Source organism: Nelumbo nucifera, chromosome 8 (genome assembly GCF_055504915.1).
Source record: "Nelumbo nucifera cultivar China Antique chromosome 8, China Antique-T2T, whole genome shotgun sequence".
Taxonomy (NCBI): Eukaryota; Viridiplantae; Streptophyta; class Magnoliopsida; order Proteales; family Nelumbonaceae; genus Nelumbo; species Nelumbo nucifera.
This window is the reverse complement of record NC_142656.1, coordinates 3009905-3128210: the sequence shown is the minus strand read 5'-3', so window position 1 is coordinate 3128210 and position 118306 is coordinate 3009905. Positions and strand designations below refer to the sequence as shown.

Genomic DNA, 118306 nt, shown 5'->3' with positions numbered 1-118306 from the left:
AAAAGCAGTGACGGAACTTTTCTCTCCAATCTCTGTTATTCTCTCACACTTTCTCTTCTTTTTTTTTCTTCTCCTTCTCTCCTTTGCGTCCTCTCTCATTTTACTATTTCATCATCGCCACTGCTGCTGCAACTCATTGTTATAGCGGTGGATCTGAACACAGCAAATAACCAAAGACTAACAGGAAATGAAAAGAGGTACTTTGAATTAGTACTAATTTGAGTTGATCAGTATGCAAGCATACAATAAGAGAAAGAGAGAAATAGAGGAAGAGAGCAAAAGAGAAGGGGAGAGAGACGAGAGGCAGAGGGGAAGGTTTGAGAATGGAGAGAGAGATAGAGGCGGAGGAGGAGGTCTTAGAAGAGAGAGAGAGTGGGGGCTCAGGCTATGAGGGTAATATTGGGTTTTAAAAAAAATTGTATAAGTCACGTGGGGTCACATGTGCATAGATTGTGACGAAGCATTAATCAATTGTCAGAGACAATAAGGGTAGTGTTAGTCAATTTTCAAACAGTAAGGGTACACTTAGTCAATTAGCTAAACCATAAGGGTAATTTAAGAAATTTACCCTGTATTTTATTCATGATATACAACAAAGACATTTTAGTTCATTCTATTAATAATATAATATTTTGAACAATTTTAATTTAATTTATTAATATTACTCATCATCTAATTGCAATTATAATCCACCATGCATATGATGAGATAAGATTCAATTTGAATCAAAATATAGACGAAATAAATTTGAATCTACCTTGTTTCAATCGATTTATAGCCCTATCTCACAACCTACTCAATTGCTTATTCGCCAAAAGAAAATTTAATGAATAATTTAGTTCAACTAAATTAGCCTTTACATTATCAAATGGCCAGTCTTGCATTTAAATATCTAGTAGCAGGGACCCATGCGATGCACGGGATTTATTAAGAGAAAGCTAAATAATAAAAATGTCATACACTAATATATCCCTTATACTTTCATGGATTTACTAAAATCTACCCTATAGTTAGCATTTTACTAAAACACCACTTATAATTTGCAATGGATTTAATCAATCTTCCATTAGATGACAGTGGAAAGTGACAATGTTGACCCTAATGTTCATTTAAATAAATTTAATCAAAAGAAAATAAAAATACCATTTTTGCCCTTAATAAGACATGGGCAAACACTCTATTGGCTACATTTGTTCAATTTTGTTTTTTATACAAAAAAGTGTTAGGGGTATTTTTGGAATAAAAAATCATGGGCCTAAGGGAAAAACAAACACTCCTTAATGAAATGATGGGCATAAGGCCCCGGCCTCGATTCTGAAATTAACCCCCATCCTCGATCCCTGACGGGGATGGGTTCCCCGTGGGGACCCGAATCCCCAAAATGTTTTCAGATAATAGTATTTTTTAAAATAAATTTATTTAAAATAAAAAAAGTTTAAATTATAAATAATGTTTTAAATATGTTTTTGATATATATATATATAATAAATAATATAATAGTATATTTAATATAAATAACATTTACTATATATATATATATATGGGTGGGGCGGGGACCTCAATCCCCATCCCCGACCCCAACCTCGATTAGGGATTCCTATTAATTCTCGTCCCCGCCCCCACCCTACAAAAACAATCCCCATCCCCAACCCTAATGGGTTAGGAAAGTCAAGTCCTCATAGGAGATGGGGATACCATCCCTAAAAGTGTGTTCTAATAAATGACCCTAATAGAAACACACAAGAGTATACAATTGTTTTATATTTTCAACTTTTTAAATAATTAATAATTATTCATATTTTATAAACTACTTTTAATAATTTTTTTATAATACAAAAATAATAATAATTAATTTTAGTTAAGTTTAGTTATCAAACTGATGAAACCAACCAACCTAATTAACTCAACCCGAGTTGGTTGGTTTTCTAGTATTTTAGGTTGGCTTTGGCTCAAAATTTTCCCAATTCAACCAAGTTGGATCAATTTCACTTTGGCCATTTGTAAATTGACCAAAATCGAATGACCTAACTATGGATATATATTAATATTTTATATTTTAAATATAACTTTTAATATGAAAAGTGGGAATTTTCCCATATTTCTTAGTCTAAAATGTTTTATATCATAAATCTAATTTTTAAATTTATTATTTATTAATTGCACTGTAATTTTTAAAATTAATTTAAATTTTTAAGTTTAAATCTTTTGAATAGACTGACCAAACCAAAAAGTCAACCCGAACCAATACAACTTGAGTGAGTCGATTTTCACAAAAGGTTAGTAAGTTTCATCTAACCAACTCCCTAATCTGACCAGGTCAATTTGGTTGGCCAAATAACCTACGACGGCACTGAACCAATTCATGAACACTCATAATTTTACCTAAATTAATAGTCTTATCTCTAATAAATAGCAATAGTTTAATCACCAATAATTATTGAAAAATTATAGTAAAAATACATAATTATTGAAAATATATTGATAATGAAAACTACAATAATTACAGAAATTACAAAAATACAATAAGTAGTAAAAATATATTAACTTAGTCAATAAATAGTATAATCTCAAATAATAGTTTAAGCTCTACTAAATATTAATCAATAACTTATAACGAAAACACAATATGTACAATAAATTTTCAATAATAGTAACTTAATCTCTAATAAATATTGAAAGTTTTCTATTAAATAACTAAACAAAATAAATTTATACATACTTATTGAAAATACATTTATCACAAAAGACAATAAATATTAATTTTAGTATATATAATTATATAATAAATATAGATTTAAGAGTTTAAAATTATTATTAATAAATATTATTTTTTTGAAAGTTATTTTCTCAAATTATTACTTGATATAAGTGAAATTAATTATTTTCAATATTATGTAAAAATATTAAATTATTATTAATTTCAATACTATGTTATAATCATTTTTCTACTTTGAAGAATTTTTTTAAATTTATTACATAATTTTGTTATTTTAAATATTTAAAATCTAGTAGGTGTTTGGAAGCGTGGGTGCTTCCAAACACTGGAGTGAGTAATAGTATGTTGTTTGGTAAGGTGATTTTCATCATCGTTTTTCATGTATGTGCTGACAGGTAAGTACCACATAAGATACACATCAGTCAATCGTTGGGGGAAACAGTTCACCGATGCATGAAATGCCAAATTTGGTGTTTCATGCATTTGGTGGGGTCCCAATTTTCGAGGCATGCCCGATTTTTAATAATTGGATGAACCAAACAATGAGATACATGGGCGTTTGTCGAAACGCCTATGTGAATCTGACATGGCACCGTTTTTTTGAAAAACGGACATGGTTCCAAACATCCCCTAGTTATTATAAATATTTAAATAAGGTATAAAATATTTAAAAGTTTTTGTTATTTGAATTTTATTTATTTAAAGCTATTACATATTATTAAATATTTAAAAAAACATTTAAATTGATAATCTAGAAAAACATAATTTAAATTATTAGTACATAATTTCGTGATATATTTTGTAAAAATATAAAATTATTTTTTGTGTTTTTAATAAATATTTTAAAGTTAGTTTATAATTTTGTTAGAATATTTAAATAATTCTTAAATTTTTTAATTCAAACTTTCTTTAGATAGATATAGATAAAAAGTAGCGGAGAGGATAAATAGGAATTAGAGATAATTTATGAGAGAAAGTCTCCACTTAATTAAAGATAATTTTGGAGGTAAATAGGAATTAGAGATAATTTAGAAGATAAATAGGAATTAGAGATAATTTTGGATAAAGTGAGGGAGGTAGTTTAAGAGTAATTTTAGGAGAAGAGATTATTTAGGTTATTGGGAAAGTGTATCTCATTGGTTGTTTCAAAAATGACATAGAATTAAAAAATAAATAAATAATTCAAAAAAAAGAGAAAATAGATAAATAACTTCTCATGGGCATACCAATTTTAATATATATATATATATATATATATAATATTGTATATATAAAATGATTGGATTTACATCAGCGATACTCTTTCCTCTTTGTGACTTCTTTTTTTGCATTTAAAAAAAAAATAAAATTATAAGATATTAGGAACTCAAGTGTCATTAATTGCAAAGAACTATGGTTGGGTGATTTTGTTGGATATCACAACTCATTTGCCATATTTATGACTGGCTCAATTTGGAAGTAGTACAAACACAAATATATACAGTGTAAATACATACAAAATAATATAAAATATAAAGTTTTGTATCCTATATATTTGTATTTGTACTCTTTTCAAACTGAGTCTCATGTAGAGTGCAAAATCTTATATTTTGCATTATTTTGTTTGTATTTGCATTTGTACTCTTTCCAAACTCAACCGAAATTTTTGTTTATGTCATGTGAAAAAATAAACAAATTTAAGGCAATTTAAGCTCTCCCACAACCAATTTGAGTAGTAGAATCTCCTGTGCCAATGGAAAGATGCCCAACTTGAATTAGAGCTCAAATGGGCACTCCACAGGCGTCTACGTTTCACAACGTGATCGGCTTCCATCATGTCCAACCTGTGCCCACTCTAACAGCTTTTTCCAACCTTGCATTGGGAATATCTCTCCATGAATTAAAGCACATAAATATGGAGATATTCTCAATGCAAGTCAGTAAAGACTGTCCAAACAGACTTTGCCCTTACCCTAACTGAAGCCGAACTCCCTCACAACACATCCCAACTATGTATTGGGAACATTTATCAATGACAAGTATGGGTGATGTTCCCATGCACATTGAGATGTGAATGTGAAGAGTCCAGATCTGCTCTTCTCATTGATCTCACGGGCACATCCCACCATGTATCGTAAACATCTCCCGTACTTATGTATTATTATTCATAGAAGATATTCCTAATATACAGTGAGGTGTGTATGTGAAATATACTCTATCAGGAGCAGATCAATTCGCATGTGGGGCTTTGATGTGATCTCCTCAAACTAGCTAGGGGATGTTAGTAGACTTATCACATTCATTAAACCCTTCACCCGTAAACAGGCTGAGGGGTAGATGGTCTTGACCATTGCAGCGATTGCTCCTAGAACTATACCCCCGGGGGTAATATCTACTTACAAGTAGAACCCATTGTAATCTTCAGCCTCATTTTAAGGTTCGTTACAAAATTTGGTTATCCAGATGAGAATAAAGATGGCAATTTGACCCATACCTGTGGGGCCCTGCCCTGCCCTGTCCCAATCGGGGCGGGTCTTTTATCACTGATTGGGGTTTGGGGAAAACCCGAAACTTTAGGGTTGGGGACGGGGTGAGGGCGGTATTTGTCCAACTATATTAAATAACATAATACATACATATATATATATATATATATATGCTAACATACATTATATTATAATATAGTATATTATACTATATTACATTATATAATATAAAATAATTTTAGATAGATTTAAAAAAAAATTAATAAATATACAAGTAAGAATCACTGGGGCGGGGTAGGGCAAAGTCGGGGATCCCCATTCCCCACAGGGACAGGGATGGGGTTAGGACTTTTAGGCTTTAGCTCTGTCAGGGTTCAGGGCGGATACGGGATGGAAAATTTGAATTTAAGGTCGAATACAGGGCAGGCAAAACCTGGCCATAACTTAAGATGGAATCTCCTATCAATGGAGCTATTTTGTGAAGTGATTTTTTGACTTCTTTGGATGAGTCTCGCTCATCCTTTCAATTTTCACTACGAGCTTCATTAAAATAACGAACACGTGCATTGAGTTCAGCTTCAGTCAGTGCAAGACTCATTCGAACACCCTTTACAGCTTTGCATTGCAAATATTGATCTCCTTCAGTCCTTCATAGGGAGATATTCCCAATGCAAGGTTGGGAGAGGCAGTTCGAACGGTGTAAACACTTACTTGCACTGACTGAATCCGATCTCTCATCCATTTCTTTGGTCCTTTTTCTTTGTTCAACAAACAAAACTCTCGTATTTTTAGTTTTTCACCACTCACCAGTCACCACAGCCACCCGACCTCACTATACTTTGGCTGTTGTTCTTGTTCAACCACCGTGACCAACAAAATCTCAATAACTGGTGATAGATAAATTTTTTCCTATGTTTTCATTTTTTTTTAATTTTATTAATATAGCTAGTGAGTAGTGAGTACCAAGTTGTGGACTAGTTAGAATATCTTGTGGCATCAAGCTTTTTTGTTTTTTTTTTTGTAATTTATGAATATTTGACATATATTTTCCCTTACGTCCAATTTTCAAGTTCGGCAACTAACAGCTGATCATCATCAGCAACCTCTTTAGCACAAGCCCAACAAGCACCAAGCGACAGTGAGTGGGCTTCAATCTTTTCTAGGTTTTTTTAGTGAAATTTTATCTCTTTTATTTGTTTACAAGTGTTGCTATATCGTGCTACCATTTTCCATGATTTTATGATTTTATATCATTGTATTGAGTTGTATACTATTGTGTATTGCCTTCACAGTCAGGCATAATGGTCTGGCTTATTCTTTTGGAAACTAACAGTTGTTTCCTATTTTCTCTATCTATAACAAGCACATGAAAATACAACCCCAACAGAATCAGTTCAGTATGGAAAAACGTGGTCATCAATTGGCAAACAAACTATAGATTGGATGATTGTGTTAGAATAAAGTTGATCAATCTAATCATGGTCCCAATCCACATGCCACATATGTGGTTTATTTTCCTTTTTTTAGGAAATTAATAGTTGTTTCTAGATTTTTTAAAATATAATAAATTATAATGTAGATAATAAAATATAAAATATAATAAATTAACAGTTGTTTCTAGATTTGTATTTATTAGAGTTGGCATGGCTTGATGTGTATTAATTTTCCTTTGGAATATACAGCGGTGTTTGGCATCGATGCCGTTTTTCAAAAAAAAAATGGCACCTGTAAGTGCCACATCAGAAAACAGTCTCTTATTTGGTATCATTTTTTCAGAAAAAAAAAAAACATTGCTCCAGACCATGTATTGAAAATCAGGAAAGTATAGTATGAAAAAATGTCAAATTTAATATTTTCTCAAAAAACGGTTCATTGCTACCAGCGGTACAATGATGTGACATCATTTTGGACGTTGGATAATATAGACCAATGCTGAAAACGATTCTACAACACTGATACTAAACAAAACCAGTGCTATTTTCCGATAAAGCAGTCTATGTGGTAACACTATTTTCAAACAAAAAATAAGAATGGTGCTTACAACTCAAGACATACACAGCACCGTTTTCTGATTGGAGGAAACATGATGATGCCAAATACCTACTAGATTGGAGGAAACATGAGTACATGACAATGCCAAACGTGATTCTGATCACGGGAAACACGAATCAGATGAATATGCTAAATACATTTGATAATTCTCTAAATGAGATTTTTAAGGATTTTGAAGATGGAAATTTTCAGAATTGAAGTCAAACAGAGCATAAACATATTTTTTTTACTTGGTTCGTTTTGTTTGTTCACAAACAAATAACACAGCCCTTCGCTTACTTAACTTTGCTCTTTCTTATTGGAAATGACCAACTAGCTATGAAAAGTAGGGGTGCAATTGGGCTGGGTTGAATTGAAAAATTGTAAAATTTTCAATGGGCTCGAGCACAAATCTACGCCCACTTTAATTGAAAATTTTCAATTACAGGGGTAACCCGACTTGTAGTCCCATTGATATAATCAAGTTTCTTAAAAAATAAAAATATCATATCTATCACACACACACTGACACACACATATCAGCAGAGAAATCAAGTTCCAATGTTCCAAGAGCTTGGGCTAATCTACTCATTTCTTTGTTTTTTTATGCTCCATATTTAGAGGTTCATTTCGTGCTAGGTGACTCCATCTTCCCCTCTCCCCATTGACAACGCAAAGTATAAGAGCCAAACTCTTCATTCATGAATCATGATACCGTCAGTACTATAATTGACCTATTTTTGTAATACCCTATAATTGACTTCAGTGTTCAGTCTATAAGATTGAAGAAGATTGGCATATAGTGAGTAGCAGATTTTGATGCGTCGACTTTGCATTGCTCACTTGCATTTTATTTTCCTAGAAACTTTACTAAAAAAGGATATGTTAAAACTTTTTGTCAACATAAATCCATTGAAAGTAGGCCACATATTGGAACCTTGTTGGTTTTTTACTAATTAATATGCATCACAAACTCACAATTTTGGAGGCAGTGCATTTTGGTGCACTGCACCATTCTCGCCTCACTAGAATACAATATGGATTCCAATTGGTGCCTCATTCCTTTACCTTTCATAATTCACATATATTAGAAAAATGAATGCAACATAAACATCGTGTATATATATAAAAATAAAATAGCAAATGACAAAGGTACCTCTCAATATAATAATATTGCTTGTTTATCATGGTTTACCATTAATAATTTTATGAAAAATGTGTAAATTTGACATTTAATTTCTTACATGTATTTTTTTTGCACAATATTTAATTTAGGCAAATTTTGTTTTTGGTAAAAAAGAAGTATATTTCTATTATTATAAATTGGGCACTTGCCTTGGTTTCCGTGCAAATCATAAAACCTAAATTTGATTGTATAAAATCAACTTATTTCTTTATCATTTATTTGCATGCCTTTAAACTAGTGTATGAAATAAAAAAAGAAAAACACCATTTTTCATTTTTATCATCTAAATAGTTTCTTTTTCTTTTTCTTCTTTTCACTAGATAGGGATATTATTATCAATTTCTATGATGCTAAAACTTAATTTGACTTGTTAGAACCCAATAAATTTTGATAAAGGTGAGGTCACTGAGTAGGATTTTATTCTCTAACACAACCCCTCGTGCAAAAGTCCATCAGGCTTCAAGTGTGGGCAAGCACAAGCCCACCATACCTTGTGCTTAAATTTAATTGATTATAGATGTGGGCGACAATGATTAAACACTAGACCACTTGGTTAAACAAGTTTCGATATCATCTCAAAGGACCACTTAACCGAAAAGCTTACACTTTGATACCATCTCAATTTTTCAGGTATTTATGCATTTTTGGCAATCATAGTGGAGCTTTTATCAAAGAAATTAAAAAAAAAAAAAAGTGCCCAAATTGCGATGGGATTCTTTGCAAGAAAAAACTCTGCACATATTGTGAAAGCATCGAAATTCCATCATACATTAATATCTCCTATAAATTAAGCATAAATGCATGGGCTTAATGTGCGACTGAATGCTATATAAGCAGAGATCCGAAGCTTACCCAAACCAGCCACCTTGAATATGTATTACCCATCTAATTTAACCCGTTATATTGAGGGTCCACAAGTCTAGATAAATCCAATTTTAAATAATCTGAAAGACATGGATGATCAGAATCGGATATTCATAGGTAGGCTTTGGAATTTAGACTTTAAATTTAAAAGATTTACATGGTTTTGGTAAGTTTATATGTATATATATATATGCAATGTTAAACTTTTTTGGATTAAAATTATCCTCTATTTCTTTGTTTGATAAAGAGTATAAAAGTCATTTTATTATAACTTTTAATGGCTTCACAAATGTCCATAATTGTGTATTTAGTCCACGGTAAGTTTGAAAATAAATTTCAACTATTACTTCCCACCTCATTTAATCCCCTTTCATTAAGTCTTATATTTAAATTATTAATTCCCATTTTCTTTTATTAAATTAGATCTGTGTCAATATTTTTAATAATATAAATTCATATATTTTAAAACTAATTAAAAAACAAAACCATTTTTAATCTAAGTGGTGGCTAAGCAATTCAACCATCCAAATCAAATTGATCAACCTACAAAGTCATAGTCAGGTAATAAAAATTTTAAAATAGAAATAAATATAGAAACTTACAAAAATATAAAAAAAATAGACACATTTATGGTATTTTATTAATCAAATTAAAAATAAGTGTAAAAAAAAGAATAATTTTTATTGGTAATAAAAATGGAATACATAATTTAAAACTAACCAAAAATGAAATTATTTTACTATTTGGCAAAGATCAATAGTTCAAATTTTGGGTCAAATATGTTAACCTTTAATGTTATAAATAAATAATAAAAGTTAATAAAATATAAAAATACATAAATGAAAAAAATACATAAATTTTGCAAAAAAACATTTAGGCGCATGCATATTATCATATATTTAGTATATTAAGCAAAAAGTAAGTGTGATATATTAGAATTATTTTTATACACAAAAATACAAAAAAATTATAGAAAAATTTGAATGCATCTATAATTATATATTTACACTATTATTAAAAATATGAATAAGATTGTGGAACTTTCTTTTGACTATAACACTGATTTTTGAATTTAGTCCCTATTTAATTATGTGGTTTAAATTATAAATTAAACTACTACTTTTCACCCCATTCAATTCCCTCTATTTAAATATTGCATTTTTTGATAAATGGACAAAAAAAATACACAAAAAAGATTAAATATTACAAAAAGAAGAATATAACCAAGTAAATAGGCTTATCAATGATACTTGAAACTTCACACATATTTGGATGATGTGTTTATGTAATCAGATTTGGATTTTCAATCCACATCCGATTAATAATAAAAAACAAAAAATAAAAAATACGTAAAGTTTATAGAAAATTTTGAATGCATTGTCAATATCATTATCATCATCTAGAATTAACACGTACAAAATATGTGCACACTTAATAGTATATATATAAAGAAAGAGACTAAGAAAAGTTCTAAAGTAATTTTTGTTCCTATTAAACCAAACATAGGAAAGTCACCTATGACCAAATCAAACAACCTGACTACAAATCCACTTACCAACTAATGATCGCTAAGTTGGTAATATCTTTGACTCGTCGTAGTGGGGAATTTGGATAGAATCCTGTTGCGACTAGCTAGGGTGTTAAGGGGGAGGGGGATGGGATATACCCCCATTATGTAGTTCCATGAAGCCAAAAGTTACTTAGATTATCATAATATATTAATATACAATTAAAAATTTAGAAATCTACTTTAATCTTTATCATATATAAAATTTACTTTACATGACAAGAAAATGAAATCATGTATGCAATTTCAACTCTTCACTTGACTTGATGAGGTTAGGGATGCAAATAGATCAGATTCAAATCAAGGTATATCCAAATCTGATCCGATATTATAAACCATAGATTTGATCTGAAGATCCAATCAAACTTTACAAATATTGATTTGAATCCAAATTCGTTAAGGATGTTAGATATAAAAACCTGGTCCAATCTGATTTCATTTTAAAAAATTATAATTGATTATTAGAAGGAAAAATAGAACAATTTATATAAAAAACAAAAAACTAATATTTTTAAATTATTTTCATTATATATATATTTAATAAATAAATAAATAACATATATGACATTTCGGATAAGATAAGATGATCCAAATTCAATCTACTTAAACCTATTATATTATCCAATCAAAAAATCCAAAAAGGAAATATTCGAATCCAACAAAATATGATCGAATTAGATCATCCGATCTGTGGTAAAATTTTTCTTTAAAGTGTATTCCCTGATATTTTCCTATTTCCCGTTAGAAGAAGTTAAAACAAAATAGACTGTAGAGTACTTTGCTATATATGAGACGATGCTGATCACCTCATTTATGTACAGTCAGACAAAGGTATGCTTGTCTGTCTATGTCTATGGCTGTGCATGAGATGATTGATCTTAGGACACTGCCACACTACCATGCTCCTCAACTCAGAGGCAGCGAACTGGGAAAGGGAAGGTCCCCGTTACTCATATTATTAATTACTCATTCAGTGCTGCCTATGTACCTCCTTTTTATCACCGTCTACAAGTTGCATAGCATTTTTTTTAACTACTACGATAGGAGAGACATCCGAACTGACCATGGTACAAGCATATGATCCGCGCTCCGTTTTGAATCTTTTGATATTATAGATATTTCTTCTACTATGCTAGATTGATCAAACGGTCAACCCCCATTATTAGAAATCAAATAGACCCGTTACTATATCATAAGTAATTAAGTGTTGCTTTCTAGGGTATGGGCCAGTCGACATTATTCTGGAGAATGACTCAATAGGGGGCCCAGCACATGCAGCATCCAAACGGCCAAACCCTCCACCTAATCTTCATACTTTATATTTAAAAGCCCATCACGTCCATGTGTCAATAAGAATTGAGAGGGAATTCCTCCACAACTGGTGAGCGACGCTACCATGCTGCCATGCTCAAGGCCGCAAGCATAGCGTTCTGGCCCATCATTTGGGTTGTAATTGAACCATTAAACGGAGAGTGGAGGCCCACTCCATTCTCGTATTTACACAAAGCACTCAAGGAAAAAAAAATCTATAATGATACACAAGATGTAGAGGACTGAAGACCCACGCAACCTCGATTGAGAAAAAGGCAAAATCCTGGCTCCGGAGAGCGCAGGATTCGCAACAAAAATGGGGCCCACATGCATCTTCAAGATTACATATACAGACAGACGATGGTCAAAAGTTCTATTTAAACCTTGCCTTGAAATACAGGCGTACGCAAGCAAAATAAGATGTGTAGAGACACTATAAATGTGAGGCGTTATTTACTGAGTATATGCCACGCGGTAAAGTGATGAGACCAGATGGCAACTACTAGGCCTCTATCACCACATACTCGAGCCAATCCCCATAGAAAACAAGAAAGTGGCAGCATGCAATGTAATCTCAGTCTCACGGTTATACCATGTGCTTGCGTAATGTCATTTTGCCCAACACCTATCCAGCATATTAACTATTCTGTTCAATTAGAGTTCACATAACATCCCATCTCGGCTCCACGCAACATCATATAACTCATCAATCAGACATCCTTACATGTACCATGTGTGGTCTATCATATGCATCAAATGCATGGGTATATTTTTATACATCTATGAGTGCACAAAGAGTAGTGCAGCACAAAAAAACTGAAAAAGTACAGCAGACGGTTTGCATGAACACCAACTAAACCCATGTTTCAGATTATTATTGCGCCCAGAACCAGAATCCAGATCCGACCCAACCAAACCAAACCCGAATCACGTTGGGATGGTTCAGTGCCAGGCCAAACACCAAAGTATGCATTCAGTGCCAATTTGTGTTTCCTTAAATTTTCCCGTTGCGGTTTTGCCATCTGTTCCCCTGTCTGGACAAGTGGAAATTGTAGATTTCGCTCCTTGGTTTTGCCATCTGCTCCTTGGTGGCAATGGTGGCTGGGTACCTTCTATCTTCCATTACCAACGCCCGGATCAGATCGGATGGACCGGATTAGATCAGATCGACAGTCCGGGTAAGTTGGCAGAACCGTGTGGTGCACTACTACAATTTTACTTATACAGAGGTCGGCAAAAAGGTAAAGAAAATGAGGGCCTGACTGCCTTCCTCATTTTTTTTCTTTTTTCTTCAATACATCAGTGAATTTTCGTCTCTATTCCACAGCTCTGCAGCGGGAGGGGAAAAAAAAAAAGAAAGATAAAAAAACGTGAGACTGGGAAGAGGAACGCAGTTCGAGTTCGAGGGTCCATTTCAAGAAGGTTGAGAAAGTGAGACGAGAATCAATAACGTTGCTCGCTTGTGCGCTTTGAAAATTTTAGGTTTTTATGGTGATGATGATGGGTTATCTGGGCTTTCCTTTCTTCTTCGATTTCTGTTCTTGACTTATTACTTGAATTCGGCTAGCTTTGAAGTTTGAGCTCAAAAAACAAACCGCTGAAGGATAGAGATTTGGGTTTCTGTGACTTATTTTTTTCCGACCAGAAAATGAGTAACTGGTTGGGTTTTTCTCTGACGCCACACCCGAGGATCGGTGAAGGTTTTGGAGGAGACGGGGGGTTCTCCTCTCATTTACCTGTTATGCCATTGCGTTCCGATGGCTCTCTCTGTGTCATGGATCCCTTCAGCCGGTCTCATGGAGGAGGTACTCATACATGAATAACAGTCTTCTTTGTGTCTGTTTCTTTGTTCTACCTTTCTCTTTTTCTCTGCTTTTTGTTTTCTGTAATTCTCAGTCTCTACAAACTTCTTCCTCACCATTTTTCTTCATCCATTGGCATTCTTCATTCATTGACACACGTTTTATAGTTGTAGATCTATGCATCTTATTTATTCGACCATTGTTTTTTTTTTTCATTCAATCCACCTCCCCCCTTTCTTCTCCGGTCTTCGGTGTTTGATGACACGGAGAATTTAGATAACTATTGGTATCAGGAAAGTCTTTGCAGCTTAAGTTATCTAATAAGCTGTCACATTTAATTCTTCTCTGATTCTGCTGCTTCTTAACGATCTGTATAAACGAGCTTCTTCATTATAAGTATCGTAGATATTAGATTTTTTTTTTCTTTCCATGCTACATCTTCCTTCAGATAACTCCAACTAAACTTCTGCTACGGTGGGTCGATTGTAGACTGGAGATATGAGAGCGCAATGGCTACTGCAACTAATTCACAGAGAGAAGGACCAAAGCTTGAAGATTTCTTGGGCGGTTACTCAAACTCCTCTCAGGAGAATAGCAATGTTTACTATCAAAACCAACAAGTTTTCCATCAAAGAGATCAGAATCCTAATAATGGCTGTAGAATAAATGTGAACGTGCCTCCAGCTTTCAACAGTAACGGAGAGAGAGAAATAGAAGAAAATCTTACAGACCAGTCTTCCTTAATCCAATCCTTGCATTATAATGAGAACCCACAAACCATACTCCCAACTGTTCACCTTCAAACCGCTGACCCCAACCCCAGTAACAGTCCATACCATGTTCAACTTGATAGTGCAACGTCAATTGCTGGGTTCAAGTCATGGTTGCGCCAAACTTCGTTTTCAGGTGAGAAATCTTCCACTGAAGCCAACAACCGTAACTTTCAGTCGCTCTCGCTCTCTATGAATCCCAGTTCTCAGACTGGAGTCACCGCTGTATCGCCACCGCCGGCGTCTGACAGCCGGAAACGGCCTGTTGGAAAAGCTGCCACCCGAGAGCCGGTGCCTCGTAAATCAATCGATACATTTGGACAAAGAACATCCCAATACCGTGGCGTTACGAGGTGGGTAATTTTATATATCCTCCTGTCCGGTTTCGATTCTGATGAAGTTTATTATATTATGAGAAATGGGTTCTTCTTCTTCTTCTAATCTTCTTTTATTGAGTAATGTTTTTTTGCCTATTTAATGATAAGGCATCGATGGACCGGAAGATATGAGGCCCATTTGTGGGATAATAGTTGCAGGAAGGAAGGACAAACGAGGAAAGGAAGACAAGGTGAGAGTAACTTAAAATCTATCTGTATTTTCTTCTTTTATGTTCTCTTTTCATAAATGGACGACTTGTTTTGTTTTCCTGAAAGAATACACTAACTGCTATATTTCGGTTTCTGGGGCGATCTTCTTCTGTTTCCGCTTATGCGCTCGACCAGTTTATCTCGGTAAGCAGAGCTTCTGTTTCCATGTTTATTCTTTCATCCATTTTATGTATTGCACTTTTTATTATGTAACCTTTTGTTATATACATACATCTGTGCACCATTGTAAGGAACGTTGGGCTGCGTGCATTGTTTACTTATTGACTTTTTTTCCATTATTTATTTATTTTTATATGAATATTAGGTGGGTATGATAATGAAGAAAAGGCAGCTCGAGCTTATGACTTAGCGGCATTGAAGTACTGGGGTCCTACTACCCATATTAATTTTCCGGTAAAGGCTTACGTGATTGAATTTTTCTTCCTATCAAGACTTCTGTCTGGATTCTCGATCGACTCTTGAATATGTAACTAGTTGACACTACTGATTTATTTAATATTCTATCCCTCTTTTTGGAACTCAGCTAAGCAGTTACGAGAAAGAGCTCGAAGAGATGAAAAACATGACCAGACAGGAATTTGTAGCCCACTTAAGAAGGTCTCTCCCTCCCAACAATGGAACTTAATTTAAACTATTGAAAACCCATCTGGGTTTTGCTCTACACAAACAAATTTCCAATTTCTGAAGAATCGATTGGGAGTCATGATGGGATAATGCCTAAACTTTTTCATTTCAATTATTTGTTCTTGTTGTATTTTCAGGAAGAGCAGTGGCTTCTCAAGAGGAGCGTCTGTATACAGAGGAGTGACGAGGTTGTGGCAGAACAACTTTATTGCTGAACTCTTTTTATTTATTTACTGATTTGCAGCTTTTGATCTTACCATCTACAATAATATACAAACTTTATGTGCCCATACATTATTAATGTCCCTAACTACGCATATATCTCAACATTAATATATACAATATTTTATTGTTAAATTTATTCAGAAGCATTTAAAATTAGATTTAAGGGCGCCACCCATCAAAGCACCTAGCTACTTCCCGTTCATAGTTCTTAACTTCTTTTTATCTCGGTTTGTTCACTCCTGAGCTCTGCTGACAGGCACCATCAACATGGAAGGTGGCAAGCTCGGATAGGAAGGGTTGCAGGGAACAAGGACTTGTACCTCGGAACGTTCAGTGAGTCTCTACTCATTCTGTTTGACTCTTTCTTAATATGTATCTCAATCCTCAAATAGTGCTTTATGGGGAATTTAATTATAACACGCTCAATTCTTTTGTATGTGTACTAATAAAGTGAGCTTGAATTTGAGGCTGTCAACCTCAGTTACACTGTTCATCTTCACATCCTAAAGCACTGAAATGTTGGGTGTGTGTGATGTTAAATTGTTAGTGTGTTAGATATGGTTGCATGGATGGCCTTAGAATGATGAGATTTTATAATTTTCTCATATATTCATCGAGAGCGCTAGTGGTTTTATGTCTTTACACCCGATGAGTTTTTGGCTTCAAAATCTAGAATGTTTTAAGAAAACATGGAGCCTCAGCGACTGGTTCTGTTTTGATAGCATCTGTTTGGATTAAGATAAAGAGGTTAGAAATGTGCCAGTTTCGTCCTTGTTGACAGGATCATTCTGAGTTGCTTTCTGTTTTTTGGGTAACTAGTTTTTGAGTTGGTTCATTTTGAGTTGCTTTCTGATGTTGCGGATTTTATATTGTGATGATCTGCAAAGGCACCCAAGAAGAAGCAGCCGAAGCGTATGATATTGCAGCAATCAAGTTCCGGGGGACAAGTGCAGTCACCAACTTCGACATTAGCAAGTATGACGTAAAGCGGATTTGCTCCAGCACCACCCTCATCACTGGTGATCTTGCAAAGCGCTCACCTAAGGACTCTACTCCGCCGGTCCCCGATGAAAACAATTCCGGTGCATCTTCATCTCCTCATCAACCACCTCCTGCGATTACCAATGGTGAACCTTCTGATGAATTCGGCGACATGGTTTGGACAAACACTAATACCGACGAACAACACCATCATCAGCAGAATGTGAACGCAAATGATAGCGTCTCCTTGGTATCGTCAATGAGCAATCCAAATTCCTCTAATCCACAAAGCCCAAAAGAAATTGTTACGTCGCGTAACGACTATGGTGGGGCCGGAGGAGATTTCTCTCAGTCTCAGACGACATTCTTCTCTCTGAACAATTCCAAGTATGAGAACGGCACTAATTGTAGCGAGCAGAGTACGAGCAATGGCGGAGGTGACAACGTGAACTGGGTGGTGGCAGGGAGGCCGGCGAATCTCTCGATGGTTCATCAGCTTCCAATGTTTGCATTGTGGAATGAATAAACCCAAGAACCCGGATCAGGAGTGGTGGACGAAAATTAATGAAAGGCTTCAACGGTAGACTATATAGCGATATGAATATTCATTCATTTATGTACAAACAAAAGGAAGAAAAGAATTGTGAACTAGGATGCCTGTTTCGAGTAGTGACACAGAATTTTGAATGTTCCCTGTGTTCATTAACTTCTTCCGTCGAACCGTTTTTAGAATCGGTTTCCGGTGACACCTGAAAAATGAACAGAAAGAATTGAAAAAAAAAAGCAGCAGAAAATGTTACTGTGATCAATTTTTTTATAGATATTAATTAAGTATGATATATTGTGTCCAGATCGAATATTTTCAATTTTCTGTGATTGAAGTATGGAGATTACTTTGTACCAGACAAAAGACGTATACGTAGTACGTAGTTTAGATGTTATCAGTATATATCCTGATTCCTGAATTCCTGATAAGGATGTTCGTGTCGGTGTTGCTTGCCAAAAAAGAATTCCTGATGAGGCTGAATTTGACCAGACGATAATTTGGCGTTTTCTGTCAGGCTAATGATTTCTTCAGGCCGTCAAAATGGAATACTGATTTGATGAAGATGATGGAATGGTTGATATTTCAGATGCTATATAATCCGGGACCGGGGAGTACAGTTCCGCTTCCCCATGCATGCGACAATTTCAAGCGTGCTTTGCTAAAGTGCGTTTGCCATGCAATCCATGACTGCCGTCTCGTCGTTTTGCTTATTCTTTGCCGTCCACGCGACGCCTACGTAGAAGAGGTCAAAGAACTTCTCAACTTGTATATCTTTGACTCAGTCTTACTTCATTCCTCCACTTCCACAGTTCCAACCTCCAAGAGAGAGAGAGAGGGTTAGCTCAACTCAACACGCTCGGTCCCCACTCGGTCCTTCCTCTCGTTCTCTGCCCTTTATCTTCTTTTTTTTTTTTTTTCTTTTTGTTCTTTGTTGGTTAGTGGAGGAAAGGGAGGGGGTTAGAGGGAAGTTAATAATGGTGCATAGCATCGAATACCAAAAAAAACTGTGTGCCCTGTTTTAACTCTGTTTGCTGATGCCGTGATGCATCTCGTGTTCTTTTTTTTTTTCTTTTCTTTCTTTTGGCTTAAAAGAAAATAAGGAATCATCTTCTGAGTTCTGATGAATATCGCCTGTGGAATGAAGGTACGGATTGGTGGGATGGGTTTTAAAGAGGAGCAGAGTCTTAACTCATAATGCAGTCGTCTAGAGTCTATACCCAAACAACAATCTATAGGACAAGATACTTGGTGCAGAGACATTTCTCCATCAAACCCAGTGTGCTTGGCAGAGCAACGTAGCCTCTCTCCTGTCAGACTTCCCTCAGTATCTCTCCCCGCGTTCCACCTCCTCCCAGTCCCAGCAGCTACTGTACCGCACTATGCATCCTTGGTTGATTAGGGTCTTAGCTAGAGCTTTAGGTATATAAGTGATGCTTACATCTCTGCCACATCTACATGAACATGCCATGCATGCGCCACTGCTCCTTTCCTTGTTAGTCGGGCCCATTGAGCCCTGCTGGTTGTTTTAGCTGGATCCGTGCATGTCTGCCACGTACTTAACATGGTCTATTGATGCCTCGTCTCCTCAGACCGTCTATGAGACGTGGCCCCAGTAGTCCATATGATGTGCCCACTCGGTCTGATATGATATTTCGTGAGTGTGCATGTGGACCAGGGTCTACAGCTAGAATCCTATCCTACTCTCCCAAGCCTAAAATTTTGACTTTTGCTTCATGTAATAACGGCGTAACTCCAAAGTGTGGAATTCGTTGGCCTTGTCTCGATTGTATGTGGATCAGAGTTGAGAGGTACGTTACTCCGTTTTGGGCCTTTTGGAGGGTGGAGTTGTTTTATCTTAGAGAATCGAAAATTAACAAGAAATTCAAGTGGAGTCTAGATAGTCAACTGATCATGTGGCTGCCATGTATTGCTCTCACTTGGAACTAGCAGGACAGAGAGAACAGAGGTACTAATTATGGGGCCGATCACCGATGTCCAGAGTCCAAAGCCGCTTAAAGGTGCACCAGATGTCCTCACTGGTGTCTTCATTTCATGTATGAATTAAGCAGGAAGCGGGCACCACTTTCGAGAAAGCATCTTACATATATATACCTTCTTCTTAAAGTCTTTATTATTGCTACATTACTTACGTATTGTATTTATCACAGTCACAAACCAATGAAGCTCACAAGGGAGTGGGGGACAAAGCTATACCTTCAGACCCATCCCTCCATTTATTCCACCCCCCTGTCTCTGCAATTCCAACACCATACCATCATGCACTCTCTCTCTCTCTCGGGTGAACAGGCTTAGAAGGGAAGACAAACCTCATACCATATTGTCCATATCCATTACTAGTTGGAAGTAGACGTTTTATTTATATGTTTGTTTGTTCTAAGTTTGACATGGAGTCACAGTATTTTAGTAGAGCTTATTCTCCTTGAATTCTTTAACATAACATCACTTTCATTGTTTTTATGATTTTTTCTTTACGGGGGGCTTTGAATGACATCATTGATAGGACAGGGAAGGCCTCTCCCGTCCCGCCCAGCAAAGCATAAAGAACGACATTATGCTTGTGTATGTATGTTCTGAAAACATAACTTTACATTTTTAGAGGCCCTGTAAAAGAACTGGCCACGCCAACTTTGAGGTTTGCTTCCGGCTAAACATGCTTCTTGTTAGTTCTCACTACATTTTGTGACCGCCCAACCCCATCCACGTCACTTCCTTGTTGTCATCTTGTCATTTTAATGGAAGCAAATTCAATTGACTAATATTCTATTTTTCCCTCCCAAGAATACAAAATTGAAAGTTATATCCCTAAAACTGAATTTGGAAGGAGTACAAATACAAATATATAAAATTCAAAACCTTATGTTTTTTATTATTTTATATGTATTTATATTATACATATTTGTATTTGCACTCCTTCCAAACTGAGCCTAACATTCTATACCACCCAAAATGCTTCTAAAAAGCCCATAAGAGCCTCAAGGGGTGGTATTGGGGTATGACTTTTATGGCCATATCTCATTTGTTAGGGATGTTTGGCACCTTGTTTTTTGACAACTTAAGTTAACAAGTAACAACCAATTCCAAGTGCGGATGGCGCCAAGGACATCATTTTCTATAAAAAAAAAATCACCAAAAAAAAAGATAAACATCACATTTGAATTAATAAGACCTTTGAAATGGGATATGAAAATAATCTTTTTTACAAGGTTAAAATTTTGTAACGTATTGGTCGTGCCGGTTTCGGATCCATATCGATCCATACAGGCCCAAAACAGTCCAATACACTTAATTCATTTTAGGAGTTCTTTTTTATCATTAATTTTTCGTTAATCTGCATTTAATGCCCAATTCCCTCTCATTAATGTCATTAATTACTTTTGTATTTAAGTCTACTTTTTTTCTCCCTATCATTAATTAGTTAATTACTCAATTTGAATTTGAATTCTAGCGCCTAACTCAAACCTTCTCTCATTAATTAATGATTCTTTCTCTCATTAACTAGTTGTTACTCATTAATTACATTAGCCATTAATTTTAGATCTTTTAATTGTAAGCAATAAAACTACAAGTATTCGTGATAAGAAGATTCAAACCTTAGTCATTAGATTCTAATGAGTAATGACCACATGTTCACCACTACGCCACACTAATTTGTTTGTTATGGTTATATAAATTTTTATTTTTTTTCTTAATGTATGCTCCATGTTTACTGATAAATACTATAATTAATTATTAATTATAAATTAATAAGTATTAAAAAATATACTGATTATTTGAAAATTAATGTATAGTTTTTCCATTATTTTCAATGGTTATTAATTGTGTCCCAATATCTCATATTTTACATAAACCATTAAATTATGTTTGTTTACATTTAAATAACTTATTTACAATCATATAAAATTTATAATTATTGTTATTAATATATTTTTTAGGATCTATTTGATTTTTCTATTATATTGATACGTATTTTGATTTTTCGTCCATATCTATACATATCTAAAGCTTATTCTGATATATCTCTTAAAATTAACTTTTCAACACTCCTTACGTTTCCGATACTTTAAGCTTACTTCTTTGAGCAACAACAAACTTTCAAAGAAATTGAGGAATAATCTAGAGCTAAGCACCTCCACCCTTCCTCTATAAATCTATACGTTCATTGGCAAGATGATTAATCAATGGATTTGTTAATATATTGAATTTAAAAGATCATAATACTTCATGGTACTAAGTAACTTTCATACTGTTTATTACCATATAATAAATTAATAACATTTCAATTTTATATGGATGTTAATGTCTATACTTGCAATATTAGTGAACCATGTCGTATCGAATTAGATTGTGCTCGGCTTATATTCAAGTATTCAACCACATAATTAAGCCGATTGGATTCTGTTTAATTACCTTGATAATTGGATTGGATTGGAATTCCCATTTGAATAAGCGTATATCATAAATTTTCAAAGTATATTTTTGTCTGTATCAAAATAATATTAAAGCTTATCAATATGATATTGAATACTATACTTTGATTCTTGCTTTTAAATAAGTTTTTTTCCCATTATGGCGATTTCTTGTATGGAGATAGAACATAATTCGATCATTATGGGGTTTCTAGTGGTTTTTGCTTACTAAGTAGGTCCTGGATCACTAATAAGCCAAAACACATCCTTTTTCTTAAAAAGACAAAGGTTAAGGTGGTGTTTGATTGCATATTTCAAAGGTCTGAATTTGAAAATGCTGCTTTTCAAATCCTCACACTTGTTTGGTTTTACCTCTTAAACTTGATCTGAATGTTGTTTTCAGATCTGAAAGCCTTTGACCTTGGGCCAGCTCCAGTGCATAGTCAAAGCTACCCTTCCAATATTTTGTAAATGACGCGCACTACCCCTCATTAACCCCAAACCAAAAAACCCTAGTCATTTTCGTGTTTTCTTAAGGAGGAAGCACAGCTCCAAGAAGAACGCCGCTCTCTCTCGCTCTCGTTCCCTCTCTCTCACCCCCTGTCTTCCCACTTCCCTCCACCGCTGCTACAACTTGCAACAACAGTTCTCTCTCTCTCTGTGTGTGTGTGTGTGTGTGTGTGTGTGTGTGTGTGTGTGTGTGTGTGTGTCTTCCTGTTGCAATTGCCGCGACAACTCTGGTTTGTATTCGAATCAATGAGACGATGAACAATAGATTAGGGTAAATGAAGAAGATAGGTTAGGTTGTATTGATTTTATTAAATTTTAATCATATTAATATTTTTTATTGTGTTATTTATAATTATTAATTATTTTTAGTAATTATTATCAATTATTATTTATTTTACTATTTTTATTCGTGTTATTTCAGTAATAATAATAATTAAATAATTAAATATTTTATTAATTATTTTAATTTGATTAAATTTTAATCATATTAATTTTTATTATTAAATAATTAATTATTTAATTATTTATTACTTTATTAAATTTTAATTTTTTAATATTTTTTATGTCATTAATTATTTTTATTAATTTTTTGTATAACTTTGATATTATTCTAAATTTGATAAATTATTTTATATGAAATAGTACTAACTACATTAAAAATTACAAAATAGCTTGTTCTAGGGGGGAAATAGTAAAACAAAGCAATTTTAGATGTTACACAATTGATTCAACACAAACAACATTATCTATTCAGATCCTTTAAAAAGTAGAAAAGCATATATACCTCTTTTCAAATTTCAGACACTTTTAATATCCTTTTAACTTTTCAAATCTAAAATTTCATATTTATCAAACGCCACCTAAGTCAATGGTTTGTCCTTGAAATAACACATTAGTTTAATAATAATAATTTAGGTGAATCACGCATTATGTGTATCTTCAAGATCACTTCTATCCGGCAAAGTGTGAACCTTTGATGAACTATTAATGGTCTTAGACTGCACTGGTGCAATTCAATTTTTTCTAAGTTCTCTTCCAACCAGCTAGAGTTGCAACTTCCTGGGCAACGATAGTGAACATGCTAGAGAAACAAAGAGTGAATCTCTATTGAACTAATAATAATGGTGTTTATTGAAAAAATGCCACCACATCAGTGTCACATTGGCATTGACATTTATTGTGCATGAAACCACTGTTTGATTTCACTATTTACCAAATAAACACTAAAAATCACAAAATACTTGAATTTTTGTACACCGGATATTTGGGAAACATCAAATTCTTGTTTCCCCAATACACTAGCATTATTTTTATGGCTAAAACAATCATTATTTTATTTATTTGAAAAGTTAATCTTATGGCTAAACATCAAATGGGATTTAGCCATAAAACCCCAAATGCCCTATTGACCAAGAAACCCATATTCTTTTTTCAGATTTATGTGGGGAGAACGTTAAAATTTTTATGGCTAAAAGGGGCATTAGGGGGGAAGTTGGAATCCCATTTATCAAATTCTTGTTTTCCCTAACCACTGTTGGACATGTCACTAAGTATGCCTTGGCGCATCTGTTCTTGCATTGCCAATTGCAGGAACCTTCATATTTCTCTCCTTTGCAGTGCTATCACATATACACCAAGACCTTGCAACACATTTGTTCACTTCTTAGCCCATCATGCCTAGTCTAATGTTGGGTCCTTTTCTTGGAAGTTTGCCCTTAGTTTTTACTTCCTCATGTTGTTGGTGACTTATAATGTTGATGATTCGTGAATGAATTCAGCCTTGGGGCTTAAAAAAATGTTACTTTAGAGTGTATTGCATTTGCACCCATTACAACTAAAAATCATTTGACAATAAAATAAACCAACTTTTCATTTGCATGAACCAAAATGCACTCCATATTTGTATTTATACTCTATTTACATTGTTTCCAAATGGAGCCTTTATGCTTTTGGTGGATAATCTCGCTAAATATCATGCTTGATTTTTGTATTATACTTATTGGCCTGAAAATAATTTAAAATCCTCAAAGATCCTTGCCTTTTTTTTTGGAATAGGAAAGTGGAAACATTTATTAGATGAGAAGAAATTTACAAACGAGCCTCCCGTGAGTCATGAGCCTCTCCCCAAACAATCCGGGAGAGCACAACAGGAAAAGACAAGGGGGCAATATAGCCTCATTTGTAGACTCAAGAAACCCAGACAAAAAAAAATTGCAGCCCTGTTCATTTCTCTATAAACATGAACAAAATAAATAATTTCAAAAGAGAGGGAGACTGCTCCGATTTGCTCAAACAACTCCCAAGCTTTCCACGAAGGAGTGTCCATCTCATTCAAGCGAGAGATCACTAGCTAAGAGTCGGTTTGCACCTTTATCCAATGAAGTTTCCAGCTCTTTGCTATTCTCAAACCCATGAGGATGGCTTGAAACTCGTGGATTACGATCCCCTCGGAAGGGACCATCACTGCATAAACCATGACGAGGATTCCCTTGTCATCTTTGGTGATGAAACCCATGCCGCATCAAGAACTAGAAAAGGCTCCATCGGTGTTCAAACACGACATACCAGCTGAAGGGGAAATCCAGCATAAAGACAAAGACATCACTTGGGGCGAGGAACAATTTAGGTTCGAAGACCCGCATAAGCTTTGGACCAAGGAGCAATCTTGGACCTGTTACAAGCTTTAGTTAAGATGCATGTAACAGTATGAGAAAGAACCAAATCCCATGATAAAGATTTATTCCAAAAACAACGCTTGTTTCTTTCTGCCCAAATCTGATATGTCGTGGCATCAAGAACAAGTTTCAAAAGGCCTCAGGCTTTGCTTTGTTGTATGAACCAGATGACTTCTCGGATCCATGAGTCCTGCCTAATCCATACCAAATTGCACTTAGCCATGATAGCTCACCAAATATTGCTAGTGTAGTCACAAGAGAAGAAGAGGTGATCATGGGATTCCTCCCCTTTTGTGCATAGCAGGCATCTAAGAGAAACAAAAGGAAGACCGTGATTGCGAAGCCTATCTTTTGTGGAAAGGCACCCCTTATTGCAAGCCACAGCATAAAAGCATGGTGAGGGATCCTATCCTTAGACCAAACTATTGAGGCCCAGTCCTGTTGAAGATCAGTTGGATGGATGCATTCCCATGCATACTTAGTCAAGAAACAACCCTTCTAGTTTGGGGTCCAAATAACTCTGTCCGTCTCAGCTTGGACGAAGATTCAAAGGTTAACCGTTTCTCCTCACCAGTCTGGATCCAAAGGAACATGAGGGTTGGGGGGAACCTAGCGACGGTCTATAACAACATATGAGACTTTATCTAGCTTGTGGGGGGCAACAAGAGATCGTAGAGGCAGACCTAGAGACTCCCATAAGATACCCCGAGGGTGCCACGAGTCTAGCCAAAAAGAAGGTATCCAAAGCTTGGCAAGGTCTCTGGTTTTGAGAATGCTTGTAACAGCCCAAGAGCAGTGTCTTCGCATAGGAAGAGTCCAAATAGAGTTTCTGTTGAGATATCTAGTGGTGAACCAATTTGTCCATAGGGAAGGAGAGTCATTCAAAGTAAGCATCCATATCTGCTTTGTGAGGAGAGCTGAGTTCCAGTCCCTTATTTTCCCAAGGCCAAGACCCCCTTCAGCTTTAGGCATACAGCAAGAGTCCCACCCCACATTGTGTATACCAGTACCACCAGGCCCCACCTAAAGAAACTTCGAGCAAAGCTTCTTTAATAGATTTGTCACGTTGGCAGGCAAATAGGCAAGGCTGCATCAGAACAAAATCTTGCTTGTGATCCCCGAGCGGAAGAGCTCCAATATGCCTGCATACGAGAGGGACTCACTATTCCAAGAATGTGTCGTGTTGTCTATTTCTTTAATTAAAGGAAGACAATCATTGTCAAAGAGTCTCGTGGATGTGAGGGGGAAACCAAGGTATATGATTGGGAGGCTTCCCGAAGACATTCCCAGAGTGTTCAAGATAGTTACATGATCTTCCTCACTAACAGAGGAAAAGAACACTTGAGATTTAGCATTATTAACCTGAAGACCCGACCCCTCAAAGAACATGTCCAAGATGAAGTGGAGGTTGAATGTAGAGGTGGGATCTGCCACTAAGAAGATAAACAAGTCGTCCGCAAAGGCCAAATGTGTTACCATCGAAGACTTACACCGAGGGTGTAAACGGAGGAAGCCCTCAGTGGTTGCCTCATCCAAAAGGTCTGAAAGGACTTGGAGAATCAACAAAAACAAGTAGGGGGAGGTGGGATCCCATTGTCAAAGGCTACGAGAAATTCCAAAATGACCCTCCCGGGAACCATTAACAACCACAGAAAAGCTGGTTGATGAAAAACACGTGTAGAACCATTCCACGACATGGGTGGGGAAGCCTGCACCCTGCATGACTCTGAGAAGGAACGTCCAGTCCACATAATCATATGCCTTCCTCAAATCGATCTTTAGTTTCATGCGGGGATTCCCTTCATTCAAATGGTAACCATGTAGGATCTCATGGGCCAAGAGTATGTTGTAAGTAATACTCCGCCCTTTGATGAAGGCAGGTTGATTCCAGGAGATGATATTGGGACAACCAATTGGAGCCAATTAGTCAAGATTTTTGCTATAAACTGATATAGGACAAAAAATCATTAAACGTTAGCGATGAATCAGACTTAGGTATTAGGGAGATCAAGGTAGAAGTCACTTCCCTTAGGACTGCCTCGGTCACATCATTTCCCACAATTGGCCAAGCTTTCTGGAGGAAGGTAGCATTAAACCCATCCAGCCCTGGGTTTTTGTCACCGCCCATGACCATAACTGCATAATAGACCTCCTCCCTAAAGACTGGGGCACCCAAAGCACAGCGGTGATCCATTGGGAGACAAAAGCGAGGTCTAAGGAAGCTTGAGAAATATCGTTGAGTCTCCAACTGGTTAAGCAAACTTTCGAAGTATGAGACAGTTGTTGTTCTAATGCCAAGTTCATCGGAACAAGTTATGTTGGAGCCTTCGAGCTGGATGTAGGAAATACCATTCCAGTGTCTTCTAGCACAAACTGATCGAAAGATGAAGGAGGCATTCGAGCCACCTTCAGTCAACCACTTTACTCTCGACTATTGGCGAAGGAGGGATTCTTCCATCTTCGCAGTTTGAAGGACTTTCTCTCTCGCTTCCTCTTCCTCTCAAGCAAGGGTTTGGTTTACAAGGTCAAAACTTAAAGCGCATTGGATTACATCCAGATTGTTATGAGCATGTAACGCATGGTCTGAAAGCCTGCCAAATACTTGCCTACTCCATACCTTGAGGGAAGCCTTCACCTGCTTAAGCTTAGTCACCACCACAACCATTCTTGTACCTCTGATAGGAGCACTCCAGGCCTCACAACCACCTGAAGAAAATCTTGGTGATTAGTCAAAAAATTGCAAAATTTGAATGGAGATTTTTAATGTGTTTGATTTACATTAAGGTGCACCACTATGGGCGAATGATAAAAAATCCCTGGTAAGGCAAATTGAGCCATGGAACCAATAAAGTCCCTAATACAGTTAGAGTTCACTAGGGCTCTGTCGAGCTTGGTCTCCACCCGATGGGCGCCCCTACTACGGTTGGACCAGGTAAACCTCACTCCTTATCACCAAGTCAGTAAGACCAACAAATCTCACACAGTCAAAGAATTCTGAGACCATGTTTTGGTGTAGCCCCGCTCCCCCCGTCTGTCGTCCACAAAAAGGCCTGAGTTGAAGTCCCATAGAACCAGCCGGGGGAGACTAATACTAGCTGTAAAACTAGTCAGGTCTTGCCATAGAGAAACTCTTTCACTTGCCAAGTTTATGGCATAGACGAAGGACACTAAGAAGCAACTAGGGGAGGACCCCTGAAGCTTTACCGAGCAATTAATGACTTGATGCGGTCTACTGATGATTGAGGGCTTTGAAACAGCACTGTCCCACCCACAACACCCAGATTATTCCACTAGGATCATTGTTATAATTCACCACTAGGTTCCAGCCTCGTTCAACCAAACCTGCGATTAGGTTTGCATTGACCTCTCTCACTTGTTTCTACTACACCAGTTATGAATAATTTGTGGTTTCTGGTAAATTGATGCACCTCATGCTGCTTATCCGGGGAATTTAATCCCCTTATATTCCAATAGCCAATTGACATCAAGCAAGGTTAGGTAGTGGGCTACCCTTTCTCCTGCCTCCTCTCCTATTCCTACCTCTTAAGCTCCCTCCGGTTCCTTCCCATGAGTTTAACTCACTATGGGGCGGTGTGTTTTCATGATACCCTCCCACCCCTTCCTCTTGGAATTGCTCGCTCAAGTCATCTAGAATGGCAAAACGGTTGGAGTTAGATGGAGAAAGCGGGGTACAACGGAGAGGGCTACTACAGAGTCTTAAGGAAACGTCCTCATCCTTTGAGTTCTTCTCTGTCGTAGGGGTGTTGACCTCCACCCGAGGAGAAACCACCGGTTGGATGGGAAACTCCTCTTCCCTAACCTCTCCTTCCTCACTGCTGGAACTACTAACTTCCTCAGGAACAACGATCTTTGCCTTTCCCTTATTCCATACCACCACCTTCCAACCCTCCCTCAGCACCCTTGCTTGTTTCCCCACCCGTTTGGGGATCCCTATAGAGCTGCTCCTTGTGTTCCCTCCACATTTCTCCAGACTGTACCCAAAGGGGGAGCATGTTCAACAAACCAACGGTTTCCATTCATATTCGACCCTCTGGCTCCATGTCTGGCCCGACTCATCTTCAATAACAATAGCATCCGGGAGGCCATCAGCCACCTGGATGTCAATGCACACTCTGGCAAGGTAGAGGCGCCATTTCTCCGTTGTCATCTACTCAAAACAGATTGGTTTACCTAGGACACTGGTCACTTGACTTAATTTGTTCCCGGACCAGAGGTGGAGCTTCAACCTAGGGAACTTCACCCATAGAGGTATGGATTTAAGTTCCAGCTTATCCATGGAGACGTCGGGGGTCTATGCTCGCAGCACCATTGGTGCTTTGTTCACAATCCAGGAGCCCTATTCAATAGCACTCTGACTCCCGAATTGATCCTGGAATTTAAAGACAAAGTACCCCGAGTCTAGGGCAAAAAAATTGACATGTCCAAACTGCCTCTACCTATTCTTAACGAATCACTTCATTGTGAAGAACGAGGGTTTTGGCCCCAGGACAAAGCCAACTAAGGCATTTGACCAACGATCCACTTCTGTTTGCATGTCTGAGGCCTGAATCTTTGCAACCTTTCCCCCTTCCCTGGAGTCCGGGGCAAAGTAGGAGAGAGACTGGTCCTGGGATCTGTTCGCATTGGCTTTAAAGAGCTTAATATAGGGAGACTGCTGCTTATCCTTGCCTAAGTTATCAGTCTCAACCTCCTTCTGCATAGCATCCTACTTACCACTCGACTCTCCCTTCGAGGTACCACTGGGGTTGGGAACCCATGACCGAACATGGGCCAAGGGAGGCTCCGCGTTCTCACCACTTAAGGTCACAACCTAAGCATCAAGCCAAGCTTTAGTGTTCTCTAGAAGCTCCCGACCTTCTGTTGTGCCCGGTCCAAAGTCCCTGCCCTTCCTGAACGCATCGCTTCTCATGAGGTTTTCCAAGAGTCTTTCAGCGAGCAAGCCAACCCGAGCTCTTGGAGAGTGATCCCCAAAGTTACTCGAGCCACCTTCTACCACCGACAGTGTTAGCCATAACTCCTTTGCAAAACCCTAACGCTAACACTTGCTGTTTCTTGTCGCTGACACTTGTAAACACATTCAGTGAACACTCAAAGATCCATGCCATTAGCCTCAATTGATTTGGATCTATTTCATAAAAGATAAGACAAGCATTTGCAAACAAAATAAATGTATTACCCTATCAGTAGGGGTGTCAATTGGACTGGATTTGGTCCAATCCAATGTGAATCCATTACAAATGGACCAGGTCCAATCCAATAATAAATATTTTGGATCATTTTGGACTAGTCCAATTCAATGTCTGGACCGTATAATCCAATATAAATTCATTATGGACGGATCAGGTCCAATCCGATCCAATAAATACTTTGGACCATTAATTCTGAGTTGGTCCAATTCAATATGTCTTATTAGTTCGTCCAATCCATCCAAATTGATTTTGGTTTGGATGGGGTCCAATCCAAAACTAGTCCATTAACACTCTTACCTACCAGATCTACCCATTTAAGGTCTAACAATAAAGTAAACTCATATGTGGTGGTTTTGATCAATGCTTTGAAAATTGACCTGGAACTGAAACCATTTTGGCCACCAGTTTTTGGGTCGGCAGTTCGACCATCCGATTCAAATGAACTGCCTGTTTTGATGAAAAAAAGGCAAAAAACCATTGAATGGGTTGATGGTTTGACCGTCTGAGTCAAAAAGTCATTGACCAATTCAACGGTTTTTGGTTAGGTACCAGGTTTGGGGTAAAACAGAACCAGTTGCCTAGACGGTTCGACTATTTGGATCAATTGCAGTTCGAAAACATTGCTTTTGATGAAAAGAAAATTTTCTTATTGGGGCTGGTATGTGTAAAGCTGAAGGTAAGACGCCCTATTAGTAATTAAGTAGCCCTCGCTATGGTGATTAGTGGAAATATTGTGTTGCTAGAGGCTAGAGCTGCCAATGGTTCAAGTCTGGTTCGGGACAGGGCGTACCGGTCCCAATCCGATTAATAATTGATTGTATATGATCGACCCATCAAGAAATTAGGTCTGACCACATTAGACCCGATTATACGTGAGATGTTTAATAACTAATATAATAACAACTTAAAGCAATTGTTTATATGTTGATAAAACCTGAAGCAAAAGTATGCTAGGTTTATTGGCAAAAGTATGCTAGGTTTATTGGCAAAAGTATGCTAGGTTTATTGGAGTTGGAGAAGCGAAAAGGAGTCCCGAGAAGGATCCACAAAAAAGAAAAGGAAAAGGCCCAGCCCCGTTGACAAGGGTCCATTAGGACATATAGATGGATTGAGCATCAAATCTTGTTGGGCCAAAGAAAAAGCCCATTCCTTTACCTAATGGCTAATGCCACTGGCCAATGCCATGTTCACGTTTCGGGAATGGGAAGTTGGGACTCGGCAATCTCCGAGTCCAAATCCAAATCGACCATGGTTTCGCAGTCTCCCTCGCTCTCCGTTGTCTGACGAGTTCTCTCTTTCTCTATGCTGATCGCTTCTATTCGCAGGCGAGCCAGAAAGCTTGGATTTTCTTCTGTGCACCTATCTATCTATCTCTTTGAATCTTCCTCGGCCCTAACTATCAGAATCCATGGCGTGCGTTTATATTCCCGTCCAGAACTCCGAAGAGGAGGTGAGGGTTGCTCTCGACCAGCTCCCGAGGGACGCCTCCGACATTCTCGATATTCTCAAGGCCGAACAAGCTCCTCTTGACCTCTGGCTCATTATTGCGGTTTGTTTCACATTCTTATTCTTATCCTTCTTCAAAATTTAATTTCTCTCTCCTCTATAGGTATTTTGATGCCCGAATAGCTTATTTGTGAATGTCGCCTCGCATTTAAGCCAAGATGCAACTTTTGTTTTCTTTTTTTTTTCCTGTTCTTAGATAGGTTGGTCTTTACTTATGGCAAGGTTTTGCGCGTTCTGGACATGACTGGAGTTGTTCTTGAGTACAGGAGGATCAACAGAGTTCGTAGAATTTAAGAATGGGTGGATTTGGTTGAGTTTGCTATTACTCCATATTGAATAGTAGTTTGATTTCGAAGGCTATTAGCTTTTATGATTGACACTGTTAGATTCTAAAAAGTGGTGAGAAACTGAGAACCATACGAAGTATTAACTAATTCTTGTTCAGTTGTAGGTCTTGTGAGGCAATACCACTTTGGTTCACTGGTACATAAAGGCAGTCATGGAAATTCGATCTTGTGATTCCATATAACCAGATGAATTCTTTCTTCTGTTAGAGTTCTTGAGTGATTATATTACATAGTGACTAAATAAGGTGCTCTGTTACTAGGGACATCTTCATTTAAACAAGATCCATAGCTTTGAAATTTCCTAGATATGGTTCTTGCCCCCTCCCTTCCACTATTGCTTGGAACCGACAAGCATGAGAACATGGGTTTTAGTTTGAGGACAGCCACATGGTGCAACAAATGCTGGGGGTTAGGTCCATATTCAGTCTACCTACCCCAAGACATCTGATAACAAGGATAATGGTCTAACCTATCAACGATTATGTGCTCATAGTACAACCTTGATATGGACGGATTCCTTCATCACCATCTAACTCTTATCACCATATATTTTTTGATCAATCTCTAATCACCTGAAGATTGATATGCAGTTCCCATCTATCAAGGGCTATCTGCTATGCCAAAAATAAACTGTGAAACCTGTTATTACTGTCTCAATTCTCAGATCAGATCCTTTTTGGCCTTCCCTATTGTTCTTTTAGGCTATGATTTAATGGTTGTGCTCAATGGTGTTCATTATATGATGCCAAGTCATTCTTATTTTGTATATAATTTTTGGTTTTCTTTAATTCCATTGGATGCTTCCTTATCTAATTCTATTCATTGTGGTATTTTGGTACAAATTAAGGGGTAAGGTCACATATTTTGTATATTAATCCTTAAGATCCCTTGGACAAAGGAAGATCAATTAAAATACCATGTGAATGGTCAGAAAATAGTTTGGATTTTTTGCCTAGAGATATCCTTCAGTCTATGCATTTGATTCTTCTGTGGATTCCTAGAGTTGATCTCAATAGTGGATTGATTAGCTTAGTCAGGGCCACTAGGGATTTCATGTATAGTGAAAGCACTTGCCTGTGTAATCCTTGTTGTTCTGCTTAGTGTTGCTTCCTGATATACATATTCTCGTGTACTCTTTTTCTTTTAATGAATATAGCTATCTTCTCTAAAAAATAAGAGGAGATGGTAAAAGTATTTACATACTTATATCAATCTGAATTCTGAAATTAAGAGTTGACTCTTTCACCCCTTTTGTTGACCATGGACTGTCTTTTGATTAACTGTTTTTATTTGTCAAAGAACAGAGCATAGTGAAGTAAGCAACTAGCTTTTAGCAGCCAGATACCTTTAGCTGCAGGTTTTGTGGTCGAACTTCAAAGATATTACAGCATACTCTGGTCTTCCAAAATGGAAGAGGCTCAGTAAGAAGTCTACAAAGAAGAAGAACCAGAAAAAATAGAATAAAAAACAAGAAGAGGAAACCGAACTGTAAATGTATAAGCTAGAGCCTGAAGTAAAAACAGTAAAAAATGTACCTTAATTAAGATTAGCAGCTTCAAACTTGAATCTTGAAGTTCGTGGCTAGCAGATGAAGCATCAAGTGACTTGAGCTGGCTTCATTTTGTTCTTTTGGTTGCAAATGATTTTTTTTTTTGGTAGAAAGGTTGCAAATGAATTTTAATGGAGGATTATTTCCTCTTTTATAAGTTAAGTAAATGATAGTGTGTAGTAAGGACCACAATATGATTGTGTCCCCACCAATCATAATTCAGAACTTAGAAATACAACAATAACTGAGAAAAATTTAAAAAATAATTTATTTCTCATGCGCTTTCATGCTTCCTATGTGTGCCTTCAAGATTGATCTGGTTTGAGGTTGTGAGAAAAGATTTGATGGCTCATTCTTTAATAGCAGGTGTGGCCCTGGATCAAGCTGAACGGAGCCACAATACCCATATGTGTGGGATAAGACAAATGGCGATGATTATATCTAAGTTTCATCAGGTGTTCTGTCTTCAAATTTTTAGGACCCCTTGGCTATCTGTTGACTCCGCATAGTTATAGAATAAATATTGCTATTCATATCAACAGCAGCCCACATAATATCCCCATGGTTGATTATTAGATTTTTTTTGGGTGGGAAATCATTGCCAACAAGTGTTTCTTGTGTTGATTGGGTCATGACTGATGAACACATGTCAGTTATTTTGTGATAGTTAACAGTGTAATACTTTATTTATTTACAAAAAGAATAAGTGATTTGTACTAATACATGTTATGCCAAGCATCCCATGGTTTAGTTTAGGCTTGCCAGCTACCTAACCCATCAAGATCCCTTTTCTTTGATTACATGGAACAATCAGCTTCCCTATGAATACGAATAACCTCCCCCCCTCCAATACATCTGATCCCTGTTGACTCCCTATCTTGTCAATGCATCTGCAATTTCGTTTGCTGACCTTTGTGTCCTCATGAAAGTGGTTTTCAGCTCCCTTGCTAGATGTGTTATTTATCTCAAAGTGTGCCTATACATCCACAATTGTGGATTATTATGCTTGATCCACTTCCACTCAATAACTACCTTTGAGACCCCTTCTATCAAAACACTGTAGTTGAGTGTGTTTCCTAATCTTAATCCTTGGAGTACTGCATGTAGCTCATTGTTTCTGATAAAAAAGAACTATATGTAGTTCAGCCTTGATTAAGTTACCTTGGCCAATAGATTCAAATATTTTACCAAAATTGCCCTTCATGGTTCCTAAAAACTTACTCAGTGCTTGAAGGCTGAATCTCCTGAATTGCCCAGGTGACATCCCACAAAGTTCAGTTTAACAAGGTGTGTGCATGGTGGAAACCAAGTAATAGAGACTGTGTTTATAGCAGAAGATGATGAAGCAATATATTGCTACCTCCTTGTGATATCTTCCATCGAAAAAGGATTAAATATAAGCATCAATTTAACTTAATGAGCCACTTTCATGGTGATATTCTTGATCAACGCTTCTTTTGCATAGGTCTCTTCATTAATGATTCTTGTGTTCCTTTCTTCCATACTGACCAAAGGATGATAGCCTTTGTACATGCAAATAATGTCTTCCCTCTTCTTTTAGGTATGGAGAAGAAGGATTCCTCAAAAATATGTGATGTCCTTTGGAGGTTTCTACCTACATCCAAAAAGAGCAAAGGCTAGGAGACTATTACTAGTCTCACCACTTGCCATACACTGGCATCCCAACAATTGGTTGCCAAACCATGAATACTTTTTATTATCATATGTCACAACTTATCTGAATCAAATTGGAATCTCCCTAACCATTTAGCCAAAAGTGAGGGATTCTTGTGCACCAGTTCCCCCAGTCCTAATCCCCCCCCTCCCCATCTTGTTTCCTTTTCTCACAGTTTTCCAGTTTATAAGATGAGGTTTTTTGGTCTCCCCCAGTTCCCACAAGAGGTCTCTCATAATTCTTTCCAATCTTTTTGCTATTGTTATTGGGGTTTTGAAAACAGAAAGGAATTAGACCTGATGCATCTCCTTTAATCATGTTAGACTAATGAGGGCTTTCAGTAACATGGCTGGATTCTCTTGGAGATGCTTCTATTTGTGTTATATTTGAGCTCATAGTAGGATGAGAAGTAATTGGATTTCTAAGGCTCAATGCTGTTTGGCTGAGTGGTGGTAGAATCAGAACCTCTAATTAGGTTTTGCTTTGTGAAGTTTTCTATGTACTTGGTATATGCCCTTATTGATTAACATACACTGATTGTAACCCCCTCCTGAATGAAAAGGATACTTTCTATTGAATTGACATCTAATATGATTACTTTCACATTTTCTATTGAGGTATTGATATCTTTGTACATATTCTTTTTAGGTTTATTTCTGAATGCCATTAAGTTCTGTGGTTTGTTTTCCTAAGAAAACATCATTTTTAATCTGTATTTATCATGGTAATAATGCAGAGGGAATATTTCAAGCAGGGAAAAATTGATCAGTTCCGACAAATTTTGGAGGAAGGATCTAGTCCCGGTACATCTGTTTATTGACTGATATATGCATGTTTCCAAAATGCGATAATGCTATCAGTTGTTGATTGACATCATCTAACATTCATTCATCATGCCATAATGCCGGTTTTACTTGTGAAATTTTCCTTGTTGCAGAAATTGATGATTACTATGCTGATGTGAGATATGAAAGGATTGCCATCCTAAATGCTTTAGGGGCCTATTATAGTTACCTTGGGAAGATTGAGACAAAACAAAGAGAGAAGGAGGAACATTTTATTTTAGCAACCCAGTATTATAACAAAGCATCAAGAATTGACATGCATGAGCCTTCTACTTGGGTTGGGAAAGGTTAGTATCATTTGTTTTTTGTATGCTAATCTTTATTTGAAATATGCTTCTTTGGGATGGCAACAGTGATTTTTTTAACATTCATAATGAGAGTGAAAAATGCTATCTTGGCAGCTTGAAAAGCATATTTATGAATGATGTGTTTGAATGATATTGAAGTTAAGTGGTACTTTTGCAATAAAGTTGTAACTTCTGTAATTTATACCTTGCAAATAGGTGAAGCAGTGCATTATAATTTGTAATTTACCCATTTATCCCCAGAATCACCCTCAAAGTGTGCTCTTGATTTAAACCACATCATTATTCTGTTTCCTTTTATAAAGAGATGAGCTCAAAAAAAAAAAAACCTAGAAGAGGTCAGCACAATAACTATACAAGAGTGCACTGACCAGAAACCTCCCATGGCAATACCTTACATGCCCATCTAATTGCAGTTGCAGTTCAGAATTTTGCAACTTTCCAAATTTGCTCCTGTCTTTCTAATATTCCATTCTTTTGGTCACTTGTGTTGTAATACTTGAAATGCCTATTTTGGGAGCTCATCTCAACTCCTCTGGTTTTGTCCGTAAACAATTTTTATGTAGTTCAACTCTTTTGGAAAAATAAACAACTAATTTGACAGTGCCAAGTTGGAGTATCCAAATTGGATGTTCAACTCCTCTGGCACAGTTCTCTTTTCCCCCTTCTATTCTCTGTATATTTGGTTTATCCAATTTACCAGTGTATTTTTTATCTCTTCTTAAAATTCTTTCTTCAATGGCAAATTCAATTGAGAAGATGTAGAGAGAGTTCCTATGGGGTAAAGGACTTGAAAGGAAGTACCATCTAGTGAAATGGGATTGGGTTTGTAGGGATAAGGAGGGAGGTTTGAGAATTAGAAGGATGAAGTTAAGGCATTGCTGGGGAAGTGGTTATAGAGATTTAGGTTGGAAAGGGACGCTTTGTGGAGGAAAGTAGTGGCTTGTAAATATGGGGTAGTGGGGTTTGGTTGGGAGTTGGGACACTAAGGAGGTTAAGTCTTCTTATGGAGTTTGTGTGTGGAAAGGAATAACGAGTTTTTAATCAGCCTTTCTTGATTTTGTTTCCTATAAGGTTGGGAATGGTTTAACCATACCATAACATTTTGAGAAGATGATTAAATTTTGTGATTTATGCCCATGTTTGTGTAGGTTAAGCAAGAAAAATACCTCTATTGCAGAAATCTTTAATAATTCAAGGAAGGGTGGTGGTGTGTCCAAGGTTTAGAAGATCCCTTTTGGATTGGGAGCTTGGGGAATGTGTGGAATTGCTACAAAAATTACAATCGGTTGATCTGTAGGTGGACAAGAGGGATAAGAGATGGTAAAAGGAATCCAATAATGGAAAATTCTCTGTTAAGTCTTTCTACAAAGCCCTTTTAAGGAATCAAGTAGAGAGATTGGAGGTGAAAGGAGTTTGGGGATATCCTATTCCACCTTGGGTGGAAGCTTTTGCTTGGATTGTAGCTTTGGATAGTTTGGGGATATCCTATGTTTTGGCTGTCTCTTTTTGAAATTTATATGGGGATTTTTCTTTGGACTCTTCAAAACTAATATGGTTGAACCAAGGAGCTGCATACCCTTTGTCATTTTTTGGGAAGTATGGAAAGAAAGAAATATAAGGATCTTTGAAGACATGGCTCGAGAAAGAGACCAGATTGCTCTGTGGTGGACTAGATACTTGTTCTCCCAAATTTTGAAGGAGTCTCAAAGGAAGATTGGTGCTAATTTTTGGTCTTTTCTTGGGTTGGAGTCAAGTAACTAGTTATACTGTTTTCTTTATCCTTTTGGATGTATCCTCTTTTTTGTTTTTTATCTAAGGTGACTGTGGTGATCCCTTATCACTCGTAGTGACGCACTGATGTACTTTTCTTTTTTATTAATAAAATTCTTTTTTATTTGTTACCAAAAAATTGACTATATATTTGGGTTTTGTTTATTTTTGGGATAAAATCACATTATATTAATAAAAAAATGGTAGAGGGAAGATGCTATCCACAAAGGCACAAACTGCATAGTTACAACAATACACTTATTTTTTATGAGTAACATGATTGAAGAGAGTTTATTAATAGGAATAGAAATATACATGGGAAAGTGCACTCCCTACATCTGAAAATTTAGAAGGGAACCATGGTAGCAACCACTGACAAACAGATATTATATAGTTAAGAACATGCCTTTATTAAGGTATGATACTTGACTACCCATTGGAAAGCAATTCACAGTATCCTTCCCCAATTTCTTAACTTTGTCAGGTATGATACTTTGCTCAAGGAAAAGGTCATTGTTTCTTGGACCCCACCATCTGACAGTTGGGTAAAGTTGAATTTTGATGGAAGCAATCAAGGAAGCCCCTGATCCCTTAGGCATAGGAGGAGTCTTGAGAGATAAGGATGGCAACATCTTAGCTTTATACTCTGGTCCAGTGGGAGTAGGAGACTCAGTCAAGGCTGAACTATTGGTGGCTTTACCGGGTATTCAGATAGCAAACCATTTAGGAGTTGAGCATCTTCTAATTGAAGGAGATTCTAAGATTGTGGTGGGCTGGTTAACAGATCTGGGATAGTCATTTGGTGCTACAAGGATTTTCTAAAAAAGGGAAGCTGGTTAACAAATAACATGTCTGTTAGCTCACGTTGGGGGTGAGCAGGTCAGCAAATGCTTTGGCTGATTATCTTGCTAAACAAGGGGTATTGAGGGAACATCTATACTGGGCAACATTGTAATGCCTTTACTTGAATAAGATAAAAGAATAAAAGATGTGTTCTGATGTAATTCAGGAAGAAAGAAAGAAAAGTCAACTAGGCTTCGAAGAGAAGAAGAAGAAGAAGAGAGAGAAGAGAGAAGAGAAAAAAGAAGAAAGGGGTTCGGTTAGATTAGATCTGCCGCCCCACTAAATATTATAATATATATATATATATCATGTCCTTACAAAAGGAGTTGCTCTAATACCCCTACTTAAAACAAAAGACAAATAAACAAAAAATAAACAAGGCCCAACCGGCCCAACTACCAAGACTGTAACAAAGGAAATAAATAATAAAATAAAGTGTGGGGCTGGAACCACACACACACTAATGAGCTACTAACTATCTCTACACCTTTGATTTATTTATTTATTTATTTTTACTTTTGTACACTTTAATCTCAAGTAAGGTCGCACCTTGTGCCTCTCCTTGAGGTGCTTGTAATTTTTCTGATATATCATTAATAAATCATTTCTCAATTATAAAAAATGCCTTTATTAAAGTTTCCTTTTATTTGCTATTCAAAAATTACATGTTTATGACTTGTTATACATCATCTTAGATCCAGTGTTTTATAAGTGCAAGGCGCAGGGCCATTTTGCGCCCTAGGCGCACCAGGCATGCGCCTTTTGAAAGGGCTGCGCCTAAGACCTAGGCGAGGCGCATACCCTAAAATGTGCCTTGCCTGTTCACCTAGGCGTGCCTTTTAAATCACTGCTTAGATCCATGGAAAAGTAGAGGGGATTATGTATTTTTTTTTTCTAACGACATTCTCCACTGGTTAGTGATAGTTCTTAAAGATGTCTCGACTCCTTAGATGAAACGTCTATTTCCCAAGCAGGAATAAGATCTGATAGGTTGTAAGGCATATTGACTCCTTAGAGAAATAATGCTGCACTTAAAGGGAAGTTGCAGTTTATGAAGAGATGGAATATTGATTCCTTAGTTCCTAGGGAGGAGAGCATCTATTAGACTGAACATCTTCCTTAATACTTTAGGTTTAAATTTTACACTTGTTGTCTTTTCCTCTTTTATTCTTAGATTGTCTTTTTCCCCTCCAATGGAGCATCGAATTGGAAAGATGTTCTGGGTATGCATTTTTTCTCAGCAAGTATCTTTTGTTGATTATTAGTTTTTTCTGTCTATATTAATGTGACTATGTTCATCCATTTTTATTGAACACTTTGAATGTTTGTAGGTATATATCTTTATTGATTGATTTTATAAAAAAAGCTGAAACAATGCAGCCCCGGATACAAAACAGCACCGAGTCTGGTATAGCCAATAAAACTTGGTGCTGGGCCTATGCCAAGGGAAATATAAAGAGATCAGAAAAGGAACCCCTCTAAGCTATATGGTCCTTATGCAAAGGAATGCGGATTTACATTAGAAAATTCTTTCAAAATGATGCCCAATGGCAAATTCGTTTTTATCTCATACCTCTTCCAAAAAGTGAGCTACTGTTCTTCAACTGAGGGCATGTTCCTTTCCTCTTAACTCTTACCTCTTAAGAGAATCTTACAACTTTAAGAGGAAAATGGTTGTTCGTTTCCTCTTATCTCTCATCTCTTGAAGAGGAATCTTACACTTTTTTGTTTTCCAATGATAACCCTAAAACTAAAACACAACACTTCTCCTTATAACTCAAGGACCTCACATGCAATAATAATAATAATTAATTAATAATAATAATAATAATTATTATTGTAATTACAAGTTAATTAATAACTAATTAATAATTATTTAATACTTATTAAATATTAAATAATTATTAATTAGTAGTTGTTAATTAATTAATAATAATGAATTAATAATTATTATAATCATTATTATTAAATATTAATTAATCATTAATCATTATAAAAATGTTAATATTATTTCTTTTATTGAATTACAAAATACTATTAGTTAATTAATAATTAATTATTCATTAATATTAATTAATTACAATTAATTGTTAGTTAATAAGAATTATTATAATTAATTATTAACAATTAATAATTAATTAGTACTAATTATTAAGCTTTATTTTTATTTAATTATTATAATAATTAGTATTAGTAATAAATAAATTATTAATTTATAATAATTATTAAAATTAATAGCTAATAATAATTATTAATTATTAATTTTCAATTGACTATTATAATAATTAGTATTAGTTATAAATTAAATTTTAATTAAATGTTAATTGTTAATTGTTAATTAATTATTAACTATTATATTATTATTAATTAATAATTAACAATTATTATTAATATTAATTAACAATAATTATTAATTGTTATTAATTAATTATTAATCATTATAGTATTTTTTAATATTTTTTTATTGAGTTACATAGACAAACAAAAATACTCATATATGGGGTTAAAATTGTCATTTGACAATTTTCAGAATTCAGAATTAAAAACAACATTCTTTGCATTCAGAGTTTAGAGGAAAGAAAAGTTCACCAATACCAATATACCTCTTAATGTAATTATTGCACTTTCAGATGTCAAACGTCAGAGCAAACGATCAGGCCCTAAGTGCTCCTTGTTCTCTTTCCACAAAGACCAGAATGTCCTAGTGGAGCATGTTGTCATAAAATTCTTCTGTTGGGAGTAAAAGTTTATGTATGCAAACATCTAAGCATGCAATCAAAGCAGAATTTACCAGTTATACCTAAATCAATTTTACAGAGCCACACCACACATTCCAGAAGAATCTATAATGGTGGAGGAGATGTTAATATTTTTTTTTGATGAATCGATGTTAATACTTTTTTTGATGAATAATAGTAAATTTTATTGGCTTAAAACTGATTTAGAGTTATGAATTCATACAACATCCCAGGGAGAGGCGCGAGCTGCAGCCCCTCCTTGAAACTTACAAGTAAACTAGGAAAGAAATACAGGAATCACAGTTGAGCCCAAAACAATTCTTCCCTATTTACCCCTTGCTTGGCTAACACATCGGACAAGGTATTTGCTGATCTCCCCACCCACTGTAAAGAGACCAACATATTCCTTGTCAACCAACTGAATTTCTTCATTTCATTCTTGTAGCGCCATATAGCATCTTCAGGATTTTTCAACCAGCCCACCACCACTTTGGAATCCCCTTCAATTACTAGATGCTGTACCCCCAGCTAGCTTGCAAATTGCACCCCTTGTATAGCAGTTAATAGCTCTGCCCTGATAGAGCCCCCAACTCCTAAAGGACCCGAGTAGAGCAATAGAATCTCTCCCTTCTCATTTCTCAAGACACCCCCATTCCAGATAATGGATTACCTATGCTACTTCCATCAAGGTTCAGCTTTAGTGAGCCTTCAGATGGAGGAGACCAGCTTGTAATTGACTTATCATTTAAAGGTGAACACCTTGCTATTGCTGACCAATTTCTCCAAAGGTCAATAAAAGAGAATTGATGAAAGATTTCCAAAGTCTTCAACCAAAGTATTACCCTATGCAACGCAGTCTTTCAATTCCTGACTGCTTCTTTCCTTTTATTGAAAGATTCTAGCATTCCTTTCTTCCCAAAGAGTCCAAATCAGGGCAGCGCGAGCACATCTCCACATAATTCTCCCTCTTTTTGTAGGCCAAGAGAAGGTAGAATGGTTAAAGATCATGCGAACTTCTGCTGGTATACTCCAACTACTCCCAAATAACGAAAGTAGCCAAGCCCAAAGGTTTGCAGAAAAAGGACAAGACATTAGTAGATGGTAACAATCCTCCCCATGAGCTCTACAGAGGATACACCAATTGGGAGAAATGCAGAGGAAAGGTCTTCTCTTTTGTAGGTTATCTAGAGTGTTTACTTTCCCATAAAATACTTTCCAACAAAACGCCATAATCTTTGGGGGAACGAGCCTACACCAAATTTCCTTTGATGGAAAAGGTTGTTGAGCCGAATGTTGAGAGATGGACTTGAAGTAAGAAGCACAAGTAAAGGTTTCTTTGGGTCTAGGAGTCCACACCCTTTTATCTGGCTTGAAGGGATCCAAGCAAACCTGATTAAGTCAACATAGCAAGTTAGAGAGAGATTTAATTTCATTATCCCTTAGTCCCCTACGAAACCCGAAATCCCAATTAGGAGCCAAGGGTGTTCTCAATGGTGAGACAAATTTTGAGACCACCTCTTTTTTATACAAAGAAACAAAAAATAGCAAAGGAAAAGGTCCTTTAGGGGGGTGTCTCCTACCCAGATATCCTCCCAAAAGCGAACAACGTTGCCAGAACAAACTTCATACCTGATAAAATTGAGAAATTGAGGAAGGGTGTTGTGAATGGCCTTCCAAGGTGTTGCCAGGTTAGCCTGCCTTGATACACCAACATCCCATTCATTCTTTGATCTCCCATGAATGCTTCCCACCACCTCATGCCACAACCTCTCACTTTCCAATGGCCATCGCCACAACCATTTCCCTAACAGAGATTGATTTTTTCAATCACCCTCCCAAGTCCCAAACCCCTCTCTTCTTTACTTTTGCAAACAATTTCCCAACTAACCAAATGATCATTTTTTTCTTGTCTCGGCTCCCACAAGAAGTCTCTCATCAACTTCTCCAACTTCATAGCTTCCCTAGCTAGTACCCTAAAGACATGCAAAAAGTAAGTAGGTAAGTTAGCCAACGTAGCTCTTATTAAGGTAATTCTCCCTCCTAAAGAGATATAATTCTTCTTCCACGAGGCTAATCTCTTCCCAAACTTTTCTAGCACTGGGGTCCAAAATCTGCTCTCCCTAGGGTTTGCCCCTAATGGAAGCCCTAAGTATGACATAGGCCAAGTAGAGATGGAACACTCAAGACACTCCGCAATCACCTCGATCTCCCCATCCTCCAAGTTTATACTCGCTATGCAACTCTTTTCCAGATTTATTTTCAGGCTAGAAATCCTTTCAAATCCTTTGATCAGCTTCTTTAGGTTTGCTACCTTCTCGCTAAAGCCTCCTTCATAAAAGATCATTAGGTCATCTGCAAACTGAAGGTGGCTGACTAGGATTTGGTGTCTCCCTATTCTCCAACCCCTAATGGCATCTTCACTATCAGCCTTAGTAATGATCCTACTAATCACATCGGCTACTAATGTAGAAAGGAAGGGTGAAAGTGGATCCCCTTGCCTGACACCCTTGCAAGATGAGAAAAAGTCCCTCGTCACACTATTTACCAGAATGGAGTAGTGACAGGTATTGATACACCCAAATATCCAACTACACCACTTGTCCCCAAATCCACAGTTTCTCATCACCTCTAATAAAAACTCCCAGTCCACCAAGTTATAGGCCTTTTCAAGATCCAATTTACAAATAAAACCTCTTTGCCTAAACCTTTTTCATTTCCTCCACACACTCGTTCACAATTAGGATCTGATCTGTTATTTGTCGCCCTTGAATGAAGGACCCCTGAGTTTCACTAATGATTGAAGGAAGAACTGTTTTGATCCTAAAAGAAAACACTTTAGCCAGAATTTTATAGATGCTTGTCACCAAACTAATAGGCCTATAATCTTTTGGGTGGTTGGCGTCAATCTTCTTAGGAATCAAGGCCAAAAAAGTGACATTGATTCCAGGGCTTATTACATGATTATCTACAAATTCCTTAAAGACTTCAACTAAATCCTCTTTCAACACCTCCCAACAATCTTGATAAAAAGCCCATTGTAAAGCCATCTGGACCTGGAGCCTTGGATCTATCCATTAGAAAGATAGCTTTCTTATTCTCTTCTTCCTCAAAATTCCTTTCCAATCACCTTGCCATTCCATCCCTCTCACGACTGCTCTCTCACTCAAAGGTCTTCTATAGATCGATTTGAAGTGGTCCACAAATTTTTTGGCTATGTCATCCTGGTTGGTAATCACCTCCTCTCCTATCTCTAGCTTGGTCACAAAATTCTTTCTTCGTTTCCCATTGGCCAAGTCATGGAAAAATCTAGTGTTCCCATTGCCTTCCTTAATCCACTTGTGTCTAGATTTTTGTGTCCAACTAATTTCTTCCCTTAGTAACCTCTTCCAAATCCTTTTTCAATTGTCTCCTTAACACTTTGTCATCCTCGGTCAAACCATTTTGGGATTCCTTTACATCCAAGTTTTCTATTCGAGAGATTAGGCTAATTTTTTTCTCCTCAATTCTGCCAAATTGATCTCTATTCCACTCTTTTATTTTGTCTCTCAACCTTTTTAACTTCTTATGAAACTTGACCCTCTTCCATCTTACCCCCCTCACCTCCTCACCCCACCATTCCTTCACTTTTTTTTTTTTTTTTTCACAAAATCTGGATGGGTAAGCCACATATTTTCAAATCTAAAAGGTTTGGGTCCAGTAGGAAAAGTCTCGGTGCCTATTTGGATAGGATAGTGATCAGAGGTGACCCCAGGTAATGCTCTAGCAACTACGTTTTCCCAACTATTCTCCCAGGCTAGGTTAAATAAAAATCCTTCCAACTTCGAGCACAAAGGGGTTTCCTGAAGGTTGGACCAAGTAAAACTGGTTTGCAGCAGAGGTATTTCCTTCAACTCACAATCTTCAATAAAACCATTAAATTTCCTCATACTTGTTGTGATTACCTGTTGGGGATTATTGGTTTCTTCAGAGAATCTAATGACACTAAAATCCCCGCCCAGGCACCAAGGGGCATCCCATAACCCCTTGATTGCGTATAATTCCTCCCACATCTCATTTCTCTCTCTATAGGAGTTAGGGCCATAAACGTTGGTTAGAACCCATACAACCCATCCTCTACATTCTTAAATTTAATGGAAATGGAAAATCTGCCTATCAATTCTTCTACTACTTCCACCACATCCTCCCTCCATAGCATTACGATCCCCCCCAAGGCTCCGCAGGAAGGAGACAAAGTCCAACCTACACCTCTAGACCTCCAAAAACTCCTAACCCATCTCCCATCTAATTCCATCAGTTTGGATTCTCGTAACAACAAAATGTCGGGTTTTTCCCTTCGGAGTAGATCTTTGATCACCCTCCTCTTTCTTGCACTCCCTAGACCTCTTACATTCCAGCTGATAATTTTCATCGAGACAAAAATAGCAAAACACCCATGAAGAAGCCTTAGTCTCCTTATTTTAGACCCTTCCTCCTCTCCCCTCTGCCACTAAATTCTAAATCTCCCTCAATGTCTGAGATTAACCTTTCCACCTCAGATCTTTTTTTCTTCTTTATTCCTTTTTTCCCTCCCTTCTTGATACAATAAGCATCCTCTTCCTTCTCTCCATCCTTTCTAGCCACTGTCTGAAATAGAACTTTACCATGCTCACACTCATTTTGGCTACAACAGCTCTCTGTTACTCCTTCCTTTTTTTAGTTCTTCCAGCACTGTACAAATCAAATTCCAGATTCTGTCTACCTCCCCCTTACTACTTCCTTCCACCATTCTCTCTCCTCGTTCCACTATCATCCTCTCTCTTACATCAAGATCTCCTGGATGGGAAGCTGGAATATCTGTTACAGGCATGCCACACAAGTCAGTACCCAAAAAAGAAATGACACCCATACCTGGTAGGACGGGGGTAGGATTAGGATTACTGGATTTGTGTTGCTGACAGGCTTCATTTGGTTTTTAGGCCTTTCCCCTTTCTGGACAATGTTGTGAAATAGACACAGTGAAAGTATCACTTCCTGACAACCTACCCACTTGGAATTCCTTTCTCTGTGTTTCCGACACTGGATTACCCACATCCGCCTCATGGCAGATTTCTGTCCCTCTCCACCAACATCCTGCAGTTCATTAGACTCAGGGTCAACTCCCTCAGCAGAGGGGAGGGGAGCTTGCACAGCTTTAGGACCAATTTCTTCACCATTTCTAGTCTTCCCGCAACCTACATTTTCGATCTCTTCCTCTATAAACAGCAGCTCTGTATGCAGAATTTCTGTTTCAAGTAGCTCGTTGTTGCTTTTTAGAGTCATGCTTCCCAAATTTACAGTTTCATCACTGCTGTCTTGTTCACTCGACCAGTCTTTGATCTCTGTTCTATTAGCATTGCTATGTTTCAGACATCTTGGGTTGCGCCTATCATGTGAGACGGTTCGCCGTGTTGGATGGGACCTACTGTAAAGAGCCTCGAGACTGAGAAGCTTGAAACCTTGCGCATGAAGCATTCAACCAAAAGGAGGGATTCGAAGTGGAAGAAGATAGACGCTTATTATCGTCCATCAACTCATCCCTCCTCCCAGTCATGTGAGTACTTAAAGAGTCCCTTGGCCCATCTTTCCTGGATTGGGCCTTGGGCTCAAACCTTTTAAATGGAACACTGGTTTTTACTTGGGCTGTCTTCTCCGGCCCATCAGGAATGGGATCCACTCGAGTAGGCCCACTTCCTACTTCTTTTCCTCCCACATGACCTTTTAAAAGGTCACGCCCCCTGTTTTAAGAGTCGAACCAGCAACCTTCCCTTTTGAACCACTCTGAGGTTGCTGGTTCAACCCTCCCCCTTTACCTACTTGGAAATTTTTGTCTTTTTCCCCTGAAGCCACCTGCGCTTAAGATCTGCCAGTTGTCAGAAGGTTTCCCAGAATTTGTTGGCCCTTTTTAGTGAAACATTCCTTCCCATTTGAACTAGCCAATCTCATAAATCCACGTAGAGCTTCTTCTTCCTCCTTTTCACCTCCTTCCATGTGAGCCTCCTTCCACAGCCCTGCTTCAATGGAGGATGCTAGCCACATAGAGACGAAACTCACCTCTGTTCGTTTCTCTACCTTCTGTGGAATATCTTCTGGCTTCACACCACTTGGCATAATTGCTGCTGAATAAAGATCACCCCAGAATGCTCCTTCTAAGTGTTCTCCACACAATACTACTATAGATTCTGTTACTTCTTATTTCCACAGATGAAATGGCAGGCCTAATACACGCACCACCACACCATCTTCAACAAAGAAATCCTTGGAGTTAGATGTTGGACTCCATTTGAAGACTATGAATGATCCTAACTCATCTTGAAAATTGAGAACTGATATTTTCCACTTCATTCTATACTGGATCTAAGAGAGCTTTACAGTTATCGAAGGGGGTTACTATGAAGACTCTTTTCAGCTTCAACCTAGTTGTCAGTAAATCAGCTACCCTCCTCCAATCATTGACCTTTTCCTTGGCTTGTATCACAAACTTACTATCCCAATCTCTAGACCACCCTCCAATCATTGACCTTTTTCCATATTTCTGATATGGAAATACAGATCAACGTCTTTCTATTCGTGCATTAGTTGTAAAAAATGTGACTAGAGTGATTCGAACCCAAATCACCAAGCGCTAAAGGCTTATTTGCGCTCTTAATCCACTAGACCACATTTCGGCTATGACAAGTGAAATAGAATATTATTTTTATCAATTCTGGTGTCCACATGTAATGCGGACAAATAACATACATTTGTGTCCAATTCAATAAAAAATAATATTCAAAACTAATATTTTGTAAACTAATAGAATAAGTAATTTCTTAAATCCACATTTATATCAAAAAGTGGTTTTTAATCTTCTACAAAAAAGTGGTTTTTAATCTCAAGAAATTTATACGAATAAAGATATTAATAGTAGAATAAATTATTAATTACTATTTTAATTTGAATTAAATAAAAGTATATATATTATTTACAAAAATAAAAATGTTATTTATAAAATACTCAAGAATATAATATAAATTGAATTTGTGAAATCCATTATTCTGCATTTATATCAAAAATGATATTTTATCTCAAAATTTATGGAAAAAATGTTAATAATGGAATACTTATTTTAGTAAAAAATTATGAATTTGCATATGATGTGAATCTTAGAAAATTTTATATATTTGATATATTTTATGTTAATATTATATATTTTTATAAATTTTTAATTGATATTTTAATTACATTTTATAATAACATGTTTATTGTTTACAAAAATAAAAATATTGTTAACTAAACATTTGAGAATTAATTCTTAGTTGACTTTTGGTTAATATTAAAAATTAAAAATAATAAAATAGAAAATAATCAATATAATTATTCATGTATAATAGTTGCATATGTTTTGTGCCTTGAAATGCAGTGGAAAATAACATAATAATAGCTTTATGCATGTATTAATTTGTAAAAAAATATATAATATGTTATAGGATTCTTGATTGATACATTATCAATAAAATTTTATGATTTCTATGCATCCCATTGTATTAACTATAATATATTTCTTCACATATACCTTTAGAATATACATTTTCTATATATTTTTACATTAATTATGGCTATTTTAATCTTAAATATAATGTTATTAATATATTTATGGAATTTATATGCATTTTTTGGTGTATCCATATTTTTTGTCCGTATCCATGCGTTTCCAAAGCGTATCTGTATCCGTATCTGTATCCGAGTGGTCCGATATGATACTCGATACCGATACTTTAATCCTTGGTTATTAGTATTGAGATACCTCAATTTATTTGGACTATTTGATTTTGAATACCCTATTGATGTTGCAAGGACCGACTTCAATGGCTTCCATTCTTGGTGGTTAGGCTCTTCAAAGACATTAGATGTAGCATCTCCCATCTTAATTTTGCATCTTTACAGGACCTTGATCATTTATACAAATTTTGAGAATCACTTCTGAAATGTAATAACATCTGAGTCATGAAAATTCTGTGCTTGGTTTTGGTAAATTCTGCAATAATCTATTGCTTGTAGGTCAGCTTTTACTGGCTAAGGGTGAAGTGGAACAGGCCTCTGCTGCATTTAAGATTGTGCTGGAAGAAAATTCCGATAATGTTCCTGCTCTTCTTGGTCAGGTGTGTTGGATTTTGTTCTCTGTGTGAATGGAGTATCAATTTTATCTATTTCATTCTTAATTAATTATCAATTTACTTACTGCAGGCTTGTGTTCAGTTTAGTCGTGGACGTTTCTCAGATTCATTGGAGTTATACAAGGTTTATTGGTTGTTCTTTTGTTTTTTACATACTTTGTCAATTATTTAAGACCTTTTGCTGCAAGTGGTGTACCATTGGTTTCTCAAACTAATTTAGTCTTATGGATGAACTTTACTTAAGAGGGCATTGCAAGTATATCCTAATTGTCCTGGAGCTGTGAGGCTTGGTCTAGGTCTCTGTCGTTACAAACTGGGTCAGTTTGAAAAGGCTCGACAGGCATTTCAACGTGTTCTGCAGGCAAGAAATTTAGTAATTTGTTATATATGCATATATTATTTTTTATTTACCACTAAACATGGTACATATTTCTTTGAGGTCGTTTTCTCATATTTTTCACAATTTTGGAATTGTAGTTAGATCCAGAAAATGTTGAAGCTCTTGTGGCACTTGGGATCATGGATTTACACACAAATGAAGGTAATCCTGCTAGTAAATTGCTGATTAAAACTGCCCAAAAATTTCTTGTTGCAACCTGCTTGACATGCTTAATTTATTCTTTTGTTTATTTGACTAGCTTGGTTTGTTTAAAAATATGGTGCAGTCTTTAATTGCTAACTTTGTTGCCACATTAAATATTGCATAGCTGATGGAATCCGGAAAGGCATGGAGAAAATGCAACAAGCTTTTGAGATATACCCCTACTGTGCAATGTCATTGAATTATTTAGCAAATCACTTCTTTTTTACTGGTCAACATTTTCTGGTTGAGCAACTGACTGAGACTGCACTTGCTGTAACCAATCATGGTCCGATGAAGTCTCACTCATACTACAATCTAGCACGATCTTACCATAGCAAGGTCTTAAATAGTTCCAATTCTTCATGAGGCTTCTTGTTTTTGATGCTGTGTTTACTTCTCATTTTTCTTAGATAATTTGGTGTCTTCTTACATTTCTCTTAAATGGAGATGATGACATTATGATTCCTTTTGTTAGGGTGATTATGAAAAAGCTGGAATGTACTACATGGCATCTGTCAAGGAAATCAACAAGCCTCATGAGTTTGTGTTGCCTTTCTATGGTTAGTAATGATATGGATTATTGAAAAATTGTCACATTCTCTCATCTTTAGTTATATTTTCTATGACTCTGTGTGTTCTTATACTTCTCAACCTGCTTATTTTGTTCTCGGTTTAAAGTTAGCATAGCACACAATTTCCTTTTGATTGATTGGTATTATATTATTCCTCTTCTTATGTTTACTTCTTCCCTCTTTAGTCTCTATTTTAATAATTAGCAACCAGAAATTTTATTAATTAGTAACCAATACTGTTAACCTAGAAAGAATGTTAGACAAGAAAGAAACAAGGAAGAGGCAAAGACTGTTCGGTTGGTATGAGAACTCAACCCAGAAACAATATTTATTTTTGATAAATGAGAGGTTTTATTAGGGAAGAGGATAGAAACAGATAACAATTAGAAAAGATACTTGAAGAGGCACAAGCTGCGACCTCTCCAACCCATCAAAAACTAAAAATGATTACAATTGTGCCCAATACAACTGTTCCCTAGTTGCCCCTTGCTTGTCTAAGCAATCAGAAATAGCATTAGCAGATCTCCCCACTCATTGTACACTAACATTCAGATTCCTTGTCAAACACTTAAATTTTTTAAGTTCATTCTTGAAATGCCAAACTACTGTTCTACTCCTAAAAAAGATTCCTTGTCTCTGTAACCACCCCACAACCACCTTGGAGTCTACTTCTATTACTAGCTGTTCTATTCCTAGCTGTACAGCAAGCTCTACCCCTTGAAGGCAGCAAGTAGTTCTGCCCTAGCGGAGTCCCCCTCACCTAAAGGGCCTGAATATAACAGAGTTACAGAACTACTTTCATTCCTTATAACTCCTCTCATCCCAGAATAACCTGGATTGCCCTGACTACTAACATCAAAATTTAACTTCATAAAACCTTCAGGTGGTGGTACCCAGCTCATGTGCGCCTTTATCTTTAACGAGGAACTACTTGCCACTGCTGCCCAATGCCTCCACAAATCATTGAAAGAAAACAATATTTTATATTAAAAGCATAAAGGACAAAATTGTCTTTACAAGAGAAGATAAATTACAGTGAGGTACAATGCTGTATAGTGTATACATTACAGTAATAGTATGCAATAGAATATGAAAAGACAAAACTACCCCTCTCTACACTCCCCCTCAAACTGATGCTGGGGAACAAGTATCAGTTTGTCTATAAGAAACATGTGTCTGACCCAAGTCATAGCTTTGGTGAATAGATCGACAAGTTGCAAGCCAGAAGAAACGTGGGGAAGAGAAATATGGTCGACAAGGAGATCTCTGATGAAATGACAATCCACTTCTCTATGCTTGGATTGTTCATGAAAAACTGGATTGGGTGCTATCTTGGATGCATTTATATTGTCAGCAAAGAGAGGAATGGAGGAGGAATGATCAATGTCCATATCATGGAGCAGAGCTTTGAGCCAAACTATTTCACTGCAGATAGAAGACATTGCTTGTTACTTTGCTTCAGTAGATGACTTGGACACAATGTGTTGCTTCTTACATTCCCAGGAAATGAGGGAGTCACCATGGAAGATACATCAATCAGTAGCCTAATATGCATTGGCATATTCTCTAAGAAGAGAAGAGGAGGATGAGAAAACAAACCATAAGTGATTATCCCCCTTACATAATGAGTGATCTGAGGAACAACAAAGAAATGGGTTTGACAAAGAGCTGAAACAAACTAGCCAACAAGCTAAACAACATAAGATATCTGGCCAAGTCATAGTTATGTAGATTAGACTACCCACAAGTTGTTGATACAGCGTAGCATCTGGGAGCAAATTACCATCATCCTTAATTTAAGATTGAGTTCCAATGGAGTGTCAACCTGCTTAGAATCAGTAAGACGGGCCATCTTTACTAGATTAGAGGCATACTTTTGTTGGTTGACAAAATACCCTTGTGGAGAACTTTTAATTTTGAGTCCCAGAAAAGCAGTAACTGGACCAAGATCTTTCATTTTAAAGGAGCTCTTAAGAAGTTTCAGATTTGCAATGCCATCCACATCATCCCTTGTAATCAGGATATCATCGATATACACCAAAAGGATAGTCTAGTGTTTTAAAAGCGCAAGGCGCAAGGGCCATTTTGTGCCTGAGGCACAAGGCAAGGCGTGCGCCTTTTTGAGGCAAGGCGCACAAATGCAAAAAATTCAAAAAATTATAAAACATAATATTAATAAAAATATTAACTTAAGTTTTAAAATAAATGTTTCAAAAAACCTATTATCTAAAATTAAAATACATAAATATAATATGTAAAGCATATTCAAATGAGAATTTAAAAATGAAATCAAACATAAAACATTTTCAAACATATAAGACCTACAATCTCTTTTTTTTTTCTCAATTGCATCAAGTAGCTAATGTGATATATTACATTTCTAATTCTACGAGCTGCCTTTGTGCCACGCCCCTCGAGGCAAGCCCAAACAAGTCCATGTTATTGGAGCTTCAAGAACCCCCTATTTGGTAATGTTGTCCATTCATTCATCTTAATAAAATATCTTTTTAAAAGCAATTTAAACTATAAAATTATTTTTTTTGTGTGAAATCTAAGAATTTAAGACCCTAACATGGACTTGTTTGGGCTGGCCTTGAGGGGCATGGCATGGGGGTCTAGGGGCGGAGCTCCCGACCCAGCGGCCAGACTCAAAAAAAGGGAAAAAGCTGCAAGTTTTCAAAAGGTGCATGCCTGGGCTAAGGTGCAAGGCGCACCAGGCACACGCCTAGGCGCACCAGGCGTGTGCCTTTTGAATGGGCTGCGCCTAGGACCTGGGCGAGGTGCCTACCCAAAAATGCGCCTCGCCTGAGCGCCTAGGCGTGCCTTTTAAATCACTGGGAGAGTTAATCCTTGGGTTTGCTTTGAGAATAAATAGAGAATAATCAAAAGTACTCTGTTGAAATTTGGTTTCCAAAACCATTGTATGGAAACATTCAAACAAAGCTTGAGGAGCTTGTTTAAGACCATAAAGAGATTTCTTTAGTTTAAACACCAAGTGGGGATCATCACAATACTTGACATTTTTGACATTCATTTTATAAACTACCCATTGCTTGATAGCAGTAATAGCCAAAAGTAAGTGAACAATAATAATCTTGGCAACGGGGGCGAATGTTTCATCATAGTCCATGTCATATTCTTGTTTGTAGCCCTTTGCTACTAATCGTGCCTTACATATATCAAGAATACCATTCGACTTTAGTTTTACTGAGTAGATCCAACAACTCTCAATGATAAGCATTTGGAGGAGGTGAGACAAGGTCCCAAGTGTCATTTTCCAATAGGGCTTGGATTTCTGAGTTCATGGCCTCTTTCCAATATTTAAATGCTACAACTTGGTGCTTGGTGGTAAGAGCAAGGTATGTCTGTTGAAGATAACACAATAGAGGAGCGTTGGAGGGAAGCCCATAGGGGTCAAGTGGATGAGAAAACGATAAGAGACGTAAGGGAGTAGATGCAGGTAAGGTAACAGGAAAAAAACTTACAATGGTGGTGGGTGGAGAAGGATGGCCAGGCTTTTTGTGCTGAAGGAGGAGGCATAGGTGTTAAATGAATTGGATGCTTTATGTTGTAAACTTGTAGCTACTGGGGACTAAGAGGAAGATCACTTGTAGAACTAGAGTAATGTACAAGAAAAATGGATGGTGTTGGTAATTTAACAATATGCTCAAAGGAGATGTTCTCAAGGAAAATAACATTGTGGGATATGTGGAGACGATGGACCTTGGGATCATAACAGAGAAATCCCTTGTGTTCCAAATTGTAACCCATGAATGCACACAAAAGAATGTAGGATATTAATAAGGTACACAATTGTATTTGTCACCTTCACCTAGAAGGTAATGGGAACATAGTTTTCAAGGCGTCTAGGCAATTCTAGGCGACATCGGTGCGCCTAGTTGCCCAGTCGCCTAGGTGATAAGAATTTTATAATATAAAGAACTGACTTTTGGCTAATTCCCTAGTTTTATATACCATTCAGCATTTATATTAATTAAAAAATAGCAATTCTATTTATTAACATTAATCTTTTTTCTAAAAATGTGGCAAATCATCACATCTAAAGATAAAAATCTTTTACATATATTAATTTTATTATTTTTAAAAATAATACTATAATAAGTATTTAAAAGAGCAATTTCATATCAATTAGCAATTAAAGAAAGTTATTAACTCTATATGATAAATATTCAAGATGGAATCGAGGTATATTTGAATCCCATCGATAATACAAATTGTAGACCCAATCCAATTGTATCTCACAAACATCAATTTGAATATGGATCCATTAGGGATGCTAGATATCTGAATCTAATTTGATCTGATTTAATTTCTGAAAATTTTAATAAATTTTTAAAAGGAAAAACATAGCAGTTATACAAGTATTTTTTCAACTATTTTCATCATATATGTACATGTCTTTTATAAAAAAATAAATAATATAAAAAGTACCAAAAAAGTAATATAAACATATTTATAAATAAATAAATAGCATATATAAATAATCGGATTGGATTCTTTTGGATCAGATAGGGGTAATTCTAATTCGATTCGTTTTTTTAATCGGATCCTATTATCTCATCCAATCCAACTAAAAAATTTGACAAGAGAATATCCGAATCCAACAAAATAGGATTGGATTTCGGATCATGATCTGATTGATTTATACCCCTATCCACCATCCACAACAAAGACACAATGGCCCACATTGCCTATCACGTGGATCACTAAATACGTGTAATACATACTTATCCAGGCAATCAACTTGGTCCATTGGATCATTGGTCAACTATGATATTTCAAAAGTTTTTTTGATAAAATTTATCTCCTATCATGCTGCAATCAAATATGCAAACCTCGTAAAGAATAAAATTATGTTGGAACAAGATTTAGATTGATGCAACAAATCATAACAATCTTTAATTTTTTTTTTCAAATAAAAAATATGTTTTCAATGAACACGCAATATATTTGATGTTGTTTTCAAAAATATCTTTGTCATATTTATATTTCTTTTACCCTATTTATAAACCTCAGATGCACGTGCCCCTGATCTAGTATTTCATTTAAGGGAGAGAGATAGAATAGAAAAAAGAACCTCTCTATACTTTAACATTGTTTTTTATTATACTTTAGAACTTTAAGCTCAAACTACAACCTTGGAGAGGTGTGAGCTGCAACCTCTCCCAACTGATTACAGGGAAACTAGATATGTATAGCATATAATAAAATGCATTTAATACACATATTAATTAGATAGAACAATATAAATGATATTATTTAAGGCACCTGCCTTGTCATTTTTGTTGCCTAGGTGCTATAATGTCAAGGCGCTTGGGCTAGGCGCCCTTAGTTGGGTGCCTAGTCACCTAGGTGACGTCTTGACAACTATGAATGGGAATATGTGAATCATGTATAAGGGATCTCACCATACTAGCAATATGATGATTCTTGCACTCAACTGCCCCATTTTGTTGAGGTGTATCTGGGTAGGACCTCTGAGACTGAATGCCATGTGTTTAAGATAGGTTTGGAACTCACCATCCTCACTATCAAAGTACTCTCCCCCTGAATTCGATCGCAAGATACTTATGGTGCTTTCAAACTATTTCATAACCATGGCATGAAAGTTCTCAAGTGTGGGAAAAACTTCAGACTTTTTATGAAGAAAATAAACCCATGGATATCGTGTGCAATCATCAAAAAATAACACAAAATATCTATAGCCTAAGTAAAAAATAATAGGAGATGACAAAACATCACTATGTATAAGATGAAAAGGAATAGAAGTGCTCAAAAGAAGATGGAAAAGGCAAAACATTACTTTTACTATAACAAGTCAAACAAGATTTATCAACATTCTTAAATGAAGAGCTAGTAACAGGTAAATAACCATAACAAAACATATAATCCAAGTTTTCAGCATGAGTGTGTCCTAAACATCTATGCCATAAATGCCACACATATTATAAGCAGTGATTTAAAAGGTGCGCCTAGGCGCATTTCAAGGTAGGCGCCTTGCCCAGGTCCTAGGCGCAGCCTTTTCAAAAGGTGCACGCCTGGTGCGCCTTGCGCCTCAGCCCAGGTGTGCCGTTGGCGCCTTTTGAAACTTTGATGCTTTTTTTGTGTACCGGAGCTTCGAGAACCTCCTATTATAAGAAACAAGGGAGAACTATAAGTAGTAGACAACAAAAAGAAGCCGGAGGAGAACTCTTGTCCTAGAGTTCTAAAGCAAATAGATGTCCAAGCCTATGCTCCTCCTTCAGCTACCTAGTATGTAGGTCTTGGATAAAACAACCATCACGAGAAAAGAGAACATTGTTACCATCATCTACAAGTTGTCCAATAGAAATCAAATTAGTAGTCAATTTAGGAACAAAGAGGGTTTCAGGAAGATGAAGGGGATTGTATTGGGAACTGGACAAATATAAACCATCACAACCACAGATTGGAAAAGTTTCACCATTAGCGGTAACAATGTGATTATAGGTAGGACATGGTTTGGGAGACTGACCAAAGAAGGCCCAGTCATGGTTTGAGGCTCCAGAATCAATTATCTAAATATGAAATGGAGAAGAACATAAATAAGTAGACTTCAGCCAAACTTATAGTAGAAAAAGTAGAAGAAATAGCTGAGGACATCAATTGTTGAATCTTTTCTTCAGTAAGAGAACCCTGAGAGTCTGCCTTGGGAGCTGAAATAGAAGAAGGAGAAGCATCTGATGGTTTAGCCAAAACTTGGAAGGCTTATGCTGTCCTTTCTTGGGAGACCAAGTTGGGCATTCAACATTCAACAATAATATGCCCCTCTTGTTTGCAATAGGTGTAACAGTTCTTCTTGTAGTGAGATGCCACATGTCCAAATTCTTTACACTCATAGGATAAATATATGAAAAATCTTTCTTCCTCTTTTGTTTGGTAGCTATAAAAACTTCATTCATGCTATGCTCCTTATTATCAAGAGAGGATTGAGTAAGAATCTGGGCTTCCTCTCTCAATAACTCACCAAGAATATCATCCAAATCTGGTACTGTCTTCCTACTAAGAATGCTAGATCGTGTTGTTTCATAATCAGGCCAAGGTGCATAAAAAAATGCATAACATTCCTCTTTTCGAAGTGTTTCTTCATAGCCTTTACACAACAATTTGTTGATAAATCTCCAGGTGAACCAACTCATATTCAGTCCAAAGATTCACAAAACCAGCATAGTATTCTTGAATTCTTTTATCCCCTTGAGTATAATGAAATATGTCCAACTCTATTTGATATTGTCTGGACATATTTGACTATTGATAGACCTTTTCAAGGTATTCAAACATGTCATGTGCAGTCTTGAGTCCCCTTATTGAACTCGCAACATCAATAGTGACAGAACAGACACAGCCTGTGCATTTTCTGTCTTCCATTGCGTCAGCCCCTTTGCATTACTAGAATCGGGCATGGCAGTAGAATCATCAATTTAGCCCCACATTCCTTTCCCTTCAACAAAGTACTAGAAGTGAACCTTTCAAAGTGGATAGTTTCTGCTGTCAAATTTTACTGAGATGATTTAACCTTTTACAGGTCTCATAATCAACAAAGTATAGATAAAGACAAGGGAAACAAGCAAAACAATCACCGAGAGCAAGCAAATAGTGTTGGGAGAGAAGAGACAAAACCTCTTACAGCCAACAAAAGGTGTCCAAAGCACAAAGAAAACTGAAATCTGAAGTAACAGTCCAAAAAAGGAAAGAAAACCTGCTTCCGCCCAAGAGAAAGGATTAAAACTTCTTATTCACTCGTTCAAATCTGATGAAACTTTCAGAATAGGTGACACTCCCAATCAAGTTTTACCACGAAATGATATCTCTCAAGAGAGATCTAATAAGATTTCTCTTGCTGGTTGCACAGAACATTGAAGAATGGTTCTAGGGAAATCTATCTTTACAGGAGAAGATAAAATACAGTAAGGTGCAATGCTGTATAGTGTGCACACTACATAATAGCATGCAATAGAATACAAAAAGACAAAACTACCCCTCCTCTCTACAAATACATGGGCCTTGGTGGAATGGTCCGGTTGTTCCATTGTAACCTGGCTGACCAGGGTTCAAATCTTGGAAACAGCCTCTCTGTATGTGCAGCAGTGCAGGGGTAAGGCTGCGTGCATCTGTCCCTCCCCAGACCCTGCTTCGGAAGGTTCCTCGTGCACTGGGCTTCCCTTTTTTAATGAAAAATAGAATAGGTTATAAATAAGTGCGAAGAACCCCTTTTTAACTGTTAAGGCTAGCCCCAGCTACTTGACCCCTTATCTCAATCATTTCTTGTTTATTACATGTTCCTCCCTGGGGGATGATCCCCCAATACATATCCCTTTGTAGTTCTCTTTATTTGTCTCTTCCATCTTGTGACCCACAATCCATGAAATTATTGATATCCTCTGGTCAATTAATACTAATGCTATATGTGCCTTGAGGGTGTACAATCATGCGCTCCGGAACAACTTAGCTTAAGCATCAAACATCAGATGCCTCTAAAAGCAGTATTGACATGCATTAGTGGCCAGTGCAATTATTCTGTTGATGTAATATATACATGTGAGCAAGAAAATGTTTCTGAATTGGTTAGCTGAGGCTGGCCATCATTTCACTTTTATGTACTTTATATTTGTCAATTTAATAAAATCTATTATTTGTTGCTTATAAAAGAAAAGAAGCTATTGACACTATGCTTCTTATAGCCAATCAGCACTTTGGAACTCTCATTTTGTGAATCATGCTTTCTTTTTTCTTTCTTTTTTGTTTTCATTCATTTTTCATTAATTATCCTGTCCTTAATCAACTGTTTCAATCTGGAATAGGTCTTGGACAAGTCCAACTGAAGTTGGGGGATTTTAGAAGCTCTCTTTCTAACTTTGAAAAGGTGTTGGAGGTTTACCCTGAGAATTGTGAAACTTTGAAAGTGAGTCAGAATAAAAGGGAATTGGTGTTTGTGTTTTAAGTTTCTTTTTTTATCATTTCATTAGATAATTTATCTATCTAGCTGATGGCAGGCCGTGGGGCACATTTATGTTCAGCTTGGCCAAACTGACAAGGCCTTGGAGATTCTCCGCAAAGCAACAAGAATTGACCCACGTGATGCACAGGTAGTTTGCCTTATCATCACACGGTTTTCTTTTGTATGTTGCTTGTGATGTATGGAGACTAGGGAAATTTTGCAAGCAGGTTTTTTAATACCAATTGATGTAGGAAGGTGTGGTCTGGGACTTGTAAACTGAAGACGAAGTTTTTGTAGGATTTGGCAGATGGTTCAATTTATGTAGAGAGATGGATTAGGCCTCATATTGCTTGGTCCCATGGTAAATCCTTGTGCTTACAAGCATCAGAAAGTGGGTTCAAGTTTGAGAGTGGCCACCTTTGTGCTAGTGTTGTTCTCTCATCTATACTATTATAAAGTGGATACTTCCCTTTTGTTCCATGCAGGTCATAAAAGTTAAATCCAATTACCTATATATTATATATGGTTAATACTTGCATACATGTATAGCACACACTTTTACAGAAGTCCTTAGTACAAGACATTCTTCATCAAACAACATTTGATTCCTATTCCTAAAAGATAATGAACTGCAACTAAAATCACATCATCACAAAACCAATCTCTTTATATATGAACCAGAAATTTAGGATCCTCACATGGACTGTTTGGGCTTGTCACAAGGGGCTATAGAGGTGGAAAGCTGATTTTGTAGAATTAGGATTGCAAAGTGTCTTTGCATCATATTAGCTAACTGAAGTAATGCAATTGGGAGAGAAATAAACAAATTGAACGTTTTAAATGCTTGAACTGTTGAGTGCTTGAAAATGTTTTATATGTTTAATTTTATTTCTACATTTTCACTTCGAATATGTTTTATATGTTATTTTATGTATTTTAATTTGACTGTATAGGCTTTCTAAAACATTTATTTTCTTTTAAAATTTAAGTTTGCATTTCTTCTGAATTTATATTATTTTGAATTTTTAGAAATTTTACACCTTGCAGTTTTAAAATGTTGCTCCATCTCCTTTCTGTCTCTAAATTTTTAGTCAAGTGTAAAATTTCTAAAATTTTACACCTTGCACTATGGTGCAGGCGTTTCTGGAGCTGGGTGAATTGTTAATATCATCTGATGCTGGAGCTGCGTTAGAGGCTTTCAGAACTGTAAGAGCTTTCCCTTTGTTATCCTGGCCAGTATGTTAGTCTATCATTTTATATATGGAGGGGATTTCTGAATATGTCTTGCTAATGTCGTTTTGGTAGAACATGTCTTGGCCTAGTTGTTTAGGAAATTATATTTTAATACTGGATATTTAGGGCTAAATGCAGTTATGTTATTTGATGAATGATTGATGTGAGTTTTAGTGTATTTTCCTGGTAGTGCAAGCTTGAAAACAGTGGCCAATTGTAGTAATTTATTATGCTTAGCCATTGGTGGGAAAATCAATTACCTTAGGCTCAGTTTGGAAGGAGTACAAATACAAATATGTAGAGTGCAAAATCTTGTGTTTGTACTGTACGTATTTGTATTTGTACTCTTTCGAAACTTAGCATTAAATGCATAAAAGATCATTGGGTTTCTAGGAATGTCTAATTGTCTGTTTTTTTGACAAGTATAAAAAGAAAATTTCATTCCTGTAAGGACTGGCCTAATTGTCTAATTGTCTGTTGAATAGGCTTCTTTTTTATGTCTTACTTCTATTCATTCCCAGAAGGACTGACCTCAGGTTAATCTTCCCTCCCTTCCCCAAAATAAGAAAGAGAAGAAAAGGAAAGAAACAAAGAAATGAAATGCACAAGTGAATAAGCAGTGTTAAAGATGGAACAATGGCTGACCATTCCTGAACAGTTGGTTTTGTTCTTTAACCTACCATTTGTCAGAACAGATTTATATTCACAGAACAACATTCCAAAATATGACTCTAAATCATGTTATATGTGCATGTATATGGTGGGTAATTCAATTCTTAACTGACTTTACTTTTTTGAAATTCTATTAAAGATTATTGCTTCAATATAAACCACCACATTCCTTGCTGCTTCTTTTTAATGATATTTTAACTGCTGTTATTTACTCTTTCTATTTTCTGTTGCTATAGAATGAATATCACTATTCTTTACATATGTATCTGACACTTTTCTTACTTGATTTTTTAATGTGATAAAGTAATATTTGTGTTTTTTGTCTATTTTATTTATGGTCATAGTGTTTTTTTTTTCAATTTGTTTTTTAGTTATTCTGTAATTCATACTTTGTTGTATTCTGATAGGCACGCACTCTACTTAAAAAGGGAGGTGAGGAGGTTCCCATAGAACTGCTGAACAATATTGGAGTTCTTCATTTTGAAAGGGGAGAGTTTGAGGTATGCAAATATTATCCCAGATTTGTTTGTTTTAATCACATCTGTTGTGTGGAATAATCTCTACATTTTTGTTATTTGAAGGTTAACACATGCATGTTCATGTTCATTGAGTGCCTTCAAGACCTTTCATTACGTCCATTTTTATGCTGCATTTAATAACTTGAGGATAACATTAATTGTTTCTTCTTTCCCAGTTGGCTGAACAAGCTTTCAAGGATGCATTGGGTGATGGTATTTGGCTTTCTTTCATGGATGGTAAAATATTCAGTTCTACCATGGATTCTGATGTCTCTACCCGTCAATACAAGGACATGCAATTGTTTCAACGACTTGAGGTGGATGGTGTTTCTGTGGAGCTACCATGGGATAAAGTTACAACAGTGTTCAATCTTGCTAGATTACTTGAGCAATTGCATGACACTGAAAAAGCAAGTATTCTGTACCGGCTGATCTTGTTTAAGGTTCTCTCTCTCTCTCTCTCTGTGTGTGTGTGTGTGTGTGTGTGTGTCTTGTTTGCTTGCTACTCATGTGTGCACTCAATATTAATTTCACAAGTAGCATGAAATTTAGTAATGACAAAAATTATTTCTGCCAATGTTTAAAATGTCAGTTTTGGGTGAAATGATATTTAAAAATGGGTAACATGTTGATAATGTAGATTTGATGTATTGTAACAATTTGGGTGAAATGATATTAATTTGGAGTTGTAGCATTGGAAACCCAGGACCCTCGGATGTTGGGGGAGTTCTTAGAGACAATTCAGGTTCCTTAATGGCTCTCTACTCAGGTCCAATTGGTAAGGGAGACTCCACAAAGCTAAATTGCAAGATGTACTTCAAAGATTAAAAATTTGTAAAATGCAAAATGTGTACAATACAGAAATTGAAGGAGACTAAAGCATTGATAAGGTGGTTTAAAAACAAATCCAAAGGTACGTGGCAGCATAGTTATACTTTGAGACACCATTCAGATGGCTAGAACATAGTTTTACTTTGATGCACAGAGCAGTGAACAGTGTAGCAGATTCACTTGGAAGGCTAGGGGTGAATAGGGAAAGTTTGTACCTGGGGGTAATTGTATAATCAGATTTTGTCACTCTCCAAACAAGGAGGGGTCAGGTAGAAGGTTTTAGCCTGACTAAATGGAATTGTAATCATTGTACAAAATATTCTTTTACCACATAATATAAATGCTGTTTTATTTTGTTTTCTTATATAAACTCCATGTTCACTATTAAGTTGTTAGCTGAATGTGCTTGAATAAGTATGACATTCTTTTATTTATCAAAAAAAAGTATGGCATTTTTACAATATATACATTTTACCACTATGTGCAAGGCTTTCAAGAATGTTAAAATATGAAATTTTGTAGTTTTCTCCAATTGAAACTTTGTTCTGATGGCTAAATCTTTTCTTTACAGTACCCAGACTATTTGGATGCTTATATGAGGCTTGCTGCCATTACAAAAGCCCGAAATAACATTCAGCTAAGCATAGAGCTGGTATGTTTTCCCTTCTTGATGATCTTTTTTATTTTTTTTTTAATTTTTTTAATTTTTATTTTACCCCGGTTTTTAATTACCCCATGTACTTATCTTTAATGAGATAATTCGTTGTCATAGATTACAGATGCTCTTAAGATAAATGATAAGTGCTCAAATGCTCTCTCTATGCTCGGAAACTTGGAGCTTAAGGGTGATGACTGGGTTAAGGCAAAAGATACCTTCCGTGCTGCTAGAGAAGCAACTGATGGAAAAGACTCTTATGCTACTCTTTCTCTGGTTTGTACATTTTCTGCAGTGCATATTAGATTATAAAGTTTTGTGTAACTTCACTGGTCTTTCCTTATTCATCACTAGTTCCTTCAGAGGATACTTGCACTCATTCATTTTTTATTTCAATAGTATTTTTGGATAGCTGTTATGACAATCTTGTATCATATGTCATCTTTATCCGTCTAACAAGCATCGTAATATTGTACTTTTGTTTTGAATTTATTCAGGGGAACTGGAACTACTTTGCGGCTGTCCGTTCTGAGAAAAGGGGTCCAAAGTTGGAAGCAACCCATCTGGAAAAAGCTAAGGAACTGTACACCAAAGTATGAAGTGTTATCTTTTCCATGATTTGTACTTTCAATATCGATGAACATTACACCATGTAGAGTTGGAGAAATTTAGGAGATATTTCGCTAATTTTGCTAAGATATTTGGAAAATCTAAAAAATCAGGAAAGTTTTCTAGAAACATGGAATTTGTTAATAAACCTTCAAGGGATCATTAGAAGAAATATATTTGCACCTTTAAAGCTCAAACCATAGCAAAGATCTATCTAAATCAAATGGGAAAAATTAAGAGACTATAATGGGTATGTTTCTCTTTGTCTCCCTTTTGGTCTTTAGCCATCTTATCTTCTTTATATATGTCAATTATTTGCCATTTTAACATTTGTCTTTATTGTTACTATATGTTTTGATTAGATTACAAATATGTTTTTGTAGTTATATGCAGTTTTCTTTTTCTTTTGAATTATAGTGACTTAGTAAGTGAATCATATCAAGGTAATAAGCTAATTATCCAATCACCAATTCCCTTTTGGTTCTTTTAGGAAAATATTTTTAAAAAACTATGATGATTTTAATGAAATATTAAAGGCTTTAAATAATATTCTAAAATTTTAAATATATAGTTTATCAATGTCATCTGAAATATCACTATCATATCGGCAAAATATCAGGGATATTTGGAAAACAGATTCCCGAAATATTTCATATTGCCACCAAGCAAATGGGGATATTTCAGGGACATATCTCCAAATATTGTCAATATTGCGAACTGTGATCTTTTCTTTTATTTGTTACCACTTAGTGCTCTTCTTTTCACCATTCATTTTTCTTTTGTGTATTTTCTCCTTGCTACTATTTAAAGGCTTACGAAATATAGGTATTTTTTGATAGATAACAACAATTTATTAGAATATATAAAATGGAATATTTACATGGATGCCAAGCATCACTGTGGTTCGGTAGCTCAGGAGGCCATCTATACCTATTTATATATCGAATTGTTACTATTTGCAACACTTCCTTTTAATGAATAACAATTATGTATTTTACTGAATTATCATGTAAACAGTGCTTACAGCTTGGCAAAGGTCACCCATTTAGGGAAGTTAGCCCCAGTTAACCTTCTTACAGCTACAATTATATCCCCCTTTGAACTACTTTTCCCCCAATACGGTTAATCCCTTGATACCCCTTGCCCTACCAACCCATCTTCTAGAACATTAGCAATTTAGCAATCTGGTTATCATTCCACTTTTGCCCTTAATTTTTCTATTAGTCTTTGTAGCTCTCTTAAGACATCTATATTTCTATACTACCTCCTATTACTACTCTTGAGTCCCTTCAACTTCCAAGTCTCTCATGTTAAGAGCTTTTTCTCTTCTTACAAAACTATTCTATTTGACCCCAGAATAACTGCCCTTGGTTTATCCCTTGTTTTGTTAGCATATCAGCCATGCTGTTGGCTTCAGAATTATACGTATTATATATATGGATTTGGTGTGAAACTGAATTTAATGAAAGTTTCAATAGTTTTAAGCATTCCATCTAAAAAAGGCCATTACCGTTGGTCCTAGCTATTTGGGGTCTTGGGAGGGGGGCATATTGGATATGGTCCTAACATTTGGAGTTCTAAGTGTTCCATCTGATTTCGAATTTTAATGCTTTCTTGAATGCTGATTTAGAAGAAGTGTACATGGTTCAACCCCCAGGTTTTTGTGCAAAAGGTAGTGAGCAGAAGGTATGTAGGTTGAAGAAATCCTTGTACAGGTTGAAGCAGCCCCCATGGGTCTGTTCAACAGGTTCCATTTATCCGTACAACAAATGGGGTTTAAACATTATCAATCAGACCATACCCTATTTGTGAAGGGTGAAGGAAAAATTGCAGCCCTAATTGTGTATGTTGATGACATAGTAGTTACTAGTGACTAGACAACAGAAATACATAAATTGAAAGAGTTCTTAGCCACATAATTCGAGGTGAAAGATCTGGGTCCTTTTCACTATTTCCTTGGAATTGAGGTGGCCCGCTCCCAAAAGGGGATATTCATCTCCCAAAGGAAATATATTCTAGATCTATTTGAGGATACTGGGAAGTTAGGAGTGAAGCCGGTTGATTCACCAATTGATTAGAAGCATAGGTTGGGTGATAGTCAGGGAGAACCTATAAAAGATGTGAAGCAATTTTAGAGACTTGTAGACATGCTATTATATTTGTCCATTACTAGACCCGACATTGCTTATGTCATGAGTGTCCTCAGTCAATTTATGCATAATCCCAAGACCACACATCTTGAGGATGCTGAGAGGAGTCTTAGATGCCTCAAAAAGTGTCCAGGTGCTGGTTTGTTGTTCCAGAAACATGGGCATTTGAAAGTTGGAAGTGTACTTAGATGTTGACTGGGTAGTGGCAATAGATGACAGAAAGTCTATCTACTAGTGGATATTGTACTTTTGTAGGAGGAAACTTAGTTACATGGAGAAGCAAAAAACAAAGTGTGGTGGCTAGGTCCAGTGCAAAAGCAGAGTATAAAGCTATGTCCCATGGAGTAGATGAGATTATGTGGATAAAGAGCTCGTTTGGTGAACTAGGTTTTGCAGTTGACAGTCCCATGTCACTTTTTTGTGATAACAAGGCTACTGTCAACATTGCAGCCAACCCAGTTCTCCATGATAGAACTAAACATATTGAAGTAGACAAGCATTTCATTAGAGAGAAACTCATGAGTGGAGAAGTGTGTACTCCCTATGCTAGCTCTGAAGAACAATTTGTAGATATCTTCACAAAGGCCCTTCATCATCTGCAGCACAATGGCTTGTGTGACAAGTTGGACATTATTAACATCTATGTCCCAACTTGATGGGGAGTGTTAAAATTGTTAATATTTAATGTATTATGGGGTTGCAGGGGTACTGTGGTCTTTTTACCTTTTAATATTTGTTTAGTGTGTCGCCACCAGCCTAGATTTTTTGCCTCTGCACTCTCTGTTTCTCTCTTCTCTCTTCTCTCTTCTTTTCTATTTTCTCTTTATTTCTATCAAGAGAACAAGTTACAACAATATTTAAATGGTTGTAATAGATCAACCAAATAATCTATTACCGAAACAAAAACTAATATTTAACTTCATGTTTGAAATGAATATTGAGCTAGCTGAAAGTGTTAACCATGTAAGTTAGGCAGGCAATAACATTGTTGCTCCACATATCTACAATACTGTCACCAACTTATGTCATAATACCATCTCTTGTCTTGTATTGCACATAGTGCTGGTAGTGTTCACTGGGGAATATGTTGATTCTAGTAAAGTTTCATGTTGCTACCCATGGAAGTGGAAGTGGAAATGGAAATATGTCATGGAAACTATCTCTTATACCTCACATAGTGTTGGTAGTGTTCATTGGGCAATATATCGATTCTGTAAAATTTTGTATCTACCCATGGAAATGGAAATATGTCATGGAAATATTAGGGAAATTAGTTACATTTTAAACCATGCGACCAATATATGCTCAAATGCAAACAAGATAAAGAATCAGTGGATGCCCTCCTGCCTTCCTATGGTTTGTTTGTGGTGCTTTGAGAGTCGTAATCAGTTACTTTTGATGATGTTCCATTTTCTGTTAGTTGTTCGAAATGAAGGTTATAAACTAATCTGTTTTAGCCTTTTTCTTTAGGGAACTGCATTGATTTTTATTGGTTCTTGTACGAGGAGTTTCGTTGTTCCTCCCCATTCTTTTCTAATAAACTTTTTTGTTCTTGCTGGGAGGGGGAGGAGTACAATCTGTTGCATAATTGATGAACCTGAATGATTAATTCTCGATCTTGTTGCTGTATTGGATTCATCTTTTATTTGGTCTTTCTTTACAGTTACTGTTTTGTATTCTTAGTATGTCCATGCTTATGAATAGGATTTTGTTTGAAATGAAAAATGTACCTTGACTTTTCCACACTATGCAGGTTTTGGTTCAACGACCTGCAAATTTATATGCCGCCAATGGTGCAGCAGTGGTTTTGGCAGAAAAAGGCCACTTTGATGTTGCAAAAGATATTTTTACACAGGTTAGTTAAACTGATCATTTATTTTGGTAATTCCGTTTCATGCTGAAGTAGCAATTAGCAGTTATTTCTGTGATAACCCACTGATATGTAGGTTCAAGAAGCTGCAAGTGGAAGTATTTTTGTCCAGATGCCAGATGTATGGATTAATTTGGCTCATGTTTATTTTGCTCAAGGTCATTTTGCATTAGCGGTGAAAATGGTAAATCTACATAGATTGTTTTTATTTATATCTTTGATCTTTTCTTTTTTTGCATTCGCTTATGGTGATTTTATTTTCTATTTTACAGTATCAAAATTGCTTGAGGAAGTTTTATTACAATACAGACACTCAAGTTCTCCTTTATCTGGCTCGAACTCATTATGAGGCCGAGCAATGGCAAGACTGCAAGAAGACTCTACTAAGAGCCATCCATTTGGCACCTTCAAACTACACACTACGGTTTGATGCAGGTGTTGCAATGCAGAAATTCTCAGCATCTACACTACAGAAGACAAAAAGGACCGCAGATGAGGTAGCTGAATGCAATGAACTTTTTTCTTTTCTTTTCTTTTTTGTTGTCTCTTCAATGTTCTGCACAAAAAAACTCACCATCCCTATTTCTTGTGGTTCTCTTTTACTGTATTAAGAAGTGTCATCCAGGTGAAAAACACATGCTTTTAGAAGAATCCCTTGCTAATTTATTCTTGATATGGATTATCAGTTTGAAATATTTAAATTGTTATAACTGGTGTTCAAGACTGCTATCAGTCTTGATCACTAAGAAGTTTCAGATTCGATGAGAAGAGAAAGTGAAGAAGTAGAAGAAAGAGTGGTGAGAGAGCAGTAGAACACAGATTTTGAGGAGAACAGAATGTCAAATATTCTGCCGCCACCACTTTAATTTAATATATATATGTTATGCTAGTTACATGAAAGGACATATCTGCCCTTGGTGTTTACATCTAACTGCTAACACATAACAAACAATATAAAACTGAAAAATAAACAGCAACTAGGAATAACAGAATAACAAATTGACCACAGCTGTGAGTAGATACATTCTACCCTACGGACAGAGTGGGACCACAGCTGTGGGGCCCACATCAATGTTCTCTACACTCCCCCTCAAGTTGGGAGTATATGTTCATCATTCCCAACTTGGATAGATCCGCTTCTAGCTTCTTTCTTGATACGGCTTTAGTGAGGATGTCTGCTAGTGTCATACTGGATGTGATGTAAGGGAGGCATACTTCTTGAGATGAGACCCTCTCTCGTACAAAGTGGCAGTCAACTTCAATGTGTTTGGTTCTGTCATGCTGTACTGGATTATGTGCTATATTAATGGCGGCTTGATTATCACAGTACAACATCAGGAGCTTCTCATACTCAATACCCAACTCCTCAAGTAGAGATCTTAGCCATAGGATTTCAGCCACTCCGTTGGCCATGGACCTGTATTCTACTTCAACACTTGACCGGGAGACAACACTTTGTTTCTTACTTCTCCAAGAGACAAGATTTCCTCCCACAAGGGCACAATATCCTGAGGTAGACCTTCTGTCATCAACACTCCCAGCCCAATCAGCATCTGTATAGACCTCCACCTTCATGTGATTGTTGTTCTTGAATAGTATACCCCTACCTGGGCATCTCTTCAAGTAGGCTAAGATTTTTTCTGCCGCAAGAAGATGTGTGGTTCTAGGAGAATGCATGTATTGACTGACAACACTAACAACATAAGTAATATCTGGCCGAGTGAGGCAGAGATATAGGAGCTTTCCTACCAATTGCTGGAACATAACTTTGTCTTCAAGAAGCTCCCCACTCTCGGCACTAATTCTGTGGTTCTGTTCAATTGGTGTATCTGCAGGCTTGACACCTAATTTTCCAGTTTCTACCAACAGGTCTAGGACATATTTCCTCTGAGAAATAAAGATCCCCTGTTTGGATCTAGCAACCTCAATACCCAAAAAATACCGGAGTACACCAAGGTCCTTCACCTCAAATTCTTGATGAAGAAGCTGTTTAAGAGACTCAATCTCATGGCTATCATTCCCTGTGACCACAATATCATCAACATATACTGCCAGTAGTGTCAAAGAGGACTCCACCCTCTTGATGAATAGGGTATGATCTGACTGAGCTTGTACATAACCAAACTTCACAAGAGCTAGTTTGAATCTATCGAACCAAGCCCTAGGTGACTGTTTCAAACCATACAGAGCCTTGTTGAGCCGACAGACCTTCTTACTATTTCTGCATCATAGAATCCAGGAGGAAAATGCATGTAAACTTCTTCCTGCAGATCTCCATTCAGAAAGGCATTTTTCACGTCCATTTGGTATAAAGGCCAAGTGTGACTTGCTGCAAGGGACAATAGGACTCGAATAGTAGTCATCTTGGCTACCGATGCAAAGGTCTCCAAGTAACCTATGTCATAAGTCTGTGTAAACCCTCTTGCAACTAACCGAGCTTTATACCTCTCAATAGATCCATTTGCATTATGTTTCACCGTAAATACCCATCTGCATCCAACTGGTTTCTTTCCTTTGGGCAAATCAACTACCTCCCAGGTGTTGTTTTTCAACAGGGCATCCATCTCAACTTGCATTGCATCTTTCCATTCAGGGACGGATAGGGCTTCTTGCACTCTTCTTGGAATAGGGACATTGGAAATGGAACTAAGGTAGGACCTGTAGGTAGGAGATAGGCGATCATAAGATAAAAAATGGGAAATACAGTGGATTGTGGATGTAGTACAATATCGTTTCCCTTTACGGACTGCAATCGGAAGGTCAAGATCATCAATAGGGGAAGTCTCTTTGGGCTCTGGGACTGTAGTATCTGGACTTGGAGCTGTAGATGAGATTGGAGCTGGCCTGGACTGTTGATGATCATGATCAACCTGCCTGCACCGCCTGTGATAAACCCGCAACTCCTGATCCCTCTAACCACCCTCACCACTGCAGCTCTCCCTCAACTCCTGATCCTTCTGACTACCCTCACCATTGCAACTCTCATCACCCAATGGAATAGGTAAAGGAACTGCCCCACTCTCACTGCTCTCCTCCTGAAGACAAGACCTCAAACCCCCACTTTCACTGCTCTCCCCCTGAGGGGAAACCCGAGGATAATAGGGTGTCCCCTCAAAGAAGGTGACATCCATGGAGACAAACTTCCTCCTGGAGACAGGATCATAGCAGCAATAACCCTTTTGAGTTTGTGCATAACCAAGGAAGATGCATTTGGAGGCTTTGGGTTCGAACTTGGAGTGATGGGGTCCGAGAAGCTGAACAAAGCAAGTACAACCGAGTCTTAAGAGGAATAGAAAACAAGTCCTCACGTGGGTGTAGGAGGGAAAAAGGAGATCGCATATCAAGGACCCTGGAAGGAACCCGATTAATAAGGTATACCGCCGTGAGGATAGCATCACCCCAGAAGCGAATAGGAACATTGGAAGTAAACATGAGGCTTCTAGCCACTTCCAAAATATGCCTATTCTTCCTTTCGGCAACTCCATTCTGCTAAGGTGTATGAGGGCAAGAGCTCTGGTGGATAACCCCATGATGAAGAAGATAAGATGTCAATGATTTAGCAAAGTATTCCTTTGCGTTATCAGATCTGAGAACTTTGATCTTGGCATCAAATTGGGTTAGGATCATTTGGTGAAAATTTTGGGTCAGGGAAGGTACCTCATCTCGTGAACGCATGAGATAAACCCAAGAAAAACGGGTATGGTCATCAACAAATAACAAAAAATATCTGTACCCACCCATGTAAGGGATATGATAAGACCCCCAAACGTCAATATGCTCAATATCAAAAGAATTATCACTCCTTTTATTACTCAATAAATAAGGCTTTCTACAATGCTTAGCAAACTCACAACTTTCACACTGTAACTGAGACAACTCAATAGACTCAAATAAAGCAGGAAACAGGCTCTGTAAAGATCGAAAAGACAAATGACCTAATCGGTTATGCCAAAGCATAACCGGACTCACACTCTGAGAAACAAAAGACATCTTCTCAACTGACTCTCCCTGACACAACCGCTCCCTGAGCAGATAGATCCCATTCGCCTCACGGCCAGTCCCAATCACCTTCTACGTCTCCAAGTCCTGAAAAACACATCGGTTAGGGAAGAAGGTTACTGAGCAGTTCATATGCTTGGTAATACTACTACTGAAAAAAGGTTAGTATCAAGCTTAGGAACATGCAAGACAAATGACAGGGAGATAGTATCTGAAAGCTTGATGTCACCCTTCCCAGAAATAGGAACCAGGGAGCCATTAGCAATAGATACCTTATCCCTACCGGAAGACAAATGGTAAGTAGTAAACAATGAAGGCAAACTAGTCATGTGATCAGATGCACCTGAGTCTATTACCCAACAAGGTTCAGTAGTACCTGGAGCTGAGGCATGATAGGCTAAAGCTCGAGTACCTGAATGGGCGAAGGCAGATGTGGTAGGGGTTGATGGAGGCTGCGGTGGCTGAGCTGATTTCCAACTTCCTTTTCTAGCTGTATTAGGGCAGCCCGACCTGCAGCTAAGGTCTCCAAAGATGTTCCTTTTGTGCCAGATGAGGATGCTGAATCAGTGTTCACGGTTACATGAGCAGTGTGCCCTTCTTGTTTCTCAACTTCACAGGAACCAAGTGAGGATGCAGTTTCCAACATGTCTCTTTTGTATGTTTGGGCTTCTTACAATGTTCACATACAACATCCTTCTTGTCTTCCTTCCTCCTGTCCTTCTCTGAATCACCCCCTGATTTGGGTGTAACCGCTACAAAGGCTGGTGTGGGTGGCTGAGGTTGCATCATAACCTTCCTTCTGGTCTCTTCACTGTGTACAAATGAGTATGCCTGAGAGAGAGTCACACTGCCTCTAGTCAAAATCTGTTGCCGGACAATATCATAATCTGGATTTAAGCCTGCCAGAAACTCAAATACCCGGTTTGTCTCAACCTGCTTTCTATATATCTGTGCATCTTTGGGACTCTCCCACTCAAGAGTCTCTAAGTGATCAATCTCACGCCACAGGGACTGCAAGGTAGAGAAATATACTGAAACCGGTCTCTCTCCTTGTCTAAGATTTTTCACTTCACATTTCAATTCATATGCTCTGGCAACATTAAGGGGTTGGGAATAAGTTTCTTTCATAACATCCCATATCTCCTTAGCTGTCTTTGCCCACAAATAATTCCGGCTAATATGAGGCTGCATAGAATTACACAGCCATGTCATAACCAAGTAGTTTTCTTGCATCCACTTGGTATATGTCGGGTCTCCCTTGGGAGGTTCTTTCATGTCTCCCAAGAGATACCCTAATTTACCTCTTCCACCAATAACCATCATGGCTGATTGGGCCCATTCCAAATAGTTTGTTCCATCAAACTTTACGGTCGTAATCTGACCACCCATCTCAGAAACACTACCATAACTGATGTTCCCAAGGCTGCCTTCTGCCTGATTTTTAAACTCCATTTCTGTCAAGTCTCAAAACAGCACTTGAACTACCAATCTCAATCAAAACAGTATAAGTCTGATCTGTATTCTCAGTGTATGTGCACAAAACTGAAATAATTCTGATCTGAAACCAACTAGCCAACACAGCAGTAGCTGTCCGTAGAGCTCTAACCCCTTAGGATTCTGAGAACAGCTTAAAAAAATGTGATATGCTTGCAGTAGGGTTTAATCAGTCCTTAATTAAGCAATTCAGTTGCACAACCCAAACAGAACTGTATAGATAGGCTTGCAGTAGGGTTAATAAGAAACCCTAGAATCTGATCAGCCCTACCAATAAACTTAAGGGTAGCTCTAGGTAGATCACAGGGTTCAGTCAAACACTAGGGCTTGCCGCAAGATCACTTTCAAACCATAGAGTAGAGAGAAACACAGTTCGGTTCAGGGTTTGTTGTAAAACCCTAGTGAATCGAAGAGAGAAAAACCTAGGATGGTTCGGCCTTCCCCTCCAGATAGGTCCAACCAATCTTCTTTGATAGAACTTCTCTTAGAAAGTAAACAACTTACAAGGAAATAATTGTTCGCTGCCTTCTAGGGTTACCCGAACCCTAGTCTTCTCTGATCCTTCCTGACCACCAACACTCTACAACCCTAGCAAGTTTCCAATAGCTAGCACCTCTGGCGATCTCCAAGAATCAGTCTGCGAACTCCTCCTTTTCAGCTTCTAGTCCTAGGAGATTCTCATGTGGTCGACTGGTATTAGGCTCACATGAGAAACCCTAAGGCTCTGATACCATGTAGGTGTTCAAGACTGCTATCAGTCTTGATCACTAAGAAGTTTCAGATTCGATGAGAAGAGAAAGTGAAGAAGAAGTAGAAGAAAGAGTGGTGAGAGAGCAGTAGAACACAGATTTTGAGGAGAACAGAATGTCAAATATTCTGCCGCCGCCACTTTAATTTAATATATATATATATATATGTTATGCTAGTTACATGAAAGGACATATCTGCCCTTGGTGTTTACATCATAACTGCTAACACATAACAAACAATATAAAACTGAAAAATAAACAGCAACTAGGAATAACAGAATAACAAATTGACCACAGCTGTGACTAGATACATTCTACCCTACGGACAGAGTGGGACCACAGCTGTGGGGCCCACATCAATGTTCTCTACAATAACATATACTGAAAGTTGAACAATACTTGGGATTTTTCTTTTTTTTTTGGAAAGAAGGGAATTTAGAGGTGTTAAGCTTTTGGCTTTGTATTCTATCCACACTTTATTTTCCTATTGATTGTTCATCCTTGAATTCATTTTGTAGGATGCCATACTTGAAGTTTTTATCAGGTTCATCTTTTATTCCTACTTGTATGGGGATTCTTTATACTTCAATGGTGCCATTTTTTTTTTCACCAGTTGATTTAATCATAGAGATGTCCAAAAGGGGGAAATAGATGGAGGAGTACATCACATTAACAGCTGGAGTAAATATTAGGAATTAGTAGGGTATTGCATTTCCAAGTGTAAGTAGATGAAAGAGTGCATGGACTAGGTGGTTTTTCCAGCCTATTAAGAGATTCCTGGCATGCTTGTACATAAATCATTCTTTTATTATCCAATAAATTTAACAGTTACCAATGAAAAAGTAGATGAGATAATGCATGTCTCATACCCTGGATGCCTTATCGACACACTGTCTTCATGCTATATTATTGTGCATCTTGGAAGAAAGAAGTGCAAGTTTTCCAACACGGGAAAAAGATTGACTGGGGATATAGTTCAGTTCAGTTGGTGTAGCATCACTCTTGCAATTGCAGTTACAGGTTGGATGTCTAGTAGTGTACCACACTAGTTATCTAGATTCTAGACTAAATCATGAGAGAATGGATTACCTTAGTCAGATTACCTTCTCATAGAGTGGAGATTATTCTCTTCTGCCTACCCCCATAAGAAAACCATCAAACTAATTTTGATGGGTGTTGCTTGGGAAACCCTGGACCTTCAAACTAATTTTGATGCAGTTAAAAATTTCTGCAGTGTTGGTATTGGTGACTTAGGGCCTGTTCGTTTGCTCTGAAGTCTGACATCTGAAAGTGCAATAATTACATTAAGAGGTATATTGGTATTGGTGAACTTTTCTTTCCTCTGAACTCTGAATGCAGAGAATGTTGTTCTGAATTCTAAAAATTATCAAATATCCATTTTGACCCCATATATGAGTTTTTGTTTGTCTTTTTGGGGTATCATTGGAAAACAAAAAGTTGCATGATTGCACTTTAAGAGATAAGGGATAAGAGGAAACGAACGACCATTTTTCTCTTAAAGTTAAAAGATTCCTCTTGAGAGATAAGAGTTAAGAGGAAACAAACAGGCCCTTAGTAGGTACCAAGGTTCAAATTTTTTATATGATACGCCTGATATGGGGCGTATCGTATCGTTGGGGTCCTGATACACCTGTTTATAGGTGTTTTGGGAACCCCATTCTTTTTAATAAAACATATAGTTAAAAACAAGCCTAAAAACCAAATTTTGTAAAAAAAACTGAAAAAAAAAACACAAAGCCACGTGGTTTTAAGTACCAATATGCCTCTTTCGATACACGGGCGTATTGATATTTTGAACCTTGGCAGGTACTAGGTAGTTCTCCTTAATACAAGGTGTCAATTAGGAGTATTGATAGGATACCAGAGGGTAGTCATTGAGATACTCAACTTGTAATTTGGTGGAATGGAGAGGTAAGGTCTTTGATATCTAGGGTGAACCCTACATTCAATTGGATTCCAAAGTTGGATTCAACAACTGATAGCCTTGTTTGGGGCCCAACCACCTTATGTGTGTGTGTGTGTGTGTGTAGGTTCGACTCCGGAAAGACATGGTATCCAAAAATTTTGTGATCAATCAACCGGTATCATAAATGTGGTAGCCAATTAGGTGGTGTTTATCAAAATTCATGGGCGGGTTTTGATTGGTTAAAGCTCTTTCGGTACCATGTCTTTCTGATTATAAATTTTCCCATATATAAATATATGTTGTGTGTTAAATTTAGGTATAGATTTTCCCATTTACTTATGATCAAAAGCTCTTAATTTTAGCTCCTTAGTTATCAAGACAAAAAGGCATCAACTTAACACCTTATCACCTAGGTGACAAATCACACACCAGAGAAGGCAGAGAAGGCATAAACATGTTAATAAGGAACATTTTTTCTAATTTTCCATTAGTTTTGGGGAGAAAAAGGAGAATATTAGCTTCAACAGGTTTAGTTAATTAAGGAAATTAACTTCAGAGGGAAACTAATGATTAGAAATTGTGCATAGTAAGTTGGCTTTATATGACATAGAGAACTTAGTTTATTATGCAAAAGAACTAACAGTAGTATATTTAGCATGGAAAGCTAATTCAGGCCCAGCTTTTAGAAGAAATCTGAATGACTGATAACTTAGTCAAGTCTCATTCAGGGTATAAAACTTAACCCCTAATGGATGATGAAAGAATTTAGTGTTCGGAAACATTGGGTGAATTCTCAGTCAAATCCTTCTATGGCAACCTATCCCTAGTGCAGGACAATAAGGAGAGTGCTTTCCCTTGGACCACAATTTGGTGCTCCAAATCCCTTCAAAAGTTGCCTTTCTTGTATGGACAGCAGCTCGTGGGAGATGTCTAACTACAGACTGGTTTATGAGAAGAGGAATGCCTCTATCTTGCACTCTTTGTTCTTTATGTAATGAAGTCCTGAAATCCACAATCACCTCTTCATTCACTGCAAATGTTCATACAAGCTGTGGGTAATAGCAATGTCCTGTTTTGTCATTCATTTCTGCCTTTTGGAATCAGTTTTACAGCTTCTGCAAGCGCAACGTTGGTCAGCTAAATGTCTGAGCAGGAGGGGTAAACTATCATCTGGTTAATATGGAAGGAAATTAAAAGTATTCTTCTAGTCTTTCCCTGTTCTTGGTTGGGTGTACAAAGAATATTTCAAGGTGTCCAACTGAGCTCTTTTTTGCATGTTGGGCCTTTTCTTGGATGAGCTTTCTTTTTGTATATTCCCAATGTACAGATTCTCATTGTACATGGGCTGATGTACTTTCTTTTTCTTAATTCTATCAATACAACTTTACTTTCTTCAAAAAAAGCATGGAATGGAAAGTTGGTGATTTACAGATTTGCAGTTTAAAAATGTAGTATAGCAACTGTACATTAAATATACAAGAGATAAAGAATAGACAACAGTTGGGTGGAAAGAACATATTTTATTTTCTTTAAACATCCCCATTTTGGGTTTCATTTATGAGAAAGATGGGTTTGACAAGACAGAAAAGAGGAAGCTGAGCAAACTAGCTGCACTGATGAGAGGAGAATACAAGGAAGCACGGGTAGCCTTTGATATACAAAAGTGTAATTTTTTTTTTTTTGAGAAAAGTTAACAATTTTATTGAAGGAGAGGTACACAAGGAAGCACGTGTAATTTCTTCTTTCTTCTCTGTCATGAATCCCTAGGTCATTTCCCATACAATTTAACACACGTTTTTTGGTCTTCCTATTGCTCTTTCTACAACAGACTAATCTTTGAAAAGGATAAAATTTTTTCCTTCTTTAGCCCAGCTGGTAAAGTCAGTCTATGTAGTTCCCACTGATCTTGGATCCAGTCCCACCTATCTAGGGTCTTGGGAGGGGTGGACTGGATATGGATCTAACCTAGGCACTTTTTTGCACAAAATGATCACTCACAGACTTGAACCCACATTATTGATAGAAAAAAAAAGACTTGAACCCACATTCTTACATGGATCCTGTAAACCCAATTAATCTTTAGAAAACAAAGTCCAGGAGTGCATATGCATACATACAGCTCTTTATTGCCTATCTGACTGCCTTGATAAGTGTGCCATATTCACTCCCCATACCTTAGTAGCATATGTTGTGGGTTTTGTATAGGATATGAGGTTTTTAACTAGTAACTGTGGCATATATGTGTAGACAACTAGAGATTATCCCTCTCTTGAGTCTCTTCTGGAGAAACTTCTGTCCTGGAAGTAAGTTTGTGATTATCTTCATATTTTAATCTGGTCTTTTATACTCTCTTAGTGTATTTAAGGTTGTTTTCTTTAGGAGGGATTGAAGTATAAATTAATTATAATATTTCCCATGTTGTAATTCACTGATTATGCAAGAGTGGAAGTTCTTTGTTGCTAAGAGTTTCTTCCTTGTCAGTAGTTATTGATATATTGTGTAAGGCTATCCTATATGTAGTAGATTTCTAGATCTATTTTCAGAAAGTGCATCTGTAGGGTACCCTTGTACTCGAGTTGAATTCACATTCACTTATTACTTCTTCCAATTTGTGCCTTGTTGAGAATTTTCTTTAATATTGTAGGTACGTTCAACAGTTGCTGAGTTAAAGAATGCTGTCTGTGTATTTAGTCAGTTGTCTGCAGCATCCAGCCTCCACTTCCATGGATTTGATGAGAGGAAAATTGAGACCCATGTTGGGTATTGCAAGCATTTACTTGATGCTGCAAAAGTCCACTGTGAGGCGGCTGAGCGTGAAGAGCAGCAGAACCGACAGAGGTTAGAAGTGGCTCGTCAGGTCACCCTGGCTGAGGAAGCTCGTCGCAAAGCTGAGGAGCAGAGGAAATTTCAGGTCTGCTGTTATACAATTGCATCATGCCTCATAAAGCTGTATTTGTTTATGTATAAGCAGGGATCTTTGGAGCCATTATGCTAATATAATTCCCCATGGATTTTGTTGGGAAACAGTTAGAGAAAAGAAAGCAAGAGGATGAGCTCAAGAAAGTTATGCAACAAGAACAACATTTTGAGCGTATAAAGGTTTAATGTCCCAACTTTTTTTTTTTTTTAATTTTCCTCAAGCAGTAGATACTGGACAAATGTATATTGTTTTATACTTTTATTTTAATTTTCTTCATATTGATAGATTTTACCAGTAAATGATTCATTAGTTTCATTGCTTCTGAATCAGTAAAATTGTGTGTTTGGATTGGGGTGGAAGCAGAAAGCTGGAAAAGGATTTTCAAATCGTCTTTTCTCCATATTTTTTCTGCTATGCTCTGAAAATTGAACTGCATGTTGAAGTTCTAGAATACAGATTTATTACTGCTTTTTTACCCATCATTTTAGTGGTATCTAGAATTTTGGGAGGGGGGGATCATCCTGTGTTGATGAGCAACACTGCATGTTGAGGGAAAAGGATCATCCAGTGTTGTCTATTTGATCAGCAACAAAAAATTTCATTGATCAATAATGAAAAAATGATGCATATCTTGGGTAGCCTCGTCTACCACCCAAATTTATTTATTTGTTAAAATATAGCCCAGCCTTCGTTCTTGGGTAGCCTCGTCTTCCACACCATTAACTTTTTAAACTTTTCCACTACTGGGTTCTAGAAATTAATTCTTTTAGGGTTTGCACCTAGAGGGAGCCCTAAATATTTCATAGGTCACTTACTCAAGACACACCCTAACTCTTCGGCCCATACCCCAATTTCTTCAGTTCCCATATTAATCCTTGCTATCACATTCTTGCTCATATTCACCTTTAAGTTCAACAGTTTCTCAAAGAGTCCCACCAGCAACCTCAACTTCCTAGCTCTCTGCTCTCCCTCACCTTCACAGAATGATGATATCAGCAGCAAATTGTAAGTGAGTCACCACCCCATTATCTATTCCCACTCTCCAACCCTTTATTAGATTTATCCCATCAGCTCTCAAAATCAATCTACGGAAAACATCTCTGCTATCACATTCTTGCTCATATTCACCTTTAAGTTCGTCAAATTTCTCAAAAAGTCCCACCAGAAACCTCAACCTCCTATCCCCCTGCTCTCCCTCACCTTCACAGAATATGATGATATCATCAGCAAATTGTAAGTGAGTCACTACCGCATTATTTATTCCCACTCTTCAACCCCTTATTAGATTTAGATCATCAGCTCTCAAAATCAATCTACTGAAAACATCTGCAGTGAGAGTTGAAAGGAAGGGGATCCCCTTGCCTCAATCCTCTCAAAGCCCCAAAGAAATGCCACACTACCCCCATTAACCAATATTGAAAAATGAGATGTTTGTAAACACCCTCTCATCCATTTACACCATCTTGCATGAAAACCACATTTAGACATCACTTATTCCTGACCCACAAAGTTGTAGGCCTTTTCCAAATCCAATTTGCATATTATACCTTTCCTCCCAGTTCTTCTATATTCCTCCACACATTTGTTGTCAATAAGTATTTGGTCTGTTATTTGTCTCTCTTGGATACAAGTTCCTTGAAACTGAGAAATGTTTGACAGGAGTACCTATTTCAATTTAAGGGACAGGATCTTAGCTATAATCTTTTAAGGGCTAGTCATCAAGCTGACTGGTCTGAACTCCTTTGGTTGACGTGCACCCAATTTCTTAGGAATTAGAGCCATGAAAGTGGCATTAACCCCTGATTAATGCAACCGATTTCTTCAGGTATTTCCACTTCACCCCTTGAATTTAAACATAACCTAATCAGTTAGTAGCATATGCAGTAATGTTGCTTATGTATTCTTCACATTACTGAAATCATATATCAGAGGTTCTAAGAAATTAATGTCATGAACAATTAATTTTATGATGAATAGTTGCTTAAATATTATTTATGATCCTGTAGAATGTTAATTAACTAGTATTTTTGTAGGTAAAACTGTTACATCACTTTTCAAAAATTTAGAGCAACCTACTTTTTATGCATGTTTATGTGTGCCTGTCTTGAGGATTTTATTTATTTACAGGAACAATGGAAAAGTAGTACTCCTGCCTCCAAGCGGAAAGATAGATCCCTAGCTGAAGATGAAGAGGGTGGCTATAGTGAGAAGAGGAGGAAAGGTGGCAAGAGGAGAAAGAAGGACAAGAGCTCAAAGGCACATTATGAGATGGAGGAAGCTGAAGCTGAGATGATGGATGATCAAGAAGAAATGGAAGATGAAGACGCAAGGATGATGAACAACCAGGAGGATGTTAACGAGATGAATGATCTGGAGGATGGTGGAGCAGACAATGCTCAGGATCTTCTTGTAGCAGCTGGGCTTGAAGACTCTGATGCTGAGGATGAGGTAGTAAATTCTGGGTTACTTAAATCAAGGCACCATGTGCTTATTTTAGTCATTAATTTTCAGCCTTGTTTGCTGACATCTATTAGTACTAAGACATACATCATACTATAGTAGTAATAATCTCCAGTTAGACTGGAGGTTTTACTGTTGAGTGTTGACAAGTATATTAGCTAAATATGTACAGGTCATTGAGGCTGTCAGCTGTCTCAGCAGTATACTAAGTGCTATTGGGTGTGTGTCCAATGTTTTGATTCCACTGGTTCCATGTTCAACTGGAGCAAGTTCTAACTCCTCGACTTGCATCTTTTGTATGATGCATATAAGCTTCGGATGATGTTGGCATAGTCACATAGGGCACATATTCTGCATCTTGTATTTTTTGTTCTGTTCATTATTTACGTAGGCATTTTATTGGCATCTCTCTCCCCCTTTTATTGTAGTTTGCTGAGGATATTCTATCTCTTTATCTAATTTTTCTTCCTCTCTCTGCTGGTGAAGGCTGCACCTTCGTCCACCATACATCGACGGAGGCAGGCATGGTCTGAATCTGATGATGATGAGCCAACTCAGAGGCAGATAGAATCCAGCCCAAATAGAGAGAACTCGGTGGAGTTGCCAGAAAGTGACAGAGAGATCAGAGAGGAGAATGACAAGACCAACAAGGATGCTGCTGACGATGATGAAGAGGACTGAGGATTGACATGTTATAATCACATGAGCGTGGGATATATATATTTCTTGAATTGTCTGTTTTCTGTTTGTAAAAAAAAAAAAGGTTACCGGGATTTTTCTTTTCTGGTGTTGGTGAGAAAATATTTGTCATTTAGAAATAGGAAACATACTGAAATATTGAGATGTTGTATCCGGATATTGTAATAGATTGGAGGATATTGAACATAAATTGGAAATATTCACTGATATTTTTGGGGAATGACGAAAATAGCATATTGATATCCATATTGTGCAGGGGTCATGGCTTTTCGTGATTCAAATAACGATGCATTAGTACATTTTCTAAGTTGTATTATATTGTATCGTCACAAGTTAGGAATGAGTTCTAATCTTAGATATTAATATGCTTTCTTTATCATTGTTTTTGGTATTTTGATTATTTTTTTTATATCTGAACCATATCATACGGGTTTTTTTTTAAAAAAAAGAAACATATCATACGGTTGAACTGTTTGGACCATCAAAATGTTCAGTGGTTTGAGCCTTTGAGGTCTCGAGATTTCGTATCATTGAATTGGTGTTTTTTTCTAAAGAAAAGAACAATGTTAAGATTTTTAAAAGAATTTTCCTTGGTATTGGAGATTGCATGCAATATGGCAAAGAATTTTTACTGGGTCCCTCAGGATCTTTCACCCATATGTCTCAAGACAGAACCGTTTTGTGTCTGGTTCCTGGTCAAATGGATTGATCGAATTGAATGGATGGCCTGTTTTGACAAAAAAAAATAGAAGAGTAATAATAAAGTAAAAAAGTAAAAAACGGTCAAAAACCATAGGTCGATGGTTTGACTGCTTAAGTCAACAGTTTGTTAATTAAATCAACGGTTTTGCACATGGTTACGTTTTAAGCCACTTCCACAGTGATAGTGGCTGAACTTAAATGGCATTACTTTGCCTTTGTACTGAATAAAATGGACAAAAAATTAAAAATGAAATATTCAACTTATTGCTTATTCTCCTTTTTACAGCAAATTCTGTGTTCTTCATCCATCTTAGTTTGTTTTAGGGTTCGACTGTGATACCGAATAAACTTACAGCCATTTTATCATAGTAGAGGTGACCAATACATTGGTATTGATGGTGCGCAATCCGACCGATCCTATCTATCAACGATCTTGCCTCTGATTAGAGCAACAAGGGGGCCTAAAACGAAGAAGGTGGGGAATCTCCGGGGAGGAACCCGGCGAGATCACTCCGAAGCTCAAGTTAATATTCTCTCAAAGGTAAGATAAAACCAGAAGGCGCAAATTTCACATACCTTGTTCTTGGGGGGTAGGGAGCCTTTTATTACCACCTCGTGCACTCACTTCTAAGCTTCTGTCAGGTCAGGTATGATTACCTCTGGGCTCCTGCCAGTTCAGGTGTCATCCCCTCTGCTGGATAGAACCGCCACTGTTCTCTTTGTTGGAGCCATCTCTGTGACTGGCGATGACGATGGCAGGTGGCCGTTGAAGTGCGGCTGTCAAGCGTCAGATTCCAAGTCAGTCAGGTGCGCCGCCCTTGGATACGGACCTCCTCAGTGTCAGGTATGGTACATTTGTTCAGTTCGGCATCCTGGAGGCGAAGTGCTGGAGTGGTGAGCGAGGTGAAGTCTTGAGTTCGGATAGGGGAGTGTCCCGAACTACCATGAGGCGGGCCAGTTTGGGTCATTGCCTTGTGTGAGGCTCGGGGCCTAAGGGAGAGTTCGGGCTCCTTGTAAGGAGTTCGGGCTCCTAGTAGGGAGTTCGGGCTTCTCGTACGGAGAGTTCGGGCTCCTAGTAGGGAGTTCGGGCTCCTAGTAGGGAGTTCGAACTGCTGGTTCCTCCCTTCGGTGCTCGCGCCTTGGGCGCGCTGTTGTGTCGAGCTGTTTACCTTTGCCACATGTTGAGTGATTAAGAGGTCGGGCCAAATCTTCCTTCATCAATTGCCCCCCACTCCTCGTGCTAAGGGTCTTGCCCTGACGCGGGGAGTTCGCAAGGTGGCAAGTGGATTTGTCTCGTACTTCGAATCTCGGTTGACTGATAGCGCGAGGTGCGTTGTCAGGGTTCTTTAGGTTGACTGATAGCGCGGAAAACCCGTCGACCTGCATACAAATGCTAACAGACGTGACAGCGCGCTCCTTATTTCAAAAATTCAAAAAGAGCGCCGCTGGGAGAGATGACAGCAGGCGTCTTTTCAAATTTGAAAACGTGCTGCTGCCGCCTTTAATGTGAGGAGACGTGCGTTGGCATTCTGTCAGTTTCAAAAAGATGTGCGCCGGCGCTCTATCAGTTTCAGAAAGACATGCACCAATCACGTCTTGGTCTCAGGGGACGTGCGGTCAACGCGACTGCGGGCCGTCGGATCGGCTTTGATCTGCGCTGTTGCTTCTCGGTCACTGTGGGTATAAATAGTGGGGGACCCCAGTCGCTTTGTCACTTCTGCGCTTTGCTTCTTGAGCTCGCGTCCAAGTTTCAACTCGCGTCCAGGCTTTTAGTTTGCATTCAAGGTTTTTGCTCGTTCAAGTTCCCGTAGTCTGTTCAAGCCTTTTTCCGGGTGAGTACCTTCTGGAATCCATCTTCTCTCCTCGATGTCTAGATCGAATAGCTCAGACGGTTCTTCAAGTGGGTCAGATGCAGGTTCTACGAACCGAGTTGCATCCCCTGATGGTTCTAGCGAGCCGGAGGTAGAGTTCGAACCCGTAGGCCGAGTCGCCTCGGGTAGTTTGGCGTCCACCTCTCGTCGGGGTCGGACGTTAGACAAGTTTGGCCCCTCGACCATGACGCCTGAGGGGCTCCAATCCCTTATTACCTATTACAACCTACCTGGGGAGTACGCTTATTTCATACCTTTCGGTAGCTTTCCTTGGGAACACGGTCCTGATGAGATCGTGATATTCCAGGAGCAACTCGCTGCGGGGCTGCGACTGCCTTTCCATCCCCTCCTTGTCGAGGTCTTGAACCACTTCGGTGTTACGGTCTGCCAGCTTCACCCGAACTCCATTCGTAACTTGGTGGGGACAATCTCCCTATTTTGCGAACAAGGCTTTCCTTTAGACTTGGAGATCTTCTCTTCCATTTTAATGCTTAAGAAGCAAGCGGGTCCCCTTCCCGGGCGTAGGCGGGCGTATTACTTGTCTCCCCGCCCGGGTTTTAAGCTTTTACATGAACTTCCCAACAAGGTCCCGACGTGGAAGCGGGACTACTTCGGGGTGCGAAGTGTATTGGGGTGGCCGTTTCAGACCGGGTGGGGGATGGCCGGCCCTGACTCCGGTGTTACGCTTGATAAAGAGACGGTGAAGGGCCTCCGGCAATGGGCACGGCTTGGGCTAAAATGCCATCAGTATCTGACGGAGGCCAAACTCATTGCGGCCGGCCTGAGCTCGGGTAGGTTCCTTACAAAAGGTTTTCTTGTTTTGCTCTGTTGTTTTGTTTTTTCTGATGCCGAACTCTTTTTGCAGGTGTGATGGACTCAGGAGAGACTCGTGGTGGGCATTTGTTTCAAGGCATGAAGAGGAGGAAGCGAGTCGCCAAACGAACTCATGCCGAGCTGCCCCGAGTTGCAGAGCCCAAGGTGCCAGACTACCCGTCAGAGGATCCGCCCAGGGAGCCCGAGATGGCTCCTCCAATGCAAGAAGCGGTAGGGGCCCCTTATGCCGAGACTACTTACATAGGGGCTCCCACTTACTCGGGGGCTCCTACTTACTCTGGGTCTTTTTATACGCGAGCTGGGCCCTCAGGCTCGGGAGCCCAAGGGGAATTTAGGAGCGTGTTGTCGCTGAACCACGCTCTTCAGAAGAGTAGGGAGGCCATTTTCCCCGAGGAGGTCGCGGCGTGGACTTCCTTTGAACTAGGTGGCCTGTCGCGCTGTTACTCATGCCATGGTGGTAAGTCAGATTTCTTGTCGGGCTCTCTGCTTTTATCCCTCTTGCTGTCGTCCTTTTGATCACTTGTTCTTCCCTTTTGGTAGGTGAATTCTTCTATCCATGCCTTGGCAGCCCAGGTGGAAAGGAGCTTGAGGCAGGCGCGAGCTGCCGAAGAGGCTTTCCGTGCTGCAGAGGCGACTTCCCAAGCTGCTGAGGCGGCTGCTCGCACTGCAGAGGCCAGGCAGGCGAGGTCTCAAAGAGATGCCGAGGCCATGGGAGTCGTAGTGAAGCACATGGTGGACCTGAGGCTGGATTTGCAGCATCAGGTCGAATACCTTCAGGAGGACATTAGGGAGAGGACGCAGATCTTTTCTCAAGGTATTGAAGATGCCAAGAAGAAGGTTGTTCGATGAGTACATCGCCTCTCCGAGCTTTGACGACCTAATGGTGGACTCGTACCGAAGGGATTTCAAGCTAACTCAGTACGTACCCCGAGCTCGATATCAGTACCATATTCACTTCGCGCATAACTCAGAAGATGGCCAATGCTGCTAATGATGAGCTGGATTCCGAGGGCGAGGCAGGACCTTCGGGTGTCGTTGAAGTGCCTTCTGATAATGAAGAAATAGCTCCGGGCCTGTGAAATGTAAAAAAGTTTTTTTTTTTTTCGTTCGAAATGTACACTCCCTTATTTTGGAATGGAATCTCTTTTGGTTAAGTGTTGGTTGTTTTCTTTCTCCTGAACTGACCGTATTTGCCGAACTGACCATATGCCTGATCTATTTCTTGCCTGGGTTACTGCACATGCGCGGCCTGTTTTGGTGTAAACACTTAGTCTCTGAGATGTCGACGTCCTTATTAGTTCGTTGTCACCACTTTGTTAGCTCGGCATCCTAGCCCTTGGGCTCTGATAGCGATTTTGTCCACTTCGCTTGGTGGTTTATAGGTAGTATCGCCTTAAGTTGATGATGTTCCATGTTCGGGGTACTTGTTTGCCCTCTAAGGTTTCGAGCTCGTATGCCCCCCCCGAGCACTCTCTTTACTCTGTATGGTCCTTCCCAATTTGGTCCAAGTTTGCCCACGCCGGGTTCGGGTACCATGATCTTATGGAGAACCAGGTCGCCGACGCGGAAGCTCCGCTTCTTTACTCTAGCATTGTAGTACCGAGCTACTTTTTGCTGGTAGGTTGCTGTCCGGATGTGCACGAGGCCTCTTACCTCATCCAGTAGGTCGAGGTTGGTGCGTAACTCGTCTTTGTTTGTCTGATCGTCATATGCTTCTAGTCGCAGTGTGGGTATTTCGATCTCCGCCGGGATTACCACTTCAGTGCCATAGGTGAGGTTAAAGGGGGTCTCTCCCGTGGCGGTTTTCTCCGTAGTTCGGTGAGCCCATAGAACACTTGGTAGCTCGTCCACCCACAGCCCTTTAGCTCGGTCTAGTCGTGCTTTCAGTCCGCGGAGGATGGCTCTGTTCATTACTTCTGTCTGACCGTTTGCTTGCGGGTGTGCGACCGATGTGAAGTTCTGACGAATTCCCATATCTTGGCACCATTCTTGGAACTTGATATCCTCGAACTGATTGCCGTTGTCGGAGATCAGTACTCGAGGTAGACCAAAGCGACATACTATGTTCTTCCAAAAGAAGTTCTGTATGTTTTGGGCTGTAACTGTTGCTAGAGGTTCAACTTCTATCCACTTTGTAAAGTAATCTACCGCCACCACTAAAAATTTCCTCCCACCTGTTGCTGGCGTGAATGGCCCAAGGAGGTCGATGCCCCATTGCGCAAAGGGCCATGGGCTGGTGAGGTACTTGAGGTCGGCAGCAGGCTGATGGTGGATGTTGGCATGCTTCTGACACTTGTCGCATTTTCTGACGAGCTCGATGGCCTCTGCCTTCATCGTTGGCCAGTAGTATCCTTATCGAAGTGCCTTTTGAGCGAGGGCTCTGCCTCCCAAGTGTCCGCCGCACAGGCCTTCGTGAGTGTCGTGGAGCACGAGCTCGGCTTTGGAAGGTTGCAAACAGCGCAGGTAGGGCAGCGTGTAGGACGCCGGTACAGCCGTTCATCTATTATGACGTATTTGGCTGCCTGGCGCTACACCCTCTTGGATGCATTGCGGTCCGCAGGGAGGGTTCCATCTAGCAAGAAGCTCGCGAGTGGGTCGATCCAGCTCGGCTCTGCTTCAAGGATGAGAGCGATCTCCTCTGCCCCACCGAGAATGCTAGGCCGAGGTAAGTCCTCTATGTACACGGTTCTCATGGTGTTGTGACTCGTGCTGGCTAACCGGAACAGGGAGTCGGCCTCAATGTTCTCTGACCTCGATATTTGCCTGATGAAGTGTGATTGGAAGTTGAGCATAGCCTCCTTTACCTTTGCCAAGTAGGCGATCATAGTCAGCTCGCGTGCTTCGTATTCGCCCGTAACTTGGTTGACTACAAGCTGGGAATTGCTGCAGATAACTATGTGTTTTGCCCTTACTCTTTGCGCTAGGTTCAGTCCGGCTATCAGTGCCTCGTACTTCGCCTCGTTGTTGGATGCCGCAAACTCAAAGCGTAATGCGTATTCAAGCTTCATGCCACCTGGGCCGCGTATTACTATTCCAGCCCCACTGGTTCGAGGAGCCATCTACGTAAAGGATCCAGGGCTCCTCATCCCAGTTCGCGTTTGTCCTAACCAGGAGAGATGCCACACTAGCTGCTACTTCACGGGGTTCAGACTCTGTTGGCTTGGGAGCTCCGTGCTCACCTGAACTGGGGATCTCGGGCTCGACCGGCCTGGGGGCTTCAAGGCTGAACGTGCATTCGGTGATAAAATCCGTTAAGGCTTGGGCCTTAATAGCAGTTCGTGGCTTGTACTGGAGGTCATACTCGCTGAGTTCGATGGCCCATTTCGTCAGTCGACCGGAAACCTCGGGCTTGAGTAAGACTTGCCTCAGAGGTTTGTCAGTCAAGACGATGACAGTGTGAGCCTGGAAGTATGGGCAGAGTTTCCGAGCTGCTATCACCAGTGCGTATGCTAGCTTTTCTATCTGCAGGTACCTTGTCTCTGCTCCCTGCAAAATTTTACTAACATAATAGATGGGCCGTTGGACCTGATCTACTTCTTTTATTAGTACCAAACTAACCACCTCGTCGATTGCCGAGAGGTACAGTTCCAAGACCTCGCCCTCCTCGGGTCGGGCTAAGGTTGGCACACTCGAGGTAGCTTTTTAGCTCGTTGAACGCAAGTTGGCAGTCTCGGGTCCACTCGAACCCTTTGCCTTTGATTGCTTTGAAGAAAGGCAGGCAGCGGTCTGCTGATTTGGACATGAAGCGGCTCAGAGCGGCTAAGAGGCCGTTAAGCCTCTGAACCTCTTTTACTTTTCGGAGTGGTCTCATATCTAGGATGGCCTTTATCTTGTCCGAGTTGGCCTCAATACCGTGCCGGTTGACAATGTACCCTAGGAACTTACCCGAGGTGACACCAAAGACACATTTGTTAGGTTCAGTTTCATGCTAAATTGATGCAGGATTTGGAAGACAGAATCTAAGTCTTGTATTAATTCCTATGAAAACTACGTCTTGACGACCATGTCGTCTACATAACATTCTATTTTCGTGCCAATTAAGGGCCGAAACAGCCTATTTACAAGTCTTTGGAAGGTCGCCTCGACATTTTTTAATCTGAAGAGCATGACCTTGTAGCAGTACAGGCCGAACTCGGTTATGAAGCTGGTTTTTTCCTCATCGGACTGGTCCATCCTGATTAGCCCGAGTAGGCGTTCAGGAAGCTTAGCAACTCATGTCCCGAGGTCGCGTCCACTAGGTGGTCAATTCTGGGGAGGGGTAAGCAATCTTTCGGGCAAGCTCGGTTCTGGTCGGTGTAGTCGACGCACATGCGCCACTTGCCGTTTGCCTTTTTCACCAGCATTGGGTTGGCTACCCAGCTCGGGTAATGAACTTCCCTTATGAAGTCTGCTGCGAGGAGCTTTTCGACCTCCTCGTCGACCGCCCTCCAACGCTTTGGGGCTAAGTTGCATTTCTTCTATCTAACGGGTCTGACTACAGGGTCAGTATTAAGTTTGTGAGTTATAAGGCTGGGGTCAATACCGGGCATGTCGGCCGCGGACCAGACAAAAATATCTAAATTTTGAAGTAAAAAACTCACCAGTTCGGTTCATAGTGGTTCCTCGATGGAAGCACCGATCTGAAGTGTGTGAGTTGGGTCTGTAGCCAAAGTCGAGACTGCGACCGTTTCCTCTGTGGACGAAGCTCGTTCCTCGCCTTGCTCCGTAGGCCGCTCTAGTTCAAGGTTGTCAGCCGCCTTGGTTTTTCCCTTCAGGGCGGCAACATAACACTTACAGGACTCAAGCTGGTCGCCCTGAGCTACCCCCACACCGAAGTCTGTAGGGAACTTCATTGCCAAATAGTATATGGAGACCACTGCCTGCAGGATATGCATAATTGGCCGCCCTATTATGGCATTGTATGGGGAAGGGGTCGCGACCACCAGAAAATCATGGTTGAGTCTGACCGCACAAGGCCATGTGCCGACTTCCACAGGTACTGTTATTTTTCCGAGGGGCCTGACTTCCTCTCCGCTGAAGCCCACCAGAGGAGTGTTCGCGGGCTTTAGCTCGCTCTTCTGCAATTGTAGTTGGTCAAATGCTGACTTGAAGAGGATGTCCGCCGAGCTGCCCGAGTCCACGAGTACGCGCCTGACCTCGAAATCGCTGATCCTCAGTTTTATGACAAGTGCATCATCGTGGGGGTAGTGGACCCCTCGCGCATCGTCTTCCATGAAGAAGATCGGCTCTTCAATCTTCAATCTCTTTGGAGGGTTCTGTTCCTCTCGGGCTGCTTCGCGAACTGACATCTGGGCCGCTGCCGAAGTACACCTTGCTACCACCGAACCTCCCACTATTACATGGATAGTTCCCCGAACTGGCCTCTCTTCCGGAGGCTGTCGTTGCGACAATTCGGTTGGTCTGCTGCTAGATTCGGGGGCATCCTTTCCGTGCTCCCCTTGCCGACCTGCCTTATTGTTATTATTATTATCATGCTGTACAAAATTCCTCGAGTATCCACGACGGATGAGTCCCTCTATCTCGTCCCGGAGATTATTACACTGTTCGGTACTATGACCGTGGTCTCTATGGAAACTACAGTACAAATTTTTATTTCTCTCGTTCGGATTCCCCTTTAGGCAAGGTGGCCACTTTACGTATGGGGCGTCCTTGATCGTCATCAAGATCTTGGTCCGCCTCGTGTTTAACGGTGTGTAATCCGTCCGAACTGCTAAGGGAGCTCGGAACGGCTGGTTTGGCTTCGGCTCTCGGGCTGGATTTTTTCTTTCGACTGGGTTGGAGGGCTCGCCTTCCCTCTTTCTTTTCTCGTTCCCGCTTTCGGTCCGTTGGTTGATTTCTTCCTCTGTTCTCATGAACTTATCCGCGAGTTTGGGGAATTCGGCCACGGTTGCGGGCTGGTTAGTTACCATGTGCCATTTGAACTCTTTGTGCGTTACTCCTCTCTTGGCCGCCGCGAGATGCACCGCGGGGTCTAATCGCGGTATCTGCAAGCACGCTTCATTGAACCGCTTGATGTAGCCCCGGATGGATTCTCCTTCTCTCTGGACTACTCCGAAGATACTTTCCTCTGTTCTGGGGCACCGCTTGCTGGTGACAAAGTGTGCAGTGAAGACCTGCACGAACTGAGCCTAGCATCTTATCGACCCGGGGGCCAGGTTCCTGTACCAAGTGCGGGCTACCCCCCTGAAAGTGGTGGTGAAGGCCACGCACATGCACGATTCACTAGCCCTGGCGAGGTGCATTTGGGACTGGAAAGCATCAACGTGGTCATTGGGGTCGAAGGACCCATCATACTTGTCCAAAGGTGGGAGCTTGAAATCTCTGGGCATGGGGACTGCCAGGAGTTCTGATGCGAGGGGGGAAGGAACTGAGAGAATTGGGGCAGCTTTTACCTCGTCCGAGCTCGTCTCTTCTTTACCTCTGAGCTCAGGCAGCACACGGGTGGCAGTTCGGCTACTTCGTCGGCGCCTTCGTTGCTGAGTGGGCCTAGTGCTGGCGCTGCTGGCCTCTGTGTTGCCGAGCTCGATGGGCCCGGACTGTCGGTAGTCTGCCGCCAGGTCACTGAACCGATTCTCTGTCAGCGGGAGCTCAGGCTTGGAGTGTAAGGATATTGACTTGGCAGGCGAGGTGCCCAACCCGTCGGCGAGTTGCGAGGTGGGGGTGATCTTTTGCCCTCGGCCCGGGGATGAGGCCTAGCTCTTGTGGAGGTTCTGAGGTTGGGAGGCCTCTCCTCGATGACGGCGTCCACCCTGAGGGGAGGGCTTAACCAGCTTTGGGGCAGGGTGCCGAGGTGGAAGTAGTGGTTGGTTCAGAGGCAGTTGGGGAAACTGCTGCTGATAGTGATACTGGGAGATGTTGTGCAGTACTTGGTGCTGCTGGAGCTGATGTTGCTGGAATTGTTGCATTTGGGCTTGCATTGCCCGCATGCATTGCATCAAGTCGTCCAACTGGTTTTGGCTGATTGCCACAGGGACAGTAGTTGGTTCAGTAAAGGTTGTTTCGATAGGGAGAGGAAAGGGGATGCTCATGGCAGGAAGGTTTACGGGCGCCACTACTTGTGGCACATTCAAGCTGGGGATCCCATCCACCGGAAGGGGGATGGTGAACTGTCTGACGCACACCACGGGGACTTGAAGTTGTTCCCCGGTGATGTTTGTCTCCGTGCCACGTCCGGTGTTTCTGGAAGAAGCCATGAGTGTTGGGGTTTTTGGAGAAAAGAGGTTATGAGAGTTTTAGAGGGAGGCTTTTAGAAGCGTTTCCCACAGACGGCGCCAATTGATGGTGCGCAATCCGACCGATCCTATCTGTCAACGATCTTGCCTCTGATTAGAGCAACAGGGGGGCCTAAAACGAAGAAGGTGGGGAATCTCCGGGGAGGAACCCGGCAAGATCACTCCGAAGCTCAAGTTATTATTCTCTCAAAGGCAAGATAAAACCAAATGGCGCAAAGTTCACATACTTTGTTCTTGGGGGGTAGGGAGCCTTTTATAACCACCTCGTGCACTCACTTCTAAGCTTCTGTCAGGTCGGGTATGATTACCTCTGGGCTCCTGCCAGTTCGGGTGTCATCCCCTCTACTGGACAGAACCGCCACTACTCTCTTTGTCGGAGCCATCTCTGCGACTGGCGATGACGGTGGCAGGTGGCCGTTGAAGTGCGGCTGTCAAGCGTCAGATCCCAAGTCAGTCAGGTGCGCCGCCCTTGGATACGGACCTCCTCGGTGTCAGGTATGGTACGTTTGTTCAGTTCGGCGTCCTGGAGGCGAAGTGCTGGAGTGGTGAGCGAGGTGAAGTCTTGAGTTCGGATAGGGGAGTGTCCCGAACTGCCATGAGGCGGGCCAGTTCGGGTCATTGCCTTGTGTGTGAGGCTCGGGGCCTAAGGGAGAGTTTGGGCTCCTTGTAGGGAGTTCGGACTGCTGGTTCCTCCCTTTGGTGCTCGCGCCTTGGGCGCGCTGTTGTGCCGAGCTGTTTGCCTTTGCCACATGTTGAGTGATTACGAGGTCGGGCCAAATCTTCCTTTATCAGGTATCATCAAATTCACGTAGTGCTTTGATTGGTCAAAGCTTTTCCTGTAGATTTTCCCTTTGTTTTGATGTAGATAACAGGAAAAATTAGGGGTGATCATCAAAAAACTGAAAAACCAAATTGAACGGATAAAACTGAACCAAAAAATCCCATTAATCAAATCAATCACCAACCAAAGGTATTGGTTTGGTTTCGGTTAACCAATATGAAAAACCAGAGTTTATATATATTATATGTATGTATGATGTATTAAGTATAAATATATATTTTTATAATATATAACATATTATATATTATTTTTAATATGATATATTACATGTATTTCTAGTATTTATATTAGATAATTCTATGTTTGTTTATGACATATATTAAAAATTCAAAACTAAAAAAATCGAAGAGCCAAACTGGTCAGAAAAACCGAACCAATCAATCGGTTAACATATTGGTTTTGGTTTTGCAAAAACTGGTGGTACCTGTTTGGTTAAAAAAAGGTCCAACAATTCGATTAAGCGAACTGTGAGCACTCCCTAGGAATTCCAGAATAAGAATTTTATTTCTTGTTCTTTAAGAGTAACAAATATGTTTGGCAAATTGTTCTTTAAGAAAGAATTTTTGTTCTACAGGAACATAAATAGCGTTAAAATAGTGAAACTATTTCTTAACATAAGTTTTGCAAATCCACCCATACTAAGCCTAAAATTAACCATAAAAAAACGTGTCATTGTCATAGTGATGTCTTCATGTTGTCACCACCTAATCCTTGATCACTTGAGAATCAAAACAAAACATACAAGCAATAAAACAAAAGCCCAACATACCATGATGCAACAACACCCGCAAGCAATAATAACTACAAATCGATCCCTATTTCGTGGAATTGGTTCTTTTCGCACTTCAACATGTCTGCCACCATCATGGGGTATGAATTGGTCTACCCAAATGAAATCATTTTTGTGTGCTTGCTTATAAAAAAAAAGGAAACTCTATTATTAAATACCCAAAATATTTCATAACAAAAACATATAACAGATAAGAGATGTACCACTCCAGTAGGGTGTTGATAGATCCACCGTCCATAATAATTGTTTCCCTCCAATTTTGGTCTTGCATCTGCTTGATTGCCCTCATATATAATTGCTTGCTCAAACCTTCCATACTCTGAAGAATTTCTTGGCACTTGGTTATAGAGAAATCTGTTGGGTGTGGGAGCTTGTCCCATCTTGTTTCAATCATTATAATCAACTTTCAGTTGATAATCAACAAAAAAAAAAGAGAGAGAACTGAAATTCTCATCAGCTGAAATCAACTTTCAATTGATAATAAAAAAAATTAGATCTGAAATCCCCATCATCATCTGTAATCAACTTTCAGTCATGGTGGGTGTGGGAGCTCTGAAATTAACAAATATAGTGTAGTTTGTTTTTGTATGAAACTTAATCCATTGAATAAAAAAAAAAAAAAAAACATAAACAAATACTAGACTTGTTTCTTGTATGAAGTTAATCCATCAAACTAAAAATTTTAACCTTTGGCTTCTTTATTTGGTACCAATACCAGACATGCTTCTTTAATATGAGCTACCAATTCCTAGTAGTTTCCTTATGTTTCCATTCATATAAATCTGCTAATTTCTTTATTATTTTATCTTTTTTTTTCAAATTTAAAATGTTCATCGTGTATCAGATTGGTAACTGAATACATAACAAAAGACACAAAAATCCAACACATGGATAAAGGTTTATAACACATAACAAAGGACAATCTTCATGATATCCAACATATAACAAAATACAATGATGGGATTAGAGAAGAAATACCACTCATTCGGCATAACATATAACCATTGATGATATTAGAGAAAAAACCACACCTATTCGGCATAACATATAACAAATGCAAACAAAATAATATAAGAAAAACGATTTCAGATCACATTGGTTAGAGATTATTTAAAACTCATCTTTGCGGTGGGAACAAAAATGATTTTAGGTGAATCTGATCGGAGAAAATGTGAGTTTAAAACAGAGCACACAATACAAAACAAGGTACGATGATGAGACAACATACTTGTTGACACGTTCCTGGTCAGAAATGTCGCCTGTGCTTTCTACCGTTCGCTCGCCATCCGATTAGAGCCAAGGGAGTCCTTCCTTCCTCCGAGATTTGCAACGATAAGTTGGAGAGTTCACTGTTGAATGGAAATATTTGTAGGGATTCTTTCTATCATTTAGTGCAAAATACCCAATATGCCCCTTCTCTCACGTGAATCATTAACATGTGTTCGTTAATAGGGATTAACGTTGTGGGACCGCACGTTCCTTGGGAATGCATTCTTTGGGAGGATCGATTTTTCACTCCCAAAGAATATGTTCTTTAGGTGGTATTCTCACACGAGAACACCTTTTTTTTTTGTTTTACTTGTATCAAACATGTTTTTGCTTTGTGAAAACACCGGGAATGCACGAAATGCTCTCTTAAAATATTGCCAAACAGAGCCCAAGTATTTTAAAAAATGACCCAAAGATGGAACTGTTTTTGGCTTTGGATCATACACTAATGGTTCAACCGTCTGGTCAAGTAAGATATAATAATCAAATAAATAAATGTTGGATAAAAATGTAGAAAATTACAGAAAATACCCCCTCCCCCCTCCCCCCTCCCCCCAACCCCCAAGAAGAAGAAGAAACTATTCATCATATTGAAAACATTAATAATGGTAAATGCAAAGTTTTCCACTCATTTGCATGTTTGCGTAATCAAGATTTTCACCAATCTCATCCAAATGATGCAAGTACATCAAAGTGGTATTCTAATTTCTAAGATCAATGAATTAATTTCAACCAATAAAGTATCATATTAAATAAAACCTAAGATCCGGACCATTAAAATGGCCTCCTAAAATCAATTAATGAATCTCGGCCATCTAAATGGCATATCAATATTTATTAGCCGGATCTAACCCATCTAAATACCAAGGTTTTATCTACTCTAACCCATCCAAATGATATACGGAATTGATCCAAAAGTTCTACCAAAGTGGTTTCCTATAATCAATGTTTTTTTTTTTTTGCTGCAACCTGTAATCAATGAATTAATTTCAATCATCAGATACCAAAATTTCAATAAATCGGGTCATTCAAATAAATCCAAAAATCTAGGTCTAGGTCATTAAAACTACCTTGGTGCTTGATTTTATTTTGGGTATATTTCTTTTATCCCTGTAACCTAAGCTCCGTTGGTGCTTGGTTCTCTCCATCTCCACTTGGACCGTCTTTAGTACAGCTCTCGGGCAGTTGGGCCATATTCTAACGCTACTCGTAGAGAAATGGATGGACCATGAATTGAATTAGGGTCCGACTATGATTTGGAAAATCATATCATATCGAAAACTTCTACTGCCACGTATACGGCAGTTACCGGATTTATTTAAGTAACCGTAATTATTATTTTATCTTCTTCCGTTAACCGAATCTTAAGTCTTCCGATTCCCTACTCTATTCAAACCTCCCTCTGGAAATCGTAAATCCATAGATCACAATGCATTCAATCAGCAGCAAGAGGTTATTCATTTTCCTTGCTCTCAATCATAGGTATTTTCTTCTTCTTCTTCTTCTTCTTCTTCTTTTTCTTCATATTTTCTACAATCGATTCCATATTTTAGTAAATAACCTCACTAAACATCTCCCTAACAGTCGATTCCATATTTTCTGCAATCACTAAACATCTCCCTAATAGTCAATTCCATATTTTCTGCAATCACTAAACATCTTCCTAACAATCGATTCCATATTTTCTGCAATCCAACAGGTGGCAGTCAATTCCATATTTTCTGCAATCAAACAGCCACTTGTTACAGGCTAGAAGTTTACTACAAAAATATCTTGCTCTGGCTAATTATAGAAAGCTAGGTATTTGCCTTTTTTGTCAAAAAATAGTGTGGCTTCTTGATTCCTGCGGGTATATATTAAGGAATAAAGTAAAATAGAAAAAAAAAAAAAAACAGGGGAAGAAGAGTTCCATCTTCATCTTTCTACCATACGGCATAAACAAATGACAAATCCATGATCACCTGCAAAACAAATATGGCACAGAAGGGAGAAATTTACTGTTTATAAAACCAAATCCTTTAAAAAGAACAGTGACATATAACCTTTTCAGAGAATATCACAAGAAGATGGAAGGCTTAAAATGCATTACCTATACAAGGATGCTAGCTCATGTTATGATGCTTCACGTGGACATGCTATGATGCTTCACGTGGTGCACCCAATCGGTCAGGAACCTAACAATAATAGCAAACAAGAAAGAATATCAATAAACACATTTAGAAACATACTAAATAGGTTAACCAGAATTTTTGGAAAATAAATTTTAAAGAATAATGTGATTATGATTATTCACTTGTCTTTTATTATGACTGTGGCATATGGTAGAATACAATGAATTGGACCAAAAGCTATTAAACTCAAACAATAATCCAATTCTGATAAGGAACTATTGCTTTTTCAAAACAATAGTATTCCTTGATTAATACAACTGCATGCAGTCCTCTCTCTCTCTCTCTCTAGATCTCCAATGCAAACGATTTGGTTGGTTTGATTGATTATTATATTAGATGTTCAGTGATTCCATCAACACTATGATGATTGGTTTAATTCAAACTATATTTGTCTTTTATGCATTTCTTTAGAGCAGCTTAAGGGTGAATAAAAAAACAAATCTTTTCTAAAGTAAAATAAGGTGGCTAACATACTCTAAGTTCACAAGAGATCCCAAAGTTCATGTATTTCCCCAACTCCAAGTATCATAAAAGCAAATATAATTGAAAGCTCAACCAATCCTGCTTTAACTTCCTTACTTAGCAATCCAGTTCACTATCCAACAATACCCCCCGGCTTTTAGGAACTAAAAATCTGGTGTTAAAACGAATCCTCTGTTCTAAGCTTTGAAGCAAAAAAGCTTTAAAGCTAGAAGCTTGGTATTCATAAATATTATTTTCTCTCTTGGGAAATAAACCACCAGCCATTGGGGCCCGCATATATCGAAAAAATAAACAGACATTAAAGCCCCTGTGGGATTCCACAACCAAGTCTTAGCCACTCTGGAGGGAAAACAAAAAAGCAAGAAGTCTGAATATTAAAAGGCTGATTCTGTAAGGTAATTCGAAGTTGATATTGGGATGGCTACAAAGAAGGGAAGCTTAAATGAGGAGTTATAGTAATGAGATAAAAAATTTAGGTGGTTGACTAAGGATATGGAAATGAAATTTCAATGGATCAAGATTGCCAATAATTTGGCTGATATTCTTGCTAAATATGGGGTAGGAAGACAGCAATTATTTTGGGCCAAGACAAATTGCTGCAGTGTTCTAGGGTATCCTACTCCACACCAACTCACCAAGAACAAGTATTTTTGCCATATTAGTAGGCCATGTTTGCTACGTTTACCACTACCCTTCACACTAACAGTTTACTAAATCCCCCAAAATTGAAACCTGAGATCATTTTCATAGCAGGCTTACCGGTTTCTGAACAAATCCAGCCAGAAAAACTAGAGACACGGTGCTCATTTAGCTACCAATAATTACTTCTCGAGTGAAATGTTGTGAGCAAAGAGACATTCTCGAAATGATGTATCCCTTTCAAAGAGACAACGCACTCCCTAATACCCAAATACCCAAGTACATTTACTTGTTTAGCAGCAGAAGCCAACACCATGCAGATATTACACCATACATACTATATGAATTCTATATCCCCTTCACAAACTCAAACCATAACAATGAAAAAAGTCCATGACCTAAAGGCTAAAGCACAACTGGCCCACATAAGAAGCCTACTTACAATTCACAAACCACTACTGGCAGAAGCAAAATACACATACCCTATGACAGAGAGTCAGGTAATAACCCTCTTGTTGCAAGTAATACCAACAGGAATTAATGTTTAAACAGATAAGAAACAAAGTATGAATCCCATTTACAAGGCAATATATCAATATCATCAACAGATTGGCTCATGGCAATGACAACCATGCAATGCTCCCATACATGTAAATAATGCAAGCAGATCAAGATCTAAAGATTGAGCCAATCCTTGAAACACCATTCTCATCCAACTTGGGGTTTTGAGGATCACATATGGAATTACCTTCTTAAATTGCCTTTCATAGGTTGTGTTTGGTACCATTACCATTTCAGGCATTTTGACATGAAGCTTATTTGGTTGGTACTTTTACTGACTAGGCATTGAACAAGTTTTGAGCCACTCCGGATCTCCAACTCACAAGACACTACCAGCTTGTATTGCAAACATCTCCCCATGAACAGTTGTAGTGTCTTGTGGGTAGAGATGTGGGAAGAGTTTGTGGTTAGAAGATCTGAGCTCATTTTGAGCAGTATTGTGTTTTGTATGGGCATTGCTACTTAAAATGTTTAAATGAAATGATTATATTCAATGTGACACCATCCTACTATACTGACTCTCATCCATATGGTCAAATTTAAAAATAAATGCCGTCTGATGAGTTGCTTAATATTACACAGATTAATATCTATATCAGATCTAATGGTTCTAGAAGCTTTTATACCCACCCCCACCACCACCAAAAAAAAAACTTTGTTTTGGAGGCAGGCTTTATGGGTATTCAATGGTATATATCCATCTTTTCTAGTATGTGATGCACCATAATATATTTCCACACTGCCACTTGGGATGCCAACTAAGAGCTAGGTCATTGGACTGTTTCTTCAAATGGCCAGCTGATGGGGGAAACTTCAGTGTTTCCCCCAATAGCCCTAAGTTTATGTTTCTAGTAGAAATGTTTTATAACTGTTATAACTCAAAACAATATCAACCAAACATAATTTGATATTTAAATTCAAAATGCCTAGGTGATGCTGGTGTTGCAGCATTTCAAGTAGAAACAGCCATGGTACCAAACATCAGCATAGTATATTTACTTGGATGGATTTCAAATGTGTGTTGTCAGTGAAAAAAACATGGTTTATGAAGATAAATTATTGATTTGGCAATTTACTTTCTGTACAACACGTACAACCTTTATGTAACAAAAAAAATCCTTAATCCCAAATGCTATGGAATAACATCAGCTACCCATTTCTGTTGGTAAGATTTAGTATGAAAGGTTCACAAAGACCACATGTTCAGCCATTGATCTCAAGTACCCAGTTCAATGGAAACTCAATAGTTCTGCTGCACCTAAAAGGTTTCATAATAACTTAATTGAACTCACAAGTGTTTGTGTTGATTTGAAGATCCTTATTGTGGTTGAATATTATGTTATTTGTGATCCTTCATGTGGTGAAACTCCCAACTACCGTTACTATTTGCACTCACAATACAAATGCAGAGATTTTTACAACTGGTAGTGCCAAATGCTTATTTGAAAGTCTCTTATTCTCCTTGAAGATCACCACACAGTAAGACAGTTGAACTAATAATTGATCGGAAATGCTGATATAGGAGCTAAAATAAAGGATCCAAAAGGTGATTACAACATATGGACCAAATGGAGATCAACCTTCAAAGGTGGATTATAATAAGGAGATGGGGAGGATGAGAAAAGACATAATCAACTTCCATGGAGAAATGGTGGTGTTGGAAAACTATAGCAATATCAATTACATAGTTACTCATTAGCCTCAATCTTGAATCTACATTTTAAAGAAAACACGAGGTATTTGTATAGTAGCATGACATCTCAGAGCTGCAAACTAGCATATGCTGATATGCACATTCAGACTAATGATATCCACCTTTCTATACTAATTCTACTGCAGCTAAACAAACTAAAAACAACTGCAAGAAAAACCTGAAAATAAAAGTTTTGTAATCTCATCACAGACTTGCACCCTACAACTAAAATGACCATATCTTTTTCTAAACAGATCAAATTTACAAGAGCCTAGCAAGAAAAACACAAAAAATCTCAAAACTAGTTCTTTGAATCATTGAAGTACCAGAGAGAGAGAGAGAGAGAGAGAGAGAGAGAGAGAATCAGTAACACTGCAGAACATGATACCCAGTCAAATGTGTTAGACAGTGTATGCCCTTAGCTCTAATCAGAATGATATACCTTATGACATTTAATGTAAATGAATAAAGTACATATTTGATTCATGTTATTATTGTGTGTTTCTATGTAATACCCTTAAACTGGACACATATGAAACTCGTGTTAATTTAGAATCTTCACAGCCGTTAAATAGATCTGGGGAGATTTATCTTGTCAAGGCTGACATTGATGTGCCGCCAAGTTGGTTGGGGTGGCTTGTCTCAGCTGTCAGGGTGAAACCTGAGGTACATGCAGTGTGAGTTTTCTTGAAACCCTGAATCAGACCAGAATTCCAGTATTGCCCTGGACCTTGGAAATTGATGGGCAAAACTAGAATGTTACACCTGACCCCTAGACTCGATTATGATACTGCACTAGGTGTCGGATTGGGCTGTCTTTGATATGCCAATCAGTGAGATCCTTAGAGGGGGGTCAAAACCTGGGTATATTGGGACAGTCCGAGAATTCATCTAAGTGGTTGATCATATTGACAGGATCAACTCTTTGTCGGACAAAGTGAATGATCAGGGATGCACTCTCTCTGATGAAAACCAAAGCTACCAGCAGCCGATTTCAACCATTGAAATTTGTTTTGCAAAATATATTTATATAGAGATATACATATATATGTGTGTGTGTGTGTGTGTGTGTGTGTGTGTGTATATATATATATATATATTACGGTTTCAAAATGTTTGCAAAAGGTTTTAATTCCCGGGATCCATGTGATTAGATAGTGCGGCACTGTTCCTTGTCGGGCAGTGTTTGATCATTATGGGTTGAGAGGTTAAGTGTAAGACCATTGAGGGTAACACCTGATGGGCTAATCTTGCATCTGCCCACAATCCTTGGGTTTTTATAAGGTGGCTTGACCCAGGGACCATTTAGTGTAAATGTTGGGCCCATTAAGAGCCCATGGTGATGGACTCAGGGGTTCACTATCTCCTACAGTGGATTCGGCCAGGCCTTGTAACAGAGGCTGGGCTGAACCCATGTGGCTGATGTGTAGATCAATGTTTGGGTCTCACGCCATACAAGCATACCCAATTAGGCAACAGCTTGGAGGATAAGAGAGCACATGGACTTAATGGGCATAAAGCCCAATTCGAACTGATTTAATATGATTAATTAAAGAGGGGTGGTTCTAGGATTTAGATCAACGGATAGGATAAGGGATTGTCCCTATCCACTCAGAGAGTCCAGATCCAAATAGAGATTTGGATCAGGAAACTCCTAATCAGATTAGGAGGGTTGATCTTTATCTGCAGATAAGATAAGGGATTATCCTTATCTCTTAAAGAGAGTCTAGATCCAAATACAAGATTTGGATTAGGAAACTCCTAATGGGATTAGGAGAAGCTCTCTTTAAGGTTAAATAGAGGAGAAGGGCGAACCCCAGTTCATCCTTCAAGATTACTGATACAAGAGAGAAGACAGTTGCAGTTGAACTGACGCCATCTTCTGCTCTTGCCTTCTCCTGTTGTTGCCGCCATTGCCTGTTCGATCTCCACCTGTAGGAGCGATCAAGAAAGGTTCTTGATATCAATTTTTGGAAGAAAAACTTATATGAAGTCGTGCTCATTCTCCCTCCATCAGATTCTTGGTGAAGAATCAGGTTCTTGCTGAAGAACCACCCTGATGATTCTGCTCCACCCTACACTATGTCATCTTCAATGGGAGTAGTCTTTGGTGATCTCCTTGGACGTGAACACCTTCATTGGGAGTTACTACTACTCTGTATCAGGTATTTCCCTCTCCTACCTTTTGGTTTCAGATATGATCCGATTTAGGTTCAAAATTGATCATTGAAAATATAGTTTTCTAAAATAGGGAATGTGATTCTCACATGGGGGAGAGAGAAATTTTTGAAATTTCGCCCAACCTACCTGTAGGGTTCGGCCATCCATATGATGGATCTCTCATTCCTTCAAAATGGATATTTGCAACATGCATTTTTCTCCCCTATCCAGGCCCCTTTTTAGACACAATGTGTTCAGATTGTCACCTAACGACGTTTTAGGAGAATCAGGCATCGGGATCTTTCTCCCGACCAAACGAATGTTATTCTATTAGAAAAATCCCATTAATCGGCCAACTAAGACTTACAATGAAGACCCAAATCATACAAGAATGAAAGAATGATGAACATATATAAATTGGCAGAGAAATAAAACTAATAAGTACAAACCCATCAAAATAATATGCAAGAGCAAAATTAAGAAAAGAAAGGAAGAGAGACAATGCTTACCACAGGGTGAAAGAGCAATAGGATTCACTTGAAGAAGCACAAGGGTGACGAGGTGACACCGAAGAGAAACCATTATCGTCGGTGATGATTCAACGGGGGTGGTGAGCTGAAGATATCAGGGAGAATGACGATCAGTAGTTTTCCGTAAGTTAACGTCTTTCTTAATTCTTGTTTTAAGAATCAAATGTGATTTTAATTTTTGTTTTTGAAACCGGTTACTTGCCATAACCCGTATTCAGCGAAACAAAACTCGAAAGTTGATTGGTCCATTTCATCCGATATGATATGGAAAAGTATCATAGATTTTCCCATTGAATTAATGAATCGTGGTCCTCTTCCTCTACAAAAATTGTTGACATCCGTTGATGAGTATGGCTTGGATTCTTTCTCCATATCAACAAAACCGTTATTTGGACTTTCTTATTCTCTCGTCACCTCACTCTGTCCCAACACCCTCTCTCCTCTCTCTCTCCAACATAACTTCTCCCAAGTCCTAACACAGAACGAATATACTCACATAAATGCGCGCCTTTGCCGATCTCTCGCCCAATTTTGGCCAACCGTTGAAGCCCGCGAGTGCCTTCTATCTTTCTCTTTCTCTCAGCTTTGTCCATCTTTCCTTCTCTTTCTCTTTCCTTTGCATATTAGCAGGTCTCCCGGGAAGGGAATGAAAAGAACAAAGAACCAACTTCTTCATGCTGCCTCAGCCAAAAGGAGATGAAATCAAGTAGTTTTCAAAGAGCCCCATCCCCTCGAATCTGCACAGCAACAACAAGCCCAGGTGGAGGAGTTGGGGTGCGGCAGAAACCCTTTCCTTAGTTCTAGTGCTTCTCGGGATTATGCAGTTTTGAACAATCCTTGATGGAGCCATCTTGCTATTTCTACAGAAGAAGGTAGGAAGACGAAACCCAGATGCAGAGATCCGATCAATATCAGAAACGTGTCTCTACTTCCCTTTGAAGCGGATTATCCTTCCTGTTCTTCATGGAGCGTCCACTGCTGGCCTCAGTCTTCATTGTTTTGGAGATTATGAGCATTTCCACCATCCTGGTAGAGTCTCTGGGAGACAATTCCATGATTTCCCATTCTTCCTCAACACCGCCCCCTCCTACAATTCGGCACCGGTCCCAACGTCATCGAACACCATCGCGACATCATCCGCCATCGCCTCCACCTCCGTCTCCTCCATCGCTTCTGCTTCGGCTTCCGTCTCCGTCTCCACCTCCACCTTCGCCTCCGCCTCCACCTTCGCCTCCGCCTCCACCTTCGCCTCCACCTTCGCCTCCGCCTCCGCCTCCGCCTCCACCTTCGCCTCCGCCTCCGCCTCCGTCTCCACCTCCACCTCCACCTCCGCCTCCGCCTCCGCCTTCCCCCTTGCCACCACCGCCGGGAAGCAACAGGGCGCAATCACCCCACTCCACGCCTCCCTTTTCCCCGCCCACTCCTCGTCAGTCTCCCTCTCCTCCACCTAAAATATCATCTCCGAAAGACTTTAGTTACACTTCATCAGATCCTAAAGAACAGCAAGATGGTCTATACGGTGAGAAGAAGCAGAGAACGAAGCCTCCAGATCAAACTATCAATATTGGAAAGAAGATTGGTTTGCTTTTTGCGGGGGTTGCCGGGGTCTTGCAGGTTGCTGTTGTAGGATTTATAGTTTTCAAGAGGTGGCAGGTGTCAAAGATTAAGGACAGACATGACACTTGATCTTGACTTATTCCTGATTTGGGAACATCCAGTTTTGTCATTATTCTTTTGTTTAGTGGGACGGTGCTAGATTTGAATGCACTTGAATTTGATCAATCATTTGGACTCGGGTGTTTTTATGGCTGAACGGATCGTTGGCTTGACTGGAGCAGGAGTCTTGTCCTTCATGTGATTCTGTAAATGGGTAAACTTGATTTGTTTTTTCCTTTTTTTCCCCATTTTTTTTTCTTTCCGTGCATTCCAGTACACGGTTGTAGTTCGAAGCAGAGAGAACAGGAAATTCTTTTTCTTCAATTTTAACAGAGTTCTTTTGCTAATCCATGTTTCGTTTTATTATTATCTATGGGGTGTCATAACATTGTCAAGAATCATATAGCATTGCCAAGAATCATGGATTCATGATAAGGGGGTTAGACTTGGTTTGTGCAACGGTGATTATATTTTCTGTCACGTATGGTTTCTTTCTTGACTAGACAGCAAAACAGAAAGAGATGTATGGTTGTGGGTCATTTTTCTTGGCTTCATGATGTTTCCAACTATTAATTATTTCATTGGATACTCTTTTCCTCTTATTTTCTCGTATGAATGAAGCATGTTCTTATTCCATTAGAAGATATATAAACCAATGGCACATCAAGAATTAGGAAAGCAGCGTTACTGTCATGAAATATATTTCATAATGAACAGGTGATTGACTTACCGTTCATGTTCAAAGATGTAGAGTCGGGAATTGATTCATTTCCAGTGTTGCATGCCTACAAACATTGAAGAAGGAATAAATTGCACAGCGAGGCGAGGGGTCTTTACCTACAAATATGGATTGCTTGGACTTGCTACAATCAGATACCTTGCACTCTCTTTAACTTTTAGTATTGACGTTCTGTAAGTTTATCTCTGTTGATTGGAAAAACTTTATAGGAAATTATGGAAATCATAATGTGCAATAGGCATTCATTTCAGGAGACAAGGAGAAGATGACCAGTGGTGTTAGAATCTCCCTGGTTGATCATTCATTCTTTGGAACCTCTTACTTGTAGCTAAAACCTTTTTTTCTTCCTGCATAAATGCTTACATGGATATATGCTGGAATACATTGTCTTTACTGTCATTTCTTGCACCGTTTCTGCCATATGCTTCTCAACCATAAGAGTGTCTGTTCTCCCATATATCTTTATATTTTCCTGTCTTTCTCAAATGAGACAAGTATCCTCTGTAATATGTTTTTAATTAAATGCAAACTTTAAGGGTTGTTTGCCAATGACTATGCTTTTGTTTTTCAAAACAAAAACAACTTCCACATCAGCACTATCAATATTTCTTTTGCTGATGTAACAGCATAAAAAAAGTTTTACTTGAGCTTATTTTTACACTGAAAGATGAGAAAAATATCCTGTAACTCCCTTTCAAGTTATGTATCTTCACGTAAAGTCAGAAGGTTTCTGATGGTCTGTTACTTGAGTCAGATTTCACAAAATAACTTGATGAACTATTGATCAAAGAAAAAAAAAACCTGAATGAACAATATCATTAATCTGTGAACTTTATATTTGGGTTGCAAGCCTAGTGTTCTTTATATTTTCTAGGCTAAGGGAGAAGCATCATCTACATGCATGGAGATTGGAGATTTCCTAGGTTGAGACTTAAGAGTAAAATCCAAAACAACAATGCTATACTAGTAATATTATTTCTTTTAATTAGCAATACTAATAATACTGTTTACTGTACTTTTCCGGATATTATCCATAATACCATAAATGGTAGGTTTTCAAGGTGCTTAGAAGCACTACCTAACTGTGTTTTGGTTCCACTTTCCATAACTCTTTAATGGTAGCTTTATGGATTGATGATTTTGGATTATTGATTTTGCCACAAAAAGTACTCCATCATATAAGAATGCTTCACATCTTCTAGTTACTTTTTTTTTTCTTTTTTCTTATTTCTTCCTAATACAACTGTTCCATCAGAGCTAGGACCACAAGCAATTCTCCTTGGAAAGCCATTAATGACCTACTACCAGTTTTCCTCCCTAATATCAGGTATGACTTGAATTCCGGTAACTCCATAAAGTTTTGGGAACAAACTTGGGTGGGGAGCGCCCCTCTAAAGGATCAGTTTTCGTCTTTGTATGCTCTTTCTGATTTGAAAAATGAGCCGATCTCGTCTTTCACCACCCTGTCCTCTTCCACTTCTGGAATTGGGTGGAACTTGGGTCTAAGAAGGGATTTGAGGGACTCAGACTTCGACAGTATTTCGAGCCTTATTGCACTTCTTGATAATGTTGTCTTAGACCCCACTAGGGCGGATTCTAGAATTTGGACACCTACCCCCAATGGCATTTTCTCTTGTGCTTCGTTCTTCAAAGTCTTAAGTCAGTCCACCAGTCCTACCCTTCCCCCTTTCCCTGTTGGTGAGGTTTGGTGTAGAGCTATACCCCCTAGGGTTGGTAGTTTTTGTTGGGAAGCCTATTTGGAAGGAATCAACACTGGTGATCTACTCCAAAAGAAGAGACCCAATACTTGCTTGTCACCTCAGTGGTGTGTTCTGTGTAAAGCGGTTGGGGAGACTGGTTTTCACCTACTGGTGTCTTGCCACTTCGCGAGGTCAATTTGGGATTGGGCTTTCTCCTTATTTGGATGCAGCTGGAATCCCCCATCAGACTTGCAGGGCCTTTTCTCCCCTTCCTTTTTCAGGTGGCGGATAAAAAGGGGAAGGACAATGTGGAGAGGACTAAGGGCTGCAGTATGTTGGACACTGTGGGAAGAAAGAAACTCCAGGATATTCTCAAAAACTCAGAGAGGAGCAGCAGATCTGAGGGCTATCATACATATTAGGGCGGTACAGTGGCTGAAATCTTTGGAACTATTCATAGATTACACTGTGGATGACATGTTGAGGAAGTAGGGTGAAATTGCAAATTGCATGCAGACCAAGTCAGTAATGAGTGTAGCTTGGACCCCCCCCCCCCCCCCCCCCCCCCCCACCTAGTGGATTCTTGAAATTAAACTTTGATGGGTGTAGTAGGGGAAACCCGGGACAATCGGGGATCGGGGGTGTTTTTATGGATGAAAATGGGGTCATCTCTGCTATGTTCTCAGGCCCAATTGGAGTGGGTGATTCCCTTAGAGCTGAGATCTTTGCAGTTATGGAAGGAGTCCAAAAAGTTAAGGAATTGAACATCAAGAAACTCATAATTGAAGGGGATTCAGAGGTGGTGATAGGGTGGCTGACTAAAGATCAAAATGATTTATGGAAGTACAATAATGAGAGGAGGAAATTCAAGTGGCTGGTGCGGGAGATGGAAGTTAAGACATGTTGGATTAAAATATCAGCTAATTCCCTAGCTGACAGTTTAGCTAAACAAGGGGCAGAAAGGGATTCATTGTTTTGGGCTAAGCTGTAACATTAGTGTCTTTTTCTTTTTTCCTTTCTTGAAGCTCTTTGTGACTCTTGGAAGATAAGTGTGTTTGTCTTCCACTTGTAAATTTTCTACTGATGAATTAATGAAAGTGTTATTGATAAAAAATATATATATATATATATAAAACCATCATTATCTTGTCTTTTAACTAAAAGCACTTTTTCTTTTTTTTTTCTTTTTCTTTTTATGGTGCAACTTGCATGCGATGGCGCATAAAATGGCATGTGTGCATGGATAGATTTTTCTTTTCCTTTTGTGTATTAAACTATTTTAATTAATAAAATATCAATCATTCTTTTTCTTTGTTTTTTTTTTTTTTGAAAGCAGATGAGAGTCTAAACCTTCAATGGGGCTATAACTAAATAATCACATTGAGCATCTATATTGTCATGTGAAACAAAATATGGCAATTTGGACAAATGTGAAGGGGTCGACTATGATATGGAAAAGATATGATATCTGAAAAACAACCGACCAATAAGCTGGAATCATAAACAAAAGATATGATATTAGGACTTCTTTGGGCCTCTTGGTCTATTTATAGGTGGAAAATTACCATTTATTGGAGATATTTTCTGTGACTCCCAGATCTTGTTGTATTCATACTGCATTTTTCTTTGAGATGTGCTTCATGTCTCATCTACATTTGTGGAAGGGAACAAGGTCAGCTGTATTTATTGATATTTAGTGGAAGATTGACATGTGATTGATAAATTTTAACCAGAATCATACAAAAGATAGCCAACTCTTCTATATAACAGAGAGTAGCCAAGTGTATTCTTTTCTCTTTTTCTTCTTTTTTCTTTCTTTTATGAGGCTCTTAGTGACTCTTGGAAGATAAGTGTGTTTGTCTTCCTCCTGTAAATTTTCTACTGATGATTAATGAAAGTGTTATTGATCAAAAAAAAAATAGTAACCAAGGGTAAGGAGGTGGTCTAGTCCACAATGTATATTTCCCTCTTGGACGAGTATTAACAGCTACCCATTGTGCTATTTTATTAGATTCAAGGTAAATATGCTTAAATAACACAGATCGAAAAAGGATTTCAGCTTCATTTTATGTTCAAAAAATACCTTTTCCTGCCATGATATATCATTCACTTCTCACTTCTCCATAATTTTCCTGATGACTTCTGCATCTAATATAAAATGATCCCTGAAGCTCTCTAACTGATGTTGCTATCGCAGTGCTTGAATCATGACCCAGATTTCTCCATCACAAGATCTCATCGCCCTGCAATGCTGTCTTGAGGCTGCAATTAAAGATCTCAATGGTGACAACATGGCAAAACTGATGGTTGCATAAGAATGATCATCATTAAATGACCCATAAACAGAGAGCACAAACTTTATGAGAAGCACAGGTAGTAAAGGCTCACAAGAGGTTACCTGCGTACTTGAATGAGATTGTGCTTCTTCGGTACTTAGGGTTCATAAATTGGTTGCATTGGATGATGGAAGATACTATTGAATTTCTAAATATTTTGGCAACTTTGCCAGTTAGGGTTCAGAAATACCATATCTTTTACTTTTTTTTTGATAATCAACAGTAAGAATATTTCATTGAATTTAAAAAGAAAAGTCCCTAGCATCCCCATGGATAGTGGAGTACAACGATAACACCATTGTTGATGACCTCCCAGGAATGTTTTTAAGGGATAAGATAGCTTGAAACTACATCTCGCAAAAACTGACTTTGGTGGGTGTTGGATGAATCTGGATCTGCTACCAAATGTTTACAGCTTCCAACACGATCTATAGCCTAACATCTTAAAACATGATTGCCGTCTCTGCAGTACGGTCCCATCAATGACCACATACAGATACGAAACATGTTTGATTGAGACAGGTTTACTGTCTATTCACTTGGTTCAATCTGGTGAATTTAGGCAGGGAGGAAACTCAGAGGGTCTGTTCATTTGCTCTGACGTCTAAGGTTCTAACATTTGAAAGTGCAATAATTATATTAAAAGTATATTGGTATTAATGATTTTTTCTTTCTGCCACTTTAACCCTTGTTTGTATTTTGGGGGTATCATTGGAAAACAAAAAGTTGTATAATTCTTTTTAAAAGATAAGATAAATCTATTTACTCTTAAAAGAGAGTTAAGAGGAAACGAATAGACTCTTGCCATCCAAATTAAACATCGCCTAGCTAGGAAAGAGTGTGAACATCTGTGTTTTGTGTTGTATAGATTTTAATTATTTTGAAAGCAAACGGTAGAGCAAAGGACCAAATTAGCCCCCCATAACGTCTCACAACACATCTCGGCCGTGTATTAGGAACATCTCCCGATGATAATTCTAAAAATGATGATATCATCATTGGGAGATGTTCCCAATACACGGTGGGAATGTGCTGTGAGACGTTGTGGGGGGCTGATTTGAACTCATAAAGGAGTAATGGCATCTGGGTTCTCATATGGCTTGTAATTGTAGTCTTTACAATTTCCCTTTTTCTCAATCAGTACTTAATTACTGTTAGTCTGATGTACCATCTGGGTTCTCATTAGCCACATTTATCTAATGTACCATCAGTACTTAATTACTGTTAGTCTGATACTGTTTTCTGAACCCTTGCCCTTTTTTTTGGTGTGTGTGGGGAGGATAATAAAGGAATGAACACTTGTTAATGAATTAAATTTCACAGATTTTGTTAATTCGGAGCTAGGCTCATAATGGTTTTACCCCATTAGTATTAGTTATATTATCAATACTTCATCGACATATTTATATTTATATTAATGTATATATGTGCGAGAGGAATCCGTGGAAGATTTCATGATACACCAGAATGTTCCTTGTGGGACCAGAAAGGTGTAGTTAGGACGTCTTCATACATGCAGTGATGCTGATAGCTTGTTTGTACTGCATTTGACATGCACTTGAATTCAGTCTGTGTGAAAGCTATCTCATTACATTATGTGTGTGTTCTGTAATCTGTAATATATTATATATGGGACACACCAAACACACACTGTGACACTGGTTATTCAGATGAAAGATCCCGACTCAGCAAATGATGCTTGGACATGTACACAGAACTCAACATCCATCCAAAGTTAATAAGAAAAGGAAATCGTGACATAACCGATATGTAGTGATACATGAACAATTCATACCATGTCTTCTAGTTATACTTCAGTGTAGATGTTTCTCATGCATTAGTTTTGCTGTTTTAAAGATGCAAAATTATTCTGGATTTTTTTTTCTTCTTCAATAAATTGCCTATCATTCTAGCTGGTGTCTAGATTGATGAAGAACTGTGTAGCAAGGTTAGTAGTTTTTCCAAAACGGTTGGTATCATTTCTGTAGATAAATGTGAGCAAAACGTAAAGCAAACTGCTCTCGTCTTCTATTTTTCTTTAGGAGATCAAGGTGGATTTGTGGAATACCTCACAAGTGTTTCTATATAGGTCCCATTCATTTTTCGGTAAGTTAATTATCCGAGTAAATGCAATTATCTGTGTAAATTTTTCTTAAGAAACACTTATCCAGGTAATTGTATTTATTCATGTTCTTTTATTTTCCAGGTAAATAAGATAATAATTATTTTAGCCATAAAAATTCATTATTAAAAGGGGTATTTTTGTCTCATTCAAGTGTTAGCAATTTCCCCCCTAGGTGGAAAAGTTATTTATCCACCTAGGAAATGTGTATCACTTACCCAGATAAGTGGTACCCAGAAAAATAAACTTTCCCTGGTCCCCACATAAATCTGAAAAATGAGCATAGGATTTTTGGTCAATGGGAACCAAAATCCAATTGACCAACTTTCTCCCCTCTCAAAATCCAGAAAAAAAAAGCCCCCTTAATGTCCTAAAACCACCGTCTTTACTGTAGCCCTTTCAGTGAATTTCAGTGGAGAAGACAAATGAACAGTAAAAAATGTAAAGAAAATGATAATTTGGGCATATAGAAAATATTAAACAAATCTTTTTCAAAATTAACTGATGAAACACTAATGTTGGGGTCTTAGTCTAATGGCCAAAGTACAGGGGGTTTTGCCAAAAAAAAAATGCAGGGGATGGCGTTGGCCTGTTGAGATCTGAAAATCATCGTTAAGCAACTATTTTCTTTTCTTTGGTGAATATCGTTTAGGTATTAAAAAACATCAAGTTAAGCCAGAAAAAAGGAAACAATATTTCCTGGAAAGCAGGAATGTTTGTGCAAGAGAAACAGAACATCAGAGTTGTGAATTGATCTCTCTCTAACAAGTTAGGCCGGGTTAGGTCAGATTGAGGTTAAATATAAACCCCGGATGCTGATTCTTAGTCCAATTCAACCTTCTGATTCAATTTCTTCAATTTTTTTTTTTTGGCTTTAAAAATGAATACTCTAATTTCTTAAGCTCTCAGGATTAATTAATTGGAGTTAATTAGTTTTAGCATTGGTGTATATGCTAATTGAGTGACACGCAAATTGTGCACAGAATATGGTGGTTGTGTTTATGAATTGGATGAAACACAAATACAACCAAACGAAACACCCCCTTAATGGTTGAAAAATTGAGGCTCCAGAATTTCTCATAAAAGGGCAGCCCAGTGTAAAAGACTACTGCCAATGCAGGGTTTAGGGAGGGACAGATGTAGATGTATGCAGCCTTACCCCTTTCACATAGAGAGAGGAGACCCCAGAAATTCTCATACGGAGTCACTTGCTCCATAATCTGACCCAACCCAATTTGTGAAAACCTAAAACTTGATGCTAACCCAATCCAATGACGAAATGGGGTTGGAGGCTAGAGCTGCTGCACCCCTTTTCTCCATAGAGGGATGGTTTCTTGGGCCTACATTACATATGCAATGGCTGTTGGGACCAGATCCGGACTTGGAGGAGGGCTACTTCTGTTGTGTCAGTGTTCCTCTTGGGATGTACATAATTGCATATGTAATGTAGGCCCATGAAACCATCCCTCTATGGACAAACAAGGAAGATGTTCCCAAAACCATGCATGTTGCAGCAAAATCTCTTTACACATTGTGAAAGTATAGGGATTTAGCAATATATTAAGAATATTTTCTATAAATTTAATATATATATATATATATATTCTCAATGTACGACGGGATGCTATGTAAATAGAATTTTTTTCTTGCAGGAAATTCAGCTAAAATCTATCTCCCAAACACTAGAAATGTTTCTGATGTGCCACTGTAGTGTCCTGTTCATAATGTGCATATAGAGTATGCAGATTCATGCAGGGGAATGCCAAACAGCCAGACGTATCTGTCTCACGAGTCTCATGATGAGATATCAAATCATGTTGGGGGGGTATTGGAACGACATTTTATTAGTAGGTGATTTGGATTTCATAGGGATTGGATGGACCAAAAAGACAGTGGGTTGGATTAATCCGGTTCAAAATATTTATTAGATTGGACTGGACCACGTTTGTTCGTAATAAATTTATATTGGATTTGGTTGGATTAAGCCAATATTCAGTCTATTGAATTAGACCGATTTAGGTTGAAACCAATTTAAATTAAAATGAATTTGAACAAATTGGACGATTCGAACATTGAATTGGACTGGTCCAAAATGACTCAAATTATTCATTGGATTGGATTGGATCTGGTCTATTTATAATGGACTCACATTTGACTGGATCGGATTAGACCAAATCCAGTCCTATCGACACCCCTACGATCAAGGGAGTTAAATGCCAGCATTTATCAAATTATTTAGTATTTTTACTCGGCCAAAAGAAAACTAACTGAAGGACACCACTGTTTGACCCAGTAAGCCCATGAAATAATTCTCCGAGTGTTGAAACCGAGTTAAAAATTAAAATGGAACTCTTCTCGAGATAGCCATGAAAGTTGGCCATTTCGGCGTAAAAAAAAATGCAGCTCTTCTCGAGTTAGGGTTTCCGAAACACTTCAGCTTCTCCAAAGAGTGCTAGTTGGTTAATGTTCTTTTATTTTCCCTGAATGCGTTTGCGTTTAACGAGTTGTTACATAGTTGAATTTGGAATTCGGGTTGGAATAGAGGCAAGGCAACATGTCAATAATGAATATAGTCGATCTTAACCTGTCCAGTTCTCATAATGAAGTGAACGTTGTTGTTCAGTGCATTTCATCTGAAATTTTTTGCCACATTTGCAGAAAAACAATGTGGAATTAGTGTTTATTGATGGAACAATGGAGCTCGTCAATGACACTTTCTTGCTTTTGAGTTCTAAATCCGTCTCAGAACAAAGTACGTAATGAGTAACTAACCGGCCGGTTCAATGGTTTTATTTAGGTTGTGTTTGGTGCATCTTTCGGTCTGTGGAAAGCTCAAAAGACCAAAAAATGATCATTTTCTGTTTAGTATTGTATAGACCGAAAGACCCAAAGACCAGCATGCAGAAGGACAAATGAAGCTTTTGAACTTTCTGCACTGAAAATAGCCTTTCTAGCTGTTTTTAAGTCTGGTAGACCATGATACAAACTAAACAGTCTTGGCCTTTAAAGACCAGACAACAAAAGTTTAGCGTGTCTTCTTATCTATGACTATTAGACTATTGAATGATTTATCTAAAGACTTGCCAAACAGCCTCTTATTTTTTTCTTTCGTTTCCTCTCTTAATGGTCTTTTGGATAGGTGATAGAGATGTTTTATTATCAAGGAACAAAGATAGACTTGGAGATTCTAAGGCCATGTTTGGGAGTGCTTAAGTTAAAAATAAATGCTTAAAAACAAATGCTTATGCAAATAAGCACTTATTTTATATTGGATGTTTGATAGTCTTTTTCTCTAGTAAGCACTTAAATAAGCATTTGTGGCTATTTTGTCCTTCATTTTCTTGTAAATTTTCAAAATATACCCTTTCAAAGCACTTTTAAGAAAGCATTTTTATAAAAATACTTTTATAAAGTGTTGTTTTCATAAAAAGTGATTTTATAAAAGTACTTTTGTAAAAGTGATTTCACAAAAGTGCTTTCGTATAAGTAATTTCATGTGTTTTTTTGTAAAAATGCTTTCATAAAATTAATCTTAAAAGTGCTTTTGTAAAAGTACTTTCATAAAAATACTTTTGTAAAAGTGCTTTTATAAAATTCAGCTAGGGATCATTTTATAAGTGGTATTTTAAAATTTAACTAGGGATAATTTTGGAAGAAAAAAGTTGAATAAATGCTTATTGTATAAACACTTAAAAAAAGCTAGAAATTTGGGCTTAAAAAATAAGCCCTTATTTTTAAAATAAACACTTATTTTGGACTTACTTCCCAAATACCAATAAGTGTTTAACGGCCCAAATAAACACTTATTTTTAAGCACTCTCAAACATGGCCTAAATATTTAAAGATTCTTCGTGACTCTCCTTGGCTATGTTTGTTTTGATAGAAAATAAGTGAAAAACAGAAAATTAAGTTATGGATTTTCCCTCAATTTTCAGTTTCGCATTTATTTTCTGTCAGACCAAACACAGCCTCATCGAAACCTAGTTCAAAAGAATGGGATCCTGGCCAAACCATCAAAGCTTATTAACTATGAAAAAAGTTTCTAGCTTTATTGCATCTAGAATGGGAGTTTACTCCCTTAAGGTATTTTTGGGTTTTTTTCATATCTTTAGTTGATTTTTTTTCTTATCCTATTGGCATCAAGTACTTTTAGCTAGGGCTGCAAATGGATTGGATTGTATCAAATTGGATATAGGCATATCCAAATTTGATTTGATTATATTATCAGATCATATCTATTGGATATGTAGCAGATTCGAATTGAATTTGGATTATAATCGGATATTAAATAGTATAAATAAATTAGACTAAAAATGACCAAAATATTATATATTATTAATAAGATGAGCTAAAAATGACTTTAACATTATATTTTTATGAATAAAATGAATTGAATAAACTTGAACATATGACAATTTAGTGAAAATACAACATTAAGACAAACTTCATTCACAAATATAATATGTTTTTTAAGTATATATGAGCATATATATTTAAATCGAATTGAATCGAACTATTATCAGATCGGATATGAGTATATCCATATTTGATCCAATTATAAACGGATCAAATTAGGGTAATTCTTAATAGGATCGAATTAGAATTCAAAATTGGATAATCAGAGAATGCTTGGGGGGAAGGGCTACAAAAGTAGTTCTAAGTACTTAACAAAAACCTTAGATGCAGCTGGTGAGATCAGCAATGGTTTTCAAGATGGGGTGAGGGTGAGAGAGATAATACCACAAGACAGGGAAACAGGGCCAGGTAGGGTTTTTATAGAAAGTAAAG

At 38.2% G+C, this 118306-nt stretch overlaps 3 protein-coding genes and 1 long non-coding RNA gene across 9 annotated transcripts; 3 read left to right on the top strand and 1 right to left on the bottom strand.

Annotated features, from left to right (window-relative positions):
• The first annotated feature begins 13387 nt into the window (after positions 1-13387).
• Positions 13388-17959, top strand: LOC104600583 (AP2-like ethylene-responsive transcription factor AIL1). Of its 2 annotated transcripts, none has more exons than XM_088893646.1 (9): positions 13388-13945; positions 14432-15065; positions 15198-15280; positions 15366-15443; positions 15625-15713; positions 15844-15917; positions 16082-16132; positions 16426-16502; positions 17057-17959. In XM_088893646.1, exons 1-9 carry the CDS (start codon positions 13789-13791, stop codon positions 17674-17676), a joined length of 1863 nt encoding a protein of 620 aa, XP_088749772.1. In that variant the 5' UTR covers positions 13388-13788; the 3' UTR covers positions 17677-17959. The 2 variants fall into 2 exon arrangements, with proteins under 2 accessions (XP_088749772.1, XP_010261924.1); XM_010263622.3 differs by having other exon boundaries at positions 13389-13945; positions 15435-15443.
• Positions 17960-31649: 13690 nt separating this feature from the next.
• Positions 31650-83433, top strand: ELF8 (binding protein). The gene is made up of 24 exons (XM_010263621.3): positions 31650-32068; positions 36333-36399; positions 36534-36728; positions 50156-50256; positions 50342-50395; positions 50516-50632; positions 50749-50812; positions 50979-51193; positions 51330-51414; positions 60267-60367; positions 60459-60551; positions 61541-61609; positions 62716-62808; positions 63003-63269; positions 64229-64309; positions 64430-64588; positions 64810-64905; positions 68825-68926; positions 69018-69125; positions 69214-69438; positions 79755-80021; positions 80138-80209; positions 82158-82478; positions 82977-83433. Exons 1-24 carry the CDS (start codon positions 31928-31930, stop codon positions 83169-83171), a joined length of 3288 nt encoding a protein of 1095 aa, XP_010261923.1. The 5' UTR covers positions 31650-31927; the 3' UTR covers positions 83172-83433.
• A 14705-nt stretch (positions 83434-98138) lies between these two features.
• On the bottom strand, positions 98139-105081 carry LOC148789559 (uncharacterized). Its single transcript, XR_016079887.1, has 3 exons — positions 104945-105081; positions 98818-98902; positions 98139-98689 (listed from the first exon to the last, which is right to left on the bottom strand). It is a non-coding gene; the product is annotated as an uncharacterized LOC148789559 (long non-coding RNA).
• Positions 105082-105270: 189 nt separating this feature from the next.
• On the top strand, positions 105271-111663 carry LOC104600795 (uncharacterized). Of its 5 annotated transcripts, XM_088894054.1 has the most exons (3): positions 105271-106835; positions 107367-107533; positions 111258-111663. In XM_088894054.1, the coding sequence occupies exon 1, from the start codon at positions 105929-105931 to the stop codon at positions 106649-106651; it is 723 nt and encodes a 240-aa protein (XP_088750180.1). In that variant the 5' UTR covers positions 105271-105928; the 3' UTR covers positions 106652-106835; positions 107367-107533; positions 111258-111663. The 5 variants fall into 5 exon arrangements, with proteins under 5 accessions (XP_088750180.1, XP_088750183.1, XP_088750182.1 ...); XM_088894057.1 differs by lacking the exon at positions 107367-107533; XM_088894056.1 differs by having other exon boundaries at positions 107373-111663.
• The last annotated feature ends 6643 nt before the right edge of the window (positions 111664-118306 follow it).

Excerpts from the sequence above, each read along its gene's own strand:
- LOC104600583 (XM_088893646.1), top strand. The coding sequence starts at position 13,789 with ATGAGTAACTGGTTGGGTTTTTCTCTGACGCCACACCCGAGGATCGGT. Across the intron at positions 15,444-15,624 it reads CGCTCGACCAGTTTATCTCG|GTGGGTATGATAATGAAGAA; the intron begins GTAAGCAGAGCT and ends TATGAATATTAG. Across the intron at positions 16,133-16,425 it reads GTATACAGAGGAGTGACGAG|GCACCATCAACATGGAAGGT; the intron begins GTTGTGGCAGAA and ends CTCTGCTGACAG.
- ELF8 (XM_010263621.3), top strand. The coding sequence starts at position 31,928 with ATGGCGTGCGTTTATATTCCCGTCCAGAACTCCGAAGAGGAGGTGAGG. Across the intron at positions 60,368-60,458 it reads AGAATTGTGAAACTTTGAAA|GCCGTGGGGCACATTTATGT; the intron begins GTGAGTCAGAAT and ends AGCTGATGGCAG. Across the intron at positions 82,479-82,976 it reads ACTCTGATGCTGAGGATGAG|GCTGCACCTTCGTCCACCAT; the intron begins GTAGTAAATTCT and ends CTGCTGGTGAAG.
- LOC104600795 (XM_088894057.1), top strand. The coding sequence starts at position 105,929 with ATGGAGCGTCCACTGCTGGCCTCAGTCTTCATTGTTTTGGAGATTATG.